Genomic DNA, 117270 nt, shown 5'->3' with positions numbered 1-117270 from the left:
TTGTCATTCATTTCGAATTTTTTTGCATCTACATAATATCGTCACTGGCCAAGCCAATTAATAATTGTCGTAACCCTCAAATATCAAATTGTTCAGAAAGTGAAAAAAACTGTGGGCATTGGATTTAATAATTATTTTATTACAAATCGAGAATTTTCTTTTATTGATACACCAGAAGCTTACGTTTAGAGGGTTACAGCATTTGGCTGAAATATTTTTTATTAAGTTACAAACGGCTTAAAAAATAGTTTTGAATTATTTTGATATGAAATATTTTTTTGGGGTTTATGATACTTGGCCAGTTCATGTAAGAGTATGCAATAAGTGTATTGCCATCAAAATGTCACTTCGTTTAAAAGTGAGGGTTACGACAATTGACCTGAAGAGTGACGATTTATTATATATTTCCATAGATGAAAATATTAACTGAATTGGCGTTTACAGGTTAGAACTCCATCATACAAATAATATAATATATTGTATAGTATAAAAAGTTAATAGGTAGGTACCTACGTACCTACCTATCCTTATCTAATATTCCTATGTAATAATATTTTCTTTGGTAGATATTATGTAATAATTTGTCAATTATTAGATATGAATATCTTTTTATTGAGGTAGACAGCATCTTAAATTAACAAACAATAATATTATATTTACAATATGTTTAAAAACAATTATTATGGCTACATCATTATAGCATTACATTGAGCTACTTTACGAGCTGTTTGTTGGCGAATTTAAAAGCGGGCGATTCAGCTACTGTGATTGTGATGATGACACACAAAACTTTCCATTCGCTGAGAAGCCACAAGTCAGCGACTATTTTGACAGAACGTAGTTCGTTTATTTACCGGGAGGTTGCTACTACGCTCTACTGCGCAGACGCAGTAGGCCCACACGCCGGCGTGTAGTGTGTAAAGTTGACCGGCTTTCAACTTTTCTCGGTAGATTGTTTACAATCTGCTTGTTAGCTTGTTCGATTATGACACTGGGCGACTTTACAGGCAGATTGTAAATTCGCCTACAAGCAGCTCGTAAAGTAGCTCAATGTAATTGACGCATAACAGTGTATTTTTAAATATTTTATCTGGTCTACTAATTTTTATACAAACTGAAGAATTAGGTAGGCATTCATTGTTTGTTGCATAAAATAATGGCACTTATGACAAACTGAAACTCGCTTCAACGATTTTCATAGAAGGTTCCATCTTTGGTGTATATATTTTGTGTCAATCCTGCTTTTATAATAAAATTGTTTTGATCTATAAGTAAATCCATAAAAATGAATAACTGTTTTAATAATAGGTTATATGAAAAACTTAGAAAACATTTGTTTTTGCTTAAAAGTGTCAGATTGAGAATCACTGGGTTTGGGGACAGCTTTGGTTAAATGTCAACTAGGTACAGTATAAAAATTGATTTTTTAAAAATAAATAAAAAAAAATTATACTGAAATTGTTCACTGAAAATGTAGAGGGATTATATCAATAAACTTTCCCTAAACATCGTTTAATTAAATTTGTTGAGAATTTAATGGTTTGAGTCCTATAGTATTGCCATGTTCCAGGAATCGTGATAATTAGTGGAATCATGCACCTTTTTACTCACTCACATATTATTATGAAGTTTAGAGCGTGAGTGAAACAAAAGTATAATGATACGTCGCAACGTAACGTTTTTGCAATGCAGAACAAAATGAATGTTATTTATTTCAGTTTATTGTGATGTGAAATTACTGTTATTTTATATATTTTGTTTATTTTGTTTTTTTACCATTTTCATACTTTAAATTACATTTTTTTCAAATCTCCCCCAGTGGGTCTATTTTATACACAAGGCGGCTATCGTCAGTAAATTATCATACTTACCTAGTGAGGCAGTTAATTGTTAAAATAAGTTAACCGTCTAAACTGTCAAAAATTGCAATGTTTTAAAAGCCCCTTTCTTGGCTGTGTTAATTTTTAGAGCGAGATAGACAGTTTTGATAGTTTAGACGGCTAACTTGTTGCAACAATAAATTATTATAATACCTCAATACATAATTATAATAAACTGCCATTGATAGCCTTCTTGCGTATAGAATAGACCCACTGTTAAATTTCGGTTATCACGACCAATCCCACCACGGTTTAAAGGGGGTGGAGTCTTACCTCTATTTATATCACTTTAAATAGGTAATAATATTATATTTCTGTAAATCGTTTGTCAACATTGTTTTTGTTGGTGGATTTCAAAAGTTATGGAACATTTACATAGGTTTTTTAAATTTCAATTATTGTTATTAAACATATGTTTAATAATATGACTGTCCAAAAATAAGGAGGTCATATATTCATAAAATAAAAGAATAAATACAATCTGTCAATTTCATAGTGTTTGTGAAAATTTCTAAATCTGGTAATAAATCATATTAAATGATAATCGTGGGTATCTATTTAATTTCCGGCAATGACTCTTGGCTTTAATCCGATCCAGAATCCATTTTCAGCAGTCATGTTGAATGTAGACTTGGAGATTTTCAGCGGAATTTGGGTCTTCGAGATGACAGTGAAGTCGAACTTGGCCAACATATGGAATATCACAGCTTTCATCTCCATTAAAGCAAAGCGAGAGGCTTCAAAAAAATAAAGAAAGACAATGTCATAAATTCATATATATTTTGAATCCTCTGAGAATATCCTGCGATTAAACAAAAAAAAGACAGATTTTCAGACTGATTGATATGACAGAGTTAAAAAAACATCTTTTTTATACGACACTACCTTACATTTGACTCTTGATTTACAGGGGTCATGTAAAATGGTGAAAAATAACTTTTATTCAGGGCTCGAAATTGATCGGAACGCACCGGAGCACCGTTCCGGTCCATAAAATCTCCAAAATTATCGCTCCGTCTCGTGGATATATTAATTTGACCGTCTGAGCTAGATATGTCATATAATAAATAAATCTAACAGACTTATTACATATACAATTAGATAACAACGTTAATATTTTCATAAAAATATCGAGCGCTCCGGTTCGTAAAATTTTCCATTTCGAGCGCTGCTTTTATTATAATAATTGCTTGCAATATCTACTTGTATATTTAGAAAATATATGTATTTTAATTAAATTTTGTATTTTTGACAGCCTCACTAAATAGTGCTATGAACCGCTATGATTATTATAATACATTTACTATTGTAGAAAGTGTTGAAAAAAACCTTCTTCTATAGAGGTCTAAATGTATGAAATTGAAGTAAAATGGATCTCTGGTCGAATTATTAACTTGGTTACTTACGGTTTACTACACATTGCAGGTTCATTTGAACATTAATTCTACTATGATATTTCTCTTTAATTTTATCTTCACCCGATTAATTAATTACATAAGTACATGGTTCTATGTGCATATATTGCCAAAATAAGACTTGAGCTACACTTAAATAATTCATAGGTTTGAATAGTGTATAATTAAAATCAACTTTAATTTGACATTTTTTCACGCATCTCACATAATATTACCATATTAAAGCAGACATTAGCTATATATCTGTGGAAAGATGCTACTTTGTCAATTTTATGTAGGCAGTAGAGGTGGGAAAACTGGTCGATTTTGAAGACTAAGTATACTTACTACCAGTATAAAAAAATACTTGGTATCTAAACTTGTTCCAAAATACTTACTAGTATTTGAAATATCAGCTTTAATAGAATCGTTAAAAATACGTCGGCTTTTTGAAATGTCCCATTTTCGAGACAGGTACAGCTAGAACTGTGGCGCTAGTCACTCATGTTTCAGTAGTTATCCATTTATACAATCACGCATATAATTTGAATTCAGTTTATGTTTACAAATTACAATTATAACACTAAAAAATCGAGAAACTTGACGTGACGAAACCAGATAAACGCGTAGTCAGTTAACGTTATCAGAACTCCGTTATTCCGGCATGCGACTGACGTCAATTCGATGTAAATGTCTTACTCAACTAAAACTAAAATTAAAACCCGTCGCATACTAAACATACGCGGTCGCGACGCCGAAGCGATGATTTCATACGTGGCAAAACTACGAACTAGCTAGCGGTCGGCGAGATCTCATACCATGTGTCGAACTCCTGGACTCGATAAAGTTTCATACTCAACTAAAACCAAAAACTAAAACCTAAAACCCTAAGGCGAACTCAAAAGTATCCTATAAAACGAACACGTGACCATTTCTGTCCTTCACTATACCAACTTTACAACAGAGGAGAAAAGGAGAACAATGACAGTTGAGTATAATATCACGGCTAGACATACGTGTATCATGATATCTCGCTCGCGCGCATTTAATATCAATAGCGCTGAATAGCGAGTCACGGCGCATATATTAGCGAATGCGTTCGAATTCGAACATCTAATACGTTTCAAGTTTCTTGAAACAAGTTTATTGGGCAACAAATACTTAGTATGGGTATTTTCATCCGAAACTTAAGTACACAAACTTGTGACAGTATTTCCAACTCACCTCTAGTAGGCAGCCAAAACCAGTATGTACCTATATTGATCATGAGATTATGTAAACAAAGCAACATACTTCAAACTAGATTGCAAGTCTCCATTTTGTTTGTAGGGTTGCCAATATAAAAAGAAAATAATATATTTGTTACCAATACTATGGTTTGGATTACTAGGGAAGCGATTATCTATTCTGATAAATCGAAATTCAATTGTAATTTTAACGACAAATATATTTCTTTTGCTTACCTATACAATTTCTCGGACCCAATCCAAAAGGCATGTACGTGAACGGCTGAATAGATCCTTTGTTCTCATCGGAGAATCTTTCCGGATCGAATTTATCCGGATTTGGGAAATATTTTGGGTCCCTGTGGATAGCGTAAACTGGTATCGAAATTCCTTCACCAGCTGCAATCTGTAGGAGATGAAATGATTGGACACAGACAGGTTTACAACCTTATTAAAAACAACTATTATTATGTATCCTAAAATAACATTTGATCAGTCGGATCAGAGTGTTCCCTTCGAATAATCTTAGCTTAAATAAGTTACACTAGTGGATTTTTTGTTCTTTCCTGAATAACTGCATCAAATACAAAGTGATAATAATCATGAGATTATAATATAACTAAGTTTTTCACTTGCAATTTGCCACGGAATAGGTAACGCCGGATTTGAGTAGATTCTTTGGGAAGTTTGGCTACCTTTATGTAACGAGGAATGACTTTGGCTGGCTTTAGGTGGCTTATATTGAAGTGCACAAAAACTAGACTTATTCCCAGGTCTATATTATGATGTTCTTAGAATCGAACATGGTAAAAAAAATAAGTTTCTGGGTATACAGAAAGTAGGCGAAAACCAAGAGTAAAAACATGAATTATACCGTGTATCCTTTGTGATCTGCTGTCTGATCTGAGTCGGTTGGTGGAGGTAAAGTGTAGGATTTGACGCATTTTCTATCACTGGTAACAACTGGAGACCACAATCTTAATGTTTCTACAATTAAAAAAATCTATTAAATCATCCATATAGGTTAGAGTAGTGATTCCTGACAGAGATTCAGCGGGGCCCTGGGTTTCTGCAAGAATTCGAATATATTTTTAGTAGGTAATGGAGTAAAAAATGGTTTATCATGACCTATTTTTAAACAATGAAGTATTTTTAAATATCTTGACTAGAGATAGCATGTCAAAGAAGTATTTACCTAAAAAGAGTTTTACTTAGTAGAGGAAATTTTGTAGCAAATATGGATGAAGGAATAAAAATTGATAAACTGATTGGCGAGTAATGAGTGTTACTACTTACTATGTACATTTTGTTTTGTTTCTCTAAAATCATTTAAAATATCTACGTTAACGTTGCAGTTATGTGTTAATTAATTTTTTATGACTGCACGCCAATTAATGCCGTTTTTATGTATGGATGCTTCCTATATCTGGCTGTCATCTACATTTCCTATAGCGGAAGAGTCGACAGGTGAGCAGGGGTCGAACACAGCGTTTCGTGGTTAATGTTGGGACAGACGCTAAGTGTTAAGGTAACTCGTATATCTGAAGTATAGGAAATAAATATTGTTTTCCAAAAGAATTAGTTGATTATTATTTACTGGATACAGCCAGTGATGTTCACAGAGCATAATTATATGTCTTCCTCTTATGGTGATATTCCCTAGCGGAGGTCGGCCACCGTCCACCAATGCTTATCATTGATCTTTCCTTGGATGACAAGTTGGGGAATGTTGTACTTTATCTTCTCATAACATGGCCAAGGTACTGTAATTTTCTAGTTTTGATACTACGCAGAACATCTCGGTACTTTCCTATTCAATTGAGAACTTTAACATTCGTCATCCCAGTCAGTCCAATTAATTTTGAGAATGCGTATATAGATACAGCCACATTTCGAAACATGTACATTCTCCATGACATTTCTTGGTTTAGCGTCCATACTGCCATACAATAGAAAAGAATTGAGAAAACATAACAACGCACCATACACAGTATCAGACTTAGATTAAGTGCTAAGGAGGCGTCTCATTTTGAGAAAGGCACTCCTTGCGATCTCAATTCTAGTTTTTATTTCCTAAGACCCATTTCTCATTGACCCATATTCTTAAATATTATTATAATTGGTCACATGTTCAATTACAGATAGGTAGATCGTGCATTATTTAGGAGTAGTACAGCATAATGTATTAGTGTAGTGGGTAAAAATTTTAATAAGCGAGTATTCTTAATATATCTATGTGTCCAAAACTATTGGATATGCCAATAAACACAAACTTGATAATACTGTGCTGTATTTTTGTTATGTTACAATGCAATTTTTTGACAAAAGTAAAATGGATAGTATGTAGTAGAAGTAGGCAGTGATGTTTTACTGCCAACTGGATTGTTCAATTTTTTATTCTATGTTCCTTGCTGCTACATGAATTTAGCTCCTAAGTAAAACTCTCTCTATTTAATTTTTAAAAAATAGGACATGTTAACCGATTTTTGTTGTAATATATTAATAATTATTACTAAGTTCATACTTCTTCACTGACTTTTGCGAAATTTTATGGAACCCAGTTAGGAATCATTGAATCAAATTGTATGTAGAGAGAAAACTGTATTCAGTTACCCACCTGATACCACCATGTCCATGTATTTCATATTCTGTAGATCATTATAGTGTACATGGCCGTTGTTTCTTAAAGCGACTTCATCGATTTCTTCTTGAAGCTTCTCTTGAATATCAGGATTCACGGTGAGCTCATGCGCTATGAAGCATAGAACAGAAGATGAGGTGTCGAAGCCGGCAAAGAAGAATATAAAGGCCTGGCCAACTAATTCATCGTCAGTCCATTCTGTAAAGATATAATATAAATTTTGAATATATTTAATCACAGCTTGCCAGATACTTTTTCTTTTCTGACGTTTCTTTCCTGCGTTGAACCTTCACCGCCTTAATGAGACTGCCCTGTCGTTTACTCTCATTCTCCGAACGATTACTCATAGCAAGTCTCTCTGTCCACCGAAGTTATAGTTTTTCTGTGCTCTGTTTTCATTGTAGCTCACGTGGCTCAAGTCGCGTTTCATCGGAGCTAGATCATCCATATTATGTCACATGTCCACATGTGTCTGGCAGATGATAGGTTTTGATAAATCTGATGATGTTGGGCTTATCAAAAAGGTTGATGGATGAAGGCATAATAATATATATTAGGCCAGGCATAGCACTGTTGAAGAGTGACATTTGGAAGGTAGCCTGTGAAATCCAAAAATAGAGTGCACAATTTATATATATTTTTATAAACAAATATATTTAATATAGGTACACATAATTTGTTTTTTATTCTAAAATTAAGTATGACTTAAAGGGGTAGAATTTTATTTTAATTACATAATTTTTGGAAGCATGATGTTCAACTGATATTTTTGAAATTTAGCTATAACCTTTGGAAATATACTACCTCATCAATGTTATATTGTAGGCAACCAAAAGCAATAAATACATTAACCATTATTTTAAACATGAATAATCATGTAAAACACTGAGAAATGCATGTGTAGATTATGTAAATAAAGCAATATACTACGATTCAGAACACAAGCCACCATTTTGTTTTTGGGGCTGCCAATAGAAGAAGAAAATAATGAACTTATTACCAATACAACCACATGTATAATTTGTTTGATTCAAAAATCGAAATGCTTTCAAAAATCCTAATTTTTAAATGCTAATATGCATTATCCTTCTGTGTAGACTCTAAATTCTTTGATTCATCCCATTATTTATATTGAATATGAAAAGAAAAATCTGACATACGGTCTATTGGATAATCAGTAACCTGAATTTTTGTTTCTGACATTAATTGTCGCTTAAAATTATTTATTCCTAAACTCGTCTTGCCATTATTTATAAAATTAATATGTAACACAACTTACGGCGTTTTACAGTTTCCTTTCCAACAGAAGACTCTTCAACCGTAGCGAAGCCCGCTTCTTTAACATCCTTAGAATCTGATTCCACGTCACACTTCAGAGAACCCTTCTTCGCTTCCATGAGGAGCTGAATCATGTCAGGTCTCAAGATTTTTCCTTCCTCCCTCGCTTTCATGCTGTCACACACCAGGTTTCTAAAGAAATTGGTCACTTTATCTGCAAACACCTTTAGCCCTATCATCTGAAAACGGATCATCACTATCATGCCAATAATGAAATTGGTTTAATGCCTGTAATCGTAATGTTTAATTACTAGATAAAAGTAAGCACATCATATTTTTTAAGTAATAATGATTTTAGTACACGTGATAAGTCTATTTTTTTTCTCCAGCACATAATAACTTGTTTCAGGTAGATCCAGATTAGTCATACGTTATTTTCATTTTTGTCATATCAGATAGTCATTGTTTATGTAATCTATACTGTACAACAGTGGCGAAGGGTGGAGGTAGACTGTTAAGATCAGCCATAAATAGTGCATACTAAACTTTGGTAGTCTTACAGGCGGTGTTGGTTAGTTTTGAAAATTCAATTAAACCCTGTGAAACCAAGCCAGTTAATTTAACTTCTAAATAATTCCTGAAAAAAACAGGTACCTATTGCCTTTCCACTTTCATCAGCTACTTTATGACTTTAAATCAGCATTCTTTTAAAAACTGAAAGCAATGCAAATAAGACTAAATTATTTTATACAAATAAAAATTAATTGATTTTATTTAATTTTGTATCGTGGGGGCCTCAAAATCATTATGTCCGTCGGGCCTTCACCACCCTAAATGCACCACTGGTGGAGGTAGACTGTGGGGATTCGACATAAATAGCGCATACTAAACTTTGTCAGTCATAGTTTTTTGTTTTCATTAAACTAAGAATACAATTTGCAGCTGGTTTTCAAAATTCGATTAAACCATGCCTAACCAAACCATAATAGATAACAAATATTCTCCTATCTATAAAATATATAAAATTATGTATAGTTAAATGACATAATTTTAGATATTTTGTAGATAGAAGAATATTTTTATATAATTATTATCTAATAAGTATGGTTTGCGTTAGGCAGGGTTTAATTGAATTAAAAACAAACCAGTGCCATCTGCAATTTATTTTCTTAGTTCTATGAAAACAAATAGGTATGACTGACAAAATTTAGTTTAAACTATTTCTGTCCACAGCCCACCTTCACCCTTCGCCACTGAGTGTTTTACTGAGTAAATTGGTCTTTTATTATTATTATTATTATTATTCTTTAGAATTGTTTTCTATTTGTACAGATTAGATTACCATGACAGTTTCTATATTAAAACAGAAAACAAATACAGTATAACCCCCATTTTACGTTTTTTAAGGGACTGAAAAAAGAATCCTAATTGGAGGGAAAATGTAAAAGGGGGGTATTGAAAAAAAGAACATTTAAATTTTATGTTTCTAAAAAAATAACGTTTTATTAAAAAACAACATTCAATTAAAATTTTTATTGAAATTTTTTTTATTTTTTATTAAAAAAATCATGTAAGTATATTAGTTTGTTGCATTTTTGTTATGTAATTCTCACCTTACGCCGTTCGAATGTCACGACCCAATCATTCATTGTCAAGCGCGTGTAACTCGCATATTTTGAATATTTCCGATGTAAATCGCGGGAAAGAAAAACGTAAATGCGGGTATTAAATGTACTGAAATATATCGGGACTGAAAAAAATACACGCAATTGCCGGGAAAACGTGAATTCCGGGCACGTAAAAACGAGGTTATAATGTAATTTAAAAAATCATGGGTCTTGAGTATGATAAACATGGGTAATGTCTAAATGCTTTCCTTCTTGTTCTATGAAAATGTCAGTTGTTAAAAGTTTCTCTTGTGATTTCTTACCTTTGCAAATTTAGGAGCTATCAGGAAGAGAAAAAATTTCATGCCTTTTAGTCCCGTGAAATCTGTAGCTTCATTTCCCATCTCGTAGAACTGATTGTTCCTCTCCGAAAGTGAGTCCACTTTCACCCCAAACGCCGAAGATGCGATGACATCGTTTGCATATCGCCTAAATGCATCCTTCAGCTCCACTACAATATGGCCTAGCTCTGGAAAATAGAATGTGATACATAAGAATAAAATTTTAAAATAAAAGCAACATAGATCCAGCGATACCTCACCCTCTTGGGTACACCATGAAGAGGATTGATGGCAGGCACACGAGAGAGACAGGACAGGGATTCATATTGTTGAATTGAAAACATAGATAACATAAAGCGACTGCGCAGATCACAGTTATTGTGTCACTAATTATTATAATTTACAGATTTTTTGAGAACATTTTATATGGTTGACAATAGTTATTATGTTTTTACTGGAATAAGGGTTACATCAAAGTGTATCCTAGAAAAAATAAAGCATAATGTTAACACTACAAGCTGAAAATACAATAGACGATGAACACATAAATCTGTTAACACAACCGATAAAAAAACTGCATGCTGCCCCAGGGTTGATTTTTGCCAAAGAATGAGTGGTAAACCAGGAATGTTTTGTAAATTAATAATTGGTTTCGATAACATATATGTATATTAATGAAGTCCTCAAAAAGTTTTTGGTAGATAATTAATATGACCTCCAAGAGACAATGATAGGTTATTATAGAAGAAAGTGATGGCATGATGGACTTGTAACCATCCCTTCTTATGTGCCTGCCTGAGAACATAGTTTAACAGGTAGAATGGTGTCAGATTTTTCTGGCAGTGCAGGTGACTCATTTAGGTGATGGTATCGTTATTTTCAAATGACATTAATAATGTTCCAAAGTGGTTTCATCGTGGCAATGCCAGAAGAATCTGTCCTTCCTCTAATGAATGGTTAAGTTAGGTATAGTCTCTAAATTGTGGCTATCGTCTCAATCAGGGAACTCAGAAATAATGGGAACTGAAATACATAACGGGTAAGGCGATAGCAGGCAACCGACTCGAGTAAGGAAGAATCCGTGTTAAACTTACACTCGTGTCAAGAATACGTTTTACGTCGAATACTGAAAACTGCTCTCGGTTTATGCATTTACGCTCATTTAATGTTGGTGTATTACACACTAACCATACTAATACTAATACCATACTATTAACCACTAGTGAGTAATAAACCTCAATAAGTACTTATAAAAAAAAAAAAACCTTACGTTCGTTTTGAGGATTTTGCATTTCCTTCATATAAAATGCGGAAGTTTGTTCTGCGCAACCGGCAACAAACTGAAACATGTTCCTCATCTTGGAGCTGGTGAACGCTGGACTAAGAGTAGCTCTCATGTCACGCCATTTTTGACCTGAAAATAAAATTAGAACTTTTCTGTAATAGTAGTCGACATCACGCAGATTGAAATAACAATATTTGGTTGTCATGGATACAGTATCACTATGGGCCTGTATCTTCCATGCAGCTATTGAAGTCCCTGCACATTTAGAAGATGGAGCCTTCTGACTTTTTACAACGTTTTTATTAGCTCATATTCTTATTTGTCTGGTGGTTGTTTAACCAGTACAAATCTTGCAATCGATTTTTGACAAACTTCCGACTAGCTAGACATTTGAAACTTTTAGAATAAATCAGAATACGATGCCAATGCATTCTTTTAATACTTTTAGCCATCTTTAAGAATAATTGAATTCATTTTCAGTTAATTCTGTTTTGTATGAAAAAATATTTCAAAAGAAGTCCGTAATCCAATCCACTATTATTGGTTGCTAAGTGGGTGGTCCTAGCAACTAAATTATTAATATATACGTGCGTTACTATGGAAATCAAAATGACATTTCAGTATTCTATATTTGTTTGTTTTTTATTTACTTCATATCAAGTACAAGTTTGAGCATATTGAGCATAATAATTTAACAGAAAATTTAAAAACGTTGTATATAAAAAGCTCTTTTTATCTTGTAAGTATCTTTATCTAAATAATTACTTTCACGGAATTTCACTTTATTATAAGCGAGCTGTTGCTAAGCAAATCAACAAATCAACGATTCTGACGTTTCAGTTTTACTCGTACTATCAACATTAGTGACAGATCAAAATATGCAAATTTTCAGATCTCAATTTATCAGAACCATTTAAAAATACATTCTACATAATAATGTTGAGTCACTCTAGTGTGGTGTTCGATGTGTAGGTTGAGGATGATGATAATGACGAGGTCTACGATGTAGCAGGGTGAGATTTATTAGCAGCGTATCGGTACAATAGTATATTATACATGATAGTTACTAGCTAAGTACTCTGATTCGAGTGACATTGAGATAAATTGTTCTTCGTTATTTATACAATAAAAGGTAGTACATTAACATTAATTCTGTTACATAATCATATTAAACTAAATATAGAGTCAGCGTTTTAAATTGAGTAGCGAAAAGAAATATTATTTGTTATTACAGTTGTAAGAAAATACCATGAAATATGATTATTCAGCTAATACACCGTGATGGTATAATGTGCTGTGATATGATGTAATAATACACCGTCTCTAATTTCGCCAATCGACTTGCTGGTCTAGCTGAATTGTTTACTGGAAATGGATTCGCTGGGAATATATTACTGCAAAGTAATTTGATATTTTTATAAACAATAGATATATGCTATTATTCTGCAGCTACAATAATATAAAAAATAATAGAAATATATTATTATTTAATTTTAAATTATATAAAGTTGAATGTTATATTAACTGTTTTATTTTAACATAAATGAAACTGAGACATCCTTGAAATAAAATGAATGATATACATATTAGATTCTCCAGATATGCACCTACCTACCTATTTCTTTGCACTAACGAAGCTAACGCAAATAAACAACATTTTCCTGTTCATTTGTATACTTCCATAAAGATTGGTTTCGGCGAACTATGTTTTGACTTTTGGCATCATCACGCTGTAAATATATATATATATATAGGTAACATCAGTCACGTCCCTAGCAAAAGAGCCGCCATTAAGCAGATTTAGAATGAGAACATCCTCTTTAATTTTTAGTTACAAATTGTCTGCAAATTCGTTATGTCCCTACTTATTATTCATTTCGAGGGTAGATCGTCGTTTCACGTTGGTATAGGTAAATCATTCTACAGTGGCACCATAGGCGATTCGCGCGTGTATTGAATTGCTTGCGACAATGCATGTTTCAATGCTAGCAAACAATACCACTACAACTGCAAGCCGCAATTGCCGTACCCATGGTGCCACTGTAAAACGATTTACCTATACAAGAATGAAATAATACTTTAATAAAGATGAATAATGTGTGTAGATTGATATCGCGGACAATGATGTACTGGTGAGATGGATATGATCAAGAGATTACTATGTCGAATGAAGGACTCGTGACAATAGTAGTACGTCTCGTGACGGACTCGATGAGTTGAGTGAGGATTCAAAGACTGTCCTTATTTATATTAATGTAGTGCATATATTACAATAGATATTGTCGTAATTACCAATCAAAACAAACACTACTGATCAAGTTATGAATAAGGAAACGCTGCCAATAATTATTATTGCTCTATTTTTTTGTTTTAATACAAACCTACATAATATTAAAGTGTGTCATTCATTTAATGCCGAGTAGTATATTGCTATATTGATTTTCGGCTATCTTAAACATACAAATACAACATCTTTAAATTGACATAGGTACCATATTTTGAAGTACGTGGAAGTTTGTGGCGCTGACAGGTTTGAAGGTACACTTGTGAAAATGTGCGATAAACCCCCATTACGATATGTATTACAATGGGTAGATATTAAAACAAAACAAATTATGCTGTCAGCATTTTTATGCCTCGATTATTTAAGATGTCTGTTGTCTGCTACATGGAAAATCGCCACTGCTCTTAAAAGTTATAATACCTATTTGTAATTGTTCCCTCATTCGCCATTCCTTATAACAGTGGTCCGTAACCTCACCCACGGCACACCAAAGGTCTTCTCAGAATTCCACGGCACACAACACGTAAAACATTTTACACCAAAAAATGGATCTCACATCCTGAAGGTGGACCCCAAGCCAGGATATTTGGCGGGCCCCCTACCTGTCGTTAAGGTTAAAGGCAGTGTGATACTCTAAAATGGCGTTTTTCAAATGGTGTTCGAGGTAAAATTAATGGTATTGATTGTATGTTTAGTGATTTTTTGTATTTATTAATACATCCACTTGAATTATGGATAGTTGCCGGGTTAAGAATAATTTTATTATTTGTCGAGTATTGCCATAATAATAATAAATTGTATCCTACAATCACATGTTGTAAAATATTAATACCAGCGTAGTAGAATAGCGCCTGTTTTACTATTGATGCAAATTCAAAATTTGTGTTTATCTCACTTATCTGGCTGACCTGCCACGCCGGCCCCCACTGAGCCTAGGCCTATAGGCTAGAACCCTGTCATCTCCCCCCTGTGGGGGCCATGCACCAAAATATGTTTTTTATTTGATAAATAATTAAATATAAAAACATTATAACACATGACGAAGAACTAAAAATGTACATATTTATATGTATTTGAATTATCAATAGAATAATACTAATTTATTAATGTGATAACTGAGCTTGTTTCAATGAACGTAAAATAATTTATACTTACTTATTTTGATTTGATATTTGAAAGAACAATCCGAAGTTCTCGGTCAAGACCCTTCAAACAAGACTGCTTATTATTTTCAATTATAACTTAATTTGAAAAACTTTGTCTACCTAGATAGGTCCCTTGTCGTAGGAAATCAGAGCTGAACTGCGGTAGCCTTGTCGGAAATCCGATGATATTCTTTATTAACCGAAATCCAGAAAATAGCCAATGGAACATCGGCAAAGGTTAGTTTTAGCATTCCGTCGTTTCTCAATCCAACCAATTCCTTTAAAATTTATAGGGAAAGCGCTTCTATAGAATTTTCAGCATTGGTTGCAAAAGGGTTTCGAATCCAGTCATATTGATTGTATGAAAGTAATGATGAAATTTATTTTGCAGCAAAGTTAAATATTTTCGAGTCGGATCCCCTTTGGTACATTTGTAGAGTTCCTTGTCTTAAAACCCCTTCTACTTTATCAGAGCACGTCAATATATTTTCAGTCTGACCTTGCATTGTTTTATAAAGTTAATACAGGTACTTAAATATATTACCAGCCATATACGAAAATTTGGCAATTAAGTATTGGAAAATATACAAAATAATTGTATTTTTATATAAATAATGTATTTGTTTTTTGGAGCAAAGCGCCGCGGCACACCTAGCATCGTCCCACGGCACACCGGTTGCGGAGCACTGCTTTATAATATGCTGCCCCTATGCAACGCATGACCTACCTAGCCCCATGTGACATCACTGCCTGTGAAGTATATTTAGCTACATTTTCAGGATGCCAGAATTCGGTTTGCTTGATGAATAAGCGTCAAAATAAAATTTGCTTACCTTTCAGGGAGAACAGACTGCTTCCTAAGAGTGGATCCACGGATTCATCAATTGTCCCAAAGTGGTCGGTGAAATGATCAAAGTCTTTCACCGTCACCTGCTTAATTAACTCCAAGTCTCTGATGAGTACCGATCTCGAAAAGAATAAGCCAGTGCCGATGTATCTGTAAAAGAAATTTGGTGAATATCAAAATGAACCATTTATGACTAAAATTCATATATTGTCTTCTAATTGTGGCATGAATTTGAAAAAAAAACATCTCGGACACTTAATAATTATTGGTAAATTTCAGTGTGGTTGGTATGGTACTGATTGCTTAATGCCTTAAGTGCAGAGCCTTAGAGCAGACACTTTTTTGAGTTGCTCCACTCCGGGTTAAAAGTTTTAATAGGTGTTATAATATGTACTTATACAAATGCTAATTTTTTTTAAAAATAAGTAGTTTTATTATTCATACTTTTCATTATTAATTATATTAAACAAAAATTTTTCCGACAGCAAATCGTCCATCATTATTTGACTCTTCTATCAAAAAAGTGAGGTTATTTATCACTTGGCAGTGTTGCCGTATTTCAAATAATTCCAGCGGAAAAATACGAAGCTTGCAATTTGAGACATTTTTTTGATAATTTACAATTTAAACTGTATGTATCTATAATATATATATTTAAAAAAATGAATGTTTGTTTGTTTGTCCCGTATGCATTCCTATACCATTCATCCGATTGCGAAGAAACTTTGGTGAGTTGTTGTGTGCACACCTGCAAAGGTTTCTGAATTAAAAAAACCATTTTCATCATTCTTTTATTCATATGGTTCCTATACCATTCATCCGATTGCGATGAAACTTTCGTCAGTTGTTATGCGCACACCCGCAAAGGTTTCTGAATTATAAAAACTACCTCCTTCTCTTCATTCTATCTTCTTTTATTTGTATTGTTCCAACACCATTCATCCGATTGCTATGAAACTTTCGTCAGTTGTTGTACGCACACCCGCGAAGATTTCTGAATTAGTACAACCATCTTCTTCTTCTTCTTCTTCTATTCGTATGCATTCCTATACCATTCATCCGATTGCAATGAAACTATGGTCAGTTGTTGTACGGACGCCCGCGAAGGTTTCTGAATTAGTACAACTATCTTCTTCTATTCTATCTTCTTCTATTCGTATGCGTTCCTATAACAAATTTGGAAAATCCATGCATCTCACATAGACAGCTGTATGTGGCCTGCTCAACGTTGGGAAGCCTTCTGATTTATTCGTGTACGCATCAGACAGAAAAACAAAAAATATTGTGTATCCAAAAGCACTTCAATAAACAGAATTAAAACACAAACACTTTATTTCTTTGAATGGCATTGCAACGCATGCCGGGTACTCGCTAGTTAATTAATACATAATATGTAGTCAAAGGTAAACTTACAATTTTTAAAAAAATGTTATAAAATGTGAATTTGTTAATGGATATCATCTTATTATTACATATTATATTATGGTCATATTCATTATAAAAATTTACTTTATTAAGTTTCCTATAATGCCTAGTTTTAATTTTTACAACATTTTAATTAGCTCGTATTTTTGTTTGTCCGGTGGTTGTTTGTCCAGTACAAATCTTGCAATCGATTTTTAACTAAATTCCCGACTAGCTAGACATTTGAAATTTGTAGAATATATTATCAGAACACAATATGCCAATGCATTCTTTTAATACTTTTAGCCATCTTTAAGCAGAATTGAATTCATTTTGAGTTAATTCTGTTTTATATAGAAAGTTATTTCAGAAAAATCCGTAAAAAGTAAAAGACTATTATTGGTTGCTAAGGGGGTGGTCCTAGCAACTAAATTATTAATATATACGTGCGTCACTATGGAAATCAAAATGAAATTTCAAAATGACATTTCAGTATTCTATATTTGTTTGTTTGTTTGTTTTTTATTTACTTCATATCAAGTACAAATTTGAGCATATTGAGCATAATAATTCAATAGAAAATTAAAAAACGTTGTATATGAAAAGTTCTTTTTATCTTGTAATTATTTTAATATTTATTTTAAAATGCATTGAATTTTATAAAAATATAGATGTGTATAACTTGAAATCCCCTGCATTTATATCAAATCGAGCTTCAATATTGGGACCTAACCTAAATAAGATTCGATATAAATAAAAATGATTTAAAAAGATAAAAAAAACTTACTTTTGTCCGGGATGTGTGTAATACTGACGACAGACCAAATCTTTTAAGTGCTCCAACTGGAATATAACACCTATCGTGTCCTTAACGAAAGACCACAATGATGTTGCCTTCACTCCATTGCGAGCGAAGTGGCCGATGTTGCATGACGACGCATACCAAGACAAGATGACTCCGCCGACAACACACAGAAGGATAATGCCCAGAATCATGATCTGCCAACAAATATTACATCAGGGTTTACTTAAATAGTTCTGAAAATAAGTACAACTAAAACTTGAGACGTAGCCTCACAGACTTCCCGTGTTGGTGGGCAGGTCATGCATTGCTTAGGGGTGGCAAATTATAAAGGGCGGAAAATGAGGAACGATTCCATTAGGCAGACGATATAATCGCTACGTTAAAAAGTACTTACCGACATCACACTTAAAAACGTAAGGAGACCTCTACACTTGACAGCGCCTCACAGTGGCGAAGGGTAGAGGTAGGTTGTTAAGATCCGACATAAATAGTCCACACTAAACTTTGTCAGTCAAACTTATTTGTTTTCATTGAGCTAAGACTACGATGTGTAAATAGTATTTGTTAGTTTTTAAAAATCAATTAAACCGTGCCTAATATATTGGGGTAGGCAGATTAAGCGTCGCTTGGGGGCAGAGTTATTCGAAGGGCGGCAAATCGAGGAGAATCATTAGGTATATTTAGAAATAGCTACCAAAACTTAGTAATAACGGAAATATATTTCCATTAAAAAATCAGCTCACTGGTTGGAAACAAAATAATATATTAATTAACATAAAAAGGTTTGAGAGGACTGTATTTTTTTTTGGGTTCGCGATGTCTAGTTTACCTCCGTTGTCCTTGAAGGTCAATGACACGTACAGATTTGAGAATTATATTTTAATTGTAGATAGGTAAATACTTAAGTACCTAATTTAAAATTTATCCAAAAATATTTTTGCCAGTCTCTCGCGAGTTTTGGAAGTTATCGTATTTTAAATGCATTTGAAAGCGTGGACTCGCAATACTGTCTATTAAAATAGAGATGGCATTTGAATAAAATTAGATTTAGTGGTAATTATATTTTATTAGTAATGTATCCATACAACACATTTCTTATATATCGGAGTTATGAAAAGATGATAAAAATTCTGTTAAAAAATGGGGCGGCATTTTGGCCCTGCTTAGGGGCGGTGTTTTGTCTAGGAACGTCACTGACCATATTAGGTAACAGTAAAAAAATATTCGTATATCAAGAGTGGGTATGTTATGGGCCCTTTCATGTGATTTGCAGGAATGTTGTTTTACCTATTTTCGGTATTATTATTTATATACCTACTCAATTTTTGAAAAAATACACATCTCCCCCCAGGCCCCCTTTTAAATCATCTAACCGGGTGAAATGCATTGTTATTTAGCATCCCGTCACTTTTTTTGTGCATATCCATTGGAATATTAAAAAATGTGCTTTATAAAAAGTAATGGTTGACCGTGGGGGTGGGGGGAGAATTGGGATATCATTTTATTTAGCACTTTCTTCTTTCTTTCGACCATGTCCGATCCTAATAGGATCATATGGGCCTCCACAGAGTAGAGGTTTGTATTAACAGATTTTGTTTTTTACGAGAAATGGATGTCAGCCACTTGCTCAACCTATTAGGTCCATACCCTGACAGACACAAATTGAAAAACAATTTGTGTACTTGCCAGACCCAGGATTCGAACCTGGGACCCACGGCGTGATAGTCCAACGCTTAAGCCACGCGGCCACCGTGGGTGCACTAGGTACCTATAATCAATTGCGCATCTCGCAATCTCACAAGTTTGTTATGTAAAATGTGTTTTAAGCGTCAATGACATTGAACTACGTTACGAGCTGCTTGTTGGCGAATTTACAATCTGCCTGTAAAGTCGCCCAGTGTCATCATCGAACAAGCTAACAAGCAGATTGTAAACAATCTACCGAGAAAAGTAAAAAGCCGGTCAACTTTACACGCTACACGCTGGTGTGTGGGCCTACTGTGTCTGCGCAGTAGAGCGTAGTAGAGACCTCCCGGTAAAAAAACAAACTACGTTCTGTCAAAATAGTCGCTGGCTTGTGGCTTCTCAGCGAATGGAAAGTTTTGTGTGTCATCATCACAATCGCAGTACCTAGCTGAATCGCCCGCTTTTAAATTCGCCAACAAACAGCTTGTAAAGTACCTAGCTCAATGTCATTGACGTATTAATGCAGAGGACTCAATATGTTGAGTAAATTTCAAAAAGCAAACTATCATTCATTCAAAATAATTTTCATATGTCCGAAAATAAATTTAACTTGTTTTATTTGGGTGCCGGACGAAATCCCGAAGGCCGAAATCCCGAATGCTGAAATCCCGAATGGCCGAAATCCCGAAAGCCTAAATCCCGAAAGCCGAAATCTCGAATACCGAAATCCCGAACGCTGAAATCCCGAATGGCCGGAATCCCGAAGGCCAAAATCCCGAAAAATAAAAAAATACAAACATCAATAATTGCACAAGCTTGAATTGCGCAATAGTTGTAAAAGAGACAAAATCCATTTGTCCCACAAAATTGTCTCTCTTGTAAAAAATGCGCAATCTGCAAAACCCATTTTCCGCAAAAAATGGGTTTTTGTCCCTTACAAAAATTGCGCAATTCAAGATTGCACAATTATTGATGTTTATATTTTTATTTATCGTTTTTTATATTTCCAGAAAAAATGGGCTTTTGTCTCTCTTGTAAAAATTGCGCAATTCAAGATTGCGCAATTATTTATGTTTGCATTGTTTTATTTTTCGGGATTCCGGCCATTCGGGATTTCGGCCATTCGGTATTTCAGCGTTCGGGATTTCGGTATTCGGGATTTCGGCTTTCGGGATTTAGGTTTTCGGGATTTCGGCCATTCGGGATTTCAGCATTCGGGATTTCGGCCTTTGGGATTCCAGCCTTCGGGATTTCGACCCAAACCCGTCTTATTTACCATCATTCAAGCACGAACACAAGGTGGCAGCTCGGGTTCGGACCTTTCCATGTACATTTATCATGCCCAGAAACACCGCACTGATTAAAGCAATACGCACCTAGCTTGCAGGTATAACTAAGGGTGTTTACCTACGAACTATTGCGAGCTGTCGCACTCACAAGTGATTATCGAATGCGCGTGGTTTAACGGTCATAATTATTAGGATCTTTAGTGTCCGTTTGTGTCGTACTGTATTGTCTTTAAGACATGCCGCATCGGAGAATTATATCAAACATTGGATGATTCAGATAATAGCACCAATTAATTAATGAATGCCGCAGGTCGTCCAGTGGCCATAGGTTTTGCGTGTCGTAGAATACCGAACGGAGTGGGACCATCCCGTGGAGGCTGTCCGACAGCCAAATCATCTTGACCATGATCCTCACTCATGAGGTCCTGACGAATAATATTCCATTTATCTCAATAATTAATATTTTATTCCGGTTGTGGGGGGGGCGGGTCTGCACCCGTAAAACCCTCTACCCTTGTGTGTGCGCCTGTGTAGGACGTCTACGTAACAATTCATGCAATTTATTGAATACAATGAAACTGACTTGATTAAAGTAAAACAAAAAAAAATTGGCGCCATGGGCAGCTACCACAGGATAGGTTGAAATGGTTATAGACACAGAACAGATAATAAATAGAATACCGATAGGCTAATACGCCGCATTTTGAAGCAGGCTTTTGAATGTGTGAGTGTCCTACGAAAATGAAGCACGCATTATGCATGCGCAATAGTGTGTGTAATACACCAACATTAAATGAGCGTAAATGCATAAAGCGAGAGCACTTTTCAGTATTCGACGTAAAACGTATTCTTGACACGAGTCTAAGTTTAACACGGATTCTTCCTTACTCAAGTCGGTTGCCTGCTATCGCCTTACCAGTTATGTATTTCAGTTCCCATTATTTCTGAGTTCCCTGGCAGCTACATTAAAAAAATATGCACCTACATAATAATATTATTTATAAGACTACAACAGGTTAAGAGTCCCTATGACAGTACTTAGTGTAGCGAAACAGTAGTGTATTATTAATAGAAGTGAAACAATCGCAAGCATCCTGGCATTGATAAAATCACATAAATATGTTGTGACTTCACCGGGTCGAACCCGGAGCTCCCGGATGAAAGGCCAGTGCTTTACACACTGCACTACGAGAGGCGCCTACATGCCTTCCACTGCCATATTTTCTTTTTTACACTAGAACACTAGAACAAACCGTGGTACCCAATGGCAGAAGTGCAGTAGAATATATGCTTCATAGCTTTGCACCCCGTTTCTACGATGAAAATGATGTAATATTATTCTAAAAATATTTTAACATATATCTATTTATTTATTCATATTATATTTATACAAGTGAATATCATTTGATTAAATTTTATGCGAGGTAATCAGGCAAATAGGCGTATCAGTTTAGTAAAAAAATGCGTAAAAGGTGCAAAGTTATAAAACATATAATCTAGCAGTGAAGCAATCGCAGAAACACCCGGTTGATAAAATCGTATAGATGGAGATGTATTGTGTCTCACCAAGAATCAAAGCAGAGCCCCCGGATCAGAAGCCAGCGCAACGGTAGAAAAGATTATGTTATGCAAGTCATATTATTATTTATTTACTCAAGTATATTTTATCAATTTATAGTAGATATAGGATTAAAAAAGTATAAGTACATAGATAGGTAATCTAATATATATTATATTTCTTACATTAGTAACAAACAATTATTTAAATATAAACATGTAATGATCTAATACTAATATATATATTCAAACCATTTCAATATAAAAGAAGTTATGTAGATAGATACTTTATTTCTTTCTTTTATTGTGTTAACTGTCAATTCATGGTGAAAATACATTGTATAATTAGTTATTAAATTTAGGAAAATTTCCACTTTTATCAAATAAAAAATGCCTTGCTGAGGCGGACGAAATCGATCCAGTTATATTTAACAAAAGTGGAATTAGTACTATATTATTTGCTTTTTATTTAAACTAATAATAGTTAGATACAAGGTCTTTTTGTATGATGTTCATTGTTATTTTTGAAGTAATTTGTTGTAATGAAGGTTAAATTAATTAATGGGTATGATTTGAACCTGTATTTTTTATATAAACGGTATGTCCCATTTAAGTTAGTGTAGGTGAATTTAAGATATTTAAAATTAATATTTCATTTTGATAATTAATAATATAATACATACCTATAATATTTATTATAAGAGCATTACACGAGTATCACAAACAGATTCGAAAATACTACCTATGATAATACTCAATGTTCGGTGTTGCCCTGTAAAGTAAAATTATTTGTGCTTGACACAGTGCCGCCAACCGTGCGATAATTTTAATTGGACATAAATTATTTCGCCAATAAATATTATAATTTTGACGGATTTAATACCTACGAAAATCTTCCGTGTATTACAGTTTTTTTAGAAATAGTTTTTGACTCATGTTTTGTGCTATAAACCGCATATAAAAAAAGATTTTGGCACTGATTTGATAGCTGCTGCCAAGAACAAGTATTGACACCATGGCTCCCAAAAGGCTCTAGCCGATGGACCCGGCGGGGCGGGTCGACCCGATAAATGAGATAAACACACATTTTAAATTTAACTAATAGTAAAAAAGGCGCCTACGGCGCTATTTTACTTCGGGATTATTCCCACTTTAAAATATATATGGTTGTGCTACACATTTCTAGTGGTTGTGTATTTATACTCGATAACTCTATAATTAGATGTGTTAAAAACCGCTAAAATACACTGAATTTTATTTGATCTCGAACACCACTGTAGAGCGTCAGACTGCCTTTAATATTAGTGATAGGTAGGGGGCCCGCCAATGATCCTGGCCTGGGTCCCGCTTCAGGATGTGGAGGGCATGACACCGTATCGTATTGATAACGGATGAAAAGTATCGATTGTCTGTCAACAAAAAAAGTATTGATACTTGAAAATAAAAATCTCAAAATATCATTACCTATCTGTATCGCTTTTGTGGAGATGCTATAATCCTCAGTATATTATGTCGTATACGTGTAGGTATGTCATTTTGTCCACATGGCCCAATAATTTCGCATACAATTTGAGACTAAAAATGAAAGGGGGAGGCATTTTATGTCTAGCTAACGACGGCACTTTGCCTAGGGACGTCGTTAAAGGAATATTATTGTTACCTACATTAATTATCGTATACATATGTACATTTAATGTATGTAAGTAGTTACATATTATCTCATTGCGGAGACATTGTGTTCTCTGGATTGATGCCCATCAGCTGTCAGACAAAAAAATAATCATGGAACCATACTGCCTACAATCATCATCCTTTCAGTATGGTCTAATTTATTTGTAGACAATTTTAATTTGTGGCAAACACGGGGATATTTTACAATTACAACGTTTTTATTAGCTCGTATTCTTGTTTGTCCGGTGGTTGTTTGTCCAGTACAAATCTTGCAATCGATTTTTAACTAACTTCCGGACTAGCTGGATGTTTGAAACTTTTAGAATATATCAGAACACGAAGCCAATGCATTCTTTTAATACTTTTAGCCATCTTTAAGCAGAATTGAGTTCATTTTCAGCTAATTCCGTTTTGTATGGAAAGTTATTTCGGAAGAAATCCGTAATCCAATCCACTATTATTGGTTGCTAAGTGTGTGGTCCTAGCAACTAAATTATTAATATTAATATATACGTGCGTTACTATGGAAATCAAAATGACAATTCATTATTCTATATTTGTTTGTTTTTTATTTGCTTCATATCGAGTACAAGTTTGAGCATATTGAGCATAATAATTCAACAGATAATTTTAAAACGTTGTAAGTATATAAAAAGTTCTTTTTATCTTATAATTATTTTACACTATTTATGTAACACAATGTTAAAGTAAAACACTGTAATGTGAATAAATATTTATTAAAAATTAATAAAGCACTTGTAAAAAACATACAAAATAACGCTATACTTAATTATGATAAAATATAATCACAATCTGTCTGTGTAGGTACCATCTTTAATTATTATTATTTTATTTTTTTATTAAGGAAAACAAAGAATAAAATTGATTACAAATAATGTGTATAAAAATAGATTAGAGAAAATAAATGTTGCAATCAGTAAAGTTTCCATAATATGGAAAAAAAAATGTATAAATAATTATCATACAGTTAAGCCGTGATAGAAAGTAAGAAGCACAATACATAATATAAAGATATTACATACGAAAAATGAGAAAGAATATTAAATAGGTACCTACTTAATTATAGACAAAAAATTACATTTAAACATATATATATATATATATATATTTAGGCATTATACTGCCCTTCCAAGGAAGAAGGCAGTAACTGTTTCTCACACACTTTCGAGATAAATTACATACTTAATGTGTTTTTTTACAAATTTTAGTACCTACTGTGAATTAGTTAAAAACGGTGATATTTTTTTATAAGTAGGATGTTACAATATAAACAAAGTAATAATAAACAAGCAGTAACTGCAATAAATGGGTGCGTGTAATGACTGCGTTTTTGCTAAAAAAATGTGTATCATTTTAGTTGATGTCCATTTTCACTAATGATTTTAACCTGCATCTACGGTTTTAACGGTATTTTAGTGATAATTCAAAATTATTGGTTTACTATTAATTACTGATTTTTCAAAATTACCTAACGAATGGCATTCATAACTCAATTTCACAAATTTTGCAAATTACTGTCTTCTTCCTTGGAAGGGCAGTATATGTGTGTTAAGAATTATTGAAATGTATACGTAATATTTAGTAATCTAAGATCGAACAGAAAAAGAGAATAATAAAAAAAGGAAAAAACATAGGTACATTTAAAAAATTCTATTAACGTCAATTATACAAAATTTTGGAGATACAGTGTTTAAATGAAAGAGGTGAATTATTAAAAGGATCAACGGTGGAAAAATTCATATTATTCTAATTTAAAAATGAGCGAAGAATAAAGGAGTTTTGTACATAATTAGAATCACTACAACTGAGATGGTACAAAGTTTGGTTTAGCGTAAATCTTGATGGACAATGGAAACCCACCCTTTCGAGTGGGTTTGGCGAGTCAAAAAAACCATTTTATTACCTAATAATTTTTCATTAATTTAATATTTTTTTGTTATCTATATTATAATATTACTTATGTATAATATAAAAAACGTTAATAGGTACCTACGTACCTACCTATCATTATCTAATATTCCTACGTAATAATATTTTCTTTGGTATATATGTAATAATTTGTTAATTATTATTATGAACAATAATCTTTTTATTGAGGTAGACAGCATCTTAAATTTACAAACAATAATATTACATATATTTACAAAATATGTTTAATAACAATTATTATGGCTACATCATTAATAACATTGTATTTTTTATATTTTATCTGGTCTAATAATTTTTATACAAACAAAAAATTTGGTATCTAGGCATTCATTGTTTGTTGCATAAAAGAATGGCTCTTATGATATACTAAAATCTTTGCCTCAAGGTATATTATATTATGTTACAGTATAATGCTGATTTTATTAAAAAATTGAGGGTCTCTAAATCTCAAAAAATGCTTAATTGTTTTAATAATAGGTTATGTAAAGATCTTAGATAATCATTTGTTTTTGTTTAAAATTCTCAGATTGAGAATCTGGGTTTAAAGATAGTTTAGGTTAAATGTCAAACACAGTATAAAAAGTTGATATAATTTTTTTATAATAAATTAAAAAAAAACATATTGTGTCAATAATCTTTCATGACCGTAAACATTATTTAATTTGATGAGAATTTAGTGATAGTATGAGGAATTGCGCGTGTACGATTTTACAACGTTTTTCTTAGCTCGTATTCTTATTATTTGTCCGGTACAAATCTTGCAATCGATTTTTAACCAACTTCCCGACAGACATTTGAAACTTTTAGAATATATCAGAACACGATGCCAATGCATTTTTTAATACTTTTAGCCATCTTTAAGCAGAATTGAATTCATTTTCAGTTAATTCTGTTTTGTATAAAAAGTTATTTCGACACCATTATTGGTTGCTAGAGGGATCTGGGGTCCTTGCAACTAAATTATTAATATATACGTGCGATACTATGGAAATCAATATGACATTTCAGCATTATTTCTATCAAGTACAATTTTTTTTGATCTAATCAAGTCAAGTTTATATGATTCAACAGAAAATTTAAAAACGTTGAATATAAAAAGTTCTTTTTAATTTTCTTGTAATTATTTCTCATGCTTTCACATACATTATTTACCATAATATTAAAGTTTGGAGCGCGAGTGAAACAAAATAATACCTACTGATTACGTTGTTATGCAATGGTTTTGCAATGCAGTACAACATGAATGTAATTTTTTCAGTGTATGTATTGCAAAGTTATACAACTTTTATTTTATGAATGACATTTATTTTGTTATTATTAATGAACTTAAAATTGTTTTTTTCTTGAAATTGAAATGTTGCTTATCGCAACCATATCCAGAACATACTCCCCCGGGGTCCGCAGTATTTATATCACTTGAATCAATGGGTTTCTGAAAATCGTAAAGGCTTTTCAACTTTGTTTATTGTATGATTTGGACGCATTTTATATCTATATTCTTTTTAACACTATGCAGGTATCTTTTTTAATTTTTGGTAATAACTCTTGGCTTCAATCCGATCCAGAATCCTTTTTCGGCTTGCATGCTGAACGTGTTCTTGGTCATTTTCAGCGGGATCTGAGTCTTCGAGATGACAGTGAAGTCAAACTTGGCCAATAGATGGAATATCACAGCTTTCATCTCCATTAAAGCAAAGCGAGAAGCTTTAACAAATAAAGAAAGACAATGTCATAAATTCATAATATATATTTTGAAACCTCCGAGAATATCCAGCGTTATATCGACTTGTTAATATTGTGGAAATGGAGTGGACAGAGTTAAAAAATATCTTTTTTATACCACACTCTAGTAGCAGTATGTAGTTAAAAAATATAACATTTGACTTAGATTTACTGGTGTCATGGAAACCAGGCGTTTGTTTATTCGTAGTGATTTTTTTTTCATATAATATTTAAGTACTTTTATAATAATCAGTGACGTCCCTGGACAAAATGCCGCCCCTAGGCAGTGCCAAAATACCGCCACATTTTTTTATACAGTACGTTTTATCATCCTTTCATGACTCCAATATCTAAGAAATGTGTTGTATGGATACATTACTAACAATATATTATAAATACCACTAAATCTAATTTAAATGCCATCTCTGGTTCAATAGACACCGCGAACCCGACAAAAAAAAAATAAAGTCCTGTTACAACTTTTATAGTACCTACCTAATTAATATATTTTGCTTCCAACAAGTAAGCTGAATTTTTTAATGGAAAGATACTTCCGTTATTACTAAGTTTAGGTAGCTATTTCTATATATAGATACCTAATTTTTCTCCTCGATTTGCCGCCTTTTTGGGTAACTGCCGCCCCCAAGCGACGCTCAATCTGCCTACCCCCACGGGACGTCACTGATAATAATATATGCTCGCAATACCTAGATACCTACTTCTATGGTGAGAGACTTTATGTATCTGAATTCAATTTTGTATTTTTGGTAGGTAGCCTCACTAGGTAGTGCATTGAAGCACTGTCAATATTATAATAATAATACATTAGAATTAACTGATTGCCTGTTGGTGCGATTTGAATCAGAAACCATTCAACACACGTAGTAAAATGTGGTTTATAGTCAAAGATCTTAAAAAACCTTTTTCCATAGAGGCAGTCTAAATATGTATATGAAATATAAGTAAAAAAAAGTTGGCCACAGGTGCTCTACATTACAAGTTCATTTGAAGAGAACTTCACATTTCTACTATGATTTTATTCAACTAAGATAATTTTAGATTCACCTAATTAGTTAATTATTAGTTATATTATTGATATTGCCAAAATAAGCCTTGACCTACTAAAATTCATAGGTTTGAATGGTACATAATTAAAATCAACTTATATTAATTTGACATTTCACACATCTCACAATTACCATATTATATTAAAGTATACCTTTGGATAGAAACATTAGCTATATAACTACCCCTGGAAAGATACTAATTTGTAAATGTATGTAGGCAGCCAAAACCAGTACATTGATGATTATTCTTATTATTAATAATCATATAAAACGCTGAGAAATCCCTATGCAGGCTATGTTAAGAAAGTAACAGACTTTAAAGTAGAACACGAGTCGGCATTTTGTTTTTGGGACTGCCAATATAAAAATAAAATAATGAATTTGTTACCAATACAGCCACGCGTACAATCGTTCGATTCGAAAATCGAACTGCCTTCAAAATTCCCAATACGGAATGCGTATAATACTCATTGTCTCTCTATAATCCAAATTCTTTGGTAAGAATAATATGTTGATATTAATTGTGCCGTTTTGAATAATATTATCCTTTATGATTTGATTTTATCGGGGACGCAATTATCCGCAGAATGAATTTTCCCATATATTCTGATAAATCGAAATTCAACTGTAATTTGAAGGAAAAGTTTGTTACTTTTGCTTACCTATACAATTCCTCGGACCCAATCCAAAAGGCATGTACGTGAACGGTTGAATAGATCCTTTGTTCTCATCTGAAAATCTTTCCGGATCGAATTTATCTGGATTTGGGAAATATTTCGGATCCTTATGGATAGCGTAAGCTGGTATCCATATTCCTTCACCAACTGCAATCTGTTGGAAATGAAATGACATCAACTCAAATGCATCGTACCTACTCGGATGATTGCACACACAGCCAAGTTTACAACATTATTAAAAACAACTATTTTTGGGTATCCCAATATAACATTTGATTAATCGGATTTCTTTAAGTGTTTTCTTTGAACTTAATGAGTATTTGTCGTTTCCTGAATAACCGCAGCAAATACAAAACGATGACCCAGTATTGAACGCTAACAAGTCAAAAATTGAACGTTTTGCGATATTGGTATCTAAAATACTAAATTAATATAAAATGAACTCTTGTCGGGTTTCTACAGAAACAATTCGAAAAAAATAGTTAAGATACCTTGAGAGCCAAAAAACCCATATGAAATTTTACATACTTTCAAACAAAACCAGTTTTGTACAGATCCATTTCGAATTGTTTCCATTTAAAACTGGCGATTCACCATACGTTTCAATTTAGAATAGATACATTCTGACATGTGTCCTTTTAAAACTTGTCAAATCTTGTGCATTGTAAAATATTCAAAATATTAAAATATAATTATCTCAAAACTACATTTTTTGAGTTGTTACTGTTTAATACTGGGTCATTGAAAATATAACTAAGTTTCTAACTTGCACTTTGCCACGGAGTAAGTAATACCGATTTTGAGTCGATTTTTGGGAAGATTGACTACCTTTAGGTACTGAGGAATAACTTTGAATATGGTAATCAATGTAGGTGGCCTATATTGTAGTGCACAAAAACTAGACGTATTCCCAGGTTCAGATTAAGACCATTAGAAGCCCTAAGCACTTTAAAGATCCATATGAACTTCTTTGGATCGAACATGGTAAAAAAAGTCTCTGTGTATACAGGAAGTAGGCGAAAATCAAGAGTAAAAACATGAATAATTATACCGTATATCCTATGTGGTCGGCTGAGTCGGTTGGTGGAGGCAAAGTGTAAGACTTAGTGCACTTTCTATCACTCATTACAACTGGAGGCCACAACCTCAATGTTTCTATAATAAAAAAATACATATTGATTCAATCATATAGGTTAGAGCAGTGATTCCTAATCAGCGCTCGAAATGGAAAATTTTACGAACCGGAGCGCTCGATAATTTTACGAAAATATCAACTATATTATACTATAATACTACATTAAATGTAAATGTGATTTATAAAAAATAAGTGCGTTTTTTATGATATGAAATATCTAGTTCAGACGGTCAAATTAATATTTACACGAGACGGAGCGATAATTTAGTGGATTTTATGAACCGGAACAGCGCTCCGGTATGTTCCGGTCCATTTTGAGCCCTGTTCCTAATAGAGATTCAGCGGAGCCCTGGGACTCCACGAGATTTCGAATATTTTTTTTTGAATTGGAGTAAAAAAGATTTATAATGATATATTATTAAACAATGCAGTATTTTTAAGTACCTATCTTGATTAGAGATATTGTGTCAAAGAAGGAACAAAAATTGACGAATTGATTGGTTTAATAATATTAAGTTAATCCAGTTGGGAATTGAATGTGTAGACTGTAGAGTGTGATGTGTAGAGAGAAAACAGTATGCAGGTACTCACCTGATACGACCATGTCCATATATTTCATAGTCTGTAGATCATTATAGTGTACATGGCCATTGTTTTTTAAAGCGACTTCATCGATTTCTTCTTGAAGCTTCTCTTGAATATCAGGATTCACGGTGAGTTCATGCGCTATGAAGCATAGAATAGTCGATGAGGTTTCGAAGCCGGCAAAGAAGAATATAAAGGCCTGGCCAACTATTTGATCGTCAGTCCATTCTGTGAAGATAAAAAATTAATACTAAATATATTTAATAACATCTTGACAGATTATTATTATTTGATTGTTGATATTATAATATGTACTAATACCCCGTTTACACGTGCATAGATTTATTGTGCACAGTAAGAAAATGTATTTATTTCTTTTTCTTTCGACCATGTCCGATCCTAATAGGATCATATGGGCTTCCACAGAGTAGAGGGTTTGTATTAACAAATTTTGTTTTTTACGAGAAATGGATGTCAGCCACTTGTTCAACCTATTAGGTCCATACCCTGACAGACATACATTGGAAAACAATATGTGTACTTGCCAGACCCAGGATTTGAACCTGGGACCCACGGCGCTATAGTCCAACGCTTAAGCCGCGCGGCCACCGTACGTGTAGAAAATGTATGGAAAACATGTATTTATTACCCTGCAGTAGGCAAGATTGCATGCATGAATCGAACAAGTTTGGAAGCTTCTGAATTGTGCTGATTTTTTACGCGCAAGTAAGATCTACGCCTGCGCAGTAGAACAACAATGGCGAACCTGCCGGTAAAAAAACGAACTACTCATTTGAGGTTAACCGGTTTTCAATACGTCCTGTCAAATAATAGTAGTATAAAATGACAACATCTCGTCTCGCTTACTCTTAAAGAATGAAATTGGAGAGGCAGTCAGCACTTTTACTTGTAAACAGTTATTGTCACGATATTTTGAAAAAGGCACTTTTGCCGACAGTAATTTCATGCACGTGTACAGGCGCTATTATATTGTATATATCAATCAATAATTATTATGACTTTAGTAGGTAACACGTTGGTTTTGAATTAATGTCATTATTATCATAATTTTTCCCGAAGAGAAACGTTATTTTTAATTTTTCCACGAGACGGAGAGGTAGTCTTGAGAATTTCACGAACTGGAGCTAAGCTTCTTTGCGTTCCGGTACATTTCGAGTACTGAATACATCACAGACGGCTTATTGGAATATCAGTAACCCATATCAGAGCTTTGTTGATGGAGGTGAGAATACATATAATAATTTATGCGAGTGGTACTAATACACTGTTTATATGGACATACAGTTCACTGCGTAGAACACGTGTGACTTGATTATCACTGTGGAAACATACACATTGGATTAAAAAAAATTGATGAAAAAATAACTTCATCCCTTTATTTATATTGTCTATCAAAAGAAAAATATGGTTTACGATTTATTGAAGGATTAGTATTATTAATAAAATGACTAATACAACTTACTGCGTTGTACAGTTTCCTTCCCGACGGACGACTCTTCAACCGTAGCGAAGCCCGCTTCTTTAACGTCCTTAGATTCTGATTCCACGTCACTCTTCAGAGATCCTTTCTTCGCTTCCATGAGGAGCTGAATCATGTCAGGTCTCGAGATTTTTCCATCCTCCCTCGCTTTCATGCTGTCAGACACCAGGTTTCTGAAGAAATTGGCCACGTTATCTGCAAACAGCTTTAGACCTAACATCTGAAAATTTTTAATTACCAATAATGAAAACGGTTTACCTAATAAAACAACATGTTTTAAGTACACATAAGACTATTTTTCTCCAGTTCTGTTGCCGCTATGTTCATTTTTGAAAATGCCTGACGCTGGTTGGCTGTATTTTATGAACTTATCGACGTTTGGAATACACTTTACTGTGGACTTAACATCGTCTGGAATTTATTCATTGTCTATAATACAGGAACTATACGACTTAAATATATCTATAACTAAGTAACTCAGAAATAATGGGAACTGAAATACATAACGGGTAAGGCGATAGCTGGTAAGGGACTCGAGTAAGGAAGATTCCGGGTTAAACTTACACACGTGTCAAGAATACGTTTTACGTCGAATACTGAAAACTGCTCTCGGTTTATGCATTTACGCTCATTTAATGTTGGTGTATTACACACACTATTGCACGTGCATAATGCGTGCTTCATTTTCGTAGGACACTCACACATTCAAAACCCTGCATCAAGATTTCCTGTCGGTATTCTATTTATTATATGTTCTATGTCTATAACCATTTCAACCTATCATTACCTATAAGTTCACTTAATTTTGACTCAGGCGGTGCTGAGTAAATAAATGTTGTCAGTTATCTAAAAAATGGTACATTATTAATTATTATTGTTATTCTTTAGAATGTTTTTCTATTTGTGTTAGTGTATATATACATATTGTGTATATTATGATAACTGTGACAGTTTCCCTAATAAATTGGAAAATAAATCAATGGGTCATGACAACCATGTGTAACGTCTAAGAAAAAGGGCTCAAAATAACCAGAGCGCACCGGAGGGCCGTTCCGGTTCATTAAATCAGTATAATTATCGCTTTGTCTCGTGGAAAAAATAATTTGACCGTCTGTGGTAAATGTGCTATATATCAAAAAAATCTACCACATTTATTTTTTATAAAATATACATAACATGTTAATATATTCAGCAAATTATCAAGCGCTCCAGTTATAAAAGTGCTGCTAAGAAATATGCTTTCCTTCTTGCACCATGAAAATTTCAGTTGCTAAAAGTTTATCGTGTGATTTCTTACCTTTGAAAATCTAGGCGCCATCATGAAGAGGAAAAATTTCATCGCTTTTAGTCCCGTAAAATCTGTAGCTTCCTTTCCCATCTCGTAGAACTGATTGTTCCTCTCCGAAAGTGAGTCCACTTTCACCCCAAACGCTGAAGTAGCAATGACATCGTTTGCATATCGTCTAAATGCATCCTTCAGATCCATTTCTACATGGCCTTGCTCTGGAAAATAGAATGTGCATACAAATAAATATTAAAATAAAAGAAAAATCAATCTTGTGATACCTTACCTTCTTCGGTACACCTTGAAGAGGAGTGATTGTAGGCACATGAGAGAGACAGGCCAAATAAACATATTGTTGAATTATTGAATACATTGAAAATATAAAGTGACTGTGCAGCTCACGGTTATTGAGTCACCAATTATTACACAAAATGTGGAATTTATTAATTTTAAATATTCTATACTCGAAATATTATAAAATTTCACCCTTGTGACTGTGTATTGGAGAAAATAAAAAGCTGTTTTTCTCCTATTCATCTATTATGGACTTGGCTGATTTTCAAATCTAGCGACACAAATAATACATATGAATATAAGATTTAAATTCATTTAATGTGGTCGCCAAAAAGATTTTGATAATTATTTTTCACTTCGTGATATAAGGATGGGTTATTATGAAAAAAATCCGTAACCCGTAACCCCCTACCCCATGTGCTTGCATGAGAACATAGTTTATAAGAGGTAGAATTCTTCTGGCAGTACAGGTGACTCATTTAGGTGTTGGTTTCGTTACATTCAAATGACACTAACAATGTTACAAAGTGATTTCGTCGTAGTCGTAATGCCAGAAGAACCTATAATGAGTGGTAAGGTTAGGTATAACATCTAAATGGGGGGGTATTATCATAATAAGTCACAGTCAGTGTACCCCAATATGTACCAATAAATAAAATAAAACTTTACGCTCGTTTTGGGGATCCTGCATTTCCTTCATATAGAATGCGGCAGTTTGTTCTGCGCAAACGGCAACAAACTGAAACATGTTCCTCATCTTGGAACTGGTGAACGCTGGACTAAGAGTAGCTCTCATGTCCCGCCATTTTTGACCTGAAATCAAAATTCGAACTTGTCTGTAATACTAGTAGACACATAAAAGATCTTGCATAGTAGAAGATGTACCCGTCTAATCTTTCTTTATCTAAACTAGCAGAGCCAGCTGCCTCGCTAGACCTTACACGTAGTATGGCATCAAGGGCGCAGACACGTGGCATTGCAGTCGAAGTGTGACATCAATTGGATAAAATTTGAGCTTCTGTGTAATAGTAGCAGACACAAAATTCAATTTGAATTATGGCATCAATTCAAAGCATGACAGACACCATGTGGACAGTAACTTCCCCAGGCAAAGTGCCGTCCTTAATCAGACCTAGAATACAGTCTCTTTCAGTTTTTAGTTTCAAATTGTTTGATAATTCGTTTGGTATCTACTAGCTCAGTGGTCTCCAAACTCAATAAGCATATGAGCTACTTTCAGAAATTGAAATTGTCTGGCGAGCTACTTATATAAATATTCCTTCTTTATAATTTTTTTTATCATTGTCCCTTATCGTACCATACATAGTATTGTTATAATATTACTTAAAATAAAATTATGGCATCGGACTTCCTAAAACATAAAATGCGTGCTTTAATTATGTATTTATAAACAAAATAATAATTGAATGCAATTATGCAAGTGAGTTAATATTTACTTTTAACCACCTTCATAGTGGAAAATGTTGTTTCACATATAAGTAGGTAGAACAAAACAATGCCTTAATCTTGAGCGCAATTTGAACTACAATTTGATACTTTTGTGTTGGGACGAAAGGCCATACAGATTCTACAGTTGAGGCAATACTCAAGCGACAAATCACATTCCATTTATGATGTAGGGCTATCTAAGCAGTTGGATAGTTATTCATTTCGGAGTCCAATGATTAAATTTGAGAGGCAAATTTATAAGTATGGTAAAATATCCTACGCGAGCTACCAACAACGCCGCCGCGAGCTACCGGTAGCTCGCGAGCGGCCATTTGGCGATCACTGTAGTAGCTTATTTATTATTTATTTTTGGAAAATATCTAAACGGAAAAATACACCAAATATCTTTAAAATGACATAGTGAATAACTGAATACCATCTCCTGGTGATTAGAGCATTTCCACGCAATCTACTCTCAAATAATGGTGATGTTCGGCATGCGGAGGTTTAGGGGCACCATGGAGCAAAATTTTATCAGTGACCGCATTGTCTTTTTCATTGAAAACGGCCACTGCTCTCAAAAGTTGTAACATTTGTATTTATTTCTTCATTCGCCGCCTTTTATAATGTGCCGCCCGTGTGCAACGTATGGTCTGGCTTACCCCCACGGGATTTCACTGCTGGGTGATATTTAGCTACATTTCAGGATGCTAAAATTCAGTTCGCATGATTTTTAATAGTGTCTTATTAGTAGGCTTACCATAATTATGAAACTCTAAACCGGGACAAAAAGGGGATAGAGGGCAAAAAAACAAAATGTAACCACCAAAAATTGTTTAATTATTAAAAGTATGGAATATGTAATATGGTATATTCAATATTGGAATGAACTTTTTTGAATGAACCTGAAATGACCCCGCCGTCTCATCACATATACGCTACTACGGTCAATCATGAAAAATTATTGTTGACAATTATTCATATGCGGAACAACAGCCGGGACAAAATGTCAAACCGGCCGGGACGCCGGGACCAATGTGTGAAACCGAGACAATCCCGATCAAACCGGGACGTATGGTAAGCCTACTTATTAGGATCGTATAAGTCATGGTCAAAATACCATTATTTGCTTACCTTTGAGGGAGAAAAGACTACTTCCAATAAGTGGATCCACTGATTCATCAATAGCCCCAGCGTGGTCGGTGAAATGATCAAAGTCTTTCACCGTTACCTGCTTAATTAACTCCAAGTCTCTGATGAGTACCGATCTCGAAAAGAACAAGCGAGTGCCGACGTACCTGTAAAAGAATTTTGATGAATATCAAAGTGAACCATAAATTCCAGTGCGATTGGTATGATGCTGGTTGCATTAATCCTTAATCTTAATTAATAACAGAGACATCCATATGTAACCCCTTAATTGCATGGTTTTGCCTTTCAGCGACAAAATGTATTATTCTTTATATTATTTTGTGTGCTTTTCTATTATTATATGGATTAATTGTATAAAAAAATACAATGAAGTAGTGATAGGTAAGGGTTTATGTAGGTTGTTGATTTATACTTTTACACTTATTAAAAACATGGATTCAGGGAAATTAAGTATTACGTAAGTATATTTTGCTTTTAAGACGAGTAACAATTTATTAATTATTTGTAAACAACGCTTTGGCGCGAAAAGGTGGCAAATTGTATTTAGACGCAACGTTCAAGGCTCGGGGGTAGGCTACCGACTGGCCGTACCTTCATCCGCCCAGAAACAATTAACGGTATCTTTTTGTTTGTTTGTTTGGCTGTGCATCCTGGCCTGGCCTCGACTCATTTATAGTTACAAAATGTAATATTATTATCATCCCATCTCTGTCGATTACAAGATTTTTGGATTTGGGGATTTAGGCATTGTAATATTTGGTATCAGTAGGTACTACAATATTTTAATGTGTCAGAATAATTCCATATTTTTTTAATTTAATATTTTTATTTATTTAATATAGATGATAGTGATGAAAAAATGAGCTCTATCTGCATTGTAATAAACTAATAAGAGTAATTTTCAAACTGTGTGAATTTGTAGGTATGCAATTTTGTAATACTTTGTAATATGTATGTAAATTTTATTGTTGTAACTAAATAAATTTTATGGTTTGAATCCCAGATGATACCTACCGATATTTTTCAAAGTATACGTTTTCTAATAAGTATAATTATTTTGTATCTATTGCAAATTATTTATATTTAATTTTTAGTAGATTTATCCACAAATAAAGATTAAAAACTTACTTTTGTCCTGGATGTGTGTAGTACAAACGACTGACCATATCTTTTAAGTGCTCCAACCGGAATATAACACTTATCATGTCATCAAAGAACGGCCATGATGGTGTCGTCTTCACTCCATTACGAGAGAAGTGGCTGATGCTGCGTGACGACAAACACCAAAACAAGATGACTCCGCCGACGATAAACAGAAGGATAATGGCCAGAATCATGATCTGTCAAAAATAATACATCATGATTTACTTAATTAGATATATAAATAAATACAACCATAACTTGAGGCGTAGCCTCGCCTCTAGAATCGCGTCTGGAAATTTATACGCAAGCAATTGGCTGTATCATAGTTCACAGGGAGATGGAGATATTCAGGGCTCGAAATTGACCGGCGCGCACTGTTCTAGTAAAATCCCTAAAATTATCACTCAGTCTAGTGGACATATTAATTTGACCGTCTGACCTAGATATACCTTATAATAAAAAAATCTAACACACTTATTTTTATAAAATACACATAAAAATTTTCTCGCAAGACTCAGAAGACCTCCAAAGCAGAATGCAGGAACTCGCTGAAGTAAGCAACAAAGTAGGTTTGAAATGAAAAAAAATGTAACAAAGACGAAAGTCATGTTCAACTGCTTTGCGGGCCAAAAAGAGATCCTTGTCAATGGCACTCAGCTCGAACAGGTGAAAAGCTACATCAGGGACAACAAGTGCCTATAGATGGATATATATTATTTGATGAAATTGTTCACAGAGTAAAGCTAGGCTGGAGTGCTTTTGGCCGCCTGAATAATGTCTTCAAAAGTGACCTTCCACTGTGCCTAAAGCGCAAAGTGTTCAACCAGTGTGTGCTTCCCGTGATCACATATGCGTGTGAAATATGGACCCTAAGTAAAAGAGAGATCCAGAAACTTAGAGTAGCATAACACGAAAGGACAAAAAGAGGAATGAGTGGATAAGAAAGCAGACAAGGGTTTGCGATTTAATAGAGTTTATTAAAAGCCTTAAATGGAGATGGGCTGGACACATAGCTCGAAGAAGAGACAATCGTTGGACACATCTAGTCATCCAGTAGTATCCAAGAAGTACAAAACGTCCGCAAGGTAGACCTAGAGGCCGCTGGATCGATGAAATGATAAAGTTCTGCGGAAGTACATGGCAACGCAACGCACAGGACCGAGAGAAGTGGAAGCAGCTTAAAGAGGCCTTCATCCAGCTGTGGATAGATTCAGGCTGATAATGATGATGACACATACAATTAGATAACTATATTAATATTTTCGTAAAATTATCGAGCACTCCGGTTCGTTTCCATTTTGATCACTGGAGATAATATCGAAAATAAATACCCCTTCTTTTATAGAGATTAAATTCATATTATATAAATAAATCACTTACATCATCACCGGAATACAAGATAAAGATAGGTGAAAATAGGTAGACAAGTAAATAATAAATACAATCATATCGTATAATGTATTTATGTAAAATTCTAGTTGGTGCTCATAGTCATAACATAAGTATTAAGCCCTATCAACCATCTATCAAATATCTGATAATAATGACAGCGTTATTATGAGATATTTGATACAAATCAACATCAAACTAATGTTATTAATGAATCTAAAAAAATGAACATTACTGTCAATAAACTTTTTTGATCTCAATGCAATATGGGGATCTCTTTCGTGTCCGGAAATTTTCACATATGCAGTTCTCCGTATCACACTTAACCGTGAAATGTTGTATCGGAATTGTATTATAGTCGTATAAAAGACCTTCCAACTTCTTTTGGTTGTATATTACTGAGATAAGATTCATGTCTAAATAAAACACGGTTCTTGTCGTTTTACACGAAGCCAGCGGCAAACAAATTTTGAAAATTGCCGATATATTGGATTATTTGTTAGGTTAGGTTAGGATCTAATAAAATTAGAACATTATTGTCTGCATTGATCCACGAATAACGGGTAATTTTTTCGTCTCGGTGCTAGAGATGACCGTATGGCGTATAGTATAGTAACGGTCATCTTTTTTCGATAAGAAAACTCACGGCGAACTGTGCTACGATGAAATTTAATACGTACAATTTACATGTAACCGATTTCTTTGCGGTTATTGCCGATGTATTGTGAGATATTAGTTTTTATAATAGTTAGCTTTCCTAATTGGCATAATTGTCATGTATCATGTATAATCTATTATTTAAAATGTAATGCAATTGAGTCGTGGCAGATTATCGGTGTCTGAACCCGTTGGTTACAAGTTCAAATCCCCAGCGGCGTAGTGAGCCGGAGCGTGCCGGGTTGGCGCTACGGCATCTTTCCAGATAATTTTCATCAATATTATGTTACACGCAATAGTTTTGAGTCACGTGAATAAAGATACTTATGTCGCTCTTTTTTTAACTTAGATACAATCAAGAACCAGTAAACTGTGCGTAAAAATACGATGGAAGCGATTAGTCAGTTTCCTATTCCAATTTATATATTTCCAATTCCTAAGTGATGATGGGAAAATGTATTGAAATCTAGCATTCCATCGCATTGTTGAAGTTATACTTCTTTTGGGGCGTTTGGTAGAGAGTGAAATTGAGAGCTGCGCGCGCAGACCGTTACGAAAGTGCGCGACAGTATGAAGTTAGCTGCGAATCAGTCAGCTGTATACAAATGCAAGTATGATAGTAGAGTTGTAGAAGAAGTGCAGTAGCAGTGAAGCAATCACGGAAACACGCATGCGTTGAGAAAATCGTAAATATATATATGTCGTATGTATTGTAATTTCACTGGTAATCAAATCAGAGCCCCCGGATTAGAAGCCAGCGCGTCACGCTCGATAAACTACACATATTTATTTACTTAGGTATATTTATAAGCTTATAGTGTAGGTATTAAAAGATTATACATATATAATGTGTAATCTAAAAATACATATGCATATTATAATATACACATCTAATTTTAATATTTGTTATTAAAAATTATTATTTAAACCTACTAAAAATAAATATATTCAAACCATTTTAATATATGTGCTTACCAAAAGCAGTTAGATACTTCCATTATCAAGGTCTGTTTGTATAATAGATAGATCATTGTTATTTTTGAAATAATTTGTTGAAATGAAGGTTAAATTAATTAATGGGTGTGATTTTAATCTGTTGATTTTTTATACAAGCAGTATGTTCCATTTAAATTGGTGCAAGTGCATTGAAGACATTTTGAATTAATATTTCATATTGGTAATTCTTAATATAATAGGTACATACCTGAGCTTTACACGAGTATCACAAACAGATTTCAGATTTGAAACTACACACAAACTAAATAAGTACCTACTCAATGCTCAGTGTTGCTCTGTAAAGTAAAATTATTTGTGTTTGACACAGTGCTGCCAACCGTACGATAATTTTCATTATGCGTAAAATGTAAAATAGTACGTTATACCCACTATACTTTTACGCAAAATACTATAATTTTGACGGATTCAATACCTACAAAAACTTCCGTATATTAATTACAGGTTTTTTTCAGAAATACTTTTTGACACCTTTGTGCTTTGTTTAAAAAGATGGCAGCACTGATTTTAAAACTATAATCATCATTCTTTTATTATGGTCTAATATTTATTATTGTAGAAAATATGAATTTGCGGCAAAAATTTTGGGTATTTTTTACATTTATATAACACCGTGTAAAAATAATAAAACTGTAATGTGAATAAATATTTATATAAAATCAACAAAGCTTTTGTAAAAACATACAAAATAACATTAAGTATAGGTACTTAATAATTATAATAAATTATAATCATACACTGTACCTACCTATAGGTATGTACCAACTTTTATTTATTTATTTGTCATTCATTTAATATTTTTTTACTTCGAAATAATATTTTCATATTTGTGTCGCCAGATTTCAAAATCAGTTAAGTCCACCTATGGTATTTAGGTATTTTTTTCTTTTTTGTGGATTCCTGAAGAAATAATGCTTTCTAACATTTCTGCTTTATATAAATGTGGAACTTATTAATTTTAAATATTTTATAGTCGAAATAATATAAACTTTCACCGTTGTGACTGTGTACTTGAGAAAACAAAAAGCTGTTTTTCTCCTATTCATCTATTATGGACTTGGCTGATTTTGAAATCTAGCAACACATTTATGAATAATTATAATAATTGAATGTGGGTTTACATATTATTACTCCATTATAATGGTTTTGAAACAAAGCTTTTGTTAATTAGAATTAAAAAAAAACTTTGTTTCATATATTGATAAATAATATAATATATTAAGTATATCAGTAGTATAAAAAAATATTAAGTAGCTAATTACCTACCTATCCTTATCTAATACCTTATCTAATATTCCAATGTCATAATATATTATCTTTGGTAGGTATTATGTAATAATTTGTTAATTATTATGAACAATAATCTTTTTATTGATGTAAACAGTAACTTGTGTTTATAAACAATATTTTTAAAAACAATTATTATTACAATATTACACAACAGAATATTTTAATAACATTTTATATGGCTACATCATTGACAGTGTATTTTTTATATTTCTCATTGTCATGATCTATTAATTTTTATATAGAACGTGGAGAATTTGGAAGGCATTCATTAATTATTGTTGCATGGAAGAATGGCACTTTGGACAAACTAAAACTCACTCCAGTGATTTTGATATTAAATCCGCATAAGGTTCCATCTTTGGTGTATATAATAATATTAATATTATTATGTAGTGTTAATTCTGTTTTTCTAATAATATTATTTTGATAAAGCCTCAATTACATTTAGCTTCTTTACGAGCTGTTTATTGGCGAATTTAAAAGCGGGCGATTCATCTACTGCGATTTAGGATCGTTAAAAATGCTTTATTGTTTTAATGATTTGTTTTTATTTAAAATTGTTAGATTAGGTTAAACAGACAGCTTAGGTTAAAAGTCAGCTACAGTAAGTATAAAAAGTTGATATCTATATATTTTTTTTAATTTTACAAAAAATATAAGTACAGAAATTATTCAAGTATAAAAGTATATTTTCTTTCCCATAAACATTTTTTTAAATTTTGTGATATGATGACAATTGTGTCTTATTACAAAAACCAATGTCCACAATCGAATATTATTTAGTAAAGTATGACGTATTTGTGCGTACATCGTAACTGGTTGGTTTTAACATTAAATTCTTCTTTATTTTCAAATTAGCACCACTTTCTATTTATATTAAGATGATATGTCCCTTTTTGCAATAAATATTTATTATGTAAAATAAAATTGGACATATTTTTTGGTGGCCGCCGCGAGTCCAATTCGTTATTATCGTGATAGATTTTAAATAATACTTTTTTTGTCCCATTGCACTTGTTTTGACATGTGCCATGTTCCAGGAATCGTAATAATGAGTGCAATCACGCGTGTATGATTTTTCTCACTCACTCACAATATTATTATGAAGTTTCGAGAGGTAGGGAAACAAAAGTGTACATTTGGAATATTGGTGAGAATTTAATAATGCACACATAAATAATGTTTTAATTGTGCATCTTTGCAAGTTCCAAGGAGAAGAGAGTTCTTTTATTATTACTACGTTTTTATAAGCTCGTATTCTTGTTTGTCCAGTACAAATTTTTTCTTGTTTGTCCAAGATTTGGATTGGACGATTGAGGATTTTTAAGTAACTTCCCGACTAGCTAGACATTTGAAACTTTTAGAATATATCAGAACACGACAACAATGTATTCTTTTAACACTTTTAGCCATCTTTAAGCAGAATTGAGTTCATTTTCAGTTAATTCCGTTTTGTATGGAAAGTTATTTCGGAAAAAATTCGTAAAAAGTAAAACACTATTATTGGTTGCTAAGGGGGTCATAGCAACTAAATTATTGATGCGTGCGTTACTATGGAAATCAATATGAAATGTCAAAATGACATTTCAGTATTCTATATTTATTCAGTATTTCTATCAAGTACAAAAAAAGTATTTATTAATACATAGAATTGTCAAGTTTATATGATTCAACAAAAAATTTAAAAACGTTGTAGGTATATAAAAACTTCTTTTTATTTTGTAATTATTTGTTATTAGACACATTGTGTGTTTAATATGGCTATCCCAAAATATTATGTTCTATAAATATTTAAATTTTCATGTCATTAATGAAACAGATGACAATAGAAGAATACCATAAGAATACATACAATCTGTCAATTACATAGTGTTTGTGAAAATTTCTAAATCTAGTAATAAATCACACCAAATCAGTTGAAACTTTACTGATGGGTATCTTTTTAATTCCTGGCGCTTCTTGGCTTCAACCCGATCCAGAATCCTTTTTCGGCGGTCAGGACGAAGGAATTCTTGGCGATTTTCAGCGGGATTTGGGTCTTCGAGATGACAGTGAAGTCGAACTTGGCCAACAGATGGAATATCACAGCTTTCATCTCCATTAAAGCGAAGCGAGAGGCTTCAACAAATAAAGAAAGACAATGTCATAAATTCATATATATTTTGAATCCTCTGAGAATATCCTGTGATGAACAATGAAAAGAAAGACCTTCTGATAAAGTTAAAGAAATATTCTTTTATACAACACTAACTTAAGGTGCTTTTAAACGATCAGCTTTGCTATCCAATCAGTCTCCGTTTCCGTTGAGTTGTCCGTTAACGTTTAAACTGATGTGCTGAATTCACGCTTAAGTGGTAAACAGATTTGTTACTTTTGCTTACCTATACAATTCCTCGGACCCACTCCAAAAGGTATGTACGTGAACGGCTGAATAGATCCTTTGTTCTCATCGGAGAATCTTTCCGGATCGAATTTATCCGGATTTGGGAAATATTTCGGGTCCCTGTGGATAGCGTAAGCCGATATCCAAAGTCCTTCACCAGTTGCCATCTGCAGGAAATGAAATGACATTAACTCAATTAATGTATCGTATCCAGATGATTGTCGGTACACACAGACAAGTTAACAGCCTAATATTTGCTTAAGTAGGTACTAGGTAGTAAAGAAAATTAATCATAACACTATGGCATTGCAAATTATTGTGTATCCCAAAATAATATTTGATACAACGAGTGTTTCCTTTGAATAATTCCAGCTTAAATAAGTAGGTACACTAATGGATTTTTTGTCGTTTCCTGAATAAGCGCAGCAAAATACGAAGTGGTAAAAATCCTGAGATTGAAAATACAACCATATTTCTCATTTGCACTTCGCCACGGAATACGTAATACCGATTTTGAGTATATTTTTGCAAGGTTTGGCTACCTTTAGGTACCGAGGAATGACTTTGAACATGGTAATCAATGTAAGTGGCTTATATTGAAGTGGACAAAAACTAAACTTATTCTCAGGTCCAGATTAAAAGCATTAGATACCCTAAGCCAGTGGTTCCCAAAGTTGACTGGGCTCCGAAAATTTTTCAATCTTGGGACCCACCTCTTAGCTGTCGTAGAGAAAAGAGGGCATACATATTGGTAATGCTCAGATTCCTTAGTGGCGAGTCGTGGAACTACTTAATGCTGTCTTATTTGTTCTAATTGAAATAAAAAAAATATTTTTTTATAAGTTTTACCAATATGAATGAAAGACTGTTAAAATAAGAAACACAACTTAAATAAAAAAATAATATTACTAAAATACCTACACCTGCAAGGTTTTTTTACAAAGTTATTTCAATGGGAAGGATGTACCTATTTGTTTCTTATTTTTCTTCATTACAGTTTTAGCATCAACTTCAACTTTAGTTACTTTTAATCGCAGTGAGTTTGATATATCCAATTTATTTCGGTATTTAGTTTTAATGTTAACCATAGCCGAAAATCCGACCTCACATAGATATGAGGTAGTAAAGAGGAGGAAGACTTTCATAACTTCATCGAACAGGCAAGGGTAATTATCAGCAACTGAGAGACAAAATTTCGTAACTTAAGTTTATTTCAATTTTTAGGAATTATAAATAGCGGAATGAAATATCAAATTTATCACTTCCTATTTTTTTAAATTCATGTATACAGTGGCGAGGGCCCACTCAATATTCGCTCGCGACCCACTGGTGGGTCGCGACCCATAGTTTGGGAAACCATGCCCTAAGCACTTCAAAGATTTTGGAGCCCCATATAAATTTAATGGCTCTACCTCATTCATAATAGTTATGCTGACGTCGTCTTCAAAAAGTTAAGAATATCGTGAAAGTAGACGTCAGGCCCGAAAGCCTGAAAACTTATATGGTAGCAGACATCAAGCACGAAAGATTGAGAACTTCTAAGGTTTTTTTTTAAGAAAATTATATAGAAACCTTAAGATTGTAGCATCGGGTCACCCACAAATTTCAATAGAATCTATTGTTATTGTTTTAGCATCTGCACACAATGACCGAGTAACAGCGTGTTGGTCTAAAATGTTGTAGGCCCTGAGTTTGAGTCCCGTGTCTGGCAAAAATATTCATATTATACTATTTTTGATGTGTTTCGACCCACAGTATGGACCTAATAGTTTGAACAAGTCATGATTTATGTTATTGTTCTGATTTATCTAATTCTATTTCGACCACTGCAACTTTTATTGTACCATCTTTGGAATGTCGACGTTCTATATCTGATCAATAATTTCTTTTTAAAATTATCAATGGTTTTGTTGACTCGCTAAACCTATTCGAAAGGGTGGGTTTTCATTGTCCATCAAGATTTACGCGAAACCAAACTTTGTACCATCAGTCGTAGCGATTCTAATTATTATGCACAAAACTCTTTTATTCGGCGCTCTTGCTTAAATTATAATACGTATTTTTCCACCGTTGATCCTTTTAATAATCCACCTGTTTCATTTAAACGCACTATCTCCAAAATTTTGTATAAATAGATACATATACTTATATATTATATATATTTTTTATGTTACTTTTTTGTATATAATTTAATTATTCATTTTTCTTCCTCTTTTTTCTCATGTAATTTTCTTATCTAATTTCTTTATATTTATGTTATCTCAACTATATTATAATGTATACATGGAAACTTTGCTGGTTGCAATAACTTTTTTATTATTATATTTAAAATTTTTGTAATCATTATGTAACTGTTTGTTTCCCTAATAAATATAAAAAAATAAAGTCAGGGCTCAAAATGGACGGCTAGAGGCCCTAAGCAATTCAAAGATCCATATGATCGTTTTTGGAATTGGAATTTTGGAATATGGAAGTTGACGAAAATCAAGAGTATAAACATGAATTATACCGTGTATCCTTTGTGGTCTGCTGAGTCGGTTGGTGGAGGCAAAGTGTAGGGCTTGACGCATTTTCTGTCATTGCTTATAATTGGAGGCCATAATCTCAATGTTTCTACAATAAAAAATATTTATATCATTCATATACTTAAGTTAGAGCGGTGGTTCCTAACAGACTCCTTAGAGTCTTCGCAAGATTTCGAATATTCTTTTAGTAATGGAGTAAAAAAAAAGGTTTATATTTATCATGACCAATTAAAAAAAAAAGAATTATATTTAAGTACCTATCTTGACTAGTCTAGAGATATCGTGTCAAAGAAGGAACAATAATTGACGAACTGATTGGTCAGCAGTGAGTGTTGTTACCTACTATATACAGCAGGGCTCGAATGGACCGGAGCGCATCGGAGCGCCGTTCCGGTTTGTGGAATTTGTATAGTTATTGCTCCGTCTCGTGGTTAAAATATTTTGACCGTCTGAGCTAGATATGCCATATAACAAAAAATTTAGCACATTTATGTTTATAAAATACCCATAAAATTTGATAACCATGTTAATATCGAGCGCTCCGGTTCGTAAACTTTTCCATTTCGAGAGCTGATGTACAGTTCATTTCGTTTTTGTGAATTCATTAAAAATAGTATCTACGCTAATGTAACAGTTATGTAACAGCAAAGTATTGATTTACGAGTATAATCAAGGTTTTTTTTTTGTATCTTGACCAGTGGCGGCCGGTGATCATAAAATTAGGGAGTGCATGCAAAGACATGCATTTTCCTTTTTGTGGTATTGAAAAAAATCGGCAATAGCCTTCAGAGTGGAGGTAGGCTTATGCTTAAATATATAATACATCTTGGGGGGGGGGGGGGTTGAGAAACGAAACGACGCTCACATTCACCGACAGCATTTATTTATTGTCAAAGTTATAAAGTCCAAGCTTCTGGATATGATAGGTATGATGCAAAAGGCATACAGACTCTTTTCGATTTTTATTGTAATACATTTCATATGTGCCAACGTAGTTTCCACGTTTAATACTCCTAACTTCCATAAATTATAACTGATGCAAGTATTTTAGACAATATGTCATTGGTACAAAGCCGTAAACTCCTCATTTGTGTAGCTCCGATAGGTAGTACGCGGGTTATGGTCGGTTGAAGTTCACATACTGACGCAATTCGGGCATATCTTATACTCCCCTTTCGGTTATTTGCATCCCACATTCTCCGCATATACCTACGCGCTGTATCATTTTGATAAATACTATGGATCGGTGATTTTAAAATTGCTAATACTTTGTACACCTCAACTCCAGAATTGCACTCCAAATGGGACTGATTTGAAAGACGTATTCAAAATAAAAAATACTTCGGTAACACGAATATTGTATTTGATGGAATAATTTATATTTCTTTTCTTCAATAATTGACATTGAAAAATTGCTTTGTTCATCTTCTTAAAAAATATTTTATGCTCTTTTACGTTCAAAATAACGCTCATACTCCACATACACTATTGAAATACCTAATATTGTAGAAATTGTTACAATGTAACGCTTTTGTTAAATAACTACTTTTCTTAGAGTAGTATAAGTAGGTACGTAAAAAAATGTAGTATGTATATTATATTATGTAAAGGTTATTAATAGTTTATCAATTACTTACTTACAAGTTTACTTTGCTCTAGGCATAATAAAATTATTTAATTTTTAAAGGTAAAATAATTATAAAATCGGTATTTGTATGTTGAGATTGCTACACCTAACTTAATGAACACAATATCACTCTAATCGATATTTTGATCGATTCAATATTATATGGCAAACAACGTAGCATTTACCTCATAACGTACGAAATAATAATATAATAATTTGAAATATTACGCGGGAATCTTGTACCGACTTCAAAAGCGTTTGTGAGTTGTTATTATCGCGCCAGTCAAACACAGCATTGTCGTGAAATGTCGTCTGCGTTCGTAAGCTCAGATTGGGAGGCACAGTGTCCCAAGTGAGGTAAATATTGCACGTTCGGAAATAAAAAAAGATCACAACTGAGCCCACATTATCGGCAGCGTGAAAAAAAAATCATCGCCAGGCGGTTCGATTTCTCTCCTGCACAATTAATACTACGAAGGACGTACCTACGCATACATGCAGGCCGCCAGAAATTACGCGCATTTTATGCGTGCAGACGGGCGACAAATTAAAGATATTTTACAATAATTAATTCATACAATATGTAGGTATTTGAATAAGTACTTATTATTACATAGTTACGTAATAATTTGGGAGATCAGTGCACCTTTGCTCCTATACAAGAGCCGTCCCTGATCTTGACTAGCGATATCGTCAGCGCTCGAAATGGAAAATCTCACAAACTTTTGCAGAATCTCATAAAACCCAGTTAGGAATTACTGAATCGGACTGTGTGTAGAGAGAAAACAGTATTCATTCAGTAACCCACCTGATACCACCATGTCCATATATTTCATAGTCTGTAGGTCATTATAGTGTACATGGCCGTTATTTTTTAAAGCGACTTCATCGATTTCTTCTTGAAGCTTCTCTTGAATATCAGGATTTATTGTGATTTCATGCGCTATGAAGCATAGACTAGAAGATAGGGTATCGAAGCCGGCAAAGAAGAATATAAACGCCTGGCCAACTATTTCATCGTCAGTCCATTCTGTAAAGATAAAAGATACAATACATGTTGAATATATTTAACCGGTCCTGCCTTCAGCGAGTTATCTCGCTCTGTGGTTCACTAAATGTGTAGCGCTTCATCGGAGTTGGATCATCCATATGTGTCACACAGTTACATATCCGGCAGATGATAGGTTTTGATAAATCTAATGACTCTTGATGGATGAAGGAATAATAGTAATATATTATTCCACGCCCAGCAGTGGCGAAGAGTGAGATTTGAAAGGAGGTAGGCTGTGGAATCTAAAAATATAGTGCACACTTTATATTATAACTAGCTGACCCGGCGAACTTCGTGCCGCCTCAGAATCACTAATCTTGTGTTTACTCATTAGCTGAATTAAAATACTCAAAATGAATTAAGTTCAATAAATGTGCAAAAATCAAATCAAAATGAAATAGATTACATAGTATTGGTTGGTTCAGATTTCGAAGCATGATAACTACCAAGTCAATCTTCAGTTGTAAATTGTGCGGTGGCAAGCCAGGCAGATCCAATAAGCTTAAAAATTCAGTTGGATAGTTGGTTGCTTCGTCTTCGTTTATTACACAGTCGATAGATTTGAAGGAATGCATTGGACCAACGATTTGATTTTGAATTGTAAAGATTAAGTGATCCACATCTTTGTTCTTTGCCGCAAAAATTGCTCGTTCACTCAACCAATTGTGATTTTCGTGGTTAGAAATGACGTTCGGGAACACTTTGTTGATAAGGTCGTCCTTCGCTGAGACGAAATTTCAAAAATTCAGCGGAAACGAAATCAATCCGTTCGATTAGTCGACAGGAACACGGCAGTTACCGATAGTCAGCAATTTCTTAGAGAAATCTTCGGCAGCTGGATCGTTTAGCAATGCAACTCGCTTTGCCTGCTTTGCAATGTTTTTCGTCAGCTGAAGTTTCTTCACATAGCGCCACAGAGTCTATGATTTGAGGCAAGCGTTCATTTCATCGGCAGCGGTCGATCTTGGAATGACTGGTAGTGTTTGGCGGAAATTGCCAAATAGTAGAATCATTGCGCCACCAAAACATCTTGAGTAATTGCGCAGATCTTTCATAGTTCGATTGAGTGCTGCCAATGCGCATTTGTGCGCCATTGTGCATTCATCCCAGGTGATGATTTTACTTGCTACCAAAACTTTGGCCATTGCTGAGTGTTTCGCGATACTGCTTGTCGGTGTTTCAGTCGTTTGAAGGTTTAACGGCAATTTCGACGCTGAATGAGCCATTCGGCATCATTCTAACAACGTGGCCGCTATCTCAGAAGAAGCAACTACTACATAAATTTAGGATGTCGCACGAACAGTGGCCAAAATCAATGACATGAGAAATGTCTTCCCAGTTCCACCAGGCGCATCGAGGAAAAATAAACCACCATTTCCATCAGTAATTGCCTTCATTAACGTATCGTACACTTCCTTCTGTTGGGGGTTCAACATTGGTACATTCGATCGAACCGATAGGTTCAATGCATATTCACGTTCACGTTCCAATTCTCGATTAAAAGCGTCATTCATTCCACGATGTGGCGTTGACATTCCTAACTTGACTAACAAACTGCCGCACATGAGATAACACATGTCTTCGATCAAAAGCAAAGCCTGGTTATGTATCTCCTCATTCACTTCGAGATCGGGATTCTCTGAACTGACACGAATTCGATGTAAAATATCTTCTGACATGTCATCCTTGTACTTGTTCCACAGTTCAGGTGGATTTGATGGGAAGTATGTCGAAATAATGATAGCAAATAATGTGCGTATCTGACTTGGAGATGCAGAAACAATTGCCACAGCGATTTTCATGTCCCAATGAATATTGTTTTCAAGCAAATTGAGCTGTTGGAGCTGTTGACATGCAGCACGAAATGTTGGACACACTACACCATTGACAGTTCGAAGTGCTTCAAATTATGTCAGCCCACGAACATTTACCATCAACAACCGCAAGTAGAAGCATTCGTCATTCTTCGGATGAACTGTGTAAATGCGACCAAGAGCATCATTAGAATGCACATCCGGATGATCAGGAACCACATCGCCTTGCTTTCGACGTTGAAATTTCTTCGATGAAGCGTTCCAAGTATTATAACGTGGCATCTCAGAGTAGAGCAACGTTCGTGTAAACGGATCGCTTTGACAAATTGAAAAGAAACTGGTCAATGTTGTCGCTGGAGGTGTTACAGCACGTTGAGCAATATTCGATGCATTAAAATAAACTCGTTGACCATTCTCCAGATGCACCGCCAAATGTACAGCAGTGGGATGAAGTTCATGAATGGGGAATGAGAAAATACACCAAATTGCTTCATTGCAGCTCACATATCGACAAACTTGATAGTGCGTGATTTCATCGTTGGTATTGGGAGTTTGAACGCCAAAAACCACAATATCGCTGCCTTTGGTGACATATTTGCAGATGTATTTGATGTACTTTACTGAATTGCAATACATATGTATCAGAGATGGCGGTGTATACGGATTTTTTTGCGATTTTCTTACTTTTCCAATGCGCGAGGAAGCTTCTCGAGGCCGAGATGAATAAAAAAAAAATCATCGAAATCAGTCAATCAGTTCTATATCATCAATAGACATCATCAAAAAATCCGTTCCATACGAAATGTGAAAATGAATGTTCTTCATAATTTCTTTTTCCGTGAATTTTTCCGATGTTTTAATAGTTATTTTGCTATTCAGGGCAGAGACATCAGACAAATCCAACAAATTAAAGATCATAAAAATCGGTCCAGCCGTTTTTGAGTTATAAAATAAATGGTTTAATTAACCCGACTTTGTTTTATATAAGTAGATAGATAGATTAGATCTTCTGGCTCGCGGCATTGTAAATAACACTGGAAAATTAATCACACAATTCAAAATTACATAATGAAGTAATTATCAATACGCGCACATTCACAAATTTGATAACCTCACAAAGTGAACATTTTAGAAGGCAACTTATCGTTTAAAAATCACGATCAAAATCGCTATTATTTGTCTACAACAAAGTCTTTCGGTATTATCCGAGGCTGAACTGAATCAACCGTCAAAAACCCAATGTTCATACTTTCTTTTGTTTGTTTGCTTCTTGTTTATTGTTTCTGTCATGTATTAGAGATGGCGTTGTATATGGATTTAAATTTTTTGTGATTTTCTTTTGTTTTCGTATGCGCGAGATCCATCGTTTAAATAATTCATCGATATCAGTCAAAAACCGTTCGATACAAAATGTATGAGAAAATGAATTTTCTTCATAATTTATTTTTTCCGTGATTTATCCGATATTTTAATAGTTATTCTGATATTCCGGGTGGAGACAAATCTAACAAAATAAAGATTATAAAAATCTGTCCAGCCGTTCTTGAGTTATAAATGGTGTAACTAACCCGACTTTGTTTTATATATATAGATATAGATATATAGATATTATATATTATATATTTCAGTGGTGATTGGTGACTTTTGGAAAGAGGTAGGCTGTGGAGCAACCACGCTTGTCAGATATATTTACGGGACATAAGAAGATAACCCAATATTACTACTGATGAATAGGTACACTAAATCGATGAAATTTCAAAAGCTCAATTAGTTTGATACAATTAGTTTATTAATAAGCAATTAGTTTGAATTATGTATTTTCCTAACGTAACATACCTATGCTCAAAATATATTACCTATCATCTTTGAAAATATCCGTTGTTGTGTATAATATGTTCCATAACAATTTATAATTTAACCCCTAAAACTAGACATTTTAAAGTATTTCTATATTTAAAACTCAGACTTTAGTATAAGTAACCGATAAATAAAAACCGCGAGATAAATTATTTTATACTTTTAACAATACATATTTATATGTGATTGAATCCCATAGAAATTATTTTTTAACTTATCTTATTAATAATTATTTTGAATAAATCTAAGCGCAAACTAAACAACTTATGATTTCGGAATAAAAAGCTAGACAGTGATTGGCGCCATGAGACTGAATATGAAAATATATTACCTCATCAATGTTATGTAGGCAACCAACCATTATTTTTTAGATGATTAATCACGTAAAACACCGAAAAATGCATGTGTAGATTATGTAAACAAAGCTACTTCAAAAGAAAAGAAAAATCTGACATAGAGTCTATTGGAAAATTAGTAACATGTATTTTAGATTGTGAACATTTGTCGCTTAAAATTAATTATTGCTAAAGCCTTCTTGTCATTATTTATAACATTAATAACACAACTACTTACGGCGTTTTACAGTTTCCTTTCCAATACAAGACTCTTCAACAGTAGCGAAACCTGCTTCTTTAACGTCCTTAGAATCTGATTCCTCGTCACACTTTAAAGACCCTTTCTTCGCTTCCATGAGGAGCTGAATCATGTCAGGTCTAAAGATTTTTCCATCCTCCCTTGCTTTCATGGTATCAGACACCAAGTTTCTGAAGAAATTTATCACTTTATCTGCAAACACGTTTAGCCCTATCATCTGAAAATAGATCATGACCAAATTGTCTTATTGCCAATAACGAAAACGCTTTAATGCCTATAATCGTAATGTTTGATTACTAGATAAAAGTAAGCACGTCATGTTTTTAGTACAGGTAATAAGTCTATTTTTTTCAACGTTTTTATTAGGTCGTATTCTTATATGTCCGGTGGTTGTTTATCCAGTACAAATCTTGCAATCGATTTTTAACTAACTTCCCGACTAGCTAGACATTTGAAACATTTAGAATATATCAGAACACGGTGCCAATGCATTCTTTTAATACTTTTAGCCATCTTTAAGCAGAATTTAATTCATTTTCAGTTAATTCTGTTTTTTATGGAAAGTTATTTCAGACAAATCCGCAAAAAGTAAAAGAATATTATTGGTTGCGAAGGGGATGGTCCTTGTTAATGTCCTTGTCCAAAATTATTTATATATACGTGCGTTACTATGGAAATCAATGTCAAATATCAGAACACGGTGCCAATGCATTCTTTTAATACTTTTAGCCATCTTTAAGTAGAATTGAATTCATTTTCAGTTAATTCTGTTTTATATGAAAATTTATTTCGACACCATTATTGGTTGCTAGGGGTCTGGGGTCCTAGCTACTAAATTATTATTATATACGTGCGTTAATATGGAAATCAATATGAAATGTCATTTTGACATTTCAGTATTATTTCTATCAAGTACAATTTTTTTTGATCGTTGTCAAGTCAAGTTTATATGATTCAATAGAAAATTTTAAAACGTTGTATTTTATCTTGTAATTATTTTTCTCCAGTACATAATAAATTGTTTATGGTATATCCAGATTACTTATCAATAATCAATCATTGTGTATGTAATCTACAAGCTGTACAAATATTGTACACTGGTTTGGTGGTTTTTGATTATCAGAAATAACGAAAATTGTGTAATGCCTGCTGCAATGGTAAGTGCAGTGCGTAAGGCGCTGGCCTTCCATCCGGGCGCTTTGGATTCGATTCCCAGTGTAATAATATATTTATGTGATTTTCTCAAAGCCTGGGTGTTTGCGATTGTTCAAAATTACTAACAACCACCTTGTGGGAAAAAGCAAGGACATGATTATTAATATATCATAAAATTTTTTTTATTAACAGTACTGGTTAAGAAGTAAGTAGGTATGTCATGTTTTAAAGTAAAAAACACAATATGTTTTCAGTACCTACGTAATATGCATAATACACGTATTTGTTTGAAAAGTTTTGTTTGTTTTGCAAGCGCATGAAGTATGGTTAAATTGGTAAACTCCATAAATATTAAGATCGCTCAGTTACCGTTCCGATTTCCTTACATTCGTAATGGCGGCCATTTTTTTTATTCATTGTTTAATCTATAATGCCGGGTACTCATTAGTGAGCCGTAACTGTGACCGTTGCAGATACCGTAACTACTATGGGCGCCAACTAATTCGCACGCCTAATAAATAATAAGTTCGCATCTAGAGTTGGTTACAGTATCTGGAACGGTTATGACTCGCTAATAAGTACCCGGCTTAAGCTATGCAAGTCTCATTAATGCTAGTTTTATGAATTTTGAGTTATAACCGCACAAACAGACAATGGATGTACTTTCAATCCAGTCATTAATGTTTCGAAACAAGGTTGTGTTAATTACCCATCTAAGATTTGGTTAATAAATTAGTTTTTCACTTCTATTGAGCCGCTATGTAGATAATTGAAAATGCTCAAACATGGTTGGCTGTATACACAATCTAATATACTGACATTTGGAACAAACCATACTGTGGACTTAACGTCGTCTGGAAATAATTCATTGTCATTTTATTTTCATACGAATTTAAGGCACTGATCAGGATTATATTAGTGTGGGAAATACTAGTAGAACAAAATGGCAACATTATCTAAATTTTAAATCAGAGTGCACTTGTTGTAAATATACTGTAGGAACTATACGACTAAAATATATCTAAGTATATTTCAACTAATTAAATAAATCATTACAAGTTCATTTAATTTTGACTCAGTTGATGCTGGGTAGTGCGAAATAAATGTTGTCAGTTATCTAAAAAATGGTCTTTAATTATTATAACTCTTTAGAATGTTTTTATATTTGTAACATTTTATATGATTGTACATACTATACTATAAAATAGAAAATAAATAATTTTAAAATCCATGGGTCATGACAACCATGTATAACTTTTCTTATATTTATATTATTATATATTTCTTTGCACATATGAAAATTTCAGTTTCTAAAAGTAAAGTATCTCGTGTGATTTCTTACCTTTGAAAATTTAGGTGCCATCATGAAGAGCAAAAATTTCATTCCTTTTAGGCCCGTAAAATCTGTAGCTTCCATTCCCATCTCGTAGAACTGATTGTCCCTCTCCGAAAGTGAGTCCACTTTCAACCCGAATGCTGTAGAACCAATGACATCGTTTGCGTATCGCCTAAATGCGTCTTTCAGCTCCACTTCAATATGGCCTAGCTCTGGAAAATAAAATGTCCTACATATGAATAAATTAAAATTAAAAGAAAAATAGATCTAGTGATATTTCATCCTCTTGGGTATGTACACCTTGAAGAGGACTGATGGCAGTCACACGTAGGGAATCCAATCCCGAGCCAAAATTCTGATCCCGGGATTACGGGATTACAATTTGACAATCTCGGGATCCCAGGACAGGTCCCGGGATCGGCATTTTTTTCCATTGTTAATATAAAATTTTTATATTTACAAATAACATTGATAAAATCGGTCAAAAATAAATCTAGTATAATTAAAGTTATACTATTTAAGACATTAATTGTTAATATTGTATACGTTTCTATCATGGAAATACATCAGTTTAATGGAGTAAATAATATTGTAATATAAATAATAATGTTAATTTAATATGAGATTGCTGTTTCTGATAGCAAAAACTTAATGAATGGGTTAGCGAGATTTAAAACAGTAAAGCAAATCATGGTGTACTTATGGCCTTTCCGCTTCATAAATCTAATTAGTCAGCCAAATATGAAACTGCCGTAAAACGTATGAGATCATGGTGGAATTACTTTGTAAGTAGTGCGAAGCATTGTTTTTTTACCAATCTTTCTCATTTTTATTAATTTATGTGAAAAAATAAAATGAATCGGCAACTTACACATGGGTATAAATCAAACTTCATTCAAACATAGTTTATTTCTAATGTACCTAGTTATTTGTTATTATAAGTATATTTTCGTTTTTATTTTATTTTCCATAAAAAATGATAAAAAAACCAATCCCGAATATTTCGGGATTATGTTTATCAATCCCGGGATTCATAGATATGAAAAATAGCCTGGGATCCCGGGATTGGAATCCCTAGTTACACGAGAGAGAGACAGGACAAAGATACATATTGTTGAATTGAAAACATAGACAATATAAAGCGACCGTGCAGTCCACGGTTATTGAGTCACTAACTATTAAGTATAGCTTACAGATTTATCAAGACATTTTACATTTTATATAGTGGACAATAATCATGTTTGGACTGGTATTACGTCTGAGTGTTTCCTGGATAAAAAAAAAACAAAGAAAGTGTTAACAGGACAAACATAAAAAAAATACACGTTGTTACATGTATTTGGACCTAGAATATGAACATAATAGTTTGAATAATTGGCTAACATACATTTCTCGAAAAACCAAAACTGTGGTAATACAACCACCACTCTGTGGAGACCCATATTATGATCTCTGATTGATGATTATGTTAAAAAATGTATGATACCCTGGGGATGATTTTGGTTAAAGAATAAGTAATAAATAACCGTGAACGTTTCGTAAAATAACTGGATTGGACAATTTTACAAAAAATACATATGTATATAAAAATGGTTCCCAATTTTAATTTGGCTCTGGCATGACATGGGTAGGTTATTATGAAAGAAAGTGTCGACATGATGGACCCAAAATACCCCTCCCCCCTTGTGAGCCTGGCTGAGAACATAGTTTACAACAGGTATTGAGTGGTAAGGTTAGGTATAATATTTTAATTGGGGCTATCGTCTCAACATGTTACTTGTCAGTTGTAAATCACAATATAAACCCATAAAGAAAAAATCTTACGCTCGTTTTGAGGATTTTGGATTTCCTTCATATAAAATGCGGTAGTTTGTTCTGCGCAATCAGCAACAAACTGAAACATGTTCCTCATCTTGGAGCTGGTGAACGCTGGACTCAGAGTGGCTCTCATGTCCCGCCATTTTTCACCTGAAATCGAAATTCAAACTTGTCTGTAATACTAGTAGACACATAAAAGATCTTACATAGTGGAAGATGTACCCGTCTGATCTTTTTTTATCTAAACTAGCAGAGCCAGCTGCCTCGCTAGACCATGCAAGTTGTATGGCATCCTAAGTCGGCTCGCACATTGGAACTCGTCTCGCCTAAAAACGTGTCGAATACATCGATGTGACGTCATCATTATTTAACGAAACAACATAACACGTGTTGCTAAATGGAGCTTCGCAGATTGATCGAACGCAACTGTTTCGTCTGAAAAAAACATCTGGCTGTTGCATTCGACATGTTTCATCCTTCTCGGGCTCCGAGTCGGAGGGTCAAAGTCATAAAGAAATACCTACGAATTGGTCATTCCTATACCGGCTCGCCGATCACCGCATTGAAATATCCATTTACCATTGAAATAATATCCATTTTGAAGTCTTGATTTACGGCGGTCAGGCACACGAGGCGAGTTGTGATGTGCGAGCCGGCTAAGGGCGCAGACAGGTGGCATTGCAGTCGAAGTGTGACACCAATCGGATAAAACAAATCCAATTGGTGATTCACATTGGATGCGATTGGAATCAAATAAAGTTGTGATCGTATTGAGATGCATGTCGCGTACTGTCACGCTGTCACGGCGACAAATTTAGTATATGGTTTCGTCATTTTGCAGAATATTTTGATCGAACACGATCTCTGTAAATTCAATGTTGGAGTAACCTAGTTTTTGAACGGAACTCAACCCGCAGACCTTAGATAATAGACAACATTATTATAGAAAATACATAGTGCCAACCACAAAAAACAAAAAACACGTGATTTTGACATGATTCGAAAATGTGTAGGCAATAGAAAATGATAAAAAACGTTCAAAACGTCGTGCAGGTGGCTATGCAGTGCAGTACAGAGTGAGGTGACCCCATTGTTCTTCTGGTGATTTCGGCAGATTTCGCTAACTGACAGTGCTCGTTTAAAGGTTCGAAATGTGCTACGGGATGGGAGCATCAGTCTGATAACATTTTAAACACCAAGAAAAACGACGTTACACACTTTTTTATGGTAGCGGCAGCTTACTGTGACGTCACGTGATAGTACGCGACATGCACCTCAATATATTTTGCCCTTATGACCCTACGTCCACTGCAACTCCGTGTGTTTGCAGCCTAACTTGTCCGCCACTGCTCTCACGTTACATCACTATCTGTAGATGATATTTAGTGACATTTCAGGATGCCAGGATTCGATAGGCGATGATGAATAATAAAGTGTCAACACACAAAATATAATTTCATTACCTTTGAGGGAGAAAACACTGCTTCCAATGAGTGGGTCCATAGCTTCATCAATCGGCCCAAAACGGTCAGTGAAATGATCGAAGTCTTTCACCGTTACCTGCTTAATTAATTCCAAGTCTCTGATGAGTATCGTCCTCGAAAAGAATAAACCAGTGCCGATGTATCTGTAGATAAAATGATGAATTTCAAAATGAAACATATTATCACTAAAATTCATGTATTTTCTTCTAATTATAGCATGAATTTGAGAAAACATCTCAGACACATAATTATTAGTAAACTTAATTTCAATGTGATTGATACGGTGCTGATTCAGCACTCGAAATGGAAAAGTTTACGAACCGGAGCGCTCGTTAATTTACTGAAGATATTTACATAGTTATCAATTTGTATGTGTACCTATATATTTTTTCACGAGACGGAGCGATAATTTTACCGATTTCACGAACGGAACGGCAATCCGGTGCGCTCTGGTCCATTTAGAGCCCTGTACCTGATTTCTGGCAAAGTTCTCCATAAGCACATTGACTAGAATCTAGTCACTAGATAATTACTTTTTAATTACCACATTTAAATAGCATGCTAATTATATCGAATGGCCACCTAATCGTTACGCGCTGGGCGCCTTCTTTAGCGTCCAATGTATTAAGCAGACTTCGAATCAGCATTTTCACGAAAAAAAAAATATCCACAAAACCTACTCTCAAATAGTGGTAGTTTTAGGTACAAGGAGGTCTGTGGTGCTGTGGTTTGGAAACACCATTATAAAAATGTTACCTTTGTGATAAACCGCCATTACAATACAAATATTTTTTTAGATTTAGAATTTTTTTAAAAACTAAGATGTTGATATTTTTCTAATGAAGCGACAGCATCGTCTGCTCTAAAAAAATGTATTCGTTCCTCCATTCTTCGTCTTTATGATGTGCCGTACATATGCAATGCATGGCCTGCCAACCCCTACGGGGGACGTCACTGATTGATAAAACAGAATTATTCACTTCAAAATATTTTTATAGGTACCTACTACCTATCTTTCTGAGGTGTTCAAAAATATTTAAAAAAAGTTTTGAATAGCTTTGTCATATTGATATATTAATTAATTATATGGATGAATTGTATGAAGAATAACATTACTATAGTATTTTAGTCTGCCAGAATTATTTAATTTATATTTTAGTTTTTCATGACAGGTGAAAGTGACGAAAAAATTAACTCTACCGGCATTGTTATAAACTAATATTTGTAAAGGGTCAATTTTATTTTGAAACTGAAAAAATGAAATATCTGTAGACAGGCCAAAAATGGAATTACGAACATAGATAACAGATTACGAACTACCATAGTGACAAGGCCATAAAATGCACGCCTTCAGCTGGCATTTCTTGTGATAAATTTGTGACGTCACAATTTTTCGGTCCGACCATAAATGTCGATTTTTGTTTGGAATTACGCGGCCTACCTCTAAACAAAGCTATAACAATTATGTAGTGAGCCCGATAGTACAGTCTGAGTGACTTATAGCCACTCAGAGTGAACTATGGATGAGTTCTTATAAGATAAAATGTATAGAATTAAGTTTAAAAATAAATAATATATTGTAAACGACTTATGTGATATCATTTGCTAAACATTGTAAACAAATTATAATTATTCCTGATTCATAATTAATCCAATTTTGAATTATATAAAATCAAATTTTATTTTACGTAATTTGGGCGCGATCTATTTTCCGTCAACTAATATAAAATATCTTAAATAAATAAATTATGATATCAGATAATGTCGTAACTAAAATCTAATGATTACATTGTGTGAGTATTGATTGCACACGTTTAATTTAAATAAAATTAATGTTCTCAATTGTATTAAGGTGCGTACCAATTTTAAGTACCTACTTTTGTAAAAGATAAATGAAGGAATTTCAGAAATAGAAATTCTAACAATGTAAGTCCAAGGACACAATTATTTTGCTAATTTACAAATAGAAATTGTTCTTTAGATCTGTCAATTAAGCCCGACAGATAAATTTTAAATTGTAAAAAGTTACCCTAGGTAACTTTCAAACCTTATAAATAAATACTTGTCGTAGAAATCTAGTTTGGATCTAAAGTTATATCCCTAAGTTAAAATATCTTATAAATGTAATTAAATAAATTTTGGTTGTACCAGCGGGTCTATTCTATACAAAAGGCGACTATCGACCGCTAACGTGCTAACGTGATAATGTGTTAGTATTTGTTACATACATTTTATATTGAAATATTATAATTTTAATTGTATTGTAATCAGTTAATCAGTCGAAACTGTCTCTCTCTCGCTCTCTCTCTATCGCTCATGCTCTAAATTTTAGCACAGGCAGGGGGCATGCCGTTAAAATATATCATGTATTGCAACAATTAATACCGGCTAATTATAATTGTTACATTACGTGTTAATAATTTGATACAAACATACCCTAGTTAGCAGTTTTAGCGGACGAAAGCAACTTTTTGTATAGAATAGACCCGCTGCTCTCAGCTGATTTAGAATCAGCGCGCAAAGTCAAGCGCTCCTGACCGCTCCGTGTGAACTACCTACTTATTCCGACTCGACCGATATTCGCCTCGATCAAGCTGCAATCGCACCATTCTGCAAGCAGCGCTACCAACAAAAAAAGAAAAATCAGCCCGATACGCCGCTCACACAGCGACTCTACAAAAAGACCATCACAACCAGTGAAGCACCTACCTACCAAGACCAAACACCAGCAGCGAGTTATCTCTCACATACCTACCATGGATCAAACCAATACCGACATCAAGGCGGAGCTGCGCAAGCTGTCCAGCATAAAAGCGCCACTGCTTCATGAATACCTACCGCTTCATATCTTGTTGCTGGCTGCGTTTCAGGAGCATGCGCTGGCAATCTCGAAAGCCCAAGCCTCCACCCTCGCCCAAACTGACGACCACAAAACGAACGACGATGATGAAGACCTAAAAGCTCTCAGGGAAATGGCCCTCAACTCGAAAGCGCCAAAATTCCCTTGCAAGGACACACAGACCCAATCTCACCGGTCGACAGAGAGATATGCTGACTTTAAACCAAGGAAGGCACCCTCGCTGCCGCCCGCCAAGAAGGAAGCGTACAAGATCCCAGCCCTCCGCAAATCATCAGCCCCGACACCTATGGAAAACAAAATTCTAAAGGTCGTCGTCAGAGGTATCCCGCAACATGTCAGGACGGACGACATCACCGACGACCTCCTCAAACAAGGACTGCCGATAATCACATCGACACGCATGACTCAAGGGACGAGCAAATATCCAATGCCGCTCGTCCTCGTCAAGCTTTTATCTACCGACAAAGGGCTGAAAATATTTACAACCCGACGAGTGCTGCAGATAAGGGTGACAATTGAAACACCCCGACGCAATTACCCGGACAGACAATGCGCGCACAGTCAGAATTACAAACACCTGACACGCGACAGCCCAACCCAATCGAGGCACCAAACCGAGAAGGACCAAACAGCCCACACTGCCAAATCTCAGCCCAGACCAATAAAAAAAATCACCTGGAATCAAACCACCCAGACCCCAAGTAAGCCAGACATACCAAAACCGTCAGAGGATATCATCCAGACTCAACATCAGTCGACCATCGCCGCTGATCTGGCCAACAAGAAAATGAAAACCTCCCTCGACGAACTACTCGCCAAAGCCAAACAGACTATACAAAAATCCGAAGAGATCTACAAGCGGAACACTCTACGAGAAATCGCCACCATAAACTCGGAAACCCAAACCACAATAACAGAGACACCGGAAATTGAAACTCATGTTATTCCAATAACTGAAGTAACCGAGAACCCGGATATTGAAACCAGTACAGACATAATCCGGAAAGTACTTAAACAACTCGAAAACCTCCAGGACACACCCGCACCGTTAAATGAAACATGCGAGACACCAGAAACGGAACGCAATGAGACCGACTTCAACGAGACGAATTACAAAAACCAGACCGACGACCAAAAAACGGACACGACAGGACAGCTCACTGACCAAAACATCGGCAAAGCCACTCTGCTGACTGCCGAAACCACCAACCCAAAAAGAGATTGGACGCCCGAAATAGAAATACCACATACCCCAGACTCAGAAACCAGTGAGACCCTGGAAGACCTAAAAGTCGATCCTGATTTCGACTATGACAAAGACTGGGAGGAATACTACGAGGCATCATCAGCCGAATATGCCCTAGAATATATGAACTCTGAGTACCTAAACGAATTCGAACGACAGATCCGCACAAACACCGAAGCCCTGACACAACACAAAACAGACATCTCCACTACCGAATTAACGAAAATCATCACATACACTGAAAAAACTATAGCACAAATAGACGAAATAGACCACCCAACCATCGAAAGCGAGAGAAATTATTTCTTCTTAAGACAATACAAGAAAGCAGCAACTAACCGCTACAGCTCATACATAATCACCAACCCTCCAGATCAGCACGCTGAAGAAACTCAGAAGACCAACATTCCTACAGACTACAACGAGATAGTGTATAAGCTCGACGAAGCTGAACACACAGCCCTCTCGCTAAAAAACCTTGGATCACAACATGATTCAACCATCAACATCCCAGACCCTGCAAACTCAGACGATACGCCAAATCAAAAGAAGAGAAAACCAAAGAAGAAGAACAAACACCGATAAACCTACTTACTAACGAAACGAAATAACGACGGACGGACCCCCCTCCTGAAAACTGATGAACCGAACGGCAGCCTAACAATGATGCAAGGAAGAAAAAAGAAGAGTGGACAATCGGCAATCGACGGACGGCCGAATGAAGAATGTGCTAGCTTTTTAAATTCACAAGAGATAAACTTAATCGAGACCACAAATTGGGCCTCGGTCCGGTCGCGAAGCCACCGAGGCCCAACGAACTCAGAAGCGGTACAAAAATACCCTAAGGCAATCACAACGACAGTAACTAGAGATAACGGGGATGACTCCTATTGAGTCGGCGCCCCAGTTAAACATTGCCATTACCCCAAGCAAGCAAGCAGCGATTTTGCCACACTTGCGGTCTAGCACCCGTCGCGAGCAGTCGCCTTTCCGTGCGCTCCGACTCCAGCTCAGACTTTCTACACTCGAGAACTTCAATCCACCGCAATACCAGCCGACATAGCAATCTCAACCCAATTTGCTACAACCTGCCGACCAGCAAAGCTACCTACTTTTGCCGCTACCAGCCGACCTGCAAACTCAACCTACTTTACAACATACTGCCGACCAGCAAAATATACCTACTTTTTGCCACTACCTGCCGAGCAATTTTATATTTTGCAATCCACCGCAAGTGACCCTCCGCCGACGATAAGATGGAACACATCCAAATTAAAATCACCAGACTCGCTGCATTCCGGCCCACCAAACTCCGGGATCTCATGACGCTGCACTTCCTGCTCTTGACGGCATATCAAGAGCAGGCCGAATCGGCGTCACTAGCAGACCCTCCAGCCCGCCCTCCTCCCACCTGGAGGAAAAACTTCAACCAGCCACGACGCCCATCACCGCACACTTGGACTCGGACCACTCAACACCAGCACACATCATCACACCTCAACAGCGCGCCGATCAAAGAGGCACACCCAGCCACCAACTCAGGACAAGATATCGACCACCTATCGGTCGTTATCAGGGGCTTCCAGATCGGCACGCACACGGAAGACATCACCAACGATCTTCTCAAGAGAGGCCTCCCAATCGTCAGCGTCAGGAGGATGACGCGGGGCAGGAGCCGGCATCCAATGCCACTTGTCCTAGTCAAACTCCTAGACAACGACAGAGGGAGGCAGATTCACTCTCTAAAACACGCCCTCCGCCGGAATGTCACCATCGAAACACCGCGGAAGTTCACCACCACCAACATCTCGCACCGCAACACATACCAAGTCAGCGCAACGACGTCTTCCCAGACCCAGACAGACGTTCGGCTTCACAAGGAGACCTCGACGGAAGTTGTTGCCTCCTTCGCTGAGGCCGAACCAATATCCCCGGAAACACAACCGGCCACAACCACTGCACCTGAGACCCCGACTTCCGACTCTGTCAACAACTCATATGCAGAGACAGAGTCCCCGGAAGTCGAAAGACCCGAGACCCCGTTATCTGAAACCGAGGAGTATCTTGACACCCTGGACGACCACGAACAGGCTTCCGCTGGCTATGCCGAACTCATCGACAACCTAAAAGAAGCACTGCCACAAAACCTTGACAACGAAGACCCTAAAATAACAGCCCCATTCTACAATGGCCTCATCGAGATCTGCCGGAAACATATTTCCCTCAACCCAGACCCAGACTACGTCGCCGAAAAATCCCACGAACTTGAACTGCTGATACTAAATCATCAAGATGAATTACAACCCAGCAACATCCCAGATCCTGCCTCACCCACACCCGACCTACCAAAGAAGAGCAGAAAGAACAAGAAGAAAAAGACGCCAAAACCCGACAAAAACACTGACCACCGCCATGAGACCAATCAACGCGCCTACTTCTTGAAGAAGAAGTAAGCCCTCAAGACCACGCGCCCGAACCAGGACCAAGCCCACCCCAGCCAACTGCCAAGAAGCAGAGCTCCGAGCGGCGATACTCGGAGCTCCTCCAGGCTACAGCGAAGACAGGAAGCGAAGAAGACGAACCAAAACGACAAGAGGTGTGCGAAGAAATCGACGGACGCCTGCGTGAAGTTTGTTTTACTTTTTAAACTCATTCAGATCAATTCACTGAGACCTACAACCCGGCCTCGCTCGGTCGCGAAGCCACCGAGGCCGGGTCTCACCATCACCAATCAAGCGCCCTCACAGATAGGCACTAGATATTGCGGGAGTAGACGCTTAAAGAACCGTCAGGCATCCCTCATGAATACGCGCATTACCCTAAGTGGATTTTGCCACATTCTGTTTACACTAATATATCCGAGCAGTAATTTTTATCATTCTCGTTAGCGATACGCACCGTTTTGAATAGATACATTTTCATTTTCCATAACCGCGATCCTGATAAATGAATCAAAAGATAATTAGCCAATTTAGGTTAAAAATACCATAGGGACTTTTACGATTGTAACGAAACTTGTACCACTTATAGATACCTATAGGACGCTTATTTTTTATCTAATTAAATGATCATAATTTTCCGGAAAAGCCGAGAAATAAACAGCTTTTCTGTAATTGGTCCAAGAGTTTGGCTCTTGGTCTCATGGAGGAGGTATAAAAACTACCCCATTGGTCCACTTTTCGCGTGTGAACACGCCCCGAAAAGTCATGTAAGACCTTTTTCGACTCTTTTCTGTATTTTAAGTTAATAAAATCCATATTTCAATGACAAGTATTTGAACCTTTACACGTAAACGTAATCTCTTAATGAAAACATGAATGATTCTTTAGTTATTCAAAGAAAACATAAATTTAGAGAGGGGGAAATTTGCACCTGTGACGTCAAATTTCAGGAGAGTCCCTTCTGGAGGGTATAAAGGAACGTGTTTTTCCATACAAGTCAGTCGTCGATTTTCCTATAGTAGCGTTAAGTTGTGCCGGAGCACAGAGCAAATTCGCGAAGTTTTTGAAATATAATCGCGATCTTTTCGAAAAATTACGTCGTGTCACTAAGCGCGACGTCATCACGGATGACGTAACGATTTGAGGTGTCAGTCGATATTCGTAAACAAACGAATCGTCACAGCATCTCGTCATTAGTACGCGATCTTTTTTCATAAAAGGAACATAGTTTCCTAAAGTTTATAGGCGGCGACTCATTAGAATATAAGTGTGCAACTTTACGTTAAATAAATATAAAAATAGTTATAATTAGTTATCTTTATATAATAATTAAGTTAAATAAGTTTATAAAATAATTAAGTAATTATTTAAAGCTAAAATAAATTGTTGAATTGTTAATAAACATTAAAATATAATAAATTTATTTATTGAAATTAATTTAAATAAATAATTAAAACTACATTGTCAAGAAGTGTTTTTTATTTTAAAAAAATAGCCCGCGATGTTTTCTACGGAAAACCATCTGACATAAGGGAAAAGTGACAGATAGTCAGCTGTCTTTGACATTTGCGTATATATTTACGAAAATATATTTAAATTGGAGGTTAACGAAATAATTAACGATCCAGACGTCAACCTATTACTAGGTGGCGGTTCTTTGAATAATTGAAGTTAAATAATATTGTTACGGTGTATTTAAATAGTGTCGAACAGAACTTTAGATGACTACCTCCTCCCACGTAGGGCTGGGCTAGCTAAGCAAAGGTTCTCAATCTGGCCTAAGGGCAGGACCGGTTGAAGATAAAGTGCCTTTGTGATTATTCCAGGACTGGGGTAACGTCAATAGGACGCCATTTTTAAAATTTTATTAGAATATCAGATTTTGTCCAGTTACGAGTCTTGATTGTGTAGTTTTCGACAGTGGCCCCCTCATCCCATTCTTCAGATAAGTTTGTAGGCCCAATATTTTTCATAATATGTTGTCTATGATGTGTAATTGAAAATTATTTATATTTAATTTTAGTAGATTTATCCATAAACAAAGTGTAAAAACTTACTTTTGTCCGGGATGCGAGTAATACAAGCGACAGAACAAATCTTTTAAGTGCTCCAACCGGAATACAGCACTTATCATGTCCTTGAAGTAAGGCCAGGCTGGTGTTACCTTCACTCCATTGCGAGCGAGGTGGCCGACGCTGTATGATGACCCACACCAATACAAGATCACTCCGCCGACGACAAACAGAAGGGCAATGCTCAGAATCATGATCTGTCAAAAAATAATCAATCAGGATTTAAGTATAATAGTTATAGAAACAAATACAACTATAACTTGAGGCGTAGCCTTGCCGCTGGTATCATGTCCGGAAATTTGTACGTATGCAATTGGCCGTATCACACCGGAGATGTTGTATCGGAAATAAACGGCCGTATTGTGATCAAATTCATGTCTAAAGAAAACACTTAACTTACAACCAACAAACCACTGGCATATCTACAAGGAAAAGACAGATGAAAATATGTAGAGAAGTAAATTAGAAATACAAAAATATCATATCGTATAATATATTTATATAAAATTCTAGTAGGTGCTCATAAGTATTAAGTCCTATCAACCATCTATCAAATATATGATAACAGTGACGTCCCGTGGGGGTAGGCAGATTGAGTGTCGCTTGGGGGCGGCAGTTACTTGAAGGACGGCAAATCGAGGAGAATCATTTGGGATATATAAAAATAGTCATTGTTATTTAAAAAAAAATCAGCTCCCTGGTTTTGTCGGGTTCGCGATGTCTAGTTTACATCCGTTGCCCTTCGAAATCATTGGAGACCAGAAACGACACGTGCAAATTTGCGAATAATTACAGTCTGAGTTACTAACCAGTACGCACGGAAGTTGCGTTGGTCGTCGAAATTAAAGATGCACCCTCCTCTTATGCCTCAGCTTAGTCAGACGATTAAAATTCTAAAATTGCTTGTAAAATTTGCATTTGGCACATGACGTTAAAAAGATAGAAATTACTACTGATTAAATTGAAAATTAATATGCTTAAATTTTGTACCTTATATCGTCGGTCTAAAAGCAAAAGGGCACTTGTGCGAAAGTAGAGTTATGAGAAAAACGCATTTTAAGTTTTTTTTAGCGAAAAAAAAAGTGTGGAGGTTATTTCTTAATATTTTGGAATTAAATTCAGAGCACAGGTGACTTAAAACTCAAATCTTGGAATGTAATTTATATATTTTATTAATTATTCATATTTTGTTAAGATTCTTGTCACAAGGGCCGTTTTCTGCAAACATTTTTTTTCTTTTGTACAAAGGCCCTTTTCTTATATTATTTGTGTAACCACTGCACTTTGACTGGCAAAGTCATGTAAGTACCTACATGTTACGTTTTTGTTATATTATGTTAATTATTGAAGATTAGTTTACAAATACAAACGTGACCTTTATTTTCTTTCGTAAATTAAAATGGAAAGCTCCACAAATGCCATTTTGTCTATAATGTAGAGAAAAAAGTTACAAACAAAACTACATTCATAACTCAAAACCATCAAAATGTCACAGGTGACTTTGCTTTTGGATCGACGAATTATCTTATTAATAAAATATTTTTTTCATATACTAGTTTAAGTAGGTACCTAACAACAAAATTTCGTACATGAATAATATTGAGAAAATCTAGCATTTTTTCTGCTATCTAATTTTCTTACCATATTTGGCATATTTTTTTGAATGATTCAGCGCTCGAAATGGACCAGAGCGCATCGAGCGGTTCGTAAAATCGGTAAAATTATCGCTCCGTTTCGTTGAAAAAATAATTTGACCATCTGAGCTAGATAGGCAATATAACAAAAATCTAACACACTTATTTTTACAAAATATACGTATAATTAGATAAATCTGCACATTAAAATTAGCACAGAATACAATTTGATAACTATGTTAATATCTTCAGAAAATTGTCGAGCGTTCCGGTTCGTAAACTTTTCCATTTCGAGCGCTGGAACTGGACAGTTGGCAACACTGCACTTGTCTTGACCAGCTTGTGTAGACTAAAGACTCAATAGGTTGAGTAAATAAATATCAAAAAGCAAACAAGCATTCTTTCGAAAATAATTTTCATACGGTCGAATATGGTAATTCAACTTATTTTATTTACGATCTGTAGCTTATGCAGTGACGGATTTCCTTGAAGTGAGAGACAGTTTCTTCGTCAGTAAGTTATAAATAAATAATAAAATAAAAAAGCCTTTTTATTTCTTACAAACAAAAAAAGTAAATGACAGTGAATTGACTATATCTGACGTATATATAACCTATGATTATATATATTGTGTATATATATCTATCTATGATTTTTTTTATTTTATCTATATTTTTATATTTTTGTATAATACGTATATATATTAAGATTTTTATTTTGTATATAATACTGGTAAATAATGTTTATATATAAAACAGTGCTATGTAGCGTTTATATAGTATATATTTTTGTATTTGTAACTTAAATAATATTTTTAATGCTAAGATAGTAGGTAGTTTGTTTGGTTTGTAAGAACCCCTCTTCGGGTGAAGGCCTCCTCCAACGAAAGAAAGACTCTGTTTTTGGCTATTTGTAGCCAAATTAGGACCGCTGTTTTTGTGATGTCGTCTTGCCATCTCGTATGGGGTTTTCCTCTGTAGCGTTTCACTTTTGTTCTATTGTAGGTTAATATATATAGCTTGGTTGGTGGGATAGATGCAAGGTTTGTTAGCGTGGTTGTATTTTCCTTTGGAGGGTTATGGTCGTGATCTTCCTCGGTGAACAGCCGTATTGGAAGATGGTTTTTGTTTCTTGTTATAATATGTTCATGTATAAGATCTTCGTGGGAGGGTTGGGTTGGTTGCTATGTGTTCTATTGTCTTTGTGGACTTGGTTGTTTGTTATAATGTTGGTATTTTTGTTGAGTTCAGTAAGTTAAAAAAACTTAAATACCTACCTAGTCATAATTTTTCCAGTCTGAGGTTTATGATTGTAAACACTGTAAACGATCATTGCAGCCAGTGACGTCCCCAGGCAAATTACAGCCCTATTATTTAGATTGCTGTACCCATTAATTTTTCGTTACAAATTGTCTGTATCTACTTAACTTTTTAATTAATTATTTTCGGCTACCTTAAACAGACAAATAACACGAAAAATCTTGTAATTGACAACACAGCGTCTACTGGGAATTAGAGCATTTCCACGAAACCCGCTCTCAAAGGTTACGTCATGTAAATTGTACGTATGACATTTCACCGTAGCACAGAGTTAGCCGTGAGCTTTCTTATCGAAAAGTGATGACCGTATACCTATATCTCTATTTTCATGGCCGATTTTGGCAAAATTCACGAATTCAAGATTGAAAACCTAACCTAACCTAACCTAACTTAACCTAACAAATAATCCAGTATATCGGCTATTTTCAAAATTGGTTTGCTGCTGGTTTCCTGTAAAGTGTAAACCAACAAGAATCATATTTTATTTAGAGATGACCGTATACTATACTATAATATCATATATATAGCACCGAGACGAAAAAATTACGCGTTGGATCATTGCAGACAACTATGTTCCAATTCTATTAGATCCTAACGTAACTTGATCAAATAAATAATCCAGTAGGTATATCGACTATTTTCAAAATTTGTTCGCCGCTGGCTTTGTGTAAACCGACAAGAACCGTGTTTTATTTAGACATGAATTTTATCTCAATACAGCATACACGGTGAAGTATACGGCGAGTTCCCGGACACGGTATGCAAATCGAGGGAGATGGATATTCGTCAAGATAATAATAATATTATTATTGATAAAAGATTATTTTATATTTAAGCACATATTTATTTACCTAGGTATATTATTTATCAGTTTATAACATAGGTATTAAAAGATTATACATATTATATAGGTACCCAATCTAAAAAAAATAAAAAAAAATATATTATTTATGTATTAGTAATATATAATGTTAATAATTTTAATTAAAAATTACATGATTACTAAAGAAATATATTCAAACGATTTCAATATAGCAGAAGTAATTAGATACTTCTGCTATTAAGATCTATTTGTATGATAGTTCATTGTTATTTATGAAATATTTTATTAATGAACGTTAGGGCGTGTTTTTCATCAGTTATTTTTTTTACACAAGTGTTAGATCTTGTTTATGTCTGTACAATTGAATCTATAAGACATTTTGAATTAATATTTCATGTAATATGTAGGTACATACCTATACGATAAGAGCTACACAAGTTTCACAAACAGATTTGAAACTACATACAAACTAGATAATTATACCTAATAATTACGTGTTTTAATTATCTATGGTACCTACCTACTCAATGTTCTGTGTTGCCGTGTAAAGTAAAATTATTTGTGTTTGACACAGTGCTGCCAATCGTATGATAATGTTGATTCCACAAAAATGTAAAATACCTACTACGTTATACCTATAATACATTTCTTACGCAACATATTATTACGTATAAAAATACTATAATTTTTAAGGATTCAATACTTCTGTGTAGGTACCACAGTTTTTTTAGAAATACTTTTTGAAACCTTTGTGCTTTTTAAGTAAATAATTTTCCACTATTTGTATTTGCCATTGACATTATTTGTATTTTTTTGGCACGTAACCTAAGCATAAAAGGTTCGCCGTCGTTGGTCTAGTTGAGTTTATTCGTAGAAAATGTGAATTGGTTGCAAACATTAGGGCATTTTTTTAACTTAAGTTAATGCTAAAATAAAACACTGTTTTTGTAACTATATATTATTATTAAAAGTCTTTATAACATCATATAAAATAGCTTAATTTTAATAATATAATTTCATATTAATTGTGAAGATTTCACTTGCATTGGTTGTATTAACAATATAATTAAATGTGTACCCCAGAAGCCAGTGTGTCTTTCAATTTTTGTCGAAAATGTGTGAATTACAGGATTTATACTTACAATGTACTGTCTGTCATAACATAACCAATAATTCACCTTTTGAGTAACAAAACAAGAAATTACTAAAAAAATCATTAAAAAAGTCATTGGTCAATTTGAAGAATCTTAAATTGCGTTTTCCTGAAAGTGTTCTTCTTGGTCTTACGATACACTGACCCCCAGTGAGTCTGCTCTATACACAATGCGGCTATAGACGTTTGTTTATCATATTTTTATATTGAGAAGTTAATTGTTACAATAAGTTAACGGTCTAAACAGTAAACTCTAAACAGTTTAAACTACTTTAAACTGTCAAAAATCGTGTCTCGCTTGGCTGTGTTACAGCGAGTTAGACAGTTTTGACAGTTGAGACGGCTAACTTATTGTGACAAATAATATAATACCTCAATACATAAATATGATAAACTACCGTCGATAGCTGCCGACAGTCGCCTAATGTTTAGAATAGACCCACAGGAACAGAAATAGTTGTATCTATTCTATATTGTCTGGCATATTTGTCTATTAAAAAAACAACAAAGACAATTATTATTTATGGGTATAAAAAACTCACTATTGCTGCCAGTAAATCCATGCACGTATACAGGCGTTAATATCATAAACTGCGATTTTTGCCAAACTGATCGTGGGTCGTGCCAATACTGAGTATAAAAATATATTCTTATTAAGTATCTATAATAATTTTATTCTAGTTGAATATTAATAAATTATTGCGAACGATACGATTTTTATGATTATCTTATTTTCTCATTTATTTAGATTCAAGAACAAAGTGTAGACGTTGGGAAAGGTTAAGTTAGAGCAGTGTTTCTCAACTAGTTCCGCAAACTCGTGCCGATTCATAAAATAATTAGTACATAAAGCCTTCCGAAAAAAACCATACCACCTTTTTTTGTATATGAGTAAAAATAAGTAGGTAATATTCAAAGTCTTATAACGAAACATTTTGATATTCTTACTAGACTGACTGTGGTAGATATTCGCATACATATTATAAACTCTATAAGTAGGTATAATAAATAATACACAGATGTCTAAATAGGTTAGGGTAAAATATCCAGAACGGAATAACAAATATATATCGCAATTTCCTTTTCCGGTATTTCAAACTTTTTAATTTTTAGCATTAACTCTTGGTTTCAATCCGATCCAGAATCCATTTTCGGCGTGCATGTTGAACGTATTCATGGCGAGTTTCAGCGGGATCTGGGTCTTCGATATGACGGTGAAATCGAACTTTGCCAGCAGGTGGAATACTACAGCCTTCATTTCCATCAAAGCAAAACGAGAGCCTTAAACAAACAATGAAAAACAAGATCATAAAGCCTTACATATTTTAAGTCCTCTGAGATCAAATTTCTACGATGAACAAACAAAAAGAAAAAATTCGACCTTCTGATTCTGATTGATCTTTTGAATTAGGTACCATTTTCGATTCTATACTAGTAATACTTCTACTACTATTATTGTATATGTAAGATTTGGCCTCCCGTTATATAAAGGTTAACATACTTTTTGAAGAGATACGATATGTAAATTTAACTCGCAGTACAGAATTCCGCCGGTTGAGTGGAGTAAAATTCGTACCCCTGACGTTAGACTGTCCTAAGCCTACAGTTTTCAGGCCGTGGTACGAGACTTTGGAATTCGATCGAAGGACAGGTTACCACATCGAAGTTGCGCAATAACTAGCACTGCAATTGGAATTTGCCATTATTATAGACGACCTTGCAGACTGTCGTGCAAGTTTTACCTTGATTTCTCGTATTTATTTTTTCAATTTTCGGATTGAATAATATTTTTTCTCAAGAATTCGATATTGGTTCATCCGGCCCAAGTCTTCTGTCGGCCGGATCCGTTTGAGATATTTTTTTAAAAACAGAAATCACCGGTAAATTTTAAAATTCCATTCCGGTTCAAAGTCAAGGACATTTCCTTCCCTTTTTACGCATTTTTTACCGCTTATTAACATATTATTCCATCCATATTCAAAGTCAAGTACTTTTTTCCTTCAAATAATTTAGGTAAGAGTGTCCATTTGAAATCAAAGTCGACAGCCATCTTTTTCTGTTTGAAATTCCCTTTGCTATTTTTTTAAACTTATTTTCCCCAAATTTTCGAGATTCGAGATTCACCTTTTCTAATTATTTCCCGAGAAATGAGAATTACCGAAATTTCAAAATAGTACGTTTTCTGATTGTCTCTCGAGAATTCTCGAGACGAGGTTTACCGATCACAATTTCTAGGCCCCGGCGCGGTACCTACCTATACAATTCCTTGGACCCAGTCCAAAAGGCATGTACGTGAACGGCTGAATAGATCCTTTGTTCTCATCGGAGAATCTTTCTGGATCGAATTTATCCGGATTCGAGAAATATTTCGGGTCCCGGTGGATGGCGTATACTGGTATCACAATTGCTTCACCGGCTGCAATCTATAAGAAATAATATAATGTCATTAATCCATCAGCATATTACATTGTTTTCTTTGGGGACTACTACTAGGTTTTAACATTTTATTGAACAAATAATGTAACTTAATAATAATTGCATACTACAATTGAACGTAATTCGGAAACACCTCGGAAACATTACAATATAAAACAATATCTTAACTTAAAAGATATAGTGTCGGGCGGGACTCCATACAATGTAGTTTATTAATTTACCTACTTGCATCTCACTTAATAATGATAGAACTAATTACATATAATAATAGTCATGCAATTGAAGAGTTTCTCAAATTGCGTTATGATGATATCTGATGAATGCGGGTTCGAAATGGACCGGAGCGCACCGGAGCGCCGTTCCTGTTCGTGAAATCGGTAAAGTTATCGCTCCGTCTCGTGGAAAAAATAATTTGACCATCTGAGCTAGATAGGCCATATAATAGAAAATCTAACACTCTTATTTTTATGAAATACAGATAAAATTTGATAACTATGTAAATATCTTTAGAAAACTGTCGAGCGCTCCGGTTCGTAAACTTTTTCATTTCGAGCGCTGGGTTCAAGACACGCCCGCACCCTATTTGAAGTGTTTCCGTAAATTCAGTAAAAAAATCTGTTTCAACTTTTTTATTTTTGACTAGTAAAAAAAAATTGAATTCTCGAGAAATTTATGATTTTTAAGCGACGAGAATTCGTGAAATTTCGAAAAATTAATTTACCGAGGCTTGTGATTGACTCTTTCTATTTCTCGAGAACTCTCGAGACTAGACCATCAAACCTCTAGACTAGAGAAATATACCAATATTATCGGAACGACTGATTGGCAAAAATATAAACAACAAAAAGTACTAAATCATAATACTAATATTATATTCTAGTACTTTTAAGAATAATTATACCGTGTATCCTTTGTGGCCAGGAGAGTCGGTAGGTGGAGGTAATGTATAAGTCTTGTTGCATTTTCTATCATTGGAGACGATTGCAGGCCATAACCTCAATGTTTCTACAATAAAAAATGTACAATATACGTCAGTGGCCGACTAGTGCTTACCGCAAGGTGCAACGTGTCATGGAAGGTGCATGTTGGTTGATCGAAAACAAAAGAAACCCCATGGCAGAAAATGACTATCCTTCCAGTGCGACTATCATCTTCTTAGCGAAACTTATTAATTCATAATGCCTGCTAAGATGCTTAATAATTATTAATCTGCAATAGTTAATGTATTATGTAGATTTTCTGGATATATATAAAAAAGAATTAACCACAATCTTGAAAGTTTACGCATTTTTTATTATTATTATAATATAATGATAATAAATGTATTATAGAATTAAGTCAGTATAGTCAACCATTTATGGGCAGAAAAAATATACGTGGGGATCTAGTGTTACCAGCCATTGGTTTGATCCATTACCATCGACATAGGTTTTTCACGCCTTCTCCACAAATATTTATTAATTAATATAGTTTTATATTAAAAGAAAAGTTCAAAATGAATATCGACGAAAAGTTAGTTGACGAGCTAATTTTATTCCTCAGAGCTCAACTAGGGCTTCGAACCGGAACTGAGCCGAAAACCGGAAAACCGTTATTTTTGTCGAAACGAGAAGCAAAACCGAACCGAAAAATATCGGTTTTTTCGGCTCGGTACATTGTCAAACATACGAGTTAATATGATTTTACTCCCCACTTCAGCTGTTGAAGTATTTAAAAAAATATATATCTACGACCGTGAGGTGCATCATTACCATTGGTTTTCTAGCGTGGCGCCGGGCTATCATACAAGTACCATAAAATGTTCTAAAAATTATATTATAAAATATTTTTTTAATACAAATAAAAACATTTAAAAATTAATTACTCGGAGCTGAACCCAAAACCGAAAAAAAACCGATATTTTTTTCTGAACAAAATCCGGAAACGACCAGATACCTATTATATTAAAAATAACGGTTCGAAGCCCTGCCAAAAACTCACCTGATTTAAGGGGGAGAGGCACGCCAGCAGAGAACCTAGCGGAAAAATACGAAGCTTGCAATTTGAGATTTTTTTGATAATTTACAATTTCAACTGTATTATATGTATCTGAAAACATTAAAAAGATTTTTTTTTTAATTTAACGATCAACTTGCAATTGTAAAAAAATGTGAATTGGTTGCAGGGTCACATCTTATTATTATATTATATTTAATGGTGATATTATTATGATTTAGTTTATTGAGTTTTATATTTTTTGTCGTTTAGATTTTTGACTAATTCATCGTTTTAATATTTTTTATATTCATTTTAGAAAACATCGATTTTTATAAAAATATAAATGTGTATAACTTGTAATCCTTTATATTTATATCGCATCGAGCTTCAATATTGGGACCATGACTAAAATAAAATTTGATATAAATAAAAAGGATTTCAAGTTATACTTACACATATGTATTTTTATAAAAATCGATGTTTTTTAAAATAAATATAAAAAATTTTAAAACGATGAATTAGTCAAAAATTTAAACGACAAAAATCTAAAACTTAATAAACTATATTTTAATAATAAATATGATCATAAAATACAATGTAATAATAAGATGTGACCCTGCAACGAATTCACATTTTTTTACAATTGTAAGTTTATCTTTAAATTTAAAAAAAAATAAAAAATCTTTTTAATGTTTTCAGATACATATTTATTAATTAATATAATTGAAATTGTAAATTATCAAAAAAATCTCAAATTGCAAGCTTCGTATTTTTCCGCTAGGTTCTCTGCTGGCATACCTCTCCCCCTTAATAGAATATTTTACAGTCGGATTTCCGAAAATATCATTCGCCTAAAATAGGCAGAATTTTCTTGGGTCTTTTTCCCAAAACACAAATTGGACGTCTGTATTCGAGAGTTTGGGCTTTACATGATTATATTATAACGCTTTTTCATGTTATTATGTTCACAGTGCTGTCGTAGTAGGTATGTAGTAAGTACCCACCTGATACGACCATGTCCATATATTTCATGGCCTGTAGATCATTATAGTGTACATGGCCGTTATTTTTTAAAGCGACTTCATCGATTTCTTCTTGGAGCTTCACTTGGATATCAGGATTCACGGTGAACTCATGCGCCATAAAGGATAAAATAGAAGAGGTCGTATCGAATCCAGCAAGGAAGAATAAAAAGGCTTGGCCAACTATTTGATCGTCAGTCCATTCTGTAAAGATATAAGATAATTAATGTTGAAGATATAATAATCACAGCTTGCCAGATACTTCTCAGACGCTAAAGCCAGTGGTGGATCTTCACCGCCATAAGGAGACTGCCCGATCCTTCACTTTCCTTCTCCAAACGATTACTCATAGGAAGTCTTTCTGTCCACCAAACCACCGAAGTTTTGGTTTGTTATATGGCCTATCTAGCTCAGCGTATCTATTCTATACACAAGATTGCTTTAAGCTACTACAGCAGCTATCTAGGGTAGGTTTGCATCAAAGTATTAGCGCTTATTGCAACAACTACAATAAGTTAGTAGTAATTGTTACAATAAGTGCTATGTTTTAACAGCACCTCTTTTGGCTGTGGTAGATTTTAGAGCAAAATAGACAGTTTTGGCTGCATAGACGGCTAACTTATTGTAATTGTTACAATACGTGTTAATACTTCGATATAAATCTACCCTAGATAGCTGTCGTAGCGGCCGAAAGCAGTCTTGTGTAGGTATATAATAGATGCGCTGATCGTCAAATTATTTTTTCCACAGACGGAACGATTATTTTGGAGATTTCATGTACCGGAACGGCGCTCCCATGCGCTCCGTTCCATTTCGAGCCCCGATTTAGGCTCATCAAAGAGCTTGATGGATTAAGGAATATCAATATATTAGGCCACGCACAGCCCGTTCAGTAAAGATAAATGTCAAACATTTTTAATTAGTGAAAACATTATGTAGGTATTGCAGGCGAGCACACAAGGAGGGATTCGTCGAATTCGTACCCCCCTCAGGAAAAAAAAAACACAAAGTATTTAAATAAATAATTAGAATCGATGTGTCCGCCGAATCTTAGGGGTACATTGGTACGACCGCGTTACAAACACCTGAGTTCATGAGCAGACACAGCAGCCTTCGGTGATTGAGGTAATCACGAAGAGATGTTTTACGTGGCTGGGACATGTGTTGACGGATGCCGCTAAAACTGCGACACTTCGTACCCTTGTGGCACAGCCTCAAAGGCTCCGTCGTCGTGGCTGGCCCTCCCTCACCCTGGAGCGGTGCTACAAAAGCAATCTACGCGCTGCAGGTCTGGGATGGCGTCATCGATGGGATTCATCGTCTTCGTCGTGACGTTAAAACTCAAGACATTCAAGACTCAGAGCATGGCCCGGATGATTAAAACCGTCAAGCAACCTCAGTGACATAGTAAATGGGTTTACGTCCCTAAAATTGGCTAATCAGTGCTTTCAACCAGGTCCAATAAAACTATAAATATATTATAACATTATTTCCTCTCGCAATTTAGTAAAGAGCCGTATTTTCACTCGCTTTTCTCATACAATTTACTGATTACACTTTAAATGTAGCCTGTGGCGCAATTTAATTCATTGTTAATTAACATAGAGTAAAATAACGAAACTCATTTGTGAGAATTCATAGTAGTTATAGACTGTCCTGATCCAGATTTCACTCTGATTAGCGATGGACAAAACATCGAGAGCGTCGACAGCTTCAAGTACCTGGGGGTACACATCACGGGAGATGGCATTTTGCAGAACGAGCTCGCTATCCGAATGGGAATGGCTGGAGCAACATTCAACTCGATGCGAAATGTCTGGGACTCACGATTGTACTCGGTCAAAACCAAATGCCGCCTATTCGACGCTTGCATTCTGACAGTGCTGCTTTACGGTAGCGAATCATGGCACCTTACGAAGGCTCAGAGCAACCGTATACTGAGCTTCGAAAACAGATGTTTGCGACGAATACTGGGTGTGCGGTGGGTATGACTTTAGGAGCAACGAGGAGATAAGAGAACGCACCAAGCAGCCTCTCATCACGCTGGAAGTAAAGAGGCGACGTTGGACCTGGCTCGGCCACGTGCTGCGGATGTCAGAAGAGAACTTTAACCTGGCTTGCCTGTTCTTCAAGCCGACCGGATTCCGGCGACCTGGAAGGCCGCTAAATACAATCTACAGAGTGTATACGGCGGAGCTACGGGATGCTGGTTTGACCTGGAACGAAGCAAGAAGACTGGCGAGCGACAGGGATTCTTGCAGGCGCCGCGTGGTGTCCATATGCTCCAGCTAAGGGGCGGATATGGCCAAAGAAGAAGAATAGACTACAGGCCAGCTGTTCATCGCTAGACTCAAAGTGTGGAGTATCTAGGTATGATGAATGCATCCGGAAATCAATGGCAAGAATCCAGATTCTGCGGCCGTGAAAAATCAATAATAAATTATTATTACATTATGGATTTGTTTCAAAATAAACCCCCCCCCCCATACAATTTTTTTTGTGCACGCCTGAGGTATAAGAGACATTTCGATTAAAGTATAAAATGAAATACGTACATACGTCATAATAATTCTTTAGTTAGAGTGCCATTGAAAATTTCTCGAGTGCCACTACTGATGAAGGTAATTCACGAGTGTTTATTTGCACAACAAACAAACCATTACAATTATTATTATTTAGAATTTTGAGATAGTATTCAAGGATAGGACATAACTATAAACTTAGGTATTATTAATAGAAGTGACAAAACCAGCTTACGGCGTTTGACGGTTTGCTTTCCAACAGAAGACTCTTCTACCGTAGCAAAACCAGCTTCTTTAGATTCATTATGCTCCGATTCCTTATCATGCTTAAGGGACCCTTTCTTTGCTTCCAAGAGGAGCTGAATCATGTCAGGCCTTGAAAACTTTCCGTCCTCTCTCGCTTTCATGCTGTCAGACACAAGGGTCCTAAAGAAATTTCCCACGGAATCACTGAACACCTTCAATCCGACAACCTGAAAATGGATCATTATTAATTTATTTATTTATAATATTGGTAATAAGTTAGTTAGAAATATCTTGTTCAATTACATTTCAATATAATGCAGGTACAAGTGGCGTGCGGTTCTTAGATGCGAGCGCATGTCTTAATTATTCAGCATTTGATAGTATAAATTTAATATCCATAAAACCAATAAAAATATTTAATGACATAATATGTATTAAATGCCTGCCACTGCGTCCTATGAAATTAAATGTAATGTGGTATGGGATAGTATCTTTTTCATGCTATGCAAACAGTTTCCCATTATTTTATTATAGCTTTTTTTAACATATAATTTCAGCGACAGCGTTAATGCATTTTTTTTTTTTTTTTTGAAAATCTATCATCGGTTTGTCGATATAAATAATGTAGGTATTTAAAAATTAGTATATCTACGGAATGTGTTATTGAATTTCTGAATTTTTTCAGAGCCAATTCCGAAAACTATTAAATCGAATAACCGTTCACGGATGTGACAAATCTTAAATTTCGTTTTTCCAAAAACGTTATTTTTGACATAATATAGACTAGCTTAAATTACCAGCTATTATGGTACATACATAATTTTGAAAAACACTTCTCAGAAAATATATTATAACCAATAGAAAAAATCTTTTTGAAAAAAGTAAGACACCCCACCCCGTTAAAATTATTAGCAAGTTCCATGTTCAATAATTAAAATGGTACATTCTTAAATCTTTTGAATTATTCGTCGAATAAAAGAAATAGTTAATTATAGATATTATGGTGTTATGAAAAACTTTTAATATAAATCATCTGTATTTTGGATAATATAAGAGCGTAATTATTCTTCAATTAGCTGTTCTGAATTGTGTGCCTAATTGATGAAGGAAATGTCAGCTGTCAAAAATTTCTCTTGTGACCTACTCTTGAAATTCTAGGAGCCAACGAGAAGACCATGATCTTCAGAGCTCTTAATCCTCTAACATTTGTTGCTTCCTTTCCCATCGTGTAGAAGTAATTTCTTCTCTCTGAAAGTGAATCCACCTTCACCCCGAACGCCGTAGAAGCTATGACATCGTTTGCGTATCTAGAAAATACGTCCTTCATTTCCATTTCGATATGGCCTAGTTCTGGAAAATGAAATTTTCTTTATTTTAATTTAAAAAAAAATATATGGCCTGTGATTGGTCAATGAAATTCCATTTAAACCACGTGGTCTAAAATCTGAAAATGCGTAGAGTTTGACTTTGAAGCTTAATCAAATTTTAGTATTACAACTAGAGCGTTGGAGCGGACCAGGGAATTAAAAAATAATGGGAACTGAAATACATAACGGGTAAGGCGAAGCAGGTAACCGACTCGAGTACGGAAGAATCCGGGTTAAACTTACACACGTGTTAAGAATACGTTTTCCGTCGAATACTAAAAACTGCTCTCGGTTTATGCATTTACGCTCATTTAATGTTGGTGTACTACACACACTATTGCACGTGCATAATGCGTGCTTCATTTTCGTAGGACACTCACACATTCAAAACCCTGCATCAAGATGCGGCGTATTGAATATAGACTATCGGTATTCTATTTATTATCTTTTCTGTGGAGCGGACCCTTTTTTGAGTTGCTCCGCTCCAAATCCGCTCTGGGACCTGATACTTGCTGCGGCTCCGCTCCAGGGTCTGCTCCACTCCGGGTAAAAATAATTAATAAGTATTATAATTGTATACACATGTTAAAAAAATAAAAAATAAGTAGTTTTAAAATAATCGTCATTTTCATTATTAATTCTATTAAACAAAACCGACAGCAAATCGTCTCTCATTATTTGCCTCTTCGGTCAAATGTAAGGTTATTTATATATGTTGCAATATTACAAATAATTCCAGTTATTGCAAAGTGTCAAAATATACCATTTTCATTGGATTTTAGGACGAAAATTTAATAATAAAAAAACACCGGAGCAGTGGAGCACTACAAATTGTCGGTTCTCCTGCTCCGGGTAAGATCCCATTGCTCCAGTCCTCCGTGATCCTGCTCCGAGCTCCGCTCCAACGCTCTGATTAAAACACTTCATGAGATTTCTGGTAACGTTTTTAGTTTGGCACCTAATGTAGACAGAAAATTTTAATTATTCAACATGACACTTTGTAATAATTTAAAAATCTCTCTCTTCTCGGTCGTTCCCTCATTGCTAATGATTGTGACAACCCTGAAACGTAGTCATATTCTTAGTGACTAAGATCCTACATCCTTCATGGTCCTCTGGTTCTCTCTGAGCAGTTAAAGGTTGCCCCAAGTAAGTTCATTCACGTCGTCGCTCCAACGCGCCATAGCTTTTCGTGTTAATGTTCAATGTTATATATTAAATGAATACAGTTTGACTATATCAAGATGAATCCCTATAAAAATTTACTTATAAAGTAGCCTTAAAATAAGATTTCTGTAATGTTTTTAGTTTAGCAGCTGATAGATATGTATTTATTTATTGAAACATGGCGGCTTGTTTATATCTGCCATTTTTTTCGCTATTCAATATGACTGCCATGATACACAGAGTACGAGTTGAAAATAGTTACGATTGTTTACCTAAATATCTTGGCTATATCTCCACTAGGTAGATGTATCTTTAAATGTTATAATATGGCGGTTGGCGCCAATTAGAGTAACGGGTTACACGGAAATGATCCAGCAAACGTAAGTATACCGATTTAGCAAAATATGTGCAGACTGAAGGTGAAGCCGAAAATAGTAAAGTTGGCTAAAAATATATCCACAATGAATTGCAACAAATTTAAACAGTAGTTGTTCGTGAGTCCTTTTTTCAACTTCATACAAGATGGCCTAGTTTTTTTTTCACTTCTACTAGGGTTATCAGGTGTTACAATACCGCATAATTACAAAGATACTCATCAGTCCAAATATATAGAAAAAAATAGTCAAAGTTGTTATGTTTCGAATGCACAATGTGCTGAATTAAAGTATCTATCGGTGTTTCTATGAAAGTTGAGTGATTTACGAGGTTGGCCGGCTGATTCGAAAACAATTCACTCTACCTCGCCGTAATTGTGTATAGTAAGTGTTCTAAAAAAACATTTCTAACGGTTTTAATGGTGCATTTGGTGGTGAGCTTGACTGCGAATCGAAAGGTTGGCGGTTTGAGACTAACCGTGGGTGTAACATTTGGTGTATTTTCGGCTATCACAAATTCGGATTCACTCAACTGGCGAAATTATTGTACATTACTTTAAAAATCAAACTTCATTATACGAATTCTCACGTTTGTTTTCAGGACTTTGCATTTCCTTCATATAGAACGCGGCAGTTTGCTCAGCACAATCAGCGACAAATTGAAACATGTTTCTCATTTTGGAACTGGTGAATGCTGGACTCAGAGTGGCTCTCATGTCACGCCATTTTTGACCTAAAATCAAAGTAGAAGGTATCTGCCAGAACAGTAGATAATAAAAAAATAAGTAGGTATAATAATAGGTAGGTATAAAATAAGTAGGCAATAAATTGCCCGAAGTTGGATAAAAATTGAAATCTTGAAACAATAGAGAGAGTTAATGATCAATAATACACCAAACATATTACAAATCAATAAGCGAATCGAATTTCAGAAAAAAAAACCCATCTGTAATATTTTGAATGTCAAGCAGGGACACAAAGCTTGGACTTGTTACCCGGCCAACATGTCCATGTGGCGGAGAACTACAGGATGCTGCAAACCACATCCTATGGGAGTGTCCAAGAACGTGCTCCGAGATGGAAGGTCGTTTCAACCAGCTATTGGACCCATCTGGCCGTCCGACCTGGTGGCCATAAAGGCCAATTATATTGCATTTAAAAAAATTGCGGTGTCTTATTGCGGAAGTGAAGATTTTTTCACATAATTTTGTTTGTCTTTTTGTATATAATATATCATTAAATTCATTTATTTCTGTTAAGTCTCCGTGCCTTTCTCTCCCACGGCACTTTTTGTTAAACTACGTCTTTCAGTAAAATCAGTCAAAGCTCACTTGAGAGCGTGGAGACCTCGGTTTTGGGCATCTGCTCCTGATACATTCCCAGGCGTAAAAAACTGCTGATGTTTTGCACTCAAACGTAGGGCTTCGAAGACGTGATACGCTCGATTAAGACCGAGTGTGGTGCGGGGCGGATTGGTTTGGAGGGGTCTATGTTTGTGTTGTCGGCAAATATTCAAAACGCTTTATATTTCCGTGACAAACTTTAATGCGTATTGTAAGACACACGTTATTATTAAAAATCATATTTTTAACACGTGTGTTTATTCCATATTTATCTACATTTCTGTAACTTGTTATATCACACCCGATAGGGTAGGCTGGTTCCCATTAATTTGATGTTCACTGATGTCAAAAAAATGTCAAAAGGAGGAAGTGATAGAAATGCTGGTTTCATTTTTTACAACCAATTTTAGCTCGAACAAGGGTTTTCCACAATCATGAATACATAAACTTCAACACCGAAGACAATATTATAGTCAAATTGCACATAATAAAATCCCAGTTTTGATGTCGCATCAAAAAAGATATATCAAAATCAAATTATTTTTTTTACATAATTATAATGATCATGAAAAATTATAATTTCAAAGCGTTCACAACATGATATAAAGTAGGTGTAAATATTACAATAATAAAATAAGAAAAATACAACTACATGGAAGCACACACAGTGAACTAGGTTGATAGATCCTACCATAAAAACTTATATACTTAATAACATCCACCTAAATTTACCCTCACGTAAGTGGATTATATCTATATTCGAAGCGATTTGATTAAACATAGTTATTGCCCTCCCAATTGGCATTACTGATGGCGGGTTAGTTCTGTAGTTTGGGAGAACAAACAACTGATGCCCTCGATTCCCAATATAAAATATCAGTAACACAAAAGCCAATACCACCAAGAATGGCAGAGCGTATAAGTCGGAAAAAAATATGTAGCCAAATAAAGCATACAGCCGAAAGTAAACGAGTCTCAAAAAAATATTCTGGACCCTCTCCACCATAAACGCGTACTTCAACTGATGCGGGCCTCAAACAATAGACCCACTCTCAAGTCCGATTCTAGCTAAATCTTCTAACTAACCTAACTTCTATATCGTTTTCTAGTGCCCGTGATTACACGACTTTTTTGATTAAAAAAAATTCTCCATTAAAGAATATTAAGATTCTTGAGTTCGAGATAGTTTATTGATTTTTCGAGATCTTGAGATTTTTATGTATCTATTGTTTGATGTACTATTCTGCAATAATGGCGTAGTTTCCACACAGTGCCCTTATTATGAATTGTAGTATGTGTGATGTAGTTATCAAATATATAATCGAAATTAACGAACGAAATATGAGTGAAAACGATAACGATGGTAATAAATCATTAAATTTGTGAAGAGTACCCACCTTTCAGGAAGAAAAGAGTGCTTCCAAAAAGTTTATCCACGGATTCATCGATTCCTCCAAAATGGTCCGTGAAATGATCAAAGTCTTTCACTGCTATCTGCTTAATCATATCCAAGTCTCTGATGAGTACGATTCTCGTAGAAAAGAAATTAACGCCGATGTATCTGTACAAGAGATTTAATAAAAATATCAAAATGCGCCATGTATTTTCTTACTGTCAACGGTAAATCCATGCGCGTGTAAACGGGGTAATATACTGTTGACAGTCAATATTATCGCGGCCATAACAAGAATAATTACAAGATAAAAATAACTTTTTATATAAGTACAACGTTTTTAAATTTTCTGTTGAATCATATAAACTTGACTTGACAAGCTTAAACGATCAAAAAAAAATTGTACTTTATAGAAATAATACTGAAAAGTTATTTTGACATGTCATAATGATTTCCATAGTAACGCACGTATATATTAATAATTTAGTTGCTAGGACCCCAGACCCCTAGCAACCAATAATGGTGTCGAAATAACTTTTCATACAAAACAGAATTAATTTAAAATTAATTCAATTCTACTTAAAGATGGCTAAAAGTATTAAAAAAATGCATTGGCATCGTGCTCTGGGATATTCTAAAAGTTTCAAATGTCTAGAAACTAGTCGGGAAGTTAGTTAAAAATCGATTGCAAGATTTGTATCGGACAAAGAACCACCGGACAAATAAGAATTCAAGCTAAGAAAAGCGTTGTAAAATGTATGGATACACATGTATTATCCTGCAGTTGCATGCATGAATCAATAAAGTTTGGAAGCTTCTGAATTTTCATGTGACAGTAGGATTTTTTCGATCTGCGTCTGCGTAGTAGAACGATAGTGGCGAACCTGTCGGCAAACAAACGAACTACGAACGAATCTTCAGGTTGACCGATATTCACTACCTGTCAAATATGTAGTACGAAATAGTACCATAAAATGACAACATCGCGTCTCGCTCACTCTTAAAGAATGAGATTGGAGAGACAGTCAGCACTCTTACATGTAAATAGTAATAATTATTGTCACGATAGTTTAAAATATGCACTACAGGCGCTAATACTTCATGTGTTTATTAAATAATTTCAATTGTCATAACAAGAATAACACGATAGGTTCCTTCTATTTATAGTCCAAGTTCTGTGTGTATAACTTACTTTTGTTCAGGATGTGAGTGATATAATCTATAGAACATATCTCGCAGGTGCTCCTGTCGAAATACAACCCATAACATGTCACCAATGATCGGCCATGATGGCGTTGTTTTCACCCCGTTGCGAGAGAAGTGACCGCTGGTGTACGATGCAGCACCCCATAACAGGATGACTCCGCATACTACGGAGAGAAGGATGATTTCCAGAATCATTATCTATAAAACAATAACTTAATATTTACTAAAGTAGTCATGAATGGTTGGAGTCAGTTACTTCCGTAAACTTTCATTTCGAGATATTCACAAAACCATTTTTCAGAATACCTATACCTACTAGGGATTGAAATATTAGTACAAAATTATCTAAAGAATGGATGGGGGAACCACTGTCGAAAACTATCCAATCAAGACTCGCAACTGGACAGAATCTGACATTCAAATGATGTTTTCAAAATGGCGTCCAAATGGCAGTTCGTAGTTCCATTTTTGACCGTTCTAGATAAGTTTGTAGGACTGTAACTACACCAATGCCTCATATTGTCCTACTCAGGCTCGTAATTTCTTGACTTTTTGGTGTTATCAAAATTCGAGATATCTAGAATTCAATAATGATTTACTGATTTCGAGAAAAAAATATCATTGAAGATACCTAAACACGAGGAAAATTTTCAGATTAAAAGACGAGATATTTTTGTAATTCCTCCCAAAAAAGGCAAAAAAGTCTTTTTTGCAGATTTGAAAGCTATTTACGGTATAATATTAAACGCTAGATTTAATGTCATTCGCCAAAATTATAATATAATTACTGGCAAACATTTCTCGAATTCCGAAGATTTCACGAGAATTCATATACTACGTGATTCAACTTTTCTCATTATTTCTCGAGACAAAAAATTGTTTCGTTGTCTAGTGATTCTGAATAATATGTATGTATTAAATTATCAGTTGTTATCGACGTGCGAAAATTGTCATTTTTCATTTTTGCACGTTCAACGAAAAACATCACTTGTGTGTCTCTACTTGGGCTGCATATGGGGTGGTTGCTCTGCTTGCCTACCCCTTGTTACGCCAGGTAGTAATATGCCATAACTGGTGCAGACCCTGATGCCGTTTCCCTGCACGCTCACCCCTTTTGCCACTGTTATCAACCAACCATTTATCAGTTTCTTATCTACGAGTATATAGTGTTTTGATAATGGTATTTTTAATTAGGTACTGTATGAGAACTTCTATTGATGCAATAATATTATCAAATCAAGTGTATTAAAATAAAATTATTATGTAGTCGTTTAATGAAATAATACGCGCTTGATCAAGGAGGAGCGATATGTTATTAGCGGTATTTAGAGCAGCGCTCGAAATGGACCGGAGCACGCCGGAACGCAACTCCGGTTTGTGAAATCTTCGAAATTATCACTTCTCATGAAAAAAATAAATATTGCGTGCCGGTCCGTGAATTACTAACTAAAAAGTAATTTCATTCACTTTAACATGAAACTTGTCAGACTAATGGTTAGAAATATATTTATGATGTGAAATAAACCTGTTTTTCGCTTGTGCCGCTGACAACTTTTGTATGCCACAATTTTAATGACTGTTAGTCCATATGAACGGCCATGAGCTGAACTGACCTAGATAGAGTATAATATACTTAATTAAGCATATAATGCTTCATAATTTTGCATTACGGCTCTTCCATATACAATCTATCTGCTTATTTATTTATAACTACATAAATATTAAAACAAGTGAATATCATTTGACCTAATTTTATGCGGGGTAATCAGGCAAAGAGGCATATCAGTATAGCAAAGAGTTATAAAACCTATACTCTAGGTATTTAACGAAATAATCTAAACCACTTATTCGTGCATAATATAAATAAAATTAGATAAATTTAATGTTTTCTGAAAATTATCGGCGCTCTAGTTCATGTAATTTTCAATTTCGAGCGCTTATTAGACGTAGAATACAAAAAGTGCATATAAAACTTTCTTTGCATTTTAAAATATTTTAATTGATCAATACATTATCTAAAAATATTAAAAATAAAGATACTTACATGAATTTTTTTAATTATAACAAATCGTATATTATTGGCAATTAAATTAAATTTTTAATTATATTAACATTGGATAAATTTGTTTGATACACATTCATTTTGATTTATAAATTTAAAAATCAGAATTTCGGTCAGTTTTTAATTTTTAATAGTAAGTAAGTAATTAAGAAAAACGTATAAGTATACAAATATAAATTAGTATCAAAAGAATGTTCACGATAATAACATACATAATTTATGATTTCAATTAACACTTATTTCATTATAAACTTCAGTACTATGGACGTCATTTATCTTTATCATCAAGGTCTTTTTGTATGACAATACCAACATTGTTTTCTTCAATTTGCTAATTCAAAGGTCAAATAATAATGGGCGTGTTTTCAATTAGTTGTTTTTTATAAAAAAAAACATTCGGTATTATTTAAGTCAGTACAACTGAAAAATGTATTTTTTTTCAATACATATTTTGTATTGTGACTATTTAATAGATAAAATAAATTTAATATAAGATTACCTTTTCACACAAGTATCAGACAGATTTGAACAACACAACATTCGGTGTTGCCGTATGAAATACAATTAATTGTATTTGACAGCTGGGTATAGATTATAATTTAGATTCAAGATAGACAATAATTTAATCCGAATAAGCTATGCGAATTCATCCACTACATAACTACTCATGAAAAACAAATGAATCTGCTAAGAATAGACAAAATTAAATTCTCATAAAACATGTTGTAGGGTGGTTCTTTTTGTTTTAGGTTTAATTTTCAGATTGATCGGACAACGTAAAATGGTGCCCCGGACACCAGTTATCATTTAGATGCAATAAAAAATAGATTTCAAAAATTATCTTCTAAAATATTGATACTATTGAAAAACATGTGAAATAAAAGTTGCAGATCGAGTAAAGTTAAGAGTATTATTATTTCATTTTCTACAATTTTTGTACTACGTAACGGTTTTCGAAAATCAAAAATCAAAATAATACTACCTAACACACAAGATTTTCCCACATTGGTAGGAGCTTCGAGCATTTAAGCAGAGTAAGTACTTATCAATTTTAACTTTTTCAATACCCCAAATATATATTACATAATATATTATATCGTCACCTCAATACATATAGATAACTCTGATTTGGTCATTGTTGGGAAAATGAAATTTAAACTTTACTTGATTAACATCAATCTAGGCCAGTGGTCGGCAAACTCATTAGTCAACAGAGCCAAATATCAACAATTTAACGATTGAGATGTCTTTTGAGAGCCAAATTTCTTAAACTGAAATTATATACCTATGTAGGTACACTGTTTATTAACTTAATAAACTTTAGTTAATGATTTAAGTCTTAATTAAACTATTGGTACACTGAATAAAACTTGATATCATACTTAATAATGATCTTATTTGTTGATAAAAATTTAATTGTATGTAAGGTATCCATAAAATTAAATCATGACAATGACTGATAAACACTAAATGTGAATTATGGCCTTACATCTCCTTTGAAAGTTTGGATACGTCAGGTTTGCAGTTGATGTTTTTAATTGTAAGTCTTATTGATGATTCCAGGTTCTCGTCAATAAGACGATTTCTCAATTTCCTCTCTTAGAAATCCCTTTACTAACCACAAAACATGCAATAATAACATTGTTGGAAGATTGTATTCGGTAATTAAATACAGAACTTGATTTTTCTTGACTCTTCTAAAGTTGCTCAACTGCTTTCTTCCTTGCATCACCGATAGGATATTTAGTGCTAAATGACGTGTGCTTAGTTGTAAAGTGTCCCTCCAAATTTAATTTCTTGTTATGCGCCAATTTCATGTTATTCGACAAATAATACAGGTCGGTAGGCCCTTTATTTTCGTCATCCGATTTTCTTTGCTTCTTCTTTGTAGCCATGTCAAATATGGCAGAGGGTATTTGTGGTAGAGCCGCACTCAAGGGGCCAAAGATCCGCATGTGGCTCGCGAGCCGCGGTTTCCCGACCACTGATCTAGGCTATAATTATTATTTAAAATAAAAACGGAAAATTGTGCTTGTCCAATTGGAAACAATTAAATAATGTTCAAGTGTGTGAATAAATATTGTAGATATATTATTTTATTTATTGGCTTGCGTCTCTGCGGCCTTAGGAACGAATCTTCGATAAAAATTCAAAATTCCTAAGAACCGTCGTAGTCCTTTCCGTGTGTCCGGTCAAATGTAATCACGAATGGCGCTGACTCTATCAGGAAGCGGTCGAGTTCCCTTGTGGAAACGAGGTAGCCGAGGAATTTAACTTCCTCTACTCCGAAGCAGCATTTCGAGAAGTTAACTACCAGACTATACTCCTGTAGTCATATAAAGAGTGTTTCCAGGTGTTGGAGGTGTTCTTCTTGAGCGTATCCGGAAATTTGTACGTAAACAGTTCACCGCAGGACACTTATGCATGCGCCGCAGTACGTGAAACATGAGTTCGTGTAACGTTTAATCAAATGAAGAGTTCTTCGTTGAACATTTCACCGTGGAGTATATTTGTACGTATGCTACAAGATGTAGAGATGTCATTACTAGGTTAGGTTAGGTTAGAGTTAATCTAATTAGAACAGTACTATTTGCAAACTACCGCCGCATTTTGTAAGATACGAGTACGTACAAATGTATTCCACGGTGAAATGTTCAACGAAGAACTCGTCGTTTGATAAAATGTTATACGAACTCATGTTTCACGTACTGCGGCGCACGATTAAGTGTCCCACGATGAACTGCATATGTTCAACTTACATGTAACCCTTCTTCAGTCACCGATGCTACCAGTATATCATCAATATACGCGTAGCAGAAGTCCAGACCTTGCAGTACCTCGTCGATGAAGCGCTGGAAAGTCTGGGTTGCGTTACGGAGGACAAATAATGACATATAAAAGGAAATTCAAATAGTCCGAAAGATGTCGTGATTGCGGTCGTATAAATGTCTTCTTCGGCCACTGGAATCTGGTTGTACCCCGCACCAAGTCAATCGTGGAGAAAATCTTCTTGTCACACAATGTTTGTGCGAAGTCCTGGATGTGCCGAATGGGATACCTGTCTGGTATGGTCCTTGCGTTTAATCCGCGGTAGTTGCCACAAGGTCTCCACTGATCTTCCAATTTGGGTACCAAGTGAAGAGGTGATGCCAAAGAACTCTCGGATGGACGTGCGATTCCAAGTCTGGTCATGGTTTCGAATTCCTTCTTGACAATTCGGAGCTAGACGTCTGGGACGTTGGGCTATCGATGGTCCTGAAGTGGTCCGAATATGATGTGTGTTATGGATGACTTCTCTGGATGGTTTAGAGCATTATTTGGTTACAAAGTATAAGTTTACATTGAAATGGTACTTAAATAAACTATGGTTTTATAATGTATGATTTTCTGCCAAATTTATGTCTAATCCCAACAAATATGGGTTTCCATAGAGATGTACCTATATTTTGAGAGTTTTTGTATAAGGCATGGTTAGTAATAATTTATGTTCACCCTGGATTAAATACAATATTACTGATATACAAACTTAATACCTTAATAGATTAACAAAATGGTAATATAAATTATATTAAATTCTACAGGCTATTTTATAAGTTCATAGCTATTTTAAGAATACAAAAATAAACGACTTGATTTTGCTTAAGTATAAAGTTCATAAAGTGAGAAGGTATGATCTCTCATCCCAATTTAAAAAAAAAAAAAAGTATGGTGTACAGGTAAGTAGATCACTCTTCAATGGTGAGGAAGGGAGATCATACCGGGAATAGGACAACTGGACGCCAGGACAATTGGGCCCAACACTATCGAATGAAATAAAAATACGTTCGTTACGATTTTATACAGAAAGTAGACGAGGAATTTTAATCAGTTTCTATCTACTTTGAGTAATTTTAATTCGTTTTGTTCTCAACAAAATGTTTGTTTATTGCGGATTGAGAATAATTATCATGACTGAGGCTTCTTCTCTTTGGAACTTAAACATATGCGCAAGTAAATCATTATTTACCTGTGTATATTTAAATTGTCACCAAGTATTAAATAATAATATAGGTAGGTAATAATTTAAATATAAATAATAGTATTTAAAAATACCTAATAATTCACGAACATGTTTTGATTTTCGTATTTTATTCGATTACGTGGCGCCCAGTTGTCCGGCACCGAATCGTCTTAGACCCGATCATACTTTCTCACTCTATGGGATTTATACTTAAGGGTAGACATGTCGTTAATTTTTGTAATATTGATAATGGTGTTACAACTGAAATAGCTATCGTTTTAAAAACAGCCTGTAGAATATAATATAATTTAAATTATCATGTTGTAAAATGGAATTCAACCAAACAAATGTTAATTGGTAATTTAATACCTAATTGAAGTTTGAAAATACATTGCCTAAAAATAAACTCGTCAAACATAAAATAACTGCAAAATTGTTATTTTACAAATTATAGGAAGGTTTTTATTTATTTATAACTTAGAAATACATTGGGCCCACGATGGACGTCAGTTATAGTATGTTTCACTTTCGGTTTTAGTATTTATTCCGAGTTGACAAAGATTAATCAACAATAACAGAGATTACTTCAAACGGTACACGAAAATAGATTAACAAGACAAGATGACTCGCTCGATCAAATAACCAGATGAACTTGTCAAAGGATTAGTTCAGTTCAGGTAGTGACGTACATTTGAAAACTAGATATCACACTTATCACTAGAAACGAATCTCGATAGTGTAAGGTGCTTTGTCTCAAAATAGAGGACCTGTATGATCAAAAGGGTCAGAGCTAATCAGACTAAACTGACTGGAGATATTAATTTCGGAGTCAACATAGAGTTAAATCAACACAGTGCTTGCGATGATATAGGTCTCCTTTTACGCCGCTATATAGACCTATATAGAGTTTCCATCGCGCCCTATCGGCGCCGGTGTTACAGGATGCAGGACATGATGAAAAAAATTTTTTTTAATCATATTTTGATTTTTTTAAAGTTGAAATTACTTAATAATATATGTAGCTATAATTTTATGATATTAGTTATTAGTTATATACGGTCCAATATATTTTTTAAGACATATTTGATTTATAAAATCTATTTTTATTTAAATTTGTCAAAATAATGATCAGTTCACTAGGTATGAGGTGTTTGAGACAGTAATAAACATAAAATGGCCCTCCATTTTCTAAATATCTTAAAGAGTATTATATTTAGCTCCAGTTTTAGTTTATCTTTCTTTTATTATTTACTTATATTATAGACTTTTTATCAGGGCTCGAAATGGAACGGAACGCACCGGAGCGCCGTTCCGGCTCGTGAAATTTGTAAAATTATCGCTCCGTCTCGTGAAAAAAATATGTTGACCGTCTGAGCTAGATAGGCCATAGAATTGAAAATCTGACACACTTATTTTCATAAAATACACATACGATTTGATGACTATGTAAATATCTTCAGAAAATTTGTCGAGCGCTCCGGTTCGTAAACTTTTCCATTTCGAGCGCTGCTTTTTATCTATGTCAATTTGTATAAAAAAAAGGCTAAAAAAAACCAAAAAAGTATATTTGACATGTTTTTTTCATTCCACTTATACACAAAGTTTACTTAATATGTAAATACTTAATAGAAAAATTTAAAACCTATAACTATTTAAAAGATTTATTTGAATTGAATGAATAATACATGAGTTATATCAATTTTAGTAATCAGTGTGCCTTTTTAAATGATCCTGAAAAATTAAATCTGTCTGCAATGGGTTAAATCAACACAGTGCTTGCGATGCCCAGTCAATGGGCAGCGCCATTAATTTATAGGTCTCCTTTTACGCCGCTGTATAGACCTATATAGAGTTAAATCCCCATCTGTCTATATAGGGATGTCTAATCAATGGGCCTCTTTTCGAAGTTATGCCTGCTATAAAATAATAATAATATTACATCAATATCGCAGAACTTTTATTTCATTGTTAAGGTGATTCATCAGTGAAACGCCAAATAATTTTCTACCATAAGCGCGACGAAATTTTGCACTCGCTCCCATTCTGAGAGAGCATGTAGAGTTGGAAGGACGTCATTTTGCTTCGTGATGGCGACGGCCGTAATAATTCCTAAATCGTGTAAAGATGACTTAAAGCGTTACCCATTTACTTTAAAAAGAAAACATGTCAATGAATATATTATTATTGTCACTGATAAAACAATAAACAGAACATTAAATGGACACATGTTGGATTTATAAGACAAATAATATTTGGTTTGACATGCCTCATTTGCACCCGCGACCCGCAAACCGCGCATCGCCTAGCGACGATCTTTTTAGACCGTGTCTCAACTAATGCATGGCCTTAGGTTGTTATATAATATCAGGCAAGTCCAGCTTCATGTAAATAAAAATAGGAATGGTTAATGCTTATCCTTCAAAATCATATTGAAATCATATTATTACAACTGAACTCTGTCTACTCGTACGGATATCTGCGGGTATATTCAATACGCAAGGCCGCTAAAGTGATAAAATGATAGTATTTACGGCTTACTAGGGTAGGTTTGTATGGAGTTATTAGCACTCATTGTAAAAAATACAATAAGTTGGTTGGTATTGTTGCAATAAGTGCCATCTTTTGTTTATTTAAGAATACAAAACATTGTGGACATAACAAATCTAAATTTAAGACGTACACAACATGAGATTTACATTATAAAAAATATTACAATATATATTATAATAATAATAATAACAGAAAAACAAATTAAATCAAACCATACTTAAGTACAATTTAATACAGAAAAATAAAATTTTAAAAACAAAAAAACATACAATTTTACACAGAAAAATAAAGTTTCAAAAACAAAATTCAAAGTAAGTACATCACTGAAAATGTCTATGTCTTAAGGGAGCGCATTTACTAATCTTGCACCCTCACTAATGGTGCCTGATAGGCTTGACACGAGGAAACGGTTCCGATCCAGAATAAATCATGGCTGCGACCACGTAGGTAATTGGCAGGCGCATGTAAAGTCAAATTTATTAGGACACATGTGGGTCTATTCTACACTTATTGAACACTAAATTGATAAATAGTATCAAACTTAGGGTAGGTTTGTATCAAAATATTAGCACTTATTGTAACAATTACACGAAGCTGGTTTTTATTGTTGCAATAAGTGCGATATTTTAACAGCAGCAAGATAGGTGCTGTTAAAATATAGCACTTATTGCAACAATAAAAATCAACTTCATGTAATTGTTACAATAAGTGATAATATTTTGATACAAACCTACCCTAAGTTTGATAATATTTATCACTTTATCACTTTAGCGGTCGATAAGCATAGAATAGACCCACAGGATTGGAAACCATCCTTAGCGCTACAAGCAAAAGTGTTTTAACAGTGCGTCTCCTGGCTGTGGTAAAATTTAGAGCGAGAGCGAGAGAGAGACAGTTGTAACTGATGAGACGGCTTGCGTATTGTAACAATTTTAATAGCTCAATACATAATGTATGTAATAAATACTGTAACTTTATCACTTTAGCGGCCTTGTATAGAATAGACCCGATGGTGCGATTGACCAACATTCATCCCGCGATCGACGCATTGGACATGGCCGTTATATTTATAATAACATGCCTCCATTATTAATTGTGGACAAATTAAAAAAAATGCTATCTGTTTAAATTCACATATTATCAGACATAAGAAAGTAGATATTATTCGGTCATTGGCAGGTTTATTAATTATTTTGACACATTAGATTTTACATATTTTACACGTTTGTCTTAATTCTCGGTTTCAATCCGATCCAGAATCCATTAACAGGAGTCATATTCAGAGTATTTTTAGCCAACACCAAAGGAATCGATGTTTTAGCGATAACAGTGAATTCAAATTTTGCCAAAAGATGGAATGTCACAGCCTTGATCTGCATCAGGGCGAAGCGCGAACCTGAAACAAATTGAGGATTATTTACCCAAAGATCTCTTTATCTAAAATAAACACATGTCATGACGAGGCTAGAATATAATTTTGTAATACCTAAGTAAACAATATATACCTATTAGTCATGGGAAATGAGTGACATGAGGGGAAAGGCATACCAGCAGAGGCAGGTAGTGGAAAAATACGAAGCTTGCAATTTGACACATTTTTTTGATAGTTTACAATTTCAACTGTATTAATTAATAAATATGTATCTGAAAACATAAAAAAGATTTAAACTTACAATAATTGTAAAAAAAATGTGAATTTGTTACGTATTTATTATTACATTATATTTATGGTCATATTTATTATTAAAATTTAGTTTATTAAGTGTTCGTTTTTTCGGAGGTGTAGATTTTTGACTAATTCATAGTTTTAATATCTTTTATATTTATTTTAAAAAACACAGATTTTTATAAAAATATAAATGTGTATAACTTGAAATCCTTTTTATTTATATCGGCGTAAGGATAACCTTAAGGAAGGGATAAGGGGCTATCCTGTATATGATTTCCTCATGTGATAAAAGCGTCGTTATTTGTGGTCAATGAAATATTTGGACAAGTTATGCAGCGCTTTTGATATGCTAAAATAGTCAGCTCTGAAGTTTTATTTCAAACTATGTAATAAATGCCGCTCTATTCAATTACAAAATTGTTCAAAAATTTAAATTTCACTCACCTATACAATTCCTGGGACCTAGTCCAAACGGTATATATGTAAACGGTTGAATGGATCCTTTGTTCTCATCAGAAAATCTCTCAGGGTCAAACTTCTCTGGGTCGGGGTAATACTTTTCGTTGTGGTGGATTCCCCAAACAGGAATCCAAACGCCTTCGCCTACTGGGATCTGTAATAATAATAAATTTACTCTACAATTTGATAAGGATCTTAGTCACCTTCCGAAAAGGTTTATTAAAGGAAAACGAGAAATCGTTCGTTGTAAGTCATTCATTACACAAAGCACCGGGTCCATACTCTGGATTCAAACACACATTGGCAAGATGTAAATTTGCCAGAAGCAGGGTTCGAACTCGCTACTGGCGACTTTAGAATCTGACAGTCAACCACAGTTCCTACTGTAATGTATTTGATTAGTAATATAAAACAGATCACAAATAAATTAATACAAATTTGTATTATCGACACCTTGAACCACCTATATGTCAGATATAACAATTATAGTATAATGTAAGTACCTAGGCACCTAATTTCTTTCTGGCTTTCTGTGAAATATTGCAAATTATCAATACAAGTTTCACTACCTTCCGACATGACATAATATCAAAATAAACGGAAAAATAAATGAATACAACTTATAAATATACCCATAATTATAGCAGTAAACGCTAGGATAATGTGTACCCTTTTAAAACCGCAACATCCGTGTGAAATTTGCTATTTATGAACATAATAATAATTATACTGCATCTATACTGCCCGCCGTCGTTATGTAAGATGAGCTTACTTAAAATTTTTCATATCAGCAGATTTTTGACAACGGGACCGAGGGATAAGCCAAGAGACGTCCGCTCGTATATAAAAGATAATGTCTTTCTTCCTGCGTCTCTACAGACTTTTACCTCTCTCTGCACAATAAGTTGAAGTTAATCGCTATTTAATATATCTAGATAGTAGATTTTCCGCATTTCGTGGTAGCTGTAAATGTTTCGTCCAGTGTAAAGACCAAACGTGTTTGTGAAAAATGTGGCTAAGAATTATTATTCCTCGGAAAATTTGTATTACTCGCACTTCCACCATTTTGAAGCCCATTTGCTTCGCTTAGACTGCTCGCAGACGACAGTTACTTTTGGAAGTGACAGATCATGGATCAAATATTCATTGCATGAACAGTCTAGGCGCAAGGACCAAAGTAGTGTGCCGTTGTAGAAGCAACGAGGTATGGTGAAGTAATTGTCAATTATTTATATAATTTAGTATTTAACGTATTTTTGTCAAGCAATTGGTTGATACTGAATAATTAGATGTTATTTGATTTTATCGTAACTTTGATGTCATGGCATCAACAAATGATTGAAAATATTACCTTGTATCCCTTCTGGTCCTCGGAATCAGTTGGTGGAGGAAGCGTGTATGACTTAAGGCATTTACGGTCCATAGCAACAGCTGGTGGCCACAGCCTCAATGTTTCTGAAATAAATTAATCTAAAAATAAAATCACACTATTGAATCAATTTTTAATTGAAAAAAGTACGTTTTTTAAAAAAGTACCAATTCTTCTCGTCTTGGTACTGTTTCCTATATAAGATTGGCCTTAGTAGGTACAAATCATAGTACATTTCCTTTCCCTGACTAGTCCCATTAGATCACTAATGCTTTAGACATTGTGACACTTCGGTTTCGCATCATATTTTAAGTTTAAATTAACAGAGAAAAGTAATACAAATCCAACGATTAATGAATTTACATGCAACTCGAGAACATTTTAATTCCACTTAAGAGAGGCACTTTTACTAGACACGTCGTTTACTGTGAACATCGTGTTTATTGTTTTTATTTATAATGTTTCATGTCATGTTCGGTCTTTGTTGTGATATGCGTGAGGTATTGGCTTCTTATCCAAAAAAATCGGGTTCGACTCCAGATGAGATCACAATAAGTATATTTAAGATGTGATTTCTCAAATCCTGGATGTTTCTATGATTCTTTTGCTGCTGCTACGACACTACTGTCTTTCGGCCTAATACCCCGTTTACACGTGCATGGATTTACTGCTGACAGTAAGTATTATCCCTAACATGACAAGAAATATCTCCCTGATAGGTATTATTATATTTACCTGACACAACCATGTCCATATACTTCATGCTTTGTAAATCGTTGTAGTTGACCTTCCCGTTGTTTTTGGCAACTATTTCATCGATCTCCTCCTGCAGCCTTTCTTGGATTTCGGGGTGGACAGTAAGTTCGTGTGCCAAGAAACACAACATGGTGGAAGACGTATCGGAACCCGCTAAGAAGAACAGTATAGCTTGGCTCACAATATCGTCATCTGTCCATTCTGTATAGAACAATATTAAATATAATATTCATAATAATATGGTAACAGTTTGATAATAACCACAGAACAGATAATAAATAGAATTCCGATAGGCTATATTCAATAAGCTACATTTTGAAGCAGGGTTTTGAATGTGTGAGTGTCCTACGAAAATGAAACACGCATTATGCAGGTGCAATAGTGTATGTAATACACAAATATTAAATGAGCGTCAATGCATAAACCGAGAGCATTTGTCAGTTTTCGACATAATATGACGTATTTTTGACACGTGTTTAAGTTTATCCCGAATTCTTCCTTACTCGAGATCGGTTACCTGCTACTCCTTACCCATTAGGCATTTCAGTTTCAATTATTTCTGAATACCCTGTTAATAACACAAAAAACGGAGACACCATGTCATTAAATAAGGCTGGTGTGTGTCACTTTGGTTATTAAGTTATACGCGCCTGAATACTAACTGAGAAACGAAAACAATACAAATTATTTATGTAAATGAAAAATTCTTCGTTCTTCGTCAATAAATAATAAGCTTTATTAGAGAAGAGGATATAGAAGAGGTGGTTAATGATGAAGTTGACAATGAAGATGTAAAACAACTTTTGGAAACTGTTATGGAGGAATAATTCACAAATCATGACCTGATTAAGCTTGAAGAACAGCGAGCCGCAGAAAAAATGTAATGGAGTTCATGTGCTGAAAGAAATGTCTATATTTTTAGCCAAATTAATAAGGCAATTACTTTATTTTTAAATATAGACGCAGACAACAAGGTTGCGGTACAACGCTACATTCACTAACCTTGACTGTTATAAATATTTTTTTTGTATAAATTTTGACTTACGTCCATAGTTATGGAATGGAACACCGTCGTATATCGAGAAGTTACTGTGGTTGATTATTTTAACAGCTCTCACTTGCTTTTATCAATATTGTCGCTAAGTATACCGATAATTGTCACTGATCACCCGATTTCGGCTGCATAAGTTAAGAGTCACTTAGGTATATTACTATGCATATGGCCTTAAAATTATGATATAAGTTACTGAATCAGATTTGATCTAGAATAACATACGTCTTTTAATGGTTTGCTTCCCAACTGCAGATTCTTCAACGGTAGCAAAGCCTGCTTCTTTGGCGTCGGGTCCTTTTGCATCGGATTCCTGATCGTGCTTGAGTGACCCTTTCTTGGCTTCCATAAGAAGTTGGATCATGTCAGGCCTCCATACCTTGCCGTCTTCTCTCGCCTTCATATTGTCCGCTACCAAATTTCGAAAGAAATTACAAAGGATATCGCTGAATATCTTCAAGCCAAATATCTGAAAGCAACCATTACATTTATTCAGTGTTGCACCGTAGCAATACTTCACATGTGATTAAAGTTGTGATCAAATTGAAGTGCATGTCGCCTACATGTCGCCTACTGTCACGATGTTGCGGCGACAAATTTAGTCGATGGTTTCGTCATTTTGCCGAATATTTTGAACGATCACCATCTCTGTAAATTTACTGAAGAATGAAACTGATGAAGAGTGCCAACTATAGTGTATTAGTAATTTGAATTATTATTAATTATTCATGCTAATTTCAATTGATTTTAACAGTTTCTACGTGTGCGTACTTTAAAATTACTTGCGACATGACATCCATAGATAATATTTTGAACAGAACCCAACCTACAACCCATAGATAATAGACAGCATCCATATAGAAAATACATAGTGCTAAACTCTAAAAATAAAAAAAACGTGATTTTGACATGATTCGAAAAAGTTTAGACATGTGGAATATGATAAAAACATTCAAAACGTCATACAGGTGTCGATGCAGTACGGCTCAACGTGAGGTGACCTCATTGTTGTTTTGGTGATTTCGGCAGATATTGCCAACTGACAATGTTCGTTTAAACAAAGGTTCAAAATATGCTACGGGATGGGAGCAGCAGTCTGATAACATTTTAAACACCAAGAAAAACGACATTACACACTTTTTTCCCATAGCGGCAGCTTACTGTGACGTCACGTGATATTCCGCAACATGCACCATAATATGTGTCATTGTTGTACTCTAACTCACTATAATGACTATAAACTAGTTAATACGGTAATGAGCGGTTGTGTTAAAAAAATCATCACGACAGATGATTCACATCCCGGGATAATTAACTGTCTGAATACGATACAGTATGCTTATCAACTCTTTATTGATTTTTGAGTTAAGTGCCATGTTAGAATAGCGCGCTGATGATAAAACGGATCATGAAATTGAAATGCCTTATGTGAGGTTAATTATTAAGTACTCTCTTCTTGGTCGTTCTCTCCGATCAAGACTTTCCACCCCTCTCGATCCTCTGCTTCTCTCAGAGCAGAATGAAGGCTGCCCCTAGGGCCCTAGTAAGCTCCTTCACTCAGTTGCTCCAGTGCACCGACGTTATTCCCCTGCTTCGGCTTCCCTGGAGGCTACCCAAAACATCCAGTCTCTCGAGATTACGTACATACGAGTAATATAGGTTAATTAAAATATTGGCTTACTCTCGCAAATGTAGGGGACATAGTGATGATGAAGAATTTCAGAGCTCTAAATCCGTTGAAGGTGGAAGAGTCTTTTCCCATAAGATAAAACTGATTACTTCTGTCGATATGTGAATCTACTTTAATTCCAAACGCGGTGGAGGCGATTACATCATTTGTATATCTCGCGAAGGCGTCTTTCATTTCCATTTCAATACACCCACGATCTGAAATAACAATCAAATTTAAATTTATTTTATATTGATTTGTATATAATATCTTAACTATATACCTAAACCTATTAAACTAAGCTGTCTGGCCTCTTTAGCTCTATGGTAAATTCGATCCTGATGGCAGTGATGCTGAGAGGATTGGAACTAGTTTGGAGAAGACGTCAACCAGCATTAGATAGATTCAGGATGATGATAAATTAGTCCGGTCGCTCACTGAAAATCATTTCGACTGGGAAGTGGTCATAAATGAAAACTGGGCGCAATGTTGCAACTCTCTTCCATGCGTATAGGCGAAGTCATGTCGAGATAGTGACGACACGCTGAATGAAAAAACAGCTTCTGCATATGCGCCAATGCGACATTTTGTTATTCTAGTTGCGTCCCATGTCGAGTGAATTTTGTTACACGCGACAAGCTGACGTTTTTTCTATCAAAAAAATGTCCCACCGATGCTATATGCAGCAGTACATTAAGCATGGCCTCCATATCCTGAAGCGGCCCCCAGGCCAGGATCTTTGCCGGCCCCCCTACCTATCGCTAAGGTTAAAGGCAGTCTGACGCTCTACAGTGGCGTTTTCCAAATGGTGATCAAGGTCAAATAAAATTCAGTGTATTTTTAGCGGTTTTTTACGGATCGAATTATGGCGTTGTTGAGTATCAACACACATCAACCAGAAATTGCATCGTCCAAGCATATATTTTAAAAATGTAACAACCCCGAAGTAAAATAGCGTCGCAGGCGAACTTTTCTACTTTCAGAGCAAATTTTAGATGTGTTTTAATCTCATTTATCTGGTCGACCCGCAACGCCGGCCACCCCCCTAACCCCGGGCACCAAGGCTAGAGCCCTATCAGCCCCCCCTTGTGCGGCCATAACATTAAGTTACACGTATTTTGTTAATGACAAAAAAATTACCGATAAATTAGATGTGTTGTGAGATGATTTCAATGTGCGACCAGGCTTAGACAAATGTATTTTTTTAAACACGCTTTTATTAAATAAATTTGGCATTAAGGTCTTATGTATTTTAAAACTTGTAAATCGTGACCATACCAACTGCAAAAAGTGACCAAGTCAAAATACTTACTTAGAAATACGATAAAAATACGATAGAAAAAAAAACCATAGATTTGGAATAATTAGTGATTATTACAAGGCATTAACTATTTTCTGTTGGTATGGGAGTAATAAATCATTTTTTGAATATTATTTTTTGAAAGTTGAAAGTTCAACAGTATTATACTGTTGTATTATTTTCTCACTTTTATTTTCAGGATTTTGCATTTCGTTCAAATAGAAGTCGGTCATTTGTTCGCCGCAATCGGCAACGAATTGAAACATGTTCCTCATCTTGGAACTGGTGAACGCTGGACTCAAAGTGGCTCTCATGTCACGCCATTTTTGACCTGCAGAAAAATAATACATTATTAATAATTATATAAGTATCATAAATAAGCCATCTTCATATTGTTAACACAGAGACTGTGGATACAGAAATGAAATAGGTTGCAATAGATATTAGTAGAAAAAGTGTTCTTACGGTAAAGCAAAGATTAAATTAATTGATTTTTAATATCAAGCCGTAACGTGGATTTGAATAACAGTGAAATATTTACCTATAGATATATAAAGTTGACAACAATTTATTAAAAGATAAAAAAAAAATATTTTAATAGGTAATTGAGACTTGTGATCTTTGGTTTGCAGACCAGTAAATTTATACAAACAGTATAAGATATATAGATACTTATCTGACTCTGCTTCATATTTAACTAAAGTTAAATGGATGCCGTCCGAAGGCAACCGTCAAGGTGAATTATTCAGCAAAGAGATCCGTCTATATAATATGAAGTTAAGGTTAAAGTGATCGAAATGAAAGGAATCGAAAGCATTTCTCCTCAGAAGAGAAAATCAATATCGTATCTTTTTCTATTTGATCATCCCTATACCTAGTTTTGATTTAGATATGAGCTTAATGGGTGGGTCAGTAACTACCAATTAATTTTATAATATTGAGAATTAAGTAGGTATGTTTTATTTTACTAGGAAATATATGCCTTTAAGTGCGAAGAGATTGCTTCCGAAGAGTGGATCTGCTGTCTCGTCAATGGTGGCAAAATGATCAACGAAGTGATCGAAATCTTTCACCGTCACTTGCTTGATCAAGTCCAAATCGTTGAGCATCACAATTCGTTTGTAGAACTGGTTTACTCCCACATATCTGTTAAAAAGTTTACATTAATAACGTAATTTACATCATTACAATCAGTGTTAACAATCTTCATATTATGTTGGTGCCGTCGTCTATCGGGAATGGGACAATTGGACGCCAGGACAATTGGGCGCCGCACTGTCGAATGAAATAAATAAACATTATTAGAAATAGACTAAGTAGTAGATATAATATTAATCAATTTATTTATTATTACTACTTAATAGTTTTAATTCATTTTGTTATAAACATAAGGTTTTTTTTATTGCGGATTGCGAAAAATTGTCATGCCTGAGGCTTTATATAAAAATAAAATAACTCTCTTCTCGTTGGAACTTAAACAAATGCACAATTAAATCATTATTAACGTGTGCATATTTAAATTCTCATCAAGTATTAAATAATAATTTAAATAATAATACTATCGACCGAAGGTACTAGTAGGTGGAATTTGAATTTAAATTATAATGGATTTAAGTTTTGAACTATTTTCCTTCGAGTCGTTTTCTTGCCGGATGCCGAAAGGCGAAACTCGTGTCACAAAAAACGCCTGGAATAGTACAAAACTTAAATCCATTAGAATACTGTCACACCCTCGAATTGTCGCCAATTGCGGGATGTCTCATCTGAGGAGAGGCCGGAACCATTTTTTGAGCTGACTCATAGTACCTAGTATGTGCGTCGATTACGAGGAAAAATGCGTAGAATCATTTTCGGTATAAATGTATGTAAATTCCTGCCTTTCCCATACATTAATCATAAGCATTATTTGGAAAAAGTATTAAAACCATTTTTTCTTTTTTTTATAAGTCAATTTTTAAATTTGTCCGCACGTCATTGACTAAATTTAATAATTAAATAATGTCCTTCAGTCTGTTTGCGATCGACAATGCTTGTATGCGGGGAGGAAGGGCATTCTTGCCTGCAGCGGGGAAGGGGAATAAATGAAAAAGGAACGCGGTGCGATGGCGCGGTGGGAAATATTGTTTTTGGCGGCAGAATGCACTGAATGCAGAATATTATTCCAGACAGCCAAACAGTAAACAATAACTTCGCTCTGCATAAAAGAAATTGTAATAATATGTAATCAAAGCCGTATAATGTTTAAATAAACCTCGCCGTTTTCGACTACAATTGCGGTGTTTTAATTTGTTCACTCCAAGTTCATACACAGACGAAAACACCATATAATATTGAGCGAGGAGATGAATGCCTCCTCTCGCTCACGACTCGGGCGGAGATGTCAATACCTAATTAAAATATAAATAATAATATTGAATATAATATATTCACGAACGTATATTTATTTTGAACTTCTTTCGTTGCGTGGCGCCCAGTTGTCTCGGTGCCGAATCGTCCTTTCCGTGTCTATCGAAGGTAAGTGTCCAAAATGCATTTCCCTATCTTGAGGCAGTCGTATCAGATCATAGACTGCTTGGACATTGAAGCACATGCGAATGTTGCGTGGGTTATTAATTTATTTAATGTGACAAACCTTTGATCAGGAAACGCCAAGTACGTTCTATGAATGAGATCTTTGAAGTTCTCCTTCTGCAGTACAACCTGAAGCATGGTGCCGATGTATGGTAATGAGGGCAGCGTCTTAACTCCATTGCGTGCAAAGTGGCGGCTGATGTAGTAACCATATGCCAAAAACACTCCGAAGAACACCGACACGACCAGACCAAGAGTGATGAGATCCATTTTCTATTTATTGAGAAAAAGCTTTATCAGTTTATTTTGTGACAATTGACGGAAACAAACAATAACAAAATTCTGTGAGAGTTATTAAATGGTTGCTAAAAACCACACTTTGAAACATTTGTGGCGATAAAGTTTAAAAATGTGTTCAGTAGGTGGTGGAGCCAAATTGTGGTCGCATTCATACTTAGTCCCCCCTACTCAAATCCTCTTATTTATTATTGTCACAAGACCAGACTATGAGCAATTACGGGCCAGGAATCGACCATAATTGCGAAGGACATTCAGTTAAAAATGATTTTCAGCAAGCGGACGTGGGCAAGTTGTTATACCTACTTCACCGTCGCTTCCTACCTATAGCGTGACTCCAAACTTAACTCAAAACATACTATCTGTTCAACCTTCGTTGCACTAAGCCTGTTACGGTTTGAGTGAACGTCGCCTCCATCATTCATACAACCTATCCTCATCAATCATACAACTCATCATCATTCATCCCACCCATATAATATCATCCATAAACAGTGTATCGTCAAGTGCCGCGCACCGAGTAACCTAAACAAACAATACCGCGCGAGTGACAGTGCAACCAGACCATGGAGCATAAACCATCATAAAGGTCAGTGTCTGGTATTCTGTTGAATCGCCCCCACCCCTAGATCCGGAATCCACATCATCTTCAAAATTATACAGTCCACTGTAAAAAAGCGCCATCAGCCTTGATGTTCTCGAAGTGTGTGTTGTGACGTCCCGTGAAGATAGGCAAGTCATGCGTTGCGAATGAAGGAATTAATATAAATATCACAATTTTTGATTAATTTATAAAATTCTTAAAAGACAATTCAAAATTTGCGTTTCCTTCACTCCCATATTATTTTATGTAAATCTACATGTAAGTAGGTTAATAACACAATATTTCACGATTGCTCGACATTTTTACTTATTCGTTGGTCGTCCGTTGGTCAGTAGTAGGGTATAAATAAATCAGACGACTTATTGTCCGCGGATTTTTGGCTCATCAATGGAGCGCTTGCATTACAGCTTGTCCACCGTGAGTAACGTCTTTAATAAATAATCGTACCTAATTAATTGATTCCAATAGTTACCTATATAAGGGTACACGTGACATTTAAATTTTTTTATAATCGTGGAATAATAATATCGTATCGTAATAATAATATGCCTATTTTTAGAGACTGTTATGTTTGATTTATTGTATTGGCTCCAAGATGTATCCACTAATTGATTAATCAGTTTTATTCTTTGTTGCATTGTCGAATAGGGGAAACCGGGGCAGAGTGAACAGTCTGAGTAAAGTGCTATTGCCACTACGATATAAGCGATATATTTCTCGAAGACGTACTCATATTATATGTTAGTAATTAGTATGTAGTGGAAAATTGTGATCGTATTCGAGATTTTTAGAGAAATAATGAAAAAAGGTTTTTATCGTTTCTCGAATCTTTTTTGTGGAAATAAGAGATTTTCCTTTCTCGAGAATTCGTCAGACACTTTTTGGCATTCAGTTCCGATTAAATTTTATTTGACTGTATATTTTTTGGAAGGAGGAGCTAAAAAAGTTACCTTTTATGTACGCATGATGTACACCCACGATGGCCGCGCGTCTTAAGCGTCGGCCTATAGCGTCGTGGGTCCCAGGTTCAAATCTTGTGTTTGGCAAGTACCTACACATATTATTTTTCAATTTGTGTATGAGTCAGATACGGACTTAATAGGTTGAGCAAGTGGCTGATATCCATTTCTTGTAAAAACAAGATCGGTTAATACAAACCTACACTCTGTGGAGGTCCATATATTATTATGATCTTATTAGAATCGGACATGGTCAGAATGTTTTTAAAGATTTTGCTATTATTTAATAATAATTTGGTTGGTTTTAACTATATCAAGATCCTTCTTTAAATCTTACGGAGAATTGATTAAAATCTCCGTTGGATGGATTCATGATTTTTTCACGTCGTATTCAGACTTTGGAAACTATTTAAAAAAATATTTTGTATATATTACGACTCAAATCCTGATTTTAACAAAGTATTGACCAAATCACCCCTCGCCCAATAAATATTGTTTTAATTTTTATAAATTACGAGGTTTTGGTGATTAAATTTGCGTTGAGAGAATTTATTTTTCGTACTTATTCATGAATTGAATACGAAATACAAATAATTAAATAATAAAAGTGGGTCATGATTATAATATTTTATTCGATTTTATATCACATTTGCATAACATATTCGTTTTGCCCGGACTTCCCCTATTGCTGAAGTGTTTGCTATGTCATTTAAATTGGTATCAAGGACATTACTTGACATGCCGACCCGATCATCGAGTAACTGGTTAATTGAAGAATTAGGCCAATTTTTATTTGCTTATTTAAAATTTCTAAGCAAAATATTATTTTTCATAAACATTATACAGTAAAGTATACGCCTACATAATTATAATAATTATTATATTTTATTGTGTACAAACGTTAGTCCACTTGGTGTCTTTGAAGTGTGATGCTGGTTAAGACTACTGACAGTAATGAAATAAACGGGTTGTACGCCAGGAAAGACTCTAATATACAAGATATAATAAGACATACCTAAATATTATTAAGTTATATTGGCACAATATTCTTTGAAAAGCAGGAAACTGAGAAATAAAGCAGAGGACTTGCGTCATCCAGGTGAAATAAATCACTGAAAACCTCAACGCCGATCCGTGGTTGACTAGTGACGGAGTGTTTGGCTTTGAAGCTGTGGGTCCTAGGATCAATCCCACATCTAACAAAATAAATAACTACTTAATATTATAAATTATAATATAATTGTAAAGCAAAAATTAAGAGTAGGTTACTGTGTGTATTATCTAAATTAAAAATATTTTTATAATTTACTTAGGTTTCAAAATAAGGTTATTTTGTAAGTATATTATTATCTACTTATACATTCGTTTCGGACCGCTGGATTCGTCCTGTGGTTTTGTGGTGAGCGTCCGACTCTCGTGATAGCACAATTATCTAGCCGAGCTCGATTGCGGTTTTTGATTTTTGTATCACTATTATAAAAAGGTATTTTTGTTGAGTAAAATATTGAAGATGAACAAAATTCAAATTCAAGTAGGTTACCTACTGTAAATATGGCTGTCCTAGAACGTGTTTTCAGTTATCTACCTCAGCCAATGACATTAATATAGACGAATCATCTGGAAAAGAAAATGACACTCACTTTATTGTCGGGTCTGCCGAATGGCATAATCTGTTCTAACGCCATTACAATAAAGGTGATATTGCTATAAATTCCTGATGCTTTTTGTTGGATCTGCCGAATGGTTCGGTTCGAACGGGTTCGCTCAAATGAACATTGACATTAGAAACACTGCTCTAACGCCATTACAATAAAGGTCATATTGCTATAAATTCGCGATGCGTGATATCGCATAATGCAAATTGCGTGACGTCTACCTATACATGCGAATTTACTTGCTAGCTACTGTATTGAGTGCGTCGTCCATTAATAATGTCATTGACCTCAGCCTACCTATCTTCAACAGGTTCGCCACTGCTCAACATCTATCTGATACAACTGGCCGGGAAAGGAAGATGTAGGTACCTACATCAATTTATTCACTGACCGGAATCAAAAGAAGAAGACAAGCATTGAACATTATGAAAATAGAATATATTCGAATTGCATAATCTGCTAATGTTATTATTGTAGGTATGTAGATAGACAACCAAAACACTGAGCAAAATCATGATTTACAGGCCATCTATAGACTGAAACCGAATAGTGTTTTGAACCGTGTGTCATATTAAACTTTTTATAATATATAACTTATAATTTCACAAACTATATTATAAGCTTATCCGTTCGTAACATACACTTAGGCATAAAGCCCATTGACGCAGCGAGTGCGGCGCTCGCGCAAAATTTCTACAAGTGGCGCGTAAATCATCGAAAATACAACGTAATCAAATACGCCAGCGCCCACTGGATTTGGCGACGCATTATACGCGCCCGCCGCATGAATCATCGTTTTTTCGCGAATCACCGCTTCTCGGCGATACGAATGAAAGAAAATACAATGGAGTCCATTCATTGAACACAGCGAGCAAAATCACGCTCTGGACGGCTTCGTCGATCGACGGGCGAAAAGTCATTATTTAATAACAGAGAACGCATTGTTTAATTTTATTGCATGTCCTTTATTTCGCTGGTTGAATAATGTCGTCGTGAATATTTATTACAAGCCCCGAAATAATATAATATTTTTATTTCTTTGTTATGAGAGACGCTGTAAAAATAATTGTTTTGTGCTGCTTGGACCGCTTATTACATAGGTGAAGGGTAATGCGCGGCGAGAGACGTGTGATTATGGTTATGAATAAACACTTAATACGCCGACTTCGCCCGCTCGACGCGTTCTGTGGGCACCATCGCTTACACCTTAGGCATAAAGCCCATTGACGCAGCGAGTGCGGTGCTCGCGCAAAATTTCTACAAGTGGCGCGTAAATCAACGAAAATACAACGTAATCAAATACGCCAGCGCCCACTGGATTTCACGACGCATTATACGCGCCCGCCGCATGAATCATCGTTTTTTCGCAAATCACCGCTTCTCGGCGATACGAATGAAAGAAAATACAATGGAGTCCATTCATTGAACACGGCTACCAAAATTACGCTGCTCGAGGCGTCGTCGATCGACGGGCGAAAAGCAATTATTTAATAACAGATAATCATTGTTTAATTTTATTGCGTGTCAAGTTTATCGCTGGTTGAATAATGTCGTCGTAAATATTAATTACAAGCCCCGAAATAATATAATATTTTTATTGCTTTGTTATGAGAGGCACTGTAATAATAATTATTTTGTGCTGCTTGGGCCGCTTATTACATAGGTGAAGGGTAATGCGCGGCACGAGACGTGTGATTATGGTTATGAATAAACGCTGCATACGCGGACTTCGCCCGCTCGACGCGTTCTATGGGCACCATCGCTTACACTCACAAACTCAGTGAAAATATTTTTTCATGAACAGAAATTATAAGTTTAGTTATGGCACACGGTTCTAAACCGCATGCGGTTTCAGTCTATGGATGGCCTCTAAGAATGGTTGAACTGGGTGATCACACAAAACAGCGCTCGAAATGGAAAATTTTACGAACCGGAGGGCTCGACAAATTTTCTGAAGATATTGTATATTAAGATGTGTATTTTATAAAAATAAATGTGTCAGATTTATTATTCTATGGCCTATCTAGCTCAGACGGTCAACATATTTTTTTCCACGGGACGGAGCGATAATTTTACAAATTTCACGAGCCGGAACGGCGCTCCGGTGCGTTCCGTTCCATTTCGTGTCCTGACACAAAAATATCATGCGGAATTATGTAAGTATAATAATATTTTGTTGTATGAACAAAATGATAGAAGCAGTTGGTTGGCAACCACAAAAACACACTTTTGCGAACAAGCATAATATTATTTGATATTAATCATCTGATAACACACTTTTTATAATTTCTATCGTATCTACTTTAATTAGGCAGATAGGTAGCTGTTATTTATTTTTAATTATTTATTATTTCTAATTTTTAAGTCCATATTATCTTTTCTTATGTGTGTAAATTTGAATAGGTTGCCTGCCCTTGGATTTAGAATATCTATCTAGCTAGAGATAAACAATCAATTGCATATGCCATAATATGTACATATTAGCGAATCGTCACTGCTATACATAGGTACATTATACAAACACAATTTTATTATTATTAATCCTCGCAATCGCATAATATTATAATCAACTATCACGTATTTACAATTGAATGATTTATTCATCATCACTAATTTTATCACTGTTGAAAACTTATCCTTAAAACAACAAATATAACTCACAATAATTAACTATTAAATGTCCACAATAACAATGTTTTTTACACTTTGTCGGTATTGCAATGTATAACGAGAATCACAAGGTCTCGGTTGCTACTGAAGCTATGTTTGTTTATTTTGATTAGGTACACACCTATTTACATTGGCGGAACCACATTGAAAAAGAGCGGGGAGATCCATGGGTCATTTTTAAAATTAAAATAAGTATTCGCAATCATAAAACGATCGCCCACGATGGCTGAGCGGTATAAGCGTCGGCTTATAATGTCATGGTCCTAGGTTCGAGTCCTTGGTCTGGCAAATACACAATATATTGTTTTTCAATTTGTGTTTGGAGTCATAGTATGGACCTAATAGGTTGAGCAAGTGACTAACATCCATTTCTCGTAAAAAAAAATAAAAATCTGTTAATACAAACCTCTACTGTATTAGGTGTTTCCCAACCTTATTTCTCCATGCCCCCCTAACAAAATCTTATATTTACCTAACTAATTTTGAACTAAATGAATTCCTTCAAATTAAAAATGCACGTAGGCAGTACCATTTTTAATTTAACTTTCGTAAGTAAATAATATGTAGGTAGGTATATTACGTTACATGTACAACTCGGAAGATTATTAGTGCGATCCTTGTGCTATGCTTCGTCTTCAGATGATTTTCAAGATGACCTTTTTGCCCCCCAAAACATTCAAATTGCCCGGGGCGTACGCCGAGTCTACTCTATGGAGGCCTATATTAGGATCAGACATGGTCAAAAGAAGAAGATAAAATTTAAAAAAAAATGTACTTATTTAAATTTATTGGTTCGTTAACATTTCGCACCGTGAGTGTAAAACCAAACCAAGGCATCTGCAAAAGACATATTTTGGATATATTAGGGTTTGAAGTCTTCGTTTGGTTAGGAGAATTAATAGTTTCTAAAAAAAACCACAATATTTGGTTTATATCTACATTATATTGCATGTTCTTTCAGTTACTACACTTTTACATTATCAAGTTCACGACTTTTGCAGTTGTTTTGCATTTAATCTCGAAATTGAAAAAATTGCAGATGCCTTGGTTTTACACTCACGGTGCGATTTATCACAGATTGTCGAAACATACATTGAAGGTGATTCGAATGAACCATTTGAGGTAAGAAATAACACAAAGTCACAATCTCTTCATCTTTGTCACCTTTCTTATACATTTGTTTCATGCACAGCAAAAAAGTCGCCTGTGGTGCAAGATTATTGTTAGACAAATATGCTTGTGTGTATTTTTACGTTTTAAAGCAGTCAATTTATTATAATTTGGATCAGTGTTCCTCAACTGCCGGTCCGCAGACTTTTTGGTCGGTCCACAAATAGTAAAGTTGTCCTTTATTTTAAAAGGCATATGCAAAAAATCAAGAAAATCTTCATTAAAATAAAGTGATCCCTTCATGGAAGACGTCACTCCATGCGCAATTGACAGCCGATAATAGAGGAAACTAATGGAAACGAGCGTTTGATGCCACTTTGGTATTGAGTCAGAAAATACAAATATATTAGTTACAAAACCATTTTAATTATCGTCCACATACCTAGCCTATAAGTCTTTTTATAAGTAATTTATAATAATTTATGACAGGTAAATGAAATCAATTTTTATTTGTGTGTGAGTCAGTGTATGTACCTATTAGGTTGAGCAAGTGGCTGACATCCATTTCTCGTAAAAACAAAATCTGTTGATACAAACCTCTACTCTGTGGAGGCCCTTATGATCCTATTAGGATCGGAAATGGTCAGAAAAAATGAAATCTTACGGATATCTATAAATTATATGTATTTACTGGATAATGCTATCGATTTTGGAAATTATAACATTTTAATTAGATGTTATATTGCTGATTCTAGGAATAGCCGAAATATGAAAATGATGAAGTGCATATTAACTGAAATACTTGCAGTTTAATGGTTTGGTAACCTACGGCCGTATTACAGTATTCATTACTTATTATCAGTGGTTTCCAAACTTTATGTTACTACGCCTCCCTTTTAAAAAATCCAATCTTGGCGCCTCCCCCCCCCTTTATTTCATTAAATAATACAGACGCCTTTTTAAATAGCCAACAATGTCCTAATACAAAAATGAAAAAAAAACAAGGTTTTACTACTTTATATTCATTTTTAAATTAGCTATCATTTAAGTACTTACATCAATCATCATATAGGTATCACATCAAATTGCACGGCACAGCCACTTTTTTTAGTACTTATAATAAAATAACGTGAAAAGTGCATTAGCAAACTAACCAAGAACTCAGTAAATAGATTTTTGTTTGCTTCAATATATCTGGCGCAGAAATCATTTAAAAGTGGAAATATGGCGAACTTATTTTTTTGTAATTTTGATTTCCAAAGCTCCAATTTTTTATGAATGCCTTCACTTTGTCTTTTTAAATCAGTGAATACATTAGTCCTTGCATGGATTTATTCACTCATTTTTTTTCAAAATTTCAACCAAATAGACAAGTTTAACAACATCATTATCGTTCCTAAACAAATTTGCCTCAAATTTCAACATTATGAATTGACCCTTTTTTTCATTTTGCTCACGAGATAGCCAGCGCACTTCACAATAGTATAGAAGTGAGGTACTTATTATAAAATTAGTCTCCATATTTTCAGACAGGTTTGAAAACAACTTTTTATAGGACTGTTTTTTATGTCGTTTTATATAATATGCATTTGCAAACTGCAAACCTGTGGCTATATTAATTGTG

The 117270-nt window shown here is 34.6% G+C and overlaps 3 protein-coding genes across 3 annotated transcripts; all 3 read right to left on the bottom strand.

Moving 5' to 3' along the window:
* Positions 1-2319: 2319 nt before the first annotated feature.
* LOC147065255 (uncharacterized) lies at positions 2320-41622 on the bottom strand. The gene is made up of 19 exons (XM_085956957.1): positions 41551-41622; positions 38286-38497; positions 37140-37303; positions 35226-35369; positions 34275-34480; positions 32960-33197; positions 31483-31704; positions 30808-30911; positions 29742-29910; positions 27819-27994; positions 18120-18331; positions 15915-16078; positions 11638-11781; positions 10350-10555; positions 8421-8658; positions 7118-7339; positions 5375-5487; positions 4738-4906; positions 2320-2617 (listed from the first exon to the last, which is right to left on the bottom strand). Exons 2-19 carry the CDS (start codon positions 38492-38494, stop codon positions 2439-2441), a joined length of 3279 nt encoding a protein of 1092 aa, XP_085813083.1. The 5' UTR covers positions 38495-38497; positions 41551-41622; the 3' UTR covers positions 2320-2438.
* Positions 41623-43371: 1749 nt separating this feature from the next.
* On the bottom strand, positions 43372-73155 carry LOC147065254 (cytochrome P450 9e2-like). The gene is made up of 10 exons (XM_085956374.1): positions 73105-73155; positions 68899-69110; positions 60274-60437; positions 58817-58960; positions 56999-57204; positions 54481-54718; positions 49994-50215; positions 47543-47646; positions 45032-45200; positions 43372-44768 (listed from the first exon to the last, which is right to left on the bottom strand). The coding sequence occupies exons 2-10, from the start codon at positions 69105-69107 to the stop codon at positions 44593-44595; spliced, it is 1632 nt and encodes a 543-aa protein (XP_085812500.1). The 5' UTR covers positions 69108-69110; positions 73105-73155; the 3' UTR covers positions 43372-44592.
* Positions 73156-74800: 1645 nt separating this feature from the next.
* On the bottom strand, positions 74801-114622 carry LOC147065253 (uncharacterized). The gene is made up of 20 exons (XM_085956956.1): positions 114528-114622; positions 108413-108624; positions 106763-106926; positions 105968-106111; positions 104493-104698; positions 103037-103280; positions 101740-101961; positions 100987-101090; positions 99621-99789; positions 98731-98903; positions 93717-93818; positions 88882-89093; positions 87694-87857; positions 85543-85686; positions 83190-83395; positions 82035-82272; positions 79260-79481; positions 77180-77283; positions 76097-76265; positions 74801-75123 (listed from the first exon to the last, which is right to left on the bottom strand). Exons 2-20 carry the CDS (start codon positions 108619-108621, stop codon positions 74945-74947), a joined length of 3375 nt encoding a protein of 1124 aa, XP_085813082.1. The 5' UTR covers positions 108622-108624; positions 114528-114622; the 3' UTR covers positions 74801-74944.
* Between the last annotated feature and the right edge of the window lie 2648 nt (positions 114623-117270).

The sequence above is a fragment of the Rhyacophila brunnea genome, unplaced genomic scaffold, assembly GCF_057557595.1.
Source record: "Rhyacophila brunnea isolate RB1 unplaced genomic scaffold, BYU_Rbru_1.0 scaffold_6, whole genome shotgun sequence".
Taxonomy (NCBI): Eukaryota; Metazoa; Arthropoda; class Insecta; order Trichoptera; family Rhyacophilidae; genus Rhyacophila; species Rhyacophila brunnea.
This window is presented reverse-complemented; position numbering and strand designations above follow the sequence as displayed.

Excerpts from the sequence above, each read along its gene's own strand:
- LOC147065255 (XM_085956957.1), bottom strand. The coding sequence starts at position 38,494 with ATGATTCTGGCCATTATCCTTCTGTTTATCGTCGGCGGAGTCATCTTG. Across the intron at positions 33,198-34,274 it reads TGGCGCCTAGATTTTCAAAG|ATGTTAGGTCTAAAGCTGTT; the intron begins GTAAGAAATCAC and ends AAAAATTTTCAG. Across the intron at positions 30,912-31,482 it reads TATGGACATGGTCGTATCAG|AAACATTGAGGTTGTGGCCT; the intron begins GTGAGTACCTGC and ends TTTTTATTATAG.
- LOC147065254 (XM_085956374.1), bottom strand. The coding sequence starts at position 69,107 with ATGATTCTGAGCATTGCCCTTCTGTTTGTCGTCGGCGGAGTGATCTTG. Across the intron at positions 54,719-56,998 it reads TGGCACCTAAATTTTCAAAG|ATGATAGGGCTAAACGTGTT; the intron begins GTAAGAAATCAC and ends ATCTATTTTCAG. Across the intron at positions 47,647-49,993 it reads TATGGACATGGTGGTATCAG|AAACATTGAGATTATGGCCT; the intron begins GTGGGTTACTGA and ends TTTTTATTGTAG.
- LOC147065253 (XM_085956956.1), bottom strand. The coding sequence starts at position 108,621 with ATGGATCTCATCACTCTTGGTCTGGTCGTGTCGGTGTTCTTCGGAGTG. Across the intron at positions 106,927-108,412 it reads TTGGCGTTTCCTGATCAAAG|ATATGTGGGAGTAAACCAGT; the intron begins GTTTGTCACATT and ends ACTTTTTAACAG. Across the intron at positions 98,904-99,620 it reads AGGTCCCAGGAATTGTATAG|GTTCGCGCTTCGCCCTGATG; the intron begins GTGAGTGAAATT and ends AATTTGTTTCAG.